Raw genomic sequence first — 144,179 nt, forward strand, 5'->3', positions numbered from 1 at the left:
GGTGTACTGCCACCACTGACAGTCCCCGAGCCAGAAGCCAGTGCCAGATTGTCTGGGCCTCTAGAGACAGAGGGCGAGATCGAGTTCCTCGCTGCTTGTTCAGATAGAACATAGTTGTAGTGTTGTCCGTCTGAACCAGGATTTTGTCCTTTGTTATTGCTGGAAAGAACGCTTTGAGCGCCAGATGAACTGCTCGAAGCTCCAGCATGTTGATGTGGTATGTCTGAAGTTTGGTCGACCAGCGACCCTGAATCTGAAGATGACCCATGTGCGCACCCCAGCCTTCTAGAGATGCGTCCGTTACCACAGACAGCGAAGGAAGAGGTTGCTGAAAAGGGACTCCCTGCAGGACATTCCGAGGACGAGTCCACCACTGTATTGAGGTCAGTGCTGCTTGAGACAGGATGATTCGATCCTCCCAATCTCCAGACGCTTGGTCCCACTGATCCTCCACCGACTCTTGTAGAGGTCGCATCCTCAACCTGGCATTCGGTATTAGGAAGATGCAGGACGCCATGGAGCCCAATAGAGACGCTACTTCTCGCACCTTTGGACGAGGAAACTGAAGTAACTTTTTGTATTTTTGCCCCATGGAAGACAGTCTCTCCTGCGAAGGAAACGCTCTTCCTAACTTTGTGTCTAGAACTGCTCCCAGATAGTGGATAGTTTGCGTGGGCTGCAGGACTGATTTTTCTATGTTCACGTGTAGGCCGAGCCTGTGTAGTTGTTGGAGACACAGGTGACAGTCTTTGGTGGCTTGACGAGGGGACGGACTCTTCAGGAGCCAGTCGTCTAGATATGGGTACACAAAGAGACCTTTTTTGTGTAGACACGCCGCTACCACTGCCATGCACTTGGTGAAGACCCTTGGTGCGGATTTGAGTCCGAAAGGAAGCACTTTGAACTGGTAATGTTTGGTCCCTACCAGGAACCTCAAGTACTTTCGATGACCTGGTGTAATAGGAATGTGGAAGTACGCGTCTTGTAAATCCACCGAACACATCCAATCTCCGATTTGTAGATGAGGACATATTTGGTGGAGTGCCAACATGCGAAACTTCTCTCACCACTTTGTTGAGGAGTCGAAGATCCAAAATCGGTCTGAATTTGCCTTTTTGATCTTTTTTGGGGACAAGGAAATGTCTTGAGTACACTCCTTTCCCCCTTTGGGATAGGGGTACCTCTTCGATTGCGTTTTTCTGTAAGAGGACGCTCACTTCCCTTTTGAGGAGCTCTAGTTGGTACGAGCGAGAATTTTTTGGAGGAATCGGTTGTGGTTTCTTCCGGAAACGTAGCGCATATCCATTGCGCAGTATATTCAGCACCCTCCGATCTTTTGTGATGCTGACCCACTCTGCCAGGAGTTGTGCAGCACTTCCTCCCACTGGAGTGGGTAATGGCGCCAGAGGAAGCCACTGCTCAGGCCTTGCCTCCTCGAGGCGTGGTAGAGGACTAATGATGTCCGCCTCTGCCTCTGCTCAACCTTCCTCCTCTGTATTGCGGCTTTCCTTGTGGCTTGTTTTGAGACCATTGAGGGGTTTGAACCCTCTGTTGGCCTCCCCGGTTCTTGTTGGTCTTGACGCGTCGTTTGAACGGCCCTTTCTGTTTTACCAGACCAACTGCCTTCACTGTGTCTAACTCAGTTTTCATACGGGTCATTTTCTGATCGGCATGCTCCCCGAAGAGTGAAGATCCGGAAAAAGGTAGATTGAGGATGCGCTGCTGGGCATCTGGTTTGAGTCCAGTTAAACGTAGCCAAGAGGATCTCCTCGCACATATCCCATGTGAGTAGGCATGTCCTGCTATAAGGGCGTTATCCGCTGATGAACTAATCATTTGGTTTGCCACCAAACAGCCCTCCGTCATCGTCTCCTCAAAGTCCTTCTGGTCCTCCTTGGGCAATTTCCCTTTGAATCGTTCCATGGAGTCCCATAGGGCTCTATCATACCTTCCCAGAAGGGCTGATGCACTAGAGACTTTCAGGGATGAAGCTGCTGTGCTGCATACCTTGCGACCCCAAGAATCTTGCGTCTTGCTGTCTTTGTCAGGAGGAACTGACGAAGAAGGAACGACTGTGTGATTCTTCCTAGCTGAGGCTACTATAACTGAGTCCGCCGCAGGCTCTCCTTTAACAAAGATAGGATCTGAGTCGGCCGGCCTATATTTCTTCTGGATACGTGCCGGCACTGCCCTGATCGCTGCTGGCGTGAGGAAAACCTCTTTGATTGGGTCCATTATCCCTGGAACCAATGGAAGCAAAGGCCGTGTATATGATTTGTGATGAAGAGTCTCAAAAATCACAGTAGTGGACACCTCTGGAGTAGCCATCTCTATATTAAGTTTGTGAGCACCCCTTTGCAAGACGTCCAGATACGTGTTGACGTCGTCAAGCGGGGAAGCTCTTGATCGAGGACTGTCTGCCAGCGTTGGAGAGTAATCCCCTTTAGAAGATCTAGATGAAGAAGAAGAGGAGGATGATGGAGTTCTTCTTCTCCTGTGGTGAGAATTCCCCTTCCTCACTGGTGTCCTAGGTCGTTCCTCCCTTCGAGGAGAACGTCTCGATCTCTCAGTCCGTACCTCCTTTCTCGGTGTTCGAGATCTGGGTTGTTCCCTCCTTGGTGAAAGAGAGACCCTAGGGGTATGCGATCTGTCCGCTCTTCTCTATTGTGAGCGTGATCGGTGAATGGCAGGACTCTGTCCATCTACCTCTTCTGCCAGCTGCTGAAGAGGGGACCTGTGGACTGGACTCAAGTGCCTTTGTAGTCTCTCCGTCGCTCCAGAATCCTTCCATTTACTCAACGGACCATACCATCTTGGCGAGAGTCTTGCCTGTGTGATGTACCGCCGCTGGGGACTCTTTTGCACAGGACTCCTACTCCTAGAAGAGGACCTCGATGAACCAGAGGCACTTAAGGAGGAATGGAGCGAAGCAGATTGTGTCACTAGGACTGTTGAAGGCACTGAAGGAGATCTCCGTCTCACCGGTGTTGGAGGACGCCTCAAAAGCCTTTCCCTCGACGTCGAACGCCTCTGCGGAGTCGACGGAGTGATCACCTTCGACGTTGAATGCTTCGACGTTGACCTGCGGCCCCTCGACGTCGATTGGCGATGACGAGCCGACGACGGAGTCTTCTCCCTCGACGTCGAACGGCGTTGTTCTGCCGTCGACGGGGGTCTTGACGTCGAACGGCGTTGCCCTGCCGTCGATGGAGGTCTCGACGTCGAACGGCGTTGCCCTGCCGTCGACGGAGGTCTCGACGTCGACCGACCTTGGTCTGTCGGCGACGGAGGAGTCAATCGACGTTGTCCTGTCGTCGACGATGCCCTCGACGTTGACCTGACATGCGACGTCGAGTGCCGACGTGCCGTCGATGACGATCCCTTCCTCAACGGCGAGCGTCCGAGGGGGTTCCTACTCCTCGACGCCGAGCGCCTCCGTGGAGACGTCGGCGGAGGTGTCACACTCTTAGAAGCCTGTCGACGTTGAGACGACGGCGGGTGTGATCTGTGCCTCGACGCCGATCGTCGCCTGGTTGACGACGGCGGAGGTGATTTAAATCTTGACGCCGATCTTCTCGTCGACGGCGATCTCGTGGCTTCTCTCGACGCCGATCGTCGCCTAGTTGACGACGGCGGATCTTTCTTCGTCGTCGGTGAACTCTTCGACGACGACTCCCTCATCGACGCCGGTCCCGACGTCGACGGAGCTTTTTCTCTCGAACTGTCCATCAGATGTCGTTTTTTCAGCGCCGAGCCCGGCGCTGAGGTTGATGGACGCTCTGACTTGCCTTTGGAGGGAGTTCTGGGTCTCTTTAAACTCTTCCTCTCTGTAGATCTTCCTCTCATGGATCTCTGGGCCAGACCAAAGAGCCTGTTCCTCTCTCTGTCTTTAAGAGTCCTGTCAGACAGATTTTTACAATGTGAACAGTCTTTAGGATCATGATCCTCTGGCAAACATAAAATACAGACCTCATGAGAGTCTGTTCTTGCCTTCTTGTGGCCACAAGCAGGGCAATCATCAAATAATGAGGGCATCCTGACAGGAAAACCTCACAAAAAATCGACTGCTAAGCAGCTATTTACTTGACCCTGATGTTAAAAGTCAAAGTAAATCAAAAAATAGTTCTATAGAAGATTTTCTGACTGAAAAAGGCAGAAAAGTGTGGAGCTGTGTATCCAGGGTCCTTCCTGAAGGAGCCGGAAAGAACAACTGACCTAACTGTAACCCCTGAGGCATGATGGGAAGCTAGGGGCAGAGGTGCCTTAAAGGCACAGCGTCAGTTTTAGTACATTCAGCTACAGGTTAGCTTTTCAGTCTTTTTAGACTGGGAATTTGCAATGCAGCCTGGGAGCTGTATATGCTTACAGTGTGTTATGAGAATTTCTACTGTTTTCTAAGCATTAAAACAGTTTCTAAACAAGCATTGGTGTTGTTTCTCATGTTTCTAATGCAAAATACACTGTATGGTGGAAATTCTTCACGGCATATTCCAGCTCTATTGTTTTATTTGGCTGCAATTGCTTATTTTTATATATATATATTTATATATATATGTCTATATATATGTGGGGCACATATAATATATTGTTTCCGGGGTCCCGCGCATGGGCGGGAATATTCTAATGCTTATGACTATTGATGAGGATCCCCTGGAAGAGAACTATTCGTTAACCCTAAGCGCATATGTGAGAGGGACCTTTCTCTGGTCAAAGAGTGTTTTTTAAGAATGAGCTGCTGTGATAGAGAGGGAAATGAGCTGTGTAAGCCTAGTGTGCGTAAGTACATTGTGGTAAAAACTGTACCAACCACCGAACCTTATCTTCTAGGGCTTAAAAGCATCCATGATCGTTTGCTATTTACCCGGTTTCAGCACAACCTCTACCATTACCTCATGGCACACCCTCGCGGCTCCCACAGAGGCCAGTGCCTCATGCCCTGTGGCTGCAATAGTGAGTCTCCTCAGGACATGATGCACTTTATAATGTTTTGTAGTTTTAATGCTGTCCCTAGAAAGTTATTTATTATTCCCATTCTCAAAAAAGTGGGTTTTAGGCGGGTGAGACCAGCTCTTATCTTTTTACAACTCGTCTCTAATGACACTGTTTTGCATACGCTTAACTTTTTACGGGTCGCTGTTAGACTCAGGTACTTCTGTACTGTAATTCATGAATTTTTATCTTGTGTTCTGATTAACTTGGAAATATTATATTTGTCAATCTGTAACTTGGAAGATGTTTTATCATTTTATGTATGACTTTTATGGTTTTCTTTTATAATACTGAATAAAGTTTGTTCATAATTATCACTAGGGGATTCATTTACAGGGTAGCATGATATCCCTCACAATAACTCCAGGAGTCACAGTCCACACAATGTACATGCTTTGTTCCCACTACTCCAACCTAAAATATAACCCCAATCACCTGCCCAAACCTCTCCCTGCTGATGCCAATGTGGTCCTCCGTCAACCCGCAGACCATATTTTTGGCCCCTTTGAACGCGCCCATACAATAAAAAATGCTGCAGTTGTAAATACATATCAACTACCATTTCTTGTGTTTGAAACATTTTATTGAATAATAAAACCTAATAAACATAAGCTGATTATTAAAGCAAAACAAATCATCAGTTGCTATGCACATAAGAGACAAAAGTTGTACATAAAAATCAACATACTGTAACACAGCAAAGTTATGTAGAGCACAATTCTTAATTTCGGGCAATCTTTAAAGTTCAACAACAGAAACGTTCATAAAAAACAGGAAAGGTAAGAAGGTGGGATACAGTGATTTCATTAATGTAATGTTTCCTACATATAGAAAAACAAATACTAATTATTTTCCTTAAGCAATCCTCACATTAAAATACTAAGAGAAATATATTGAACATCGAACATTTCATATGTAATTAGAATTCAATTTGAATATTTTCACCTCCTCAGCATTATTTGACTCATGATTACAACCTGAATGCTTTCTGGAAAGGAACCACATCATGGGGCTCAAAATCATATATTTTGCAACAATAGGATTCAAATGATAAACTTGAATTTCAATTCAAGTTATTGATTTAGGCCTTTTTGGAGATCAACAATTTTAAAACTAAACAAAATCCATACATTTTTGTGAAATTGTCACCTAAACTTTAATTCAATTCACCTTCTAATCAAACACTTCCCATTCCAGCAAGCATCACATGACCACTTGTTGTAATTTTCCTAATTAGTGATAATTATACGGATGGCTGGGTGCACCCTGATGCCTCATTATGTACGAGGGCCTTTGGTGTTCGTCTGTACTAAGCGAGTGACAGAGTTAGTGGAGTGTTTATAGCTCTCTATGTCACTTTACTTCTGAGCACCTAATACAGCTTATACAGTGGTTACGGTCATCTGGTCACCTACATTATGCTTAATATAAATAGTGCACAATTTCGGCGTTTGTGTCTGCCTACAACGTGGACCTGATACGAATAGCAGTACCTACAAGGTGGATGGTACAATTCAACAAGAGTCTAAGATACTTCAGCGCAACTGACTTTGCATCAACATTACAGGGCATCAGTCTTGCTGGCAAGCAAACTTAAAACTTATCAGTATTGTATACATTATTATCAGAGACTATACTTGTCTCTTGGATACCACTTTACAACGGAATTTTATTAATTTTCGTACGGTTGTGTGTGTATAATAAAACAACCTACCTACCCACCATAAATGATTTATCTATTCTTCTTTTTGGATTCTGGAGTAGCATGCTATTCGCCGAAAAGCGCTTCAACAATTCATCAGGGGTAGCAGGCGCTATATAAATGCAAACCCTTCCCTCTTCTATCCCTCCACTATCTTTTTAAACCCAACTGACAGACCAACAGACCAACATGTCCAGCTCTCAAATTAATTTTATATTTCCTTACACTAATTCATCACTAACCATTTTTGGATCCTGGAGTAGCGTGCTACTTGCCGAAAAAGCGCCTCAATGTTCGTCAGGGGTAGTAAGCGTTATGTAATTGCCAATACATTACAATTTCTGTTTGCATCGGGCAGCACTAACATGAGGATAGAAGTAGAGAGGGGCTTAGAGTTGATCTGCCCAGAAAGTAGCATACAACAGAAAGTGTGTGAACAGTCTATATGTTGTGCGCCTGGCAGAGAAAAACACAGCATACAATATCTATCGAAGAGTCTATTGGCTCAGTCAAGGCTTGTATTTTTCATACAATTCATGTTCGCAAGCACAAGGATAGGAAAAAAGCTTTCTAAATATACAAAAGAAAATTGGATGATTTTTACACTCCGGGCCAAACCCATCTCCCATGTAGCAGGAAAGATACACTGTGAATGCGATATCCTTTGTGGAAATGTGCGCCTCTACAGGAGTTACATCTGAATTATCAAAAACATACCTCCCCCAAAAAGAAAATGTTACTAGGGCAACTGGAAAGTAAATGTAAAGGAATAAATAGGCACTGTATCAATACTGAAGGCATTTTGGACAAACCGTGGTTAAAAGTTTCAGAAGGCAAATTCGAGGAACCAGGGTACCAAAGCACAGAAATTCCTGGAATGGTGCACGCGCCGCAGGAAACAGATTTAGGGGGCACACAGCTTTCTCTTAAACTATCTTGACTTATATGGTGCAAAAATCTAGGCGCTTTCATTATTTGGTATTACAACGCGTAGATATAGAAAACAGATCCCACGCTCCGGACTTCAAAAGAATGGATTCTTAGGCATTCTGAATTTTTTTTGTGCAAGGAGGGATTTAAAATTAAATATGTTGCCTGCAAAAGGTCAGAGGGCACGGCGTGCTCCGGAGTGTGCATGATTTGGTTCCCATAACTCCTTGCAGGAAGGAGCTCGTGAATTTGAGTCTCCACAGATCTGCCGTGGGATCTCTGACGGGTCAGTTTATCTCTCCAAGCTATCACGCAATTCATTTCTTCTTGGTTCCTGCTCAGAAACCATCAGACGAGGTCCATTTTTCATGGGTTTGTCGTACTCCAATCTGCCATAGCTTCCAGGCACATGGTGATAAAACAAAACGCCTTATTAAAAGAACAAAGATCGGTCAGCAGGTTTTACAGCTTTTTGTTAACCATTGAAAAGGTCCCAAATCAAGAGAGGGAAAGGCAGAAAAGGAGAAGGTGATAAAGAGAGACAGCAAGGATAAACAAGCACAAGCACAAACACAAGCATGTGTTCAGAGTTTAAAGCCCTTACTAAAAGCCTCGCAGAGCAGCGCATCCGGGCTGGCTCAAGCGAGACCTAAAAATGGTGTTCGAACACATATAAGTATAAAGAAGGGTTTTAATATACAAAACCATCCAGTGATCATATTAATCTTCATAGAGTGGTGAATTCACTGGTGGTACCTAAACGAATACATACATAGGAAATATAAGAATGGTTTGAAAAATCTAGGTCAGACATTTGAACAACTGTGCTAGCGTTACATTTCAAAGCTATTCAGTCCAGGACATACAAAACCGTCCCAACGGGACATAACCATATACCGTATAGTCAATGTCTCTTATTCTTAGTATAGGTGAAAAATAAAATAATTTTCAGACAACAAGATTCACTACAATAACAATATACTGTAGAAAGTGTTAATCCGCTGACGTGGGGAAATGTGCCTCATCTCACAGTGGCAGGGGGCTCATGGTGACTCTCTGCCCAGTAAAAGAATTATATCAAGTGGAGCATGGTAAGAAAATAAGTCTTTAATATTTGGAATGGCTTTTGGTTGAATTTTATAAAATGTGCAGAAGGTGTCTTCAACCAGTCGATCACGAGCTATCAGTAGCTCCCAGACACCACTGGATTATCTCACAGCTTTGAGTTCATTTTTAAATAAGAACAAGGTCATATTTTCCTTTTAAAGTTAAGGGAAGGCTGTGTTTATTTTATATTATTATCATCAGGCTGCAGCTAGCAGAGTCTGATAATGTAAATGTTATTTTTTTTTTATCACACGCACGATTACCAAAAAGGCATCTTGGCACTAGCGTCATTTGAAACCTGACAGTACGGGATATAAAATACCTTAACATTTGCCTAGCAGTTAGATGCGAACATTAAACTATGGGCTGAAAAGAAAAGTCTTAAGGTCCTTCCTGAACTTCAATAGTTTAGGCTGACCTCAAATGATTGGATAGGGTTCTACCATCTGGAGGTAGAGTAGGAGAAACGTCTCCCTCCCCAATGGACACTTTTTATTCTGGGTACACATACCTAGTATTGCTGGACCATAGAGTACGAGAAGGGGCATGTCATTTGAGCATCTTGTATGAAGCGAGGGCCAACCTGATGCAGTGCCTTGTGGGCACAGCATAAGGCTTTGAATTTAATTCCTGTCCTAATGGGCAGCCGATGGAGGTCTTAAATGGCTTCAAAGGCTGAGCAGAATTTTGGGAGGTTCTTCATCACTCTTGCTACCACATTTTGGACTGTTTGCAACCTATTGAGCCCATATAAAGATCAATAAAATAATCCATTTTAGATACGACAAGAGCCAGGATAACACTTTTCCTAAGCTTCATGGGAAGGAAGGGCAAGATTTTCATTGAATGTTTTAACATAAGGAAACAGGAAGAGGTTACCTGATTGTAGTGGTCAATAAATGTGAGGTTTGAGTCAAGACGACTACCCAAATTTCTAGCCTTCTGGACTGGGAGTGGAAGGGGATCGAGACTGTGTGGCCACCAAAAGGTGATCCAGAAGGAGGAATCCTTACCAAATAGCATCCAATTAGCAATGCTAGTCATACTCGTTCTAAAATCTTTTGCCTCTTTTTCAGGTTCTACAGTAACCAATACCACTATTTGGGTATCACTGGCATAAAAAAATGTAGAGAACCAACAGGATCGAACTAGTTAAATAAATTGAGTTATGTATGCATTAGGCAAAGTCAGCCTTATTGAAGATCCCCGAAACCCCACAATGAAGTGAAAATGGGGCAGAGGTCAAATCTTCCAAAGATACCAATTGCTCTCTGTTTGACAAAAAGAACCTGGTCAGTTTGAGAGCAGTACCGTTAATGCTTACACTTTCTAAACGGCTTACCAAAGAGAAATGGTTAACCGTATCAAATGTGTCCGAAAGATCCAATAGGATCAAGCTTGCATTTATCTCCTCTATCCACAATGGATCTGTTCTCTTCAGTTACTGCCGCTAAGGTTGACTCTGTACAGTAGTAGGGTCTACACTCTACTGTTGAGTAGGATCCAGACAGTCAGTATTTTCAAAAAAGGTGGTGATCTCCTGATTCATGGCCTTTTCTTTAATTTCATAAGGAAGTGGAAGGACCAATTTGGATCAGTAGTTCTTTACATCTGAGGGATCGAGGAAAGGAGTCTTTAGAAGTGGCAAAATCGATGCCTTTTTCCAAGCATCTGGAAAAAAGACGGACTTGAGCACCACTGTAATAACAAAGTGAGATGAGCAGAAATGGTAGCTGAAACTGAATGGAGGGCAAGAATCTGCAGGGCTCCAAATTTCATAGTGTTGATAAGATTAGAGACTTAGGGGCAGATTTATGAGTTCTGGCGCATCTCTGCAAATCAGCAGGGATGCGCCAGAACTGATGCGTCACGCAATTCCCTCCTTGCGGCACCACAGATGCGCCGCATTTACAATGCGGCGCACCATGGTGCAAGGAAGGGCAGATGCGTGACGCATCTTGTGGTGTACGGGTGGCGCATTGCTGGAGTAGCGTCGCAAGTGCGACGCAACTCCTGCAATGTACAGAGGCCACCCATACATAACGTGGTGCGTGACTCCTTACGCCTGCTTCAAGCAGGCGTAAGGATTTGACACAGCAGCGTCGTAAAACTGACTCAGTGAAATCTTGTAGATTTCACTGCGTCAGTTTTACGGGTCTTTCCTACGAGGGAACGCCCACCCTGCGACAGAACGCCCACATGAAACCTGACGCAGGTTTCATGTGGCGCAGGGCTTTACAACGTGACGCATCTGCCTAGATGCGTCACGTTGTAAATAGGTTGCAGGGATGCGCCATGTTTCCGCGCCATTGCGTGACGCAACGGCGGCGTAAACGTGGCGCAAGTCCGACATAAATCTGCCCCTTTGTCTTCAGAAAGTGCGGTGAATGTACTCATTACCAGGAAATGGTAAGTTAGTTTATTCACCATACGTTACTCCACTGTATCTGTCCCTAAAGATTATCTGGTGTTATCTTAAAATTCAGGAATATTTTATTTACTTTGGAAAAAAGAATTTGGTTAGTTCATCACAGCTTTTTGGCTGGGAGTTGCTAAATGTTTATAAGCAAATGATGAAAGTGATTTAACTGTGTTTGAACAATAGGCTGTAATTCTTCCTCCAAAATTGTTATTGGTGCCTACATTTTCTTTTACATTTCTTGAGATCATAGGAGTACCATGGCGCGGAAGGTTGCAGACAGATCATTAGACTTCAATCTAAAAGGCCCTACTTGACAAACTGTCTGGTAACAATGCGCGAGATGTTTAGCCTTAAGTAACTCAAGATTTTCACTGATTAGAAGTGCCACTCACTACAGAAAAGAGGTTGAAGATCCCTGTTATAAACACTTAATATCCCCAAAATCAAATACTTTGAAAAATGCACACAAAAAACCCAGAAATGTGCTAAAAAACAAAGAGTTTCCATTGGGCCAGTCCTGTGAAAGGGGGCTCAACAAACGCCTCTCGTTCTACGCCCCGACTCGCCAACTCCACTCAGTCAGCCTCACCCTCGCCACCGTACCACGCACCAGAAGAACAACAACAGTCCGCAAATCTTTCTCCTACCTCGCTGCCAAGATGTGGAACTCCCTCCCCACCCACCTCCGACGGACCCACAACCTTCTCACCTTCAGGAGACACCTCAAGACCTGGCTGTTCGAGCAGTAGCAGCACCCCCCCCCCCCCCACCCTCGGCACCTTGAAACCCTCACGGGTGAGTAGTGCGCTCTATAAATGTACTGACTGATTGATTGATTTACACTTGCAATAATTGTCTAGGATAGATAGGACAGGCATGATGCAAATTGTGAAAGTGAGATGGGCACACATGTTACCTCCACCCTTTTCAAGTGGGAGTTCAAAAATATGGATCCAGCCCACAAGGTTCTGAGTTTCCAGAAGTGTACTGAACCCCAGACCGACCGGAGCCTTGAAGCAGCAAGAGTATATTTTAGTTATCAGACAGCTCAAGAGCTTTAGAACAATCAGAATCTACCTTCCATGACTCTACACAAGAACAAAAAGGAGTTAGAATAGCCTAGCCCTTTTCCATGTCACCCTACCCCACAGCACTGCCACCAACCCCGCCTACCACCTTAGCCCCTTTCCCCAAAACACTGCCATCATCCATTCCCACAAAACACTGGCCCTTTCTGCTTGCCTTAAAGCTACTCCCCCACACTGCAACCTACCCTCAAAACACTACATGGCTACACTGTCTGCTTCTGCCAAATCACTACCCTCTATCCTGCCACCCCCACCCAAAGTGACCCCTACCCTACCATTGTCCCTATTGCCAAACACTAGCCTCTACACTCACAATTGTATCCTGAAAACACTGGACCTCCAGCACCAAAACACTAGTGAGATAAAGGTGGATGAGAAGGGGTGAGTGGGAGCCACCAAAGAAAGGCCAGAGGGCTCAACCAGGTTTTTTTTCAAGCAGTGGACGGGGCAGTGGCGCGTTTGGTGGGCCCCTTTAGAAAAATATTGGCCCACTGGGCCCGGCGTTTCACTGCATTTAAATCTTGCCTTGTCCCCGGTCCCACCACATCCCCCATGGGAGCTGGACCCCTGCATTAATATACTGCCCCCTCCAGGGACCATCATGATGGTTTGCCCATGCCCCCTTCGATTTCCTTGCCTAGGGCACCGACAGTCCTTGGCGAAGATAAGGAAGAACGAGCAAGCTGTAGGAGTGGAGGCGACAGATGCATACTGCTTCTGCATGCCAGTATAACATACCTGATATTCTTTTTGCCCCGTTCTATGACGTACAGTCTGTTCTCTCCTCTGGCTGCACAAGAGTCCAAGCTGTAGCCAGAAAGGTCCTACTCTCTGGTGGTGGAGTCCGAAGCCCTCCAGGTGAATGCAAAACAGCAGGCAGGCCGGTGAGGAGTAAATAAACAAAGAACACATCACTTGCCTGCTGCTGAGACTCCTCCTTTTATTGGCCCATTGGCGAGCGCTGGATCAATGCAAGGACAAGGTAGCATTCACTGGAATTTTTATAAAAAATGTAGACTTGTTACAAAACTGGCGATTTTTTTTTGCACATCGCTAAATCCTGGAGGGTCTCAATGACAATGCTCCCAAATATAATCATGCCCTGTGGGAAACAGTGGCCCAAACTCTGCCAGCGAACACAAGCTAATCAGGATAGATGTGTTGCAGCAAAGTTTGTACTCTGTTGTGACTTGGACATAGCCTATTGCTTGGGTCAGGCGATTGGCATGAGTGTAGAACTACAGTGCATTGCCATGATTGGGTCTATATGGTTCTCTAAAGATACCCGAGCATGGTTAATGAACAAGCTATTCGATGGCTCTCGCCTTTTAAGCAAGAAAGTGGACTATGCCCCAGGCAGATTCCTTGGGTCTGTCTGCCTCCGCCACGCAATTTCATCACAAATCTCGTCCCCTTTTGGCTACAGTAGGGTTTTTCAATACTGCCAGCGCCAGACCCTGCCGCAAACCCAACAGGTCTCCCAGTTCTTTCAAAGCCATGGCACATAAAGGCAAAGTCTGGGACATCATGCCACTGAGGGACCTGCTGCTACAACTGGTGCAGCTGCAAAACCTCTTTGTGTCCCTCCAGACACTTACTCACCCTATTGTAGGCCGTACCCAACATTTTCTCCAGTGAATTAGATTATGCCAGTGGCAGATCCCTCTCTCTATTCCACCCAGACTTAACAGTGGCGACGGATGTATCACTTCTGGGATGGGAAGGCCATATGGGAGACAGAGACTAGGGAACCCTCGTCACCGGCAGAGACCCAACTCCACAACAAGCTGTTGGAGTTGCAAGCATTTCACTTGGCGGTGAATGTCTTCCGGCCCACCATCACAGGATGGCTGGTGCAACTTCTCACAGACAAGACAGTCAATGACGATGGTCTCATCAGGAAGAGTCACACTTGAACTTGTTTGACAGCGAGCCGAGGATTCACTGGCTGCAGTTGTTTGGTCTGACGAACGGGAGCTGGAACTGCTTAGTTGAATTTGACTTCCTCCCAGGTACGCTGCCCAGAGATACAGAAGAATCCTTACTCGGTTGTATTGAATATTGTTGAGAAGCATATTGGAGAAGCGGCGATCTACCATCCTGATGAGACCATGGTAATTAAATGGAACGGTTGAAACATTGACTATACAGGGACTATTTCATATAAATTATATCTTCTATGAATCGCCTTTGCTTAACTTGTATTGTGCAAAAGCATTTGCACCCCTGTTTCTGTGAGCAAAATGTGGATCGGACTGTTTTATCATCAAATCACTTTCATCTTAAGCACTGCGCAGTCATCACTCAACGTTTTATATATACACTTGATGCTGAGAACACAATTAGAATTTTTGGAAATGAAAAGGCCTCATCTGAATTCTAATCTTAATGAAAATGGTGAATTAATATCTGCCCAGGGCCTGCATATGTGATACAGACCTGTGAGATAATGAACTCAGACCTCTGTAGTTGTTCACAGTGCACATGGGAAGTGCTTTTATACGTCTACGCTTGTCACTTCTGGAGCAGAATGACGGCGACACTGAGCTGCATGATGTCTCCTACTGCGTGCAGCAGGACTGCTTTAAAGTTTGAGGATCCACTCTGGCGTGTGGGGAATATTCACAAGGTAAGGAATCTCCAGGTAAAGGAGTATCCACCAGAAAGAGCGTTACCGAAGGCAAGTAACTGGTTTGTTATGTTTTCCTGCTGTTGTATATTATGTATAGGGCTCCCGGTTTTCCGTATTTACACATATAAATACAGACGGAAATATTTTTTTCCTTTGTCTGTATTTGTATGTAGAAGCAGAAAAATACGAGTAAAAAAGTACATTTTGCCGCGCTGCAGCCTTTGTTCAGAGTTGCCGTGCCCTGCTCAGATTCTGGGGATTCCTTCCAGTGACGTGGCTTCCTTTCAGTGACGTACTGTTGACCTATTGGCTCAGGGTCTTCAAGTGACCCTGAGCCAATCCCGGTTGTTTACAAGCATCACCGTGCGGGCGTGCTAATACCACCAGCTCCTCCGCCGTTAGCCTGCGCCAGCTCCAGCTCCTTCTATTTGCACTTTGTGGGTACGTGTATGTGCCCTTAAAAGCCGCTCCTGCCTCTCTCTGCCCTCTGCAGCCTCGGGCTCCTGCCCTCCCGCCCCCACCCACGCAGCACTAGCTGTTCGCATCCCCTTACAGAGTCATCTTAGTTACTGTGATGCAAAAAAGTAAACGTTCCTTTGTAAACCTTATGCTTCATCTGCATCCATTGCCTGGGAAATGTGTTTTAAAAAAAAATGTTGTCAGAATCCAGATCGATTCCCTTAAAAGCCGCTCCTGCCTCTCTCTGACCTCTACAGCCTCGGGTTCCGGCCCTCCCGCCCCCACCCACGTAGCACCAGCTGTTCGCATCCCCTTACAGAGTCACCTTAGTTACTGTGATGCAAAAACAAAGTAAACGTTCCTTTGTAAACAACCTAAAACGGCACAACTTAACTATCAACGTGATATGGGTAGGATTTGTAAGATATATTAACAGCGCTTAGAAACCAAGCCTACACAGAAGCGATATCGGGCAAATGACACACTTTAGCTTTCTTTTTTTCAAGTTTCTTCAATTAATGCCTCATTGCTCCATTAATCACCAGAAGCTGGAGCTGATCCCCCTTTATGACCTTATGCTTCATCTGCATCCATTGCCTGGGAAATGTGCTTTAAACAAAAATGTTGTTAGAATCAACAGATCATGTATCGATGATGGATTATTTGGATAATGTGGCAAAATTCATAACTATGCAGAAAGTGAAGCAGCCATGTAATCACATAATTCCAACTAGTAGTTCTTTGCCGTGACTTGAAAAAGACCCAATCCTGATTGATGAAGCAGTCGGTTTCTCTGTACTTGAATAAAGGGAAGCATTTTCAGAACCCCTTGTCCTCTGCTGTCTGGGAATGATTCATATTCAGGCTGCACTGAGCTGCATCTAGGCGATTTACCACTGGTAAGCCATTCAATGCAGGCGGTTGACTGGCAGCGTGGGCTCAGGGAGAGGAAGTACTACCTTAGGCTTAGGCCTCTCGAGAAACAGAACTGCAGGCTGCAATTCCCATTTTAGGAGATGCAGTTCTCTCGTTGCGTTTAGGCCCCTGTCAAGGCATTTATTTATTTATGCGTTTTTATATAGCGCAGACTTTACCCGAGGGTGTCAGAGCGCTTCACAATAGGAACAGTAACATTACAAGAGCAAATGTTACGTTACATGAGGAAAAGGACAATTGTGCAAGTAACTCCAGTAACCAAGATACAAGATGAGGTAGCAACCGGTACGTTACAAGCCAGAAAGAGCCTCAATGTCTGCAAAGTCTCTTGAAATGCACATGTGCTTGTACTACAATGGCAACGTTTTCAGATGAATGTATTGTGTTGCCCAATAACAACCCGACACTGGCGTGCATTGTCAATTTAAATAAATGCGGAAAAATACTAGCTGTAGTGGCGTTTTTTGCGTGTGGCAAAAATAAATGTGGATAAATACAGAAAAAATGCCCAAAAAATAAATATGGATAAATACAGACGGAAATGGTCAAAAAATAAAGAGCACTGGTGTTTCTCCCCCAGTGTGGATTCTCACATGTGCAGTGAGACCAGATTTACGGCTGAAACACTTGTGGCATTCAGAGCACTGATAAGGTTTTTCTCCAGTGTGGGTTCTTATATGCTGAGTGAGACTGCGTTTTTCACTGAAACATTTCTTGCATTCAGTGCACTGATAAGGATTTTTCCCAGTGTGGGTCCAAGTATGTTTAGTGAGTCTTCTTTTGTCATAGAAACATTTCTGGCATTCAGAGCACTGATAAGGTTTTTCCCCAGTGTGGGTTCTTATATGATGAGTGAGACGGTTTTTATCACTGAAACATTTGTCACATTCAATGCACTGATAAGGTTTTTCCCCAGTGTGGGTCCTAGTATGTTTAGTGAGTAGTCCTTTGAAACAGAAAAATTTCGGGCATTCAGAGCACTGATAAGGTTTTTCCCCAGTGTGGGTTTTTATGTGCACCGTGAGCCTGTTTCTGTCAATGAAACATTTCTGGCATTCAGAGCACTGATAAGGTTTTTCCCCAGTGTGGAATCTCAAATGTGCAGTTAGAAGTGATTTAAGTTTGAAATGTTTTGGGCATTCAGAGCACTGATAAGGGTTTTCCACAGAGTGGGTTAATGCATGTCGATATAGACTCCGTTTGATACTAAACCTTTTCTGGCATTCAGAGCACTGATAAGGTTTTTCCCCAGTGTGGATTCTCATATGCTCAGTGAGATAAGATTTACTGCTGAAACTTTTTGGGCACACTGAGCACTGAGAGAGGTTTTTCCCAGTGTGGATTATCATATGCTCAGTGAGATAAGATTTACTGCTGAAACTTTTTGGGCACACTGAGCACTGAGAGAGGTTTTTCCCAGTGTGGATTCTCATATGTTCAGTGAGACTAGATTTACAGCTGAAACCTTTTTGGCATTCAGAGCACTGGTAAGGTTTTTCCACACAGTGGGTTAATGCATGTCGATAAAGAAACGCTTTGATACTAAACCTTTCCTGGCATTCAGAGCACTGATAAGGTTTTTCCCCAGTGTGGATTCTCATATGTTCAGTGAGATGAGATTTACAGCTGAAACTTTTTGGGCATTCAGAGCACTGATGCTTTTCCCCAGTGTGGATTCTCACATGCGCAGTGAGACTATATTTATGGCTGAAACATTTTTGGCATTCAGAGCACTGATAAGGTTTTTCCCCAGTGTGGATTCTTATATGCTCAGTGAGATAATATTTACTGCTGAAACTTTTTTGGCATTCAGAGCACTGAGAGAGGTTTTTCCCAGTGTGCATTCTCTCAAATTCAGTGAGATGAGATTGATGGCTGAATCTTTTTTGGCACAGGTAACTTATTTCTCCAACTTGGGTTATTTTGCTTTGATTGAGGCGGGTTTGAACACTGAATTTGTTCTCACAGCACGTGTTTTTATAAGGTGTATTCCTACAGTTACATTTAGTTTTCTCTTGCTTATATGCCACGGTACGAGTGAACTCGATTTTAGAGTCGGGCTTGTTTAGATAATGTACAGTATTTATCTCTAAAAGAAATTGTGTGTAATCTTCTTAACACTTGAATTGAGCAAAATATGTCTGGATGCAGCCCTGTAACACCTGTCGAAATGTTTCTAGCAGATAATAGTCTTTTGGTTACAGCCTCTCCGGCAGCAACTTATTTTGTGACTGAAGTTTTTCTCAAATCTATTTGTATAGGTTCTTAGCAATGCAGGGATAAGGTGTTAGTCTGATATTTAATGATTAAACTGAGACGTACCTTTTTGCACTGGCGTAATGGCAGTAACTGAGAACATTAGAACATGCACAGTACTATTGTGGCTCACCAGTCACAGAACATCAGTTAATTTTACCCTTTCTAAGTTTGGTGTAAGGTGTAGTTCTGAAGATGAGGATTTATTTACATTAGCTATAGCGCAACGGTGCTCATTTAATCAGTTTTTACATATCACTCCTGCACAACAGAATGTTTAGGTGATTTACATAGAATTTCAGAGCAGTACACATTAAAAAGGAAACAATCTGAGATGGTCATGAAAACAATAAAGTGGTGGATTTTTAAGGTTTTCGCCAGAGTGAGCAGAGTGGGTCGAGGTGTTATATCCCGAGGCAGATAGTCTCAAACTTGTGTAACTGGTTAAAAACGGTTGTTGAACGAAGGTGATTTTCCAATCTTTTGGTTGTTAACGTGTCAGCTTCGAAGTCTTCTTTCAGTGTCTTTTCTTTGATGGTTTGCAGAAGAAACATTTAGTTATATCTTTCTTTTATGCAGTGTGTGCTTCCTCTCTGGAATTACATGATGCTTTAGATCATGCGTGCTTTAGATGAACGTTATTCTGTCATGCTGAGGCAAATTTGTCTTTCTGATAATATTTCAGATGAGGATGTTGTGATTGGTCTTTCTGGGATTATTTCTGATGCTGTGTGCACAGATATGACTTTGCTCTGGGTTAATGAAATGCAAAATTAGAGACTTCACTTACAGGTATAGTACTTTCCTCAGCTCATACTTCCTCCCCACACCTAGATTTTGGAAATTGTTTAAACTTAGAATGCTGGATGTCCTTCAGTTTTTCAAAATAATCCTTCTTATGGCACTAACATTCAGTTGCCTGGTGTTAAATCTTGCTTTCTTCGTCCGTAATTTCAATCACCTGTAGTATTAAAATTAAATAGTTAATACATAATACATGTAAATTTCCCCAAAAATAATTTACAAGCCATATCAATGCAGAATTGCAGAATTTTGAAAATGTTGACCTGTTCTTCAGACAGAGCAGAGTGTAGAATGGTAGCCTGAGAGTACTTGGACGTAGGAGTGAGGATTTGTAGAAATTCCAACATTTTATTATGCTCACAAAGGATACATGTACCCTATGGACTTGTAACATAGAATCCCAAAGCAGAAATTAAAGTCATATGGACTGGCACCAAACAGATATTTAAAAAAGAATACTATTAATTAATTTTTAATGTAGATTTTTGAGATGGGAATTTCCTCTCCACGGACAACAGGTGTTTTCCCCTGCCCTGAGTTACCAACTACTTGTATCTGGTATCCTGACTTTTGAGTTCTGGCCTCTGCCGCACGCAAATCTATTGTATGTTGCAAGGACTATGCCTAGACCTATCCCTCAACTATGGTCCACAGTATGAATCAAGGGCACTTAAATTAAGGCGTACTTTCATGTGTTAATTTTATTCCACCTGATTATCAGTTGTTAGGTTGTTTACCCCCGTTATCTGGGGATTCGCCTGTATCGTTCACCCGCCGACATCTTTGAGGGCAATCATGGCAAGGTTCTCGCTGGCATCCGCGCCTCGGTGGGCTTCTGGAAACACCTTCCACTAGCCCCCATCGGGCGAGTAGCCCTGGCAAAAATTATCATTGTCCCTCGCTTACTGTATTATTTCACCAACCTCCCGGTCGTGCGCCTCAGACGTTTTTTCCGCGAACTGGACTCGTTGCGCCGCACCCTTATATGGGGAAATGGTCGGCATAGAATAGCCCTCGCCAAACTTCGACTATCCACCACACAGGGGGGCCTGGGTGCCCCAGACTTCGAATCGCACTTCCTAGCAGCGCAACTTCAGTGGCTCTCGTATTGGACGGCGGGAAGACATTCTGGGGAGACTCATACAGCGCACGGCCCCATCCCGGAACTCTGTCGGCTGCTGCTCGCTGGCATCAAACCCTGCCGGACCTACCCCTTGCAGGTGTCCGTGGCCCGCCAATGTATGTTGCGAATTCACCGCATGGCAACGAGGACGACTTGCTACCCCCCACGGCTGCCACTAGCGGGGTGGCCACGGGGCGTCTCCTACTTTACGAGCGCCATGGTAGGCACATGGACGGACTCGGAGGTCACGGAGGCGGCTGCACTATTTGAGGAGGGCCAGCTTCGCCCGTTCGCACAACTTATGGAGGACCTTGGCCTCCCCCCAGGGCAGTTCCTGACACATCCCCAACACATCGACGGCTATCGCCCACATGGTGATCTAACGGTCAGTGAGCCCGCAACACACCCCGTAATACACACTATCCTCTACATGGGGAGCGGAAGACACCTAGTCACTTGGTTGTACAAGTCCATCCGGGAACTTACACACAAGCCGCTACTCACTCTTAGGACGGTGTGGGAGGACGAGATTGGGAGACAATTACATGACCGGGAGTGGGACAGAGCGCTGGAATTCCCAAAGAAGGTGTAGAGAAACACGTGGTTCAAAAACATACAATACTACATTTTACATAGGGCTTACCAGACCCCGGCACGCTTCCAGCGTTTCTATCCTGACACTCAGTTCTTACGCCCCAGATGTCACTCCCCGTACGCACACTTCCACGACATGTTCTAGGACTGCCCAACCCTTCAGCCCTACTTGTCAGCCATACTTGACTCCATTAGCACCCTCACAGGCCTCACCGACCTGCATTCCTGGGAGGCAGTCGCCCTGGGGACATTCCGCAGGCCAAAAAACACTCAAGGTGCAGTTCAGATATGCTGCGCTATCCTTGCTTCTAGCCAAAAGGAACATAGCCATGCAATGGCGCGCCAGCTGGACCCTCACTAGAGACGTGGGCGGGCGCAGTGAGAAAGTGGACTGCAGCGGAAGAGGATGCCCTTCGGGAGGAGGAAGCTAAAGGTCAGCGCAAGCGTCCTATCTCCCTAGAATGGGCCACCCTATCCCACGAATCTCTGTCAGATCACCAGCGTGATACCCCAAGCCCCTCCCAACACGCCCCGCGCCCCGGACGGCATCGATGCCCTCATAGGGAGTAATCGACATGCCCCCCCCGCACCCCCCCCCATTTCCGAATCCACCCCTCCGGCCTTCGCTCCGTTCTACCCCACTCTTCCCCCCCACGATTTTTTTACTCCGTAGATGCGCTCAGTGCAATTCGCCTGCTCTACTCCCTTGGCTCAGTCACATCCCTCCCCCCCCCCCCCTCCCCCTCCTCCCCAGTTAGTTAATTCCCCTCCGGGGCTTTCTCTTTTCTCTCTCCTCTCTCCCTCCCTTCGCAGGGACACTGCTCTCTTTACCAAGTTCCCTCATCCCACACATAGTCCCCCTGTTTCTTTCCCCCAAATTCTCCTTGCGCTCTAGCTACATCAGTTCTAAGCGGCCCATGCCCCTACTCCACGCGCCTGTGGAATATTGTATACATCTAACGGGCATGTCTGTACTATTGTATCACCTTTGCCGCATTATTATGTACTGTGAACATTATTTCCATTAACAAAAATCAATAAAAAGGTTTTACAAAAAAGAAAAAATCAGTTGTTAGGTTTTTCTGCACCTGGATGTATCAGGTGTAGAAAAACAGGACACCATTTTTTTCCAGACCGGAAAATTAGACTGAAAAGACGCACAAGACTCTGGGTGCAGCAGAAGCAGCCAAGAATTATCCTGTATTTTGTACTAACTGGGGGAAACCCACAATTCTTCCCTCTGTTAGAAAAGGCTTTCCACTTCCCTCCAATGCTTCACCCATATCCCCCCAACCAACCACATGCATATATCTACCACCTGCTTAAAACAAGTGGTAAATAAAAGAAGAAAAACACTATGAAATAGTGAATGGCATGTGGTTTGACAGGCAGGAGAATCTGTTCCTCGTGGCAACTACCCAGTCCATGGCGCCAAACTTGTGACTGCACGTTACTGGGGTAAATCTACCAAAAAACAATTACATGAGATTTTTCTGCCACTTCAGTACTGTGCAACTTCTAACAAGGGACTATGAGAGGTCTTGGAACGGTCCTGTGACCTGGAGGGTCACACCAAGTGTGCCTATATTTAAGGCAGAGGACTGTCATGGGTTTAACAGCTAGAGCGGTGGTGGCAATGCACCCTGTTGTAAGGATCAATAGCCTGATGAGATCTTTGCATCATGGTCAGTGGAGTGGCGTCCTGCTGACACACCCATGTAATGCTCCATTTCTATACCTGTGCCCAGACTTTGCGCTAACATCAAGTGCGTGTTTAGGGTGTTGGTGTGCGTAGCATAAATGCAATGTGAGAGTGCGACAGAGTAAACCGCGACAGAGTAAACCGCGACAGAGTAAACCGCGATAGAATAAACAGCATCTCCTGCCTGCCAGTTGTGTATACAGTGGGACCATCTAACCCTCTTTTATACTCTAGTTCAAAGTCCCCTGTTACCAAGTAATAATGTGCTCTACAAAGTACTCAGGTGCCTGCTGTACAACCAGGGATGGTGAGAGCCTGACAGTTTATCTAAGTTGAAGAGACATCACCTGCAGGCTGAATTACTTAATGGAGAAGCTGTGTACCTGTCCTGCAGAGCCTAGAACTGTGCCTAGAAGCCTGCCTGTCTGGTGAGAAAGGGAAGGGAGTTTGACTATCCAGCAGGAGGACAAGGCTGTCCTGGAAGAAGCAAGGTCAGACACATCCCTTTCATCTGTAGGGTGGGCCGGCAAGCCATCCAGCAGGACCAGCTAGTCTGAGGGACCCCGCTCCGCCAATACTCTCCCAACAGTTCAAGGCAGAAAATAAAACTTTACGACAACGTGATTGTTGAGGCCCAGTAGGACGATTGTGTGCTGCCAACATCCCCGTTCAAGGTTGCACTTGTCAAATTCCTAACACAACAGGGTCTGAATCTACTGACTTCCTGGAGAGCCCGTGTTGGGCTTTTAGCTGCTGAAATTTCTGACTGAATACAGCCCTACATCCAGGACAAAAGCACTCCACAAAAGCCTGCTGGTGGGTCACTGCTCTCTCGAGTCTTGGGGCGTGCCAGTCAAGTGTCGGGAAACAGGAAAGAGACCCAGACAAGACTGACTCATCCTGTGAAAGGGTAAGACGCTTACGACAGAGCATATACGCATTGGGGTGACTGGAGTGACAGAACTGCACCTATACTATATTCATGATACTCCTAAATGCCCCTTGAGGGGAAGAGGGGATCAGAACCGGACGCACCGGTCTGCAGCACATGGTAGTCTGGCATGCCTACACTATCTTTTCACCCAGACAGTCCATAAAGATGATTTTAGAGCCGCTACGCACATAGCAGTGGGAATCACAGACCATTCGCTGGTGGAGGTGAAACTCGATGGTCTGGTTGTGGACTTCATCCTACCCCCAAGTGTTGATCCATGATGTTTAAAAGACCAGGCGTACAAAGCTCGTTTGAGAGATCGAGCAGACTTCTATTTTAAGGAGAACGGGCGGCCTGCTGAATCAGCTTTCGTGCTATAGGATGAATTCAAGCCAGTGATCCTTGCGGACACGGACATTAAGGGGCCGGAAATACTGGGAGAGACTTCCTGAAGGACCTGACCCTGCCAATGCTAACGAATGAGGACTGAGACGCACTAGAGCAAGACCTGGCAGTAGACTAAATAAATAAGACAATAAGAACCTTGAAAACAGGACAAGCAACAAGGCCTAATGAGCTCCCGTTAGAATTATATACAAGCATGATGGATAAATTCAGGGAGTACCTCCAGTGTAGGTTTCAGACTGCCTGAAAATAAGGGTGTCTCCCAGAGGACCAAAGAATGTCTGAGGTGGTGGTCATCCCAAAAAAGGACGAACCAGCAACTGAGTTTGGGTCTTCTAGACCTCTCTACCTGCTTAATTTTGAGACTAAGGTCCTTGCGTAAGCCCTGGCGATCTGCCTGCGGATATTAATTACAACAGTGGTTCATCCTGATCAACCGGGCTTTATGTCACACCAGGGAACGCGCTTAACTCTCCGACACCTTAATGGAGTACCACATACAACCGGGGATTCCTTTGCTGAACCAGCGGCGCTGCTGTTAAGCTCTTGTATGTGGCCCCTCTAGCGTGAATGCACGTCAATAATACAGTCTCCCGAGTCTTTGCCGTCCGACATGGATGCTCCTTGCCTCCTATGCTCTTCACACGTGCGTGGGTTCGCCAGGACCTCTCATATGGTGTATTCCAGTTGATCAGGAGTGGGATGCAAGAATCTCCCTCTACGTTGACGTTTTGCTGTAGGACACGTATTCAGCCTTCTCGAGTGAACGAATCCTACACATTTTTACCATATTTAGAGATTATTCAGGATAGAAGATCAATTGGAAGAAGTCCTTAATATTCCTGCTGGAATCAGGGACCCTGCGGCTGCACTCTAGGTGCACAGTTCTTGTGGTACTACATGGCTTTAAATATTTAGGCGTGGGCGTGGCCAAGATGGTGGCGAGGCAGGATGATTCGCTCCTACGACAGCTGGGAAGCGCCAAAATCGGTGGCGGAGACCCGTCTGTCCCTACCTACCGTCGGTGGACTGATGACTGGCAGCGGGGGCCAAATACGGGCCGAAGAGATCCGAGTCCAGCGGCTGCATCACCAACGTGGCAGAAGCCTAACAACAGGGGCAGCCCGTGACGGAGACCGCAGAGGCCAGCTCTCAACACCGCGGCCTCTGCCCGCCTCGGCCATCTGCTGCACGGCGGGGGCCGCATTCCTAGTCGCGGACCCGTGGAACCCGTGGAGCCGGAGATTGGGAGCACAACACCCCTTGCGATACCTGGACCTGTGGAGCTGGGCCGGATTGGAGCCTATCACTAAGGCATTCCTAAAATCGCTCTTCAACACTCTCAGGGCTGACATACTGACAGTGAAGACGGATCTGAAGGCTGAGATGTGGGAAATACGCAGAGACGTAGATGAGGTGGGGGAGCGGGTCGCAACGCTGGATACCAAGCACGACTCCACCACGATGGAGGTGATAATGCTCCAACAGGAGATACTGAGGCTCCAAGATCAATAGCTGGATCTCCAAACGCACGTGGAGGACCTCGAGAACAGATCACGTCGACACAACATCCGGATCCCAGGGGTAAAGATGACGGAAGATACCAAAGATCTCTTTGCCTTCACACAGGGCCTCTTCCGCCATATCGTGGCTGTTGCTCAGGATGTGGAAATTGTCTTAGATAGAGCACACAGAGTCGGACCCCCGGGGGCGCCCAACAACACCCCGGCGGACATTTTAGTATGCCTGCAGGACTTCAAAACCAAGGAAGCCATTCTGACAAAGGCGAGAACCCTCCACCCTCTCTCCTATCAAGGTCACTCTCCTGTGCTGTACCAGGACCTAGCCCTAGTCACCCTAAAGCGCCGCAGGCAATTCCGCCTGGTGACGGACCACCTTAGACAACACAACATCACCTACTCCTGGGGGCACCCATTCCGTCTCATCTTCCGCTTTGATGGCAAGCTTCACCAGATGCGCTCTCTCACAGAGTCCTGTCAGCTGCTGGGCCGGACGGTGCCGGATGATGAGGACGATGATAGGCACAACGGCAGCCCTGGGCCCGAGATCACACCCTCAGGATGGCATAACCATAGTTGGAGGCGGTGAGTCCGAAAGCCGAATAAGGCAGATGTTGTGAGGGGGCAACAGGAGGCCCTCGCCTCCGCAGCCGATGCCCTGGACAGAACGAAACCTGGCACAGAGTAAGACACTTGCCATTATGTACCCTTGCTGCGATACTCTGATTTCTGGCGGATGGCGGGGGGACCTGGTCCTCTCCCCTTGGTCACGTTATGAGCCCTCACTCAACGACTGCCCGGCTCCTCCGGGTTGGTGGACTATACCCTAGAGACTGGGCTTTTCCTGCATTTTTGAACTTTTTGTTGTTGGCTGAGACATTAGTGCTACTGGAACTGTCTGGTTTTTTTTTTATGTTGGGTTTGGGTTTCCTCGTCCACCTCCCCTGGGTGCCCTTAACGAACTGTTCTGTTCTATACCGCCGGCCACTTTACGTTCCCTTCCACCTTAATAGGTTAGTGGCTGCACAACATGCCCAGCGCCATGCATTGCGTTTTTCCTCGATCCCAGATCTCTTATGGCGCACAATTCTCTTAAAGTCCTTACCCTTAACGTGCGCGGCCTGAACAACCCAATCAATCGCAGGGCTATACTACATTACCTTGAGCATTCTAAGGCGGATATATGCTTACTCCAAGAGACCCACCTCCTCTCCAAAGATCATCACAGATTGAAGGCTAGGGCATTCCCCATCCAGTTGTTCTCCTCCAACACCACAAAATCAGCAGGGGTGGCCATCCTAGTCACCCGATCTTTCTAGGGGAGGGTGCTACAGAAGCAAGCAGAGCTCAGGGGTCGCTTACTGACATACCAGTTTTTGTTGGGGGATGTGAGAAGTTGGCCTGGTAGGGGATGTTTCCAATTCTGGAACCACCTACTACCTGACCAAACAATCCCCTTATGGTGTCTGGTTGTAAGTCAACCTTATTAGACAAGCTATCCTAGGGGTAGCATGGACTAAGCAGCCTAAAGGCTTAACTTAAGAGGTCGTGTTAAGCGAGCTGTTTTACCACATACAATCCTGTAATACCAAATGAAAGGACACCACACAAGTATATATTATAAAAATATATGTGTTTATTACTAAAAACAATCCCCAGTATTCTTTATGAATAAAGGGGCACAAGCGTTAAATCAAAAGCACTGTTTAAACATACAAGTTGCACAATTATGGATGAGGGCGGGTGGCCACTCAAACCATATACTAAACAAGTGGTATAAGAAAGGCCACTCGAACAGTGGTTAGGCCTAGGGCCTAGGGAATCGCTGGGAGCAGTCAGGACAAGCAATGCTGAAGTCGGGAATGGCCCTCGGGATTCGGGAGATGTGCGGAAAGCGCACGCATGCACCAATGTTAACCAATGGTGCGTAAAAGTTGCAAAGTTAAAGTTTAAGGACACTTCCGCTGAACCTAGAGGAACAAAACTTAACACACAGACCCTAGAGGTGTGCACCAGTGTGGGAACACCGGCGGAGCAAAGTTACCTCACCCACAGGAAGTGGGTGCACAGGGTCGAAGAGGCGTCGGGTTTTGACACGCAGGTTCTTGGCGCTTGAAGCTGAAGACGCTGCAGGCGATGTGAAGGAGAAGTGTCCGGTGGATCCAAGGGTGGATCTGAAGGGGTGAAGACCTGAAAGCAGAGGGGACAGTGTTCAAAGTCACTGGCCAGTGACCACCGTGGAACCAGATTGGAACCAGGCAAAGTCGGGTGCAAACAGGTGATGAGGTGTTGCTTCTCTCTGCAGCCACGTGGACACGAAGAGGTCAAGGACGTCCAGGAGTCGATCACGAGCTGTCCCTCGAAGGCTCTAGCTGATGGCGGTGTCGGCAACTCGAGTGAAGCAAACAAGCCTTGGCTAATGCAAGCCACGGGGAAAGTGAAAAAGGCTTATTACTCGGACCAGCAAAGTCAGAGCGGGTACTCCTTTCTACAGGAGCGAGGGCAGGTCTGGAGCAACCAGACCCACAGTGTAAATCGTAGGTTTCGTCGCCAAGATGGCCGCTGACCACGTGACAAGCGGCCGGGATGGCGAGTCGAGTGGCACAAAGCAAAAGGGCCCCACGCAGATCGTGGAGATGCTGGAGGGCTGATCTTTAAAGTAAATGCTGCTCGATTGTGGGGCTTCTCAAACCCCAAAGCACAGAGTCGAGGGTGCCTCGGGTGCTGCGCAGTCAGCGTCTCGGGGGTCTTTCAAGATGTCCGCTCCCACGTCTCTCGGTGCCTCCACGGGTCCCTTCTTTGCAGGGACTGTGGATCGGGCTGGGAGAAGTCTGGGAAGCTGGGTCTTGTCAGGCTCTGCACTCGGGCTCCGGCGGGAGGCGGCGGCAAAGCAGATGTCGAGGTGCTGGGTGGTGCCTGTGTTCACAGGGTGGCCCCTCCTAGGCCACAAGGGAGATGCTCTTCAGTCTTCTGTTCATCAGAATGTCGAAGTCCAGTCGTCTTCTTAGTTTAAAGGTGATTTCAGGATGATCTGCTGTGCTAGGGCACTGCTCCCACTCTTATTCCAATCTGAGGGGTGGATCTCCTGCTAGGTCCCTCCCTATGGGTGGGACCAGGAAGGGGGGTGGTTACACCCCCTTTCCTTTGTCCAGGTCTCACTGGAGCTGGGGCTGGGCTGCCCCAGAACCGGTTTGACCGGATTATGCAAGGGGAAGCCTTGTGCTCCCCAGGCACTGTCTGGTTTCTTTCAAACCTCCCTGCTACAATACACTATCTCCTGTCTGGAGGGCGGTGACACCCTCCTGTGACAGGAAACCCTTTGTCCAGGCCCCATCTGCTGAGTTTCGGTCAACTGCAGGGGTCCAGACATTTGTCTGTGGCAGAGGCATCCATTTTGTGGATCTAAGGTCCTTTTTGAAATTAACCGCATTTAAGCAAAGTAACATGTCTTACCCCTCTAGAGGGGTGGAATGCTATCCCCGTCGCCAGAACTGGCGAGGGGATAGTATTCCAAATCGTATGACACCTTACACGACATGTTTTGATAAAGCCAAACCAAAGTTGCTATATAACCGCGAGGATTATAAGGCACTTAAGAGTATATGGTATGGCCCTATCCTGAAACAGCTTAGGGAGTTGTTCCCGACAGCTGCAGACAGGCTCAGCTCATGCTAGAGCTCCATCTCACATTAAACCACGCACTCTGCCTCCAGGATTGATGAGGCCTTCCATAGGAGTGGCTCACAGGTTAATATGTGTCCAGATATAGGTTTAGATATAGGTATACTATATCTAAGCAAGGGGTGCTTACACCACCTTACCCCAGCTGAGTGATCAGCCAGTTGTGTCAATTTAAGAACCAGCCAGGGGTGGCAAAAGATATACTGCAGCCCCTGGTAGGCCTTGTGGGCTCCTATGCCCTGGGCACCTATAGTGCATTATACAGGGGCTGACAAGGAGTCAATTTCCAATTGTGGTATGTACCTAGGGTACATGGAATCCATTTTACAGAGAGAGCAGATGGCCTGGGGCCCTGATTAGCAGGCAACCAGGTCAACTAAGTCAAAAAACCAGCTAAACACAGGCAAAAAATCTGGGGTAACCATAGTCAGGTAGCCACCTTCCTACATAACCCCCCCCAAACGAAAGGAGATAAGGCTATCCTTGGCCAGGTAAGCCTATATTGCCTGAGTGGCCATATAAGGAAGTACCTGCACTAGCATGGGTACCCCCTGTCTCATGGTCCACTAAGCAGTCCCTCACCCTTTGGGTATTAGAGGGTCTCCACCATAGGGAATCACTACCTTGGGTGTGTTTATGCAAAGTTAAAGGCTGGTTTGGATATGGAGTATTGAAGTGAGGCTCTACTAATTTAGGGCTTAGCTTCCTCCAATTATCTTCCACCATGTGTGCCTTTCTTTCTTTAACTGAGTTGCACTGTGCTCTCAGGGTCAACCTCTGGCTACCTAAAGCTGGAGGCTGGGTCCCTCTGTTTGGCTTGCTGGAGGGACAGTTCAGGTTTGGGCCCCTTGGGTCCCAGGTTTGGCTGTGCCCAACAGAATCCATCTGTGGGAGGTCCCTAACTGTTTTAAGGGGGCTCCCTCAGGAGTATTTAAAGTTTTCACCTTACTAGGGCTACTAGTTTTGGTGCACCTAATCTTTTGATGGGGGTGCTTTATTTGACAGGGGGCCCTCTGGGTCTCACTGTCCTTCTTGTCCTCTGCAGCCCTGGGCTGGCTAAGGCAAGGGAGAGAGGGGCAGGTTACCTGCTCCAGACTGGGTCCCACCTGAGAAGGGTCCACTGACATCAGAGGTTCTGTCAGGCTAGGCCCAACCACCTCTGGGGCAGTTCCTTCATCGGGGGTAAGATCAGTTCCCTGAGGAGGCTGATCCTGTCCTAAAGTCTGGTGAGGGGGAGATTTCTCTTCCTCCTCCATGCTCTCAGTTTGTGTGGAGTTATCCATCATTTCAGGCTTCACAACACACATATCAGTTTGAGTTTGGGCTGTGGCCATCACAGCCCCACCAACCTTTTCAGGAGGAGACTCAGTTTGGGTTTCTGCTGTTATCATAACAGCTTTGCTATTCTGTTCAGGAAGAGCTTTTGCTAAAGATGGGGCAGAGAGTTTCTCAGCCCTACCAACCTTTTCAGGAAGGACATCTTGAATTGGGGCTGTAGCCATTACAGCCCCACTAACCTTTCCATTGGAATTCACCATTCTAGAATGGGTTTCCTGTTCAACCTCAGCCCAGGCTGAGATCTCCAAATCATTACCAAGTAGGCAGTCTACAGGCAAGTTTGGTGACACTGCCACTCTCTTTGGGCCAATGACACCTCCCCAGCTGAGACTTACTACTGCCATGGGATGATTTGTTTGGATTCCATCAATGTTTGTAACCTGGTATGTGGCACCAGGTAAAAGTTGCTTAGAGGGGACTATGCCATCAGCCACCATGGTGATGCTAGCCCCTGTGTCTCTAAAAGCTTCAACTTTCAAACCATTGATGATGGGTTCTTGTCTATACTTGCTCAGAGTATTTGGGCAAGCAGAGAAGTTGGCAAACCCCATGCCAGTCTCATAAACAAGATCATTGGGTGATGGGGACCTGGATAGGCCAGGGTCCACCTGAGCTCCAACAGTAAACCCACCCAGATTCCTGGGTGTGCTTCCACTTCCTGGGGGATTACTGCTGACAGTAACAGGAGGTGTTGAAGCTGGCTTTGGAGGTATATTTTCTTTATTGTTATTCTTGGGACAACAGTTGTCTGTTTTGTAATGCCCAACCTGTTTACAGGCATAACAATAAGGCTTTTTCTCAGTTGAAGAAGTGTCTTGGGACCCACCCCCATTCTTGGAGTTTTGGGGCCCTGGGGAAGTCTTTTCTTTATTTTTATCCCCACCCTTATCTTGAGGCTTGGTAGACTCCTTCTTCTGGTTACTGTCCTGATTCTTAGGCCTAATCCTGGTTCTGACCCATTTGTCTGCCTTCTTTCCCAATTCTTGGGGAGAGGTCAGATCAGAGTCCACCAGGTGCTGGTGTAAGAGCTGGTTCTGACAATTACTTAGGATCTGCTCCCTCATAATCAAATTATACAATCCTGTAAAGTCATGTACCTTGCTGCCATGTAGCCAACCCTCCAGAGCCTTAGTAGCACAATCTACAAAATCAGTCCAGTCCTGAGTCTGTGTCTTCTGGGTATCTCTGAACTTCAACCTGTACTGTTCAGTGGTTAAGCCAAACCCATCTATCAGAACACTCTTCAGGACTTTGTAATTGTTTGCATCCTCATGTCTAACAGTGAGGAGCTTATCTCTCCCTTTCTCTGAAAAGGAGTACCATAAGATTGCTGCCCACTGTTCCTCAGGAACCTGCTGTACCATGCAGGCTCTCTCAAGAGCAGTTATCCACTTGTGGATGTCATCCCCTTCCTTGTAGGGGGGCACAATCTTTGTTAGGTTTCTACTATCATAGGACCTGGGTTTCTCTTTAGGAATATTGCTGCCACCAGTGGCATCTAAGCCACACAATTTTTGCTCTCTTGCCAAGGCAAGTTTAGCTTGAGCTAAGGTAAGTCTAGCTTGACTCAGGGCTACCTCCTCTCTCTCTATTTGGAGTTTGACAGCCCTCATTCTAGCCCTATGCTCAGCTTTCTGAGAAGCAGTCATGCCTCTCTCTGATTCTCTGGAGGCACTAGAAATATGAGAGTCCCCTGAGGGAGATCTCACTCTTCTGTTGCCTGGGAGAATCCCATGGTGGGTTCTGGGGAGGTGCTGGCCCTCTCCATTCCCCAGTAGGTCCAAGTTGGCCTGGCTAAGCCTGGCAACTGGAACCTGGCTACCCTGTTCCTGAACTTCTAAGTCCTCAACATCTGAGTCCTCATCTAAGTCATCATCATCCTCCTCTTCAGGGGGATCAGTTACAGGGGGGTTCTCTCCATTTCCTGTTTCTAGGGAAGCTTCCTTTGCCTTCTCTAAGTCATCCTGTTCTAGGATTTCTACCAGGATTTGGCAGGTGGGGCTTCTGCCCCTTTTTAACCCTCTTGCTTTGCACAAGGCAATCAAGTCTCTGCGGGTTAGTTTGTCATATCCAAAAGTTGCCTGGGTAGGGTCAACTGTCACAGGAGCAGACCCTGAGGCTTTTCCTGTGTCAGACATGGTTACTAGTGAGGTGTAAGTGGTGCACTTACCTACACTAAGTGTTTTCCTACTGTACCTTGCTAGTTAGTTGTAGTCAGGGTGTACTAATCCCTTCAACCTACAACTACTAAGTTCAGTAGAACTTAATATGCTAAGCTTTTGATTTTATATGTACCTAGAGGTACTTGATGTGATCTTTCAATTTGATATAAAGATTGCAATGGTAAAACAACAGCAAGCTCAAATCCGCACCGCTGCCACCAATGTGAGAAGTTGGCCTGGTAGGGGATGTTTCCAATTCTGGAACCACCTACTACCTGACCAAACAATCCCCTTATGGTGTCTGGTTGTAAGTCAACCTTATTAGACAAGCTATCCTAGGGGTAGCATGGACTAAGCAGCCTAAAGGCTTAACTTAAGAGGTCGTGTTAAGCGAGCTGTTTTACCACATACAATCCTGTAATACCAAATGAAAGGACACCACACAAGTATATATTATAAAAATATATGTGTTTATTACTAAAAACAATCCCCAGTATTCTTTATGAATAAAGGGGCACAAGCGTTGTTTAAACATACAAGTTGCACAATTATGGATGAGGGCGGGTGGCCACTCAAACCATATACTAAACAAGTGGTATAAGAAAGGCCACTCGAACAGTGGTTAGGCCTAGGGCCTAGGGAATCGCTGGGAGCAGTCAGGACAAGCAATGCTGAAGTCGGGAATGGCCCTCGGGATTCGGGAGATGTGCGGAAAGCGCACGCATGCACCAATGTTAACCAATGGTGCGTAAAAGTTGCAAAGTTAAAGTTTAAGGACACTTCCGCTGAACCTAGAGGAACAAAACTTAACACACAGACCCTAGAGGTGTGCACCAGTGTGGGAACACCGGCGGAGCAAAGTTACCTCACCCACAGGAAGTGGGTGCACAGGGTCGAAGAGGCGTCGGGTTTTGACACGCAGGTTCTTGGCGCTTGAAGCTGAAGACGCTGCAGGCGATGTGAAGGAGAAGTGTCCGGTGGATCCAAGGGTGGATCTGAAGGGGTGAAGACCTGAAAGCAGAGGGGACAGTGTTCAAAGTCACTGGCCAGTGACCACCGTGGAACCAGATTGGAACCAGGCAAAGTCGGGTGCAAACAGGTGATGAGGTGTTGCTTCTCTCTGCAGCCACGTGGACACGAAGAGGTCAAGGACGTCCAGGAGTCGATCACGAGCTGTCCCTCGAAGGCTCTAGCTGATGGCGGTGTCGGCAACTCGATTGAAGCAAACAAGCCTTGGCTAATGCAAGCCACGGGGAAAGTGAAAAAGGCTTATTACTCGAACCAGCAAGGTCAGAGCGGGTACTCCTTTCTACAGGAGCGAGGGCAGGTCTGGAGCAACCAGACCCACAGTGTAAATCGTAGGTTTCGTTGCCAAGATGGCCGCTGACCACGTGACAAGCGGCCGGGATGGCGAGTCGAGTGGCACAAAGCAAAAGGGCCCCACGCAGATCGTGGAGATGCTGGAGGGCTGATCTTTAAAGTAAATGCTGCTCGATTGTGGGGCTTCTCAAACCCCAAAGCACAGAGTCGAGGGTGCCTCGGGTGCTGCGCAGTCAGCGTCTCGGGGGTCTTTCAAGATGTCCGCTCCCACGTCTCTCGGTGCCTCCACGGGTCCCTTCTTTGCAGGGACTGTGGATCGGGCTGGGAGAAGTCTGGGAAGCTGGGTCTTGTCAGGCTCTGCACTCGGGCTCCGGCGGGAGGCGGCGGCAAAGCAGATGTCGAGGTGCTGGGTGGTGCCTGTGTTCACAGGGTGGCCCCTCCTAGGCCACAAGGGAGATGCTCTTCAGTCTTCTGTTCATCAGAATGTCGAAGTCCAGTCGTCTTCTTAGTTTAAAGGTGATTTCAGGATGATCTGCTGTGCTAGGGCACTGCTCCCACTCTTATTCCAATCTGAGGGGTGGATCTCCTGCTAGGTCCCTCCCTATGGGTGGGACCAGGAAGGGGGGTGGTTACACCCCCTTTCCTTTGTCCAGGTCTCACTGGAGCTGGGGCTGGGCTGCCCCAGAACCGGTTTGACCGGATTATGCAAGGGGAAGCCTTGTGCTCCCCAGGCACTGTCTGGTTTCTTTCAAACCTCCCTGCTACAATACACTATCTCCTGTCTGGAGGGTGGTGACACCCTCCTGTGACAGGAAACCCTTTGTCCAGGCCCCATCTGCTGAGTTTCGGTCAACTGCAGGGGTCCAGACATTTGTCTGTGGCAGAGGCATCCATTTTGTGGATCTAAGGTCCTTTTTGAAATTAACCGCATTTAAGCAAAGTAACATGTCTTACCCCTCTAGAGGGGTGGAATGCTATCCCCGTCGCCAGAACTGGCGAGGGGATAGTATTCCAAATCGTATGACACCTTACACGACATGTTTTGATAAAGCCAAACCAAAGTTGCTATATAACCGCGAGGATTATAAGGCACTTAAGAGTATATGGTATGGCCCTATCCTGAAACAGCTTAGGGAGTTGTTCCCGACAGCTGCAGACAGGCTCAGCTCATGCTAGAGCTCCATCTCACATTAAACCACGCACTCTGCCTCCAGGATTGATGAGGCCTTCCATAGGAGTGGCTCACAGGTTAATATGTGTCCAGATATAGGTTTAGATATAGGTATACTATATCTAAGCAAGGGGTGCTTACACCACCTTACCCCAGCTGAGTGATCAGCCAGTTGTGTCAATTTAAGAACCAGCCAGGGGTGGCAAAAGATATACTGCAGCCCCTGGTAGGCCTTGTGGGCTCCTATGCCCTGGGCACCTATAGTGCATTATACAGGGGCTGACAAGGAGTCCATTTCCAATTGTGGTATGTACCTAGGGTACATGGAATCCATTTTACAGAGAGAGCAGATGGCCTGGGGCCCTGATTAGCAGGCAACCAGGTCAACTAAGTCAAAAAACCAGCTAAACACAGGCAAAAAATCTGGGGTAACCATAGTCAGGTAGCCACCTTCCTACAGGGGACACAACCTTTGTCATAGGATCTATTTATGCACCTAACGAGGGGCAGATGACGTTCCTTCTCAAGGCTATAAGGGAGGCGGCTGCTGCCGCAGATAGGCATTTGCCGATTGGGGTAGACCTCAAAGTTGTTTTTGACAATGACCTAGATCGCTCCTGCCAGAGGACGACCCAAGCCGGGGTCTTCCTGCCTTCAGGCCAAGCATTGCTTCAGGAGCTGGGATTATCTGACCTTTGGTGACATTCCCACCCCCGCACTCGTAGCTACACCTTTTACTCAGGGGCGCTCACAACCTATGCACGCCTGGACTATCTTATAGGCTCCTCCTCCCTCCTGACCCATATCACCAACATTGATATTTGGACGGCCTCTCTCTTGGATCATTCCCCTGTCCTGGCCAATTTTCACCTCCCTTGTTCACCGCGCCCCCTCAGACACTGGCGCTTGCGTGACACGCTGCTGCAGCTCCCACCTGTACTGACTCAAATCCAGAAAGCCATCACAGATTTTCATTCCGTCAACGATACTCCGGACACTTCCCTAGCTAAGCAGTGGGCGGCCCTAAAGGCAGTCCTGCAGGGGGAATTCATAGCGATCTCTTCGGCTCAAAATCAAAATAGGGAACGTAAGAGAGCGGAACTCACCCAGAGAGTCTCAGACCTTGAGCAGCTACATCAGAGAACAGGGGCGGCCAGAGCATGGCGCCAGCTTTGCCTAGAGAGAAAACAACTTGTAGCCCTAGATCAAGATAATATTTCAAAACAACAACGGTCCCATTACAAAGGACAAAATAGTTACAAATGAATATAGACCAAAGAGTAGCTATATTAGGGTGACATGTCCAGCCGGACAGAGGTCTAATTTTTATTGATGCATAAGTTGGGGTAAAAAATTCTCACATTTGTACAAGAACGGGCACAAGCCTGCACCCAATTTTACAGACAAATAGTGAACACAAAGAGACAAACAAAGGGCTTGTAGGCAAAAACTGCAAGTTCTGTTACACTGTTGTCATCACAGTATTAAAATGTAGTACATAACATTAAGAGACACCTTTACACTCAAAGAAAAAATAAATATACTGTTGTTTAAGGTGTAACTACTTGTCGACTGCGTTTCAATTCCTATTAGAATTCACGAATCATCATCAGGACACATATATGCATGCCTAACATTCATATAGCCTCAATTGCCTATAGGGAGGAAAGGGAAGGAAAATACATCAGGGATACATTAAGAAAGACATAAAGGAATTAGTGTGTGTAGGAAATGGGATCCCTGTCCGGCCAAGGCGTGCGCCAAGGCCAGGCAGAAACCACCATCCCCCGCTAGGGTAAGGAAGGTACCCGCCAGGACAACCCCTGCTCACCCCCTAGGTAGCTTGGCACGAGCAGTCAGGCCTATCTCGGAGGCGAAGTGTAAAGTATTTGCGCACGCACCCACCAGCAGCAACATCCAGGGCCCCCCACAAAAGGAACTCCACACAAGGTTTATGTAAAAATAGCCTTTGTGTTGAAAACACACATTATATAGGAATACACACTTCACAAGGTGCCATCAGGCACGTGCAGAATCTACAGGGGAATATTTACAAGGCAGGGCCCGAGGACCACTGCCAGGAATAGGCAATTGGGAGACTAACATTGGGACCGTATAACAACCTTCAGCTTCACACAAGATACATAGAACCTTCAGCTTCACACAAGATGCATAGAACCTTCAGCGGGGAAAAGACAAGGCACATGACACAATACATCACCTTCCATGGTGCAACATAGAATAATTCGCTGGAATCACATTAGTAAGAACACAGAACTCTCTCTAGGCCAACGGGCCTCTCTGGGGCTAAGACGCCCTAAGAGACGAAGTCAAGATAGGCTGCAGGGAGCCAAGAAGAACTTAAACGTGGCAGCTGCCCACAAAGTGCTGGGCAGCTGTATATGATGGGGCCAACGTAGGAGCCTCGCAGGCTCTGAAGCAAAAGGGTCCAAGGAGGAGTCTTTCAGGGCTCGAGACATAAAGGGATGCTGTTAGCCTCGCAGGGCTCGGGAGACAACGGTCAAAGGTGGAGCCTCTCAGGGCTCGGGGCAACAGTGGAGCCTCTCGGGGCTCGCAACATCGGAGGAGCCTCTCAGGGCTCGGGGGAAAATGGCCGCTGGGAGCCTCTCGGGCTCGGGGGAAAATGGCCGCTGGGAGCCTCTCGGGGCTCGGGGGAAATGGCCGCTGGGAGCCTCTCGGGGCTCGGGACCAATGCAGGGCTTCGTGGAGTCCCTCCCGGGGGACTCGATATGGGCGGAATGAGCAAAGAGCCTCTCGTGGGCTTGGCAGCAATGTACTCTCTATACTCGGCACTACAGCCCATAAGCAAGGTGCCGCCCAGATTTCTGCCAGGAGGGCCGCCGATACAGGACTGAGAGGAGCATTCAGTTCTAACAATTCCACCCTCCCATACCTGATGAGTGGCATACTGGCAGCAATCATGATCGACAATAGTTAGCGTCCCATGCAAGTGAGGTGGAGAAAAGTGCCCGCAGAGACGATGATGTGGTGGCGGCTGGTGGCGGCCTGGCGCGGACGGGCTTGCCTTCGGCGCGCCGCTGCGCACGTCCGCGTTTTCCCACCGGTTATGTAGGGATTAATGGGCGGTAGACTAGAGCGCTGAATGACCCTTCCGCTCTTACAACCGGAAGTGAGTCTAAATGCCAGCAACGACCATCCGCTCTAACGGCACAAGCCGAGGCGGACTTGGGTCTGGGCAGAAACAGGTGAGACAGTACTTGCTGTGAACTTTAAAAGTGGTTAATCTTGGCGGCGTAAACAATATAAATGCAACACAGGAATTTAAAAACGGAGCACAATTCAATCTGAGCCCGAATTTACATCAGGTTAACTAGTGATTAGCAGTACAGCTACAAAACCAGCTTTACCCTTTTGATCGGGGCGCCGCTGCGTGCGTCCGCGCCTTCCCACCGGTTATGTAGGGATTAATGGGCGGTAGACTAGAGCGCTGAATGAGCGGCTCTCAGCCGTGGAGAGTGAGGAATTAATAATGCTATTGATGGTAGGGTTCACTTCACTAACCAAGGCTTGTAAGAACGATGGGGGGCAGGGGTCTAAGGAAATCGGGTCGAATGCGTTAAAGCGGGCCATATGGATGTTCTCCTCAAAAGGCCCCATCCTTTCAATGTCTGAGGAGGTCGGTGTCTGTTTCGGGAAATCCTTAACGATGTCAAGGATTTTCTTTTCAAAGTAGTTGGCAATGGAATGACTCTGGGCTCAATCTCCTTGAGGACTGGACAGCTCTAATCTGAGAACTACTCTATGTCGCCAGTAATTCTCTTCATGCCACTGGCCTAATGTTGGCCATGTGACCTGTAACCAGCACCGCTTAAGTAGGAGGGCACATCCACGGTCAGATCCACTACTCTGGCCGCTGAGAGACGTGCTCGTATCCAATTACACGAACTACCCAGCGACCTGGCAGGGCAGCGTGGACAATACATAAAACGCCTGAATCCTCATTGCAGGTTTTCCTAGGTAAGCGGAAGTCCGACTCTTCACCGGTACTCGTCCGTTAACACAATTCATGCCCTATGTCACTAACAGTTCCCCTCCCTTTCACAGGTGCCATAAATTGCCCAGATTGTGATCAATGACAGCACTACAATGCGTCTGGTAAGCCAATTAGTTCCCCGCTGTCACCTTGCGTCACCCACCGGCATCACGCTCCGTTTTTTATATGTACACTGAGCACACCGTTCCCCACCGGCAATCTCCAATCACTTAGTCTACCAATAGACAACGCTTCCACGATCACCCCGCCTAGGCGCTCACTTGCACCCCACGTGCTGCACATTTAGCGCGTCCTGTATCACGCACGCATTGAACACCTCACCGTAGGCAGCATGGCACACCGCCTCGCGTCCCCGAGTATGTGGCTGGGCACCCCCAAGCACGCACAATCCTGAATGCCCCCATAGAATCACCATGGAGATGTACAATCTTGATCACTTTGGGTAATGCCAATGATGTAGAAGTGGATGTATATATGCCCCCAAAAGAGTCAACATGGAAATGTACAATCATGAAAGCCACCAATAGAATCACTTTGGGTATTGCCAATGTTGGAGAAGTGAAGTGAATAATTATATGCACACGAATTCCTTTATGTCTTTCTTAATGTATCCCTGTTGTATTTTCCTTCCCTTCCCTCCCTATAGGCAATTGAGGCTATATGAATGTTAGGCATGTATATATGTGTCCTGATGATGATTCGTGAATTCTACTACGAATCGAAATGCCATCGACAAGTAGTTACACCTTATACAACAGTATATTAATTTTTTCGTTGAGTGTAAAGGTGTCTCTTAATGTTCTGCACTACATTTTAATACTGTGATGACAACAGTGTAATAGAACTTGCAGTTTTTGCCTACAAGCCCTTTGTTTGTCTCTTTGTGTTCACTATTTGTCTGTAAAATTGGGTGCAGGCTTGTGCCCGTTCTTGTACAAATGTGAGAATGTTTTACACCAACTTATGCATTAGACCTCTGTCCGGCTGGACATGTCACCCTAATATAGCTACGATTTGGTCTATATTCATTTGAAACTATTTTGTCCTTTGTAAAGGGACCGTTGTTGTTTTGAAATATTAACTCCCCAGGGTCCCTTGTTGATCGGTCTGGGTGCCCTTGTCCCCAGAGCTGGTCTCACCCCTTGGTTGGCACTGTGGGCACTGCCTCTGTGGTTGGCAGCCCTCTGCTGGGCGCACTGACCTCCCCATAGCTGGTCTCACCCCTTGGTTGGCACTGTGGGCACTGCCTCTGTGGTTGGCAGCCCTCTGCTGGGCGCACTGACCTCCCCATAGCTGGTCTCACCCCTTGGTTGGCACTGTGGGCACTGCCTCTGTGGTTGGCAGCCCTCTGCTGGGCGCACTGTCCTCCCCAGAGGTGGTCTCACCCCTTGGTTGGCACTGTGGGCATTGCCTCTGTGGTTGGCAGCCCTCTGCTGGGCGCACTGTCCTCCCCATAGCTGGTCTCACTCCTTGGTTAGCACTGTGGGCACTGCCTCTGCGGTTGGCAGCCCTCTGCTGGGCGCACTGTCCTCCCCAGAGGTGGTCTCACCCCTTGGTTGGCACTGTGGGCACTGCCCCTGTGGTTGGCAGCCCTCTGCTGGGTGCACTGTCCTCCCCATAGCTGGTCTCACTCCTTGGTTAGCACTGTGTGCTGTGGCTCGCTGGCTGGCCTCTGATTTGAAGACACAGACATTTTCTGCCTGTTTTGAAGAAACTATCTCAATCCTCTCCGGAGCCAGGGACCCAACTCCCCTTTCTCTCTCTCCAGGGGCGTCAGAGCTGATAACGCCCCCCCCCCCCCCAGATTACCACGCCCTCCCCAAACTTGGCCGGTGCTGACTTGCACCCCCTTCTCTGTCTCCTTCTCCGTCTCCCTCCAGTTTCCTCCTTGCAAATACCTCCAAATCTCTCACTTACCGCGCCCCCTCCTCACTCTATCCCGCAAGTGGGCAGTGAAATCCCTCTAGCTGGACCCCCTAGTTGCCAAACCTTACTTGATGGCCTTAGATCTGTGAATTGCAGCTGCTCCCCCCCCTTAGTAGCTACTTTAGCTGTGACTTCCCCGGTTGGCAGTGTCCCCCCCTCACACATCCCCGCCGCCCCCTGTTGCCACTGAATTTAGCCCATCCGATCACTTAGTCCGCAGTGCCAACTCCATTATTTGTCATTAAAGCCTTAATCTGCCCCCTCTGCCCACAGCCCTGCCCCCTCTGTCCACGCCCCCTCTGCCCATGACCCCGCCCCCTCTGCCCACAGCCCCCACCCCCTCCTTGGGGGCTCTCTATCTGGATAGAGTGCTCTGTGGCGCAGCAGCAGGCCCTCCCCCCCCAGTACAACTAGTGCCGGGGGTGGGAGGGGCCTGGGGAAGAGTCACATCTGGACTGCTGGGCCCTGGAGATGCGGGGACAGTAAGTGGGCGCGGGTCTCGGTGGGAGGCAGCCCCCCTCCCCTCACCGAAGCCTCACTGGTTGCAGCGTCCACTGTGGGGCCGGCGCCCCCGGGCACCTCCCGTGAGTACTCTATGGAGGATTGTCTAGCGCCTAGAAGTGTGGAGAGGGGTGGGCTGTGGGGTCAGCGTCTCTGTGCACCATTTGCACTGGTGTGTCTTAGAACGATTGTTTCTGAAATGCTTGTGAGTGGGACAAACTGGTGCATTCAAGGCTGTCTGACGGCAGCAGCTTCTGAAAACTCGACTACTGTATGAGAATGTGTCTGTGTGTCTGTGACCGCTTGTCTGTGTCTGTGACAGCTTATCTTTGTGTCTGGGACAGCTCGTCTGTGACTGTGACAGGCGACAGCTTATCTTTGTGTCTGGGACAGCTGGTCTGTGTGTCTGCGACAGCTGGTCTGTGTGTCTGCGACAGCTGGTCTGTGTGTCTGCGACAGCTGGTCTGTGTGTCTGCGACAGCTTGTCTGTGTGTCTGCGGCAGCTTGTCTGTGTGTCTGCGGCAGCTTGTCTGTGTATCTGCGGCAGCTTGTCTGTGTGTCTGCGGCAGCTGATCTGTGTGTCTGCGGCAGCTGGTCTGTGTGTCTGCGACAGCTGACCTGTGTGTTTGTTACAGCTTACTTGTGTGTCTTTGTAATAAAGTTATCTGTATTACATATTTATGGAATCGAGTCAAGTTTTGAGTGCATTTAAAAGGCAGGTGTCCGCAGTCACTATCATTGCATCTTGACGTTATCTGTCACATACATACATCTGCTTGCACTACAGTTGCGCGCCTGCAGTGTCTCATGTACCTGTAACATGCATGCATTACAGACAAGCAGTTGTGTTTGTAACGCAGTTATGAGTCTTTTGTTAGTTCTGCTTCTGTGTCCAGCTCTGAGTGTGTGTGTGTCCAGCTCTGAGTGTGTGTGTGTCCAGCTCTGAGTGTGTGTGTGTGCCCAGCTCTGAGTGTGCGTGTGTGCCCAGCTCTGAGTGTGCGTGTGTGCCCAGCTCTGAGTGTGCGTGTGTGCCCAGCTCTGAGTGTGTGTGTGTGTGCCCAGCTCTGAGTGTCCGTGTGTGCCCAGCTCTGAGTGTGCGTGTGTGCCCAGCTCTGAGTGTGTGTGTGTGCCCAGCTCTGAGTGTGCGTGTGTGCCCAGCTCTGAGTGTCCGTGTGTGCCCAGCTCTGAGTGTGCGTGTGTGCCCAGCTCTGAGTGTGCATGTGTGCCCAGCTCTGAGTGTGCGTGTGTGTCCAGCTCTGAGTGTGCGTGTGTGTCTAGCTCTGAGTGTGCCTAGCTCTGTGTGTGTGTGTCCAGCTCTGAGTGTGTGTGTGTCCAGCTCTGCGTGTGTGTGTGTGTGTGTGTGTCCAGCTCGGAGTGTGTGTGCGTGTGTCCAGCTCTGAGTGTGTTTTAGAAGGGGTGTTCCCCGGGGGCCAGGATTTGCGCTCCCGTCAACGCCGAGTTCCACCTCTCCCACCAGTACTGCCGAGGCTTTACGTGAGATCCTCACCGGGGAGGATTCGGAGCCTAAGATCATACACACTGAGCTCACACCACACTTACGAACGGACACCACACTGAGAGTTCAGTACACAAGTTCTTTATCAGCAGTAAATTCAAGTAAAAGGCACACGTATTTACAGGCAATTGAGGGATCGCAAAGGTCTCTGAGGCAAGGAAGAGGGAAGCGGGACAGTCTCGGTATCAGGCCAGTACACAACATACCCTATGCAGAGCTCTCAATCCTCGAACCGTGGGGTACGGAGATGGGGATCGTACTGCTGTTCCACTCACTTCTTCTCATACCAGGTCGTGTCGGTAGCGTTGCTGGTCCAGCCGGACCAGGTTCCTCCTCGAGCCACGACGACGTCAGCAGGGCTCGATCCGGAGTGTTGAACAGGTCTTGCAGAGCCGCGACCACGTCAGCAGGGCTCAGGGTGTTACGAATGTCCTTAAGTCTTAAGGGCGAGCCGCGACGGGGTCAGCAGGGCTCCCAGGTTCTAGTTCCTTCCTTCCGTAGTAGAGCCGCAACAGCGTCAGCAGGTCTCGATAGTTCCAGAGTTCAGTCTGCTCCTCAAGGTATGCTGCGATCAGATCAGCAGGGCTCTCTTGTCCAGGATACAACTGCCCGCTAGTTCTCGGACGGGGCTTGGAATAGGGCAGTAGCCCTTTGATATCCGGACTCTCGCAGGCGGAGATCTCAGGCCTCGGGGCTGGTCTTTGGAGGGCTCGTCGGTTGGCTCTTTGATCCTTTGGAAGATGCGTCTGGGGATTGCCAGACGCTCAGCATGGTCTGGAGCCAGCTCTTGGGGAGGCCAGAGGTGCCATCGAAACCAGCCCACAGGGGAGGCCAGAGGTGTGAGAGAAACTAGTCTCCCAGGGGAGGCCAGAGGTGCAATCGAAACTCCTTGGGCTTATCTTATTCAGGAGGCCCTCTACCCCCCAGCCGGGCATGGTACGTCTGAAGTCTAAGTTCCGCTGGGGCTGGAGTCATGCCTCTTGGGACGGTTAATGGCGGCCGGGTGTCCTGGGGGGAATGCAGGTTCAGGGCGCCCGGGACCGGGAAGGAGGAATGGCGGAATGCGGGGATGGTCGTCTGTCAGTAGGGGCGTGTGGGTAGCAGGGCGGACAGGGAACTGGACGACCAGGGGTGCTTCGGGGTGCAGGACGGGGCTAACGGGGTGCTGGGGAACGGGTGGAGCCACGCCACGAGGCCGGGTCCAACACGCGTCCCCCCCAGCTGAAAGGCAGAGAGAACTACCCATCCCCTTGGGGGTTCTCTTCAATGAGGCGGAAGAATCGGGACAGGCCGTCCGCGTTGGCGTGGTCAGCACCAGGCCGGTGTTCAACAGTGACGTCCATCCCCTAGAGGGAGATGGACCATCTCAACAGTTTGGGGTTTTCCCCTCATTTGCATTAGCCATCGGAGGGGTCAATGGTCAGTTTGGACCCGGAAGTGAGTACCGAACAGGTAGGGCCTCAGCTTCTTCAGGGCCCAAACCACAGCAAAGGCTTCCCGCTCGATGGTGGTCCACCTTTGTTCTCGAGGGAGTAACCTCCGGCTAATGAAGGCTACTGGCTGGTCCAGGCCTTTGTCGTTTACCTGAGATAGGACGGCTCCGATGCCATGCTCGGATGCATCCGTTTTGAGCACAAACTCTCGGGAGTAGTCGGGGGCCTGCAGTACGGGGCGGTGCACATGGCGTCTTTCAAGGTGTCAAACGCCTCTTGGCAGGCGGGAGTCCAGCTAACTTTCTGTGGCTGCTTTTTGGAGGTGAATTCTGTGAGGGGGACTACGATGCTGCCATACCCCTTTATAAATCTTCGGTAGTACCCCGTGAGCCCCAGGAAAGCCTGCACTTCCGTCTGGGTCGTGGGGGCCTCCCAGGCAACAATCACATCGATCTTGGGTTGGAGGAGGCCACTAGGCCGCTTCCGACCTGGTGCCCCAGATAGACCATGGACCCCTGTCCGATCTGACACTTACTGGCCTTGATGGTGAGGCCCGCACGACGCAGGGCCATCAGCACCTCCCAGAGGTGCTGGAGGTGTTCGGACCAGTGGGCGCTGAACATCGCGATATCGTCCAGATATGCGGTGCTGAAGTCCTCCAACCCAGCCAGCACCTGGTTAACCAGCCTCTGGAAGGAGGCGGGGGCATTTTTCATTCCGTAGTGACCATCCGGGGTAGAGAACGCGGATCTCTCCAGGGCCCCCTCTGTGAGTGCGATCTGCCAGTACCCGTTAGTCTAGTCAAAGGTGCTGAGATAGCGAGCCGACCCCAGGCGGTCAATGAGCTTGTCTGCTCGGGGAATGGGGTGAGTGTCGGCCCTGGTGACTGCGTTGAGCCCGCGGTAGTCCACGCAGAACATTAGCTCGGGAGCCTCGCCAGGGGCAGCCGCCTTCGGAACCAGGACCACGGAGCTGGCCCATGGACTGTCAAGAGGCCTCGACCACTCCCAGGGCTAGCATTTTGGAAACTTTGGCCTGGATGCAGGCTCGGACTCTGTCAGGAACGCGGTAGGCTCTGTGCCGTACCGGAGGGCTGTCCCCGGTGTCCACATCGTGGACACACCAGCTGGTGACGTCGGGGACGAGGGACAAATGGTCGCAGAACTGCCCTAGCAACTGGCGACAACCCTCGCGTTGCTCGGGGGTGAGGGAGGAGGAGAGCCATACTCAGTCTACAGAGCCGTCTTTCTCTTGTGCACCCAGGAGATCGGGGAGAGGCTCCGTGTCTTCTTCTGCTTTTATGTTATTCCTTTCTCAGATAGGTAGTCTGAATGTGGTGTTTTGTTGTTAGGCATTCTGGGAAGGGACTGTGATGAGTAATTACTTTATAGCTAACTAGCTGAAACACCAGAAACGTAGGAAAATATCATTTATTACATCAGTCCACACGAAAAGACAACCCTCCTCCACCTGTTGTAGTTGCAGACAATATTGCATATGAAGAAAATCGCATTATAGATGCAAAACGTATACATGGTCGATTACAGTATTTAATTGACTGGAAGGGTTATGATGTGTCAGAAAGATGCCGCTCGAAGTCGTGCTGCCAAGCGGGACGTGCCCTTCATTCCAGTCACTAAATTGCTTTGTTAATTGCGGGCATTAGCGGGAGCCGGCGTGCTCTTTGAAAACATTCTTTGGTTTCATTTGCCTTGCTATCTGTGGGCATCAGCGGGAGCCGGCGTGCTCCATTCCAGGTCTTTGGAACCCGGTGTGACCAGAGGACTCCTACAGCGCGAGCGGGACTGCGAGGCCCACAGGTAATTGCGCCGGACCAGCGCGCACACCTGCTGCCTCTTCCCGCTCGCCCCACCCTGAAGTATTCCAACACTTAAATACGACTCGCGGCCCCCGCTCCGCGGGAGCCGCTCGAAGTCGTGCTGCCAAGCGGGACGTGCCCTTCATTCCAGTCACTAAATTGCTTTGTTAATTGCTGGCATTAGCGGGAGCCGGCGTGCTCTTTGAAAACATTCTTTGGTTTCATTTGCCTTGCTATCTGTGGGCATCAGCGGGAGCCGGCGTGCTCCATTCCAGGTCTTTGGAACCCGGTGTGACCAGAGGACTCCTACAGCGCGAGCGGGACTGCGAGGCCCACAGGTAATTGCGCCGGACCAGCGCGCACACCTGCTGCCTCTTCCCGCTCGCTCTTCCTCCTACTTAATCTCGCTCACCCGCGAGAACGCGGGACGCGCGCGGGCGAAGACCGGGCAAAGAGCGGGCCGTTGTAGGCCGGGAGAGACCGGACCGGGCCCCCCCTCTGACGTGTGGCCTGTCCCAAGTCTTTGCCCTTGCCTTCTTAAGCCTGCTCTTCCTGATCGCACCTTCCCTATGGCTTCCAGAGTATCCAGGAGTAAGTCTGCCCAACAGTTCTCTAATACACTTGAAAATTTCTTCCCCAAGGCCAGTGCTGCGGTCAAGAAAGGTCACACAGTGCCAGACACTTTGCCTGAGGTGAACATTGAAAACGTGTCCGTGGGCCTTTCGGATTCTTCTTCAATTGATGTCAGTACTCCAATACCCCTCCATAATACCCATTTATCACTCTTGGACAGCATTGATGAGACAATTGAGTCAGTCCTCCAACAACTTAGGACCCCGACAACCCTACCAAGGGACAGTGAGTCCTTGCGTCCCTCCGGGGTAGTGGAAACCACTCCTTATGTGAATTGTGTGGAAATGACCGAGTCATTGGAGGGGGGCCAAGTTATAGTGTTAACGGATGCTGTAGGCAGGGGAATGGTTCACCCGCCGAAAAGGAAAAGGTCAAGGGAGCTAACAGGGGCAAAAAGGGCTAAAGTGGACATAACCACTCCAATACTTGATGCCAGCACGGATATTTCGGCATCTCCTGATAGCATTGCCCTGGGTATCGGGTCTGGTCAATTAGGTTCACCTTATTGTCATGCCTCAAGCCCCTTCCCCGTGCGCTATCCCTTTAATTAGTGCACTACTTAAGATTTCTTGACCCGGGGAGCGACGCTTCACGTTCTTGCGTCTAGCTCCGTCGGGTCCGTCTGTTGCCTGACTTCCTGTGCCTGACTTCCGTTCCTGAGTATTTGCGTTCTGTTGTTTGTGAGAGTTCGCGGCTCTGTGGGGCCGTTCCTAGCCTCCGTGGTCTCTCTCTTTGTTTAGGAGCAAGCGCCTTGCCTATGCGCTTGTTCCTTGTGACACGGACTGTGTCACTTTCCATTGCCTTATTTTCTCCCTTTTCTTTTGGTGTCCCGCCCGGCGGCCGGGTTTTGCTCCGCCATCCGGCGGGATTCCTCTTCTTTTCTGCAGCCCTCGTTGTTGCTCCGCTTGTCAGCCGGGCTTGTTCTCCGCTGACAGGCCGGGCGAGCTTTCTCCCTTCATTTACACTCACCGGGGAGCTCCGCTGGTCAGCCGGGTTTCCTCTCCGCTGGCGGCCGGGTTTTCCTCGATGAGTTAGTATTAGTCAGTTAGGGTTTTTTCCTCTTCATTATTTTTCTTATGCCCTGCCCGTCCCTACTCCCAGCATTCCTTGGGGTACTTACACTTGTGGAGTATCAAGTATTTGGACTTGGTATCTTGCGTGGACCAGAGTGGATCGGGCTACAGCTGCACGTCCCAGAATCACGGTAACAGCGCGTTATTGCGCTGCACATATATATATTGTTATCAAAAGATTGTGTTGTAGTGTGTAAATCCTGTTTTGTTTATTGTAGATGTTTCTCCAGCTAATACGAATATTGGCAACTGCGTTATTGAATCTTCTCAAACCTTTGGGGTGTGTTTCTTGGAGGTCCAGACAGAAATCAGAGTGAGCAGCATAAATTCGTAGCTTGTATTACCAGCAACATAGTGACACTAGACTTATGTATATATTGCCTCCTTCACTGCAGCTCCAGATAAATCCCTTACCAGAGGTTCTTCCATTCAGGGACGTTAACACACATCAATCTAGGTATGAGAGGATATTTAACAGAATTGTGAATGTGATTGTCCTATTCAGTCTCAAGAATATCACTCATTTGCATTGCAGTCTACCTCGTTGCCAAGCCCTCAAGAAGGCTGAAACATCCAGTCTGAAGACCATCATCACACAATTGTTACCCCCACCTTTCCTTGTTTTGTCTCCCTGTTTTCCCCTGTTCCGCCTCTTGTGCTCTAGTGTTCGATAGAGTCGGAAGGCTGCAGGGGAAGGCTGTGGATTATACTTCGGATTCCTGACGCTCCTGCGGAAACGACTTGTATCCTTTACAGAACGTGAAGCCCAAGGGGTGAGTTCTGCCTGAGCGTCATGGATCTCGAAGCGGTCACACTGGCTGATGTGGCAGGTATGTTGGGGAACCTACAGGTAGAAACTCAAACATTGATGGCCAGAATGGACACCCTGCAAAGACAGCATACTCCTGGCGCTACAGGAGGAGGGACATCGGTTGTGCAGGTAACCACTCCGCCTTCAATACCTCTGGCACCCCCTGAGCGTTTTGCAGGGGAAACAGCGCGATGCGCGGCTTTCCTCAGTCAATGCCAACTACACTTCTCCTGTAAGGCTCCATGTTTTCCCTCTGACCAGGCTAAGGTAGCCTTTGTAATTTCTTACCTTAGTGGTTCTGCAGCAGATTGGGCTATACCCTTAGTAGACAGAGATGACCCCCTGTTACATAATTATGCAGCTTTTCGACGAGAATTCCGTAAACTCTTTGATCGACACATGTATACACATTCTGCCGATACGGAGTTATTAGAACTAAAACAGGGTACTCAGGATCTAGTAGCCTATATTACTAAGTTCCGCCGGTTGGTGATCGAGTCCAATTGGCCGGAGGAAAAACGCAGTACCATGTTCTACCGGGGGTTGCGGGAGGAACTAAAAGATGCCTTGTCTCAGATAGTTGATCTTCCTACCTCCTGTAACGCTCTCATTGATTTGGTAGTAAAGATTGACCATCGGTTGCATGAAAGGAAGAAAGAGAAAGGGAAGCCTGAGTATCGGTATGTGGCCCTGAAAGAAAAGAAGAGTGCCCCAGAAAAAGCCGCTGATGACAGCGAACCCATGCAGATAGGCATAGTCCGAGGTCCTCTGACTTCCGAGGAAAGACAGAGGAGAAGAACGCTTCGGCTCTGTTTATATTGTGGGAAAGCGGGACATTTCCTAAGAGAATGCCCCGTTAAACCCACTCAGTCCAAGGTGTCGGGAAACTAGTCAGCCTGGGTTCTTGTGAGACTAGGAACTCAGGTAGGTCCGGATTAACAGTCTCTTCTTCCGATTATACCTACACTCCTACTAATCATTTATACGTATCAGCATACCTAACACAAGGCACTCTTGGTTTACACGTTTTGATAATGGTGGATTCAGGGGCTTCTGGAAACTACATGGACATGGAATGGGCTAGGGAGAACATGATAACCAGCACTGAAAAGGAGACTGCCAGTAATGTCACCACCATTGATGGCAGCCCCATTCTTTCTGGTCCAGTTACACATCATACCAATCCAATGCACATGGTTATAGCACCTGATCACCATGAAGACTTAATGTTTGATTTGATTAGTTCTCCTCAATTCCCGGTGCTTCTGGGTATTCCATGGTTAAGAACGCAAAACCCTGACATCAATTGGGAGACATCCACTGTATCCTTTCCTCCTGTGGCTCCAGTGCCCATGGTAGGGGCTACTAAAGGAGAGACACAAGCAGCCATTGAGAGTCTTGAGGCATGTCCTGTTCTCCCATCCTGTTACCAAGATCTGCAGGAGGTCTTTGATGTACGGGAAGCAGAGGTTCTTCCACCACACCGAGTCTACGACTGCCGTATTGATCTCGAGGCAGGAGCCAGAATACCCTGTAGCAGAGTGTATGCACTCACTGAAAAAGAGAACGTATACTTACGTGATTATCTCGACTCCATGCTCGAGAAGGGATTCATCAGACCCTCGCGATCCCCAGCCTCTTCCTCGTTGTTCTTCATCCCTAAACGGGAAGGGGGTCTGCGATGTTGTATAGATTACAGGAAGCTCAATGAAGTGACAATCAAGAACCGTTATCCTCTTCCTCTTATAGCCTCCCTCCTTGACAGAATCCGCAATGCCCAGTACTTCACTAAGTTGGACTTGCGGGGCGCCTATCATCTGGTACGAGTCAAGGAGGGAGACGAGTGGAAGACGGCATTCTGCACAAAATACGGTCTCTTCGAGTACCTTGTAATGCCCTTCGGGCTATGTAACGCCCCAGCGGCATTTCAATTCTTTATAAATGAAATTCTGAAGGACATTCTTGATGAGTATGTAATTGCCTACATTGACGATTTGTTAATATTTTCCGATACTTTGGCGATACACCAACAGCATGTACGCAACGTGTTGGAACGGTTACTAGAGAATCGTTTATACTGTAAGTTGGAAAAATGTACTTTTCATACTCAGGAGGTCCCCTTTTTGGGTTATATCATTTCCCCTAGGGGCCTTCGTATGGATCCCTCCAAGGTGGAGGCTGTTCTGGCATGGCCGGCTCCGCGTACAATCAAGGAAGTCCAAAGTTTTGTAGGGCTGGCCAATTTCTATAGGAGGTTCATCCGCAATTTCTCAGCCCTGGTGTCACCCATTACATCTTTGTTGAAGAAGGGGGTTCCTTTTGTGTGGTCCTGTGAGGCAGAGCGATCGTTCCAGTTGCTAAAGGAAGCTTTCACCAGTGCCCCGGTGCTACATCATCCTGACCCCGCTCTGCCCTTTGTGGTGGAGGTAGACGCTTCTCAAGTGGCAGTGGGAGGTGTTCTATCTCAGGCAGATGCCGTGTCCGGTGAGTGTCATCCGGTGGCCTATTATTCTCACAAACTCTCCCCGGCTGAATACAACTATGCGGTAGGGGATAAGGAACTCCTAGCAATCAAGAAGGCATTCGAAGAGTGGCGGCAGTATCTCCTAGGTGCCAGACATCCCGCAGTGGTATATACGGACCATCGCAACCTCCAATTTCTCAAGTCGGCAAAGGCACTTTCCATGAGACAGCTGCGTTGGTCTCAGTTCTTTAGTGAGTTCGATTTCACTGTCCAGTACAGACCTGGCAAACGTAACGGGAAGGCAGATGCTCTATCACGTTTGGGATTCGAGACCCCTACAGATCCCATTGAACCTACACACATCATCCCCAGAACGAGTATTGTAGGAGGCACACAGACAGAGGATGAATTCCTGGCACATGTGAGGGGTAGTCAAGCGTTAGCAGACATGCAGACGATAGTGGGTTCACAGGCACGTCTAGGAAGGGTAACCTTGTGTGTGTACAAGGGGGAGTGGTTTTACCGACGAGGGAATTACAGGAACAAGTCATGCAGTGGTATCACACACATCCAGTGGCTGGTCATCCAGGAATAAAGAAAACCATTAGCATTGTGCGTGAACGTTTCTGGTGGCCTAATATGCTAGCAGACATAGAACGCTTTGTTAAGACATGCTATGTGTGTGCACAAACCAAGGTTTCTCGCCTCAACCCTGTGGGCCTTCTCATGCCATTACCTTCCCCTCCCGGTCCCTGGCATACGGTGTCCCTTGATTTTATAGTGGAACTACCGCTCACTAAAGCAAAGAACAATACGTTGCTGGTGGTGGTGGATATGTTCACCAAAATGACCCATTTTGTACCATTACAGCGTTTACCCACAGCAGTTGAGTTAGCCTCCATATACATGCAACACATAGTGCGACTTCATGGTTTCCCTTCTGCCTTGGTCTCCGACAGAGGAGCCCAATTTGTGTCACGGTTTTGGAGGAGTTTGTGTTCTTTGCTCCAGATAGACGTCCGTCTGTCCTCAAGTCATCACCCACAGTCAGATGGGCAGACGGAAAGAGTCAATCAGTGTTTTGAGCAATACATAAGGAATCAGGTGTTGCAGTCTCCAGTGGACTGGGATGAGTTGGTTTGGGTAGCAGAAATCTCATATAACAACAGCACACACTCTTCTATCAAAGTTTCTCCATTCTTTTGCATGTATGGTTATCACCCTAAGTTGCTGCCCTCAGGTTGTTCCACAGATTGTCCAACCCCTGCTGCTGCAGACAGAGTAGAGATGTTACTCGAGATACATAAGAAGGCATTAGAGAGTCTAGAGATGGCTAAGGTGAGATACACAGAAGGGGCAAATCTACACAGAAGATTGGAACCCATATACACACCAGGGGACGATGTTTGGCTCTCCACTAAATACATTGCTCTTGGGGGTCCACGCAAGTTCAATCCCAAATACATAGGTCCCTATAAGGTGGAAAAGATCATCAATCCTGTTGCCATAAGATTGCAACTTCCACCTTCATTTAGAATTCATCCGGTATTCCATGTTTCCCTACTAAAACCGGTTGAACCAGGGACTAAATTGCCGGTGAAACCTACTCCATTAACTCTGCAGGACTCGGATGAATATGAGGTTGAGACCATCCTTGATTCCCGTAGAGTGAGGGGTACGGTCCAGTATTTAGTTCATTGGAAGGGATACGGTGTGGAAGAGCGCACATGGGAACCCTTCTCTAATATCCATGCACCTCGACTGTTAAGGGTGTTTCATCAAAGATATCCTGACAAACCCAAACCGGTTGGGGGTTGTTGTGGGGGGAGTGTACTGTCATGCCTCAAGCCCCTTCCCCGTGCGCTATCCCTTTAATTAGTGCACTACTTAAGATTTCTTGACCCGGGGAGCGACGCTTCACGTTCTTGCGTCTAGCTCCGTCGGGTCCGTCTGTTGCCTGACTTCCTGTGCCTGACTTCCGTTCCTGAGTATTTGCGTTCTGTTGTTTGTGAGAGTTCGCGGCTCTGTGGGGCCGTTCCTAGCCTCCGTGGTCTCTCTCTTTGTTTAGGAGCAAGCGCCTTGCCTATGCGCTTGTTCCTTGTGACACGGACTGTGTCACTTTCCATTGCCTTATTTTCTCCCTTTTCTTTTGGTGTCCCGCCCGGCGGCCGGGTTTTGCTCCGCCATCCGGCGGGATTCCTCTTCTTTTCTGCAGCCCTCGTTGTTGCTCCGCTTGTCAGCCGGGCTTGTTCTCCGCTGACAGGCCGGGCGAGCTTTCTCCCTTCATTTACACTCACCGGGGAGCTCCGCTGGTCAGCCGGGTTTCCTCTCCGCTGGCGGCCGGGTTTTCCTCGATGAGTTAGTATTAGTCAGTTAGGGTTTTTTCCTCTTCATTATTTTTCTTATGCCCTGCCCGTCCCTACTCCCAGCATTCCTTGGGGTACTTACACTTGTGGAGTATCAAGTATTTGGACTTGGTATCTTGCGTGGACCAGAGTGGATCGGGCTACAGCTGCACGTCCCAGAATCACGGTAACAGCGCGTTATTGCGCTGCACATATATATATTGTTATCAAAAGATTGTGTTGTAGTGTGTAAATCCTGTTTTGTTTATTGTAGATGTTTCTCCAGCTAATACGAATATTGGCAACTGCGTTATTGAATCTTCTCAAACCTTTGGGGTGTGTTTCTTGGAGGTCCAGACAGAAATCAGAGTGAGCAGCATAAATTCGTAGCTTGTATTACCAGCAACATAGTGACACTAGACTTATGTATATATTGCCTCCTTCACTGCAGCTCCAGATAAATCCCTTACCAGAGGTTCTTCCATTCAGGGACGTTAACACACATCAATCTAGGTATGAGAGGATATTTAACAGAATTGTGAATGTGATTGTCCTATTCAGTCTCAAGAATATCACTCATTTGCATTGCAGTCTACCTCGTTGCCAAGCCCTCAAGAAGGCTGAAACATCCAGTCTGAAGACCATCATCACACAATTGTTACCCCCACCTTTCCTTGTTTTGTCTCCCTGTTTTCCCCTGTTCCGCCTCTTGTGCTCTAGTGTTCGATAGAGTCGGAAGGCTGCAGGGGAAGGCTGTGGATTATACTTCGGATTCCTGACGCTCCTGCGGAAACGACTTGTATCCTTTACACTTATGTCACAGCTGTACCAGGGTGCACAGGGCCATTTATATTCGGCGGACCCCCACCTAACCTTACAGATGCTCTAATTAGTTCATTTACGGTCATCCTTAAGAACTTATTGGAACCACTATCTGTAAAATTGGACTCTATAGACGCGAGACTTATAGCTATAGAAAATGCACACAATCGAAACACTTCTAGTGGGGGGTTGGGCCCAAGCGCACAGATGGCTCCCCGAGAACCTGTGGGGAACGGACCTCCCACTGTTGAAACATGTACACAGGCCCAGACTGGGGCACAACATAGTACTACAGATAGTCATGTCCCCCTACTCCCCCCTTCACAAACCCGCAGGCCCCCTGTCCCTGCACCTAGAAGATCTAAGCCACCGGCACCACCCCAACCAAGGAGTGTGGGGTGTGATACTAATAAACATACTGGTCACTCTATTAGTCCCAATACCAGGCGCAGGGCGGTTAATCTGCCCCCTGAGGCAGTGCCCTATACAGCGATTATGGTGGGAGTTCCTGAGCTCACCGGTCATACTAGAGAGCCACAGGACTCACTTCGCAATAAGGTAATCAGCTGGCTCAATATTAACAGGCCCCTCTCCCCTAACATCAAAGGAGATGTGCTGATGGTCAGAAGGATCCCATGGATTGGAGTCACCCCCAAGAATAGGGCTGGGGACTGTATTATAATCAGTTTTAAAAGCCCACTGGTTGCCCCTTACATCTGCAACTGGCTGGTAAGGCCGGATAAGTCCAATATAGATCTAGTGTCCCTCTCAGACTTTTATCCAAATGTCTCTAATTTAGCTATGGGGAGGGAACAGAGCTGGACTAGAGTGGGCTTCGCAATTGATGGTTCACGGTACAGACCCAAGCACAACACAATTCCCGCTCTTGGCAACTTCGTTCACCAGAACAGATTTTCCTGCCTGGACCAAGTAGATGGACCACAACGGGGAGACATATCAAAACACTCTGCAAAATCTCCCCTTGGGGTCTCAGCCAGGGGGGAGGGTTCACCTCATCCCGTAAATGACACAAAGATCCAGGTTTCTTTCAATGAGGGGGGGACCCTTTTGAGAGGTATCCAAGTGCAAGTTGAGGAACCATCAGGCACACGCACTGCTCTTACACTGCAATCGGAGGAGCTTGTTGTATTACCCATCCCGTCGCCCACCATAGCCGGGTTGGGTGTTCCGGCAAAGTATACACACGACATCTTGCCTGCACTTAGTGAAGTAGATTTGAAACCTCAAGGTTCAGGGCTAAGTATTCTTTCGTGGAATGTGGCAGGCATTATGAATAAGGTGGGCACTCCGGAGTGGGAATCCCTGGTCAACAAAAGTGATATCCTCCTCCTCCAGGAGACGTGGGCAAGGGAACCGCAGTCTAGGAGGGGGTATGATATTTCTGAAATCCCGGCAAAGTGGAATGGCAGGGGGAGACCTTCGGGAGGTCTAGCTATCTGGGTGGCGAGCCACATTGGGTGTCAGGTGGAAAGTATGGATACTCTCTCTCAGGACATTCAGTGTGTGCTCCTTAGTTGGCCCGGTAAAAGGACTTGGGCCATTGTTAATGTTTACTCACGACCAGTCGCTGTGGGCAAGGAATCCTCTACCCTAGTCGAACTCTCATCCTTTCTAGGTCAACTACCAGCTGACCTGAAAATAGTGATGGGAGGGGACTTCAATTGCCACTTTGAACCACTGGAGGGTCTAATGGAGGGTCCCTTCACAGCCGAGGATGATCACTGGGGAGTTCCACCCTCCTCCTCACCTCACCCCAAAGCTTGGTCTCCGTTGGCAATACAACTTACCTCCCTCACTCTGAACTTTGCACTGAGGGCGTGCAATGGGCGCACCCCTTCCGATACTCCATCGGTGTGTACATTCAATAGAAAGGGGCATGAGTCAAGGTTGGATTATATTTTCATTGATATCTCCCTGTGGACCAAAGTTCAAGACTTTAAAGTGGTACCGAGAACAGACAGTGACCACCTTTCCCTCTTGCTGGAGATTCAGCACCCAGCCCCCGCAGCAGGGCCGACAACTACTGACGCCGGAGGTGACCAGGGGGATATACTCCTCACTACAAGTAGGCGTCGGGTGAAATGGGGGAAGTTGGCTAATAATGAAAACGCTATCAACAAGCTATATGGTATAGCAATCCCCATGTTTCAGGAGGTGGATGCTCTCATCAACCAACCCAGACCCTCTGATTATAATGAGAGACTTTCTGGCATCCATCAGGCTTTGGTCAGGAACCTTGCAGATGTTTTTAACCCGGTGGTGCCCTCAAGAAGGAAAGTCACTCGTACTGCGACTTGGTACACCTCTACTTGTAGGAAAATTAAATCTGACCTACTCTCCGCCATTAAGGAAGGTAGTGACAAGGAGAGGGTTGCAACCCTTAGGAGGGAGTACAAGTTAGCATTAGCCAGCTCTAGGGCAGAGTGGGACTGGAACCACTGGCATGAACTGATTGAAGCCCTGAAATGCAAAGACTCTAGGAAATTCTGGGCCTTGGTTAACAACGGAACAGGGGAGCTTACATCCGCAGTAGAACCCAATATCGCCCCCTCTATCTGGGAGGCTCACTTCGGAGCATTGTACCATGAATCCACTCTATGGCCCGAAGGGATGGCGGCGGAGACCCCCTGCCCTCCAGATACGGCCCTGGAATTTTCCTTAGGTGAGGTGAAGACAGCACTGGAGCGCCTGGCGCTGGGGAAGGCACCGGGGCTGGACAAGCTACCCGGTGATCTGTTTAGACACCATCCCGACATCTGGGGCCCGTACCTTCTTATTCTTTTTAATGCTATTTTAGGAGGTATGTGAACAAGAACAAGTCCCAACAGGTATTATTTGAAAGACTGTTTCAATAGGGGTATGCCACAGGCATTACTAAGAACAGAGCACAAGGAGTCAGAGGATTTGAAAAAAGGTGGTATTATTCACCAAGGACAAGGGGTAATGCATTTACAGTTAAAGACAGCACTGTAAAGATTAGATCTTGTGACAACCCAGTGGCACTTGGTGCAAGGTGCTATATACATTTAGAAGTGAAATGAGAAGTGCAAGTGCTTTAAAAACAGCATAAGTGGCGCATATATGAAATTATGTACATCATTTAAAGCTTCAGTTACAGAACAAGTTACAATCACTTGGACAATAGTTTTCACAAAAAAGCTTTAAGTGTGATATGCGTCGTATGGTTCAAGCTGCGTGGTCGACGGCGTTTCGATCCCCTTGATTTAGGATCGTCATCAGGACGGGGTTGTCGATAGGTACAGTGAAGGTGCCTGAAATGGAGGCGAGGCTGGCGGCACACACGATTGTTGATAGCGTCAATTTACTGGTCGCATTTCCGTCCTAGTACTGCTCGCAAAGTAGGGCAGCGTCAGAGATAGTGTACAGCACAGAAGGCAGGCGCTCATCTGGCGTGGCTGGTCGGCAGTGAATGCGGGAACAGGAAATGTTCCCGCATTCACTGCCGACCAGCCACGCCAGATGAGCGCCTGCCTTCTGTGCTGTACACTATCTCTGACGCTGCCCTACTTTGCGAGCAGTACTAGGACGGAAATGCGACCAGTAAATTGACGCTATCAACAATCGTGTGTGCCGCCAGCCTCGCCTCCATTTCAGGCACCTTCACTGTACCTATCGACAACCCCGTCCTGATGACGATCCTAAATCAAGGGGATCGAAACGCCGTCGACCACGCAGCTTGAACCATACGACGCATATCACACTTAAAGCTTTTTTGTGAAAACTATTGTCCAAGTGATTGTAACTTGTTCTGTAACTGAAGCTTTAAATGATGTACATAATTTCATATATGCGCCACTTATGCTGTTTTTAAAGCACTTGCACTTCTCATTCCACTTCTAAATGTATATAGCACCTTGCACCAAGTGCCACTGGGTTGTCACAAGATCTAATCTTTACAGTGCTGTCTTTAACTGTAAATGCATTACCCCTTGTCCTTGGTGAATAATACCACCTTTTTTCAAATCCTCTGACTCCTTGTGCTCTGTTCTTAGTAATGCCTGTGGCATACCCCTATTGAAACAGTCTTTCAAATAATACCTGTTGGGACTTGTTCTTGTTCACATAACGCACCCTCCCCAACGTGGTTTATGGGTTACCTCCTGTACTTCCTATAACAAATTTTAGGAGGTATGGCGGTTCCTCCCTCCTGGTCAGGGGCTGAAATAGTGCCGATTCACAAGAAAGGGTCCCCTCTGAATCCGGCAAACTATAGGCCAATTAGCCTTATAGATGTCCCCCAAAAGCTTTTTGCGCGTCTTATTTTGAACCATCTATTAGACTGGGTAGAGGATAATGACATCTTGAGTCCCTTGCAGCCTGGCTTCAGGAAGAACACGTCGACCATGGACCAGATCTTCCGCCTCGTCCTCCTTTATTGGAAGACGGTGAAGATCGAGGGGGGAAGATTGTACATGGTCTTCGTGGATCTGAGGTCAGCCTTTGACCTAGTCCCGCGCAGGAAACTGTGGGAGGTGCTGGAAAAGCTAGGAGTTCCTTCCCAGCTACTTAACATCTTAGTTAGGCTGCATGAGAACAACTATGCGCAGGTCAGGTGTGGGAAAGATGGCAGTTTATCATCCAGGTTCCCCGTCCGTCGAGGGGTGAGGCAGGGTTGTGTCTTGGCACCAACCCTGTTTTGTTTATACATCAATCATGTCATCTCCCACCTGGAAAATGTCAAGAACAACGACGCCCCATGCTTGGCAGGAAGGAGGGTACCGGCAATTATGTTTGCCGATGATACCCTCCTCCTTTCCAAATCTCCCATGGGGATCCAGAGGATCCTGGATGGATTTGGTCTTTTCTGTTGTCAGCACGGGTTGGAGGTGAACACAGAGAAGACCAAGTTTATGATTTTTAATCCACCCATTAAAACCAGGCCTAATCCCACCCTGGGGACTGTTAGCCTCGAGAGGGTGTCTACCTTCATATATCTGGGGGTAACATTGCAGGAAAACTTATCTTGGGACCGCCAGATAGTACGATCAAGGGTTAAACTGTCCCAACTGTCGGGTGCAATTTTGAAGGTGGCCAATACTTCTTCCTTCAAGCCTATAAGTCCGGCCCTTGAAACGTACAGGTCCCAGGCCAAGGCAGCGGCCATCTATGGCAGTGAATTGTGGGGGCACAAAGCGGTGAAGGACTTATCAACAGTTGAAAACAGTTTTCTAAGGCGCCTACTGGCTCTCCCACGTGCCACGCCACTTTTGCCCTTGAGAATGTAAATGTAAATGTATGAAACTTATATAGCGCAGGACTTACCCTGGGGCATCTCCGCGCTTGCTTAGGGAACCCGTCCTGGTATTCCCCTGTGAGAAACCCTGGCAGGGTATCCACAAGGTGAAAGCCAGGCATCCCGCCGCGAGGGGCCGATGTGGAGATTAAGCAAGCTATTGCCCAGAGTCGCAGAGTGTGACCCCGTGAGTCGAGTAGGCACCAGAGCGAGAATTGTCGAGACCGTGGAATTTATGAGCCCGAGACCCGCCGAGGCGGGGAATCGAACCCTGGTCCACGGTCGATCTCAGATTCCGGGTCTGCCGCCTCTAACCACTGAGCCACACTTCTCCAGAGAATGGACTTGGGTCTCCCCCCTATTGCAGAGGAGCTTGTGTCAAAGCCAGTGAAGTTCTGGCACAGGCTCTGGTCTACGAACAAACTTCATCATTATAGGGAGGATCTTACCCACGTCATGAGCTTCAACTGCAGTGGCAAAATCCCCTGGCTTGCCTCTGTGAAAACGAACTGATTGCCATGAATCTCCGTGACCTCTGGGAGGACCCAGCGCGAGGCTGCCAAGCAATCTCGCGCAAAGCCCTGTCAAAAATTTTTAAGGATAGGTCCCTTGCACACTTGATGGACGCTCAAAACAGCGGCACCCTTACCTTGCGATTTTTAGAATCCAAAAATTCATATGCTTTTGAACCTTTTATGGATTTTATCTTCCCTATCCTGGCGAGGAAACTGTTTGTCCAATGGAGGCTTGGCACACTACCCATTAACTCTTTCACATGCAAGTGGTCCAACGCGGACGATAAAACCTGTCCTTGCTGTAACACCCACGTGGAAGATGATCTTCACATTCTGTTTGTGTGCCCCGTTTACCAAAGGCCTAGGAAACATTGGATAGCGCCATTATGTAAGAACCTAGGGTTCAGAGAGTATGCACAGGCATACAGGATCCTGAAAACCAGTACTCTGGACCACATTGTGTTCGCTGTTTCCAAATTTCTTATGGCTATTTGGTTGATCAGAAAGAAAAAAACTGCTGAAGCCTCTTGAACTTTTTAGTGTTTTTACTATTTCCCCGCTGGGCTAGTGGATTTTTATAATATGTATTTTTAAAAAAAATGTGTATTTTATTGTATGTGTTGTTTTGTACTGCATCTTTTATGGTCTATATGGCCGAAATAAAGAATTTTTGGATTGGATTGTCAGAAAGATCCTGGAAACAGAAACACATGTACATACTCCAAGATTGGTCAGATCTTTCCATGCCTTGCATCCGGAAAAACCCTGTCACATACGAAGACCTTTGGGGGGCAGGAGGCATTTCCTGCATGTGTAAACGGTCTTGGCATGTACATGTGAATTACTTGGGAAAGATGTAAGGCCCAAATCACCTTCACATGCACACGTGAGAAAACCTGAGACCCAAAGCAATTTAAACCCCACCCACTTGGTTCCCGATGCTTTGCTTCGTGCCTAAACACTCACCTGATTAAGCAAGTACTGTGCACACGTCAAATGTACAAAAAACACACTGGTTGGTGTTAAGTAGTAAGTGACAACAAACAAAGGAGACACCAGGGTTCTTTAGAAGGTAATATATTTTAGTTCATATAATTCATCTTGTTTTGTTTTTCAAAATAGAACATCAGCCGACACGTGTTTCGTCAACAGGATGACCTGTGACTCATCAGGGCTGTGAAGGATATACAACAATAGGAAAATAATTACAAAATCAATATACAAGTTTTTGGTATCTAGAGGCACTACAACAAGCAAGCAGCACTGTGAACGAAAAAGAAAGGGGGAAAAAAAATGAAGTAAAGTGGCCCGTGTGTGATAATCTGGACCTCCGCATGAAAGTGTCTACATATGTGAGAATGTGCACCAAAGTACAGACATTACTGTGGGAAAAGGTGCGGGATAACACAAAGGGATGTGCAAAATAACGAGGGGGAATACGTGTGACCTCCACATTAAAACCATGTGGATCACCTGTGACGTTGTGAATGAAGAGCATCCAGTCCATGGTGAGAGTGGTGTAGTGAAGGACTGTTCAGGGTAAAAGGATCAGACCCTATTTTACCGAGTACTTGGAGAGAAATAAATATTGCCTACATGTTTGTGTAACGTCCCGAGTGACCCAAGGGCTTCAAGTGACCGTTAAACAGGTGATAATTATAAAGAACCACGTAGGTTTAAACGTTTGTGCGATGCAATGATTTAGGTAGTCTAAGTCATAACGTGGGCTAGCCGGCGTGTGACCATGCTGGTGGTGGCGTGACATAACTTAGTACATCTGACAATAAAAAACGGCACACGAACGTCTATGTCGAACAAGTCAACATCGCACAATTTAGGACATTATCCCTGAAAGGTTGCTAGAAGGCAATGATGGTACACAGTGATCATATTACAATTATTACCATTTCTACAATGACACGCGAAATCTGCAACGTGCACCGAACAGTGTGAGTGAAAAGTCATCATCAACAATCTACAAGGGCGGAAAAGGAGGCACTTAAGGTAGAACTCCGTCACGGTACAGTGCATGCACGGTTAAATACACTTCACATCAAAACAAACGGCAACAGTCACGTTCAATGCGTAGCTAATGCCAAGAAACAGTGTGCTCAGTACAAAAAGCCGGATGCGGCTCTACAGATTCTATAATGCGATCCCCGAGAGTAGCTGTAAATAAGTAAGGGGTGGAAAAAGAAAAGGAAATGACTCGTGTGCCCATACCTGTAGCGATGTGTATGGCTTTGAGCTGTAGGGATTAAAGAAAGAGGGAAGAGTCGAGTAAGAAACCAGGCCGATGTAAATGCAGAAGGCGCGGCCGGTTAACTACACATAGCAACAAATCTCACCGGCAATATGTAAACTTGGCGCGAGGTCCCTGGTATTTTGTCGGGGACTACGAGCAGTCCAAATAGGAGTAGGTCCGTCAATGCCGTCGGGTCTGACAGGCACACGATCTCCTGTAGGTATTAAGAAAACAAAGGGGGCCATGAGTAAGACTCCAGTTGCTGCTGTCACCAGTAACTTAGGGTGACCAACCGTCCGTAAATTTCACGGACAGTCCGTAATTTCGGCCGTCTGTCCGTTGCCGTGAAGGATTCTTTAACGGACGCCATTTGTCCGTAATTTTAACCGGGCACCAGTCGCACCTCCCTAACGCCGGCACAGCTTCCACCCACCTCCCTTCTTGACTTGACATGACGCATTCAGGGCTGTTTGCATCTGAATAGATGCCCCTGCTCTTGAAGCTGCAGCCCCCTGCCCTCACACCTCCAGCCCTTGATGAGCTGTTAAGGAGTGCTTGAAGTTGACTGAGAGGGAGGGGCTGCAGCTTCAGGAGCAGGGGCATCGATTCAGATGCAAACAGCTCTGAATGTGCAATGTCTCTGCAATTTGTGTGAGATATTCCCTTTCTGCCCAGGGCCCCAAACATCCTCGAACCGGCCCTGATTACACCGAGGCAGCGCATGGTTATCTTCACAGCACAGAGCTAAATTACTGTCACTAAATTATAAACAAACCTCGGTTCTTCAAACATGAAGACTTTCATGTAATAAAATAAAGAAATGGCACAATCGCACCACACTGATTAACCAAGTATGGAGGAAAATCAGTTAAATCAGTTCTTTTGGAGTATCTCCTTTATGTACTGTACATCGCAGTGGGAGATGGCAAAACAGGGCCGGCTCTAGGCTCATGGTGGCCCTGGGCAGGGAGCGTAGGTAGGGCGCCCGGAAGAGGGGTCCGGGCGGGGCGGAGCGCGCAGGCCAGTAAAGAGGGGAGGGGGTCAGGGTGTTTAGAAGTGGAACAGAGCCGGAGGCCACCAAATCCCTGCCAGGGGCCACCACGCAAATATGTATCCATCCTCAGAGGATTAATATATTAACGATATATATTGGCGTGGTGGCCCCTGGGGTTTGGTGGCCCTGTGCAGGTGCACAGCTTGCACATGCCCTGGGCAAAAGTAAAATTTTGGAAAGAGAGACTGACTTCTCATTGTCTTGTCCAGGAGGGGGTGAGGAGCCCGACCCCACCCTGGAAGAGACCAAGATGATACTAGAATACCGCATGCCCACCCCTGTGCCCACCCTGGTGGATCCTGGTCCCCCTCCTGCCCTCCCTCTCCCCAGTGATGGCTCCTGTCCCTCCCCTCCCCCCACCCTCCCCACCTGTGGTGGACCTGTCTCTGCCCTGGGTGGCTTCTGTCCCAGTCCTGGAATGGCTCCTGCAGCTCAAAAAGGCTCAGCTCAAAATTAATGTGAAAAGATGGGCGAGTGAGTAAGTCAAGGGATGCGTGGATGAATTAGTGAAAGGGTGAATGGATGAATGAAAGATTGAATAGATGGATAATGGGAGAGGATGGGTGGATTGATGAGTGGTGGAAGGATAGGGGTTGGCCTAACGGCTAGGGCGCTCGACCTCGGACCTGGGGATCTGGGTTCGAGTCTCGGTAACGACACCAAAAACCTCCTGTGATTCTGGGCAAATCACTTAATCTCCCCGTGCCTAAAAATGAATGCGTGTCCTCATGTAACGTAACTGGTGCTATGTAAAGCGCTCTGATACCTGATTCAGTTCGGGTCTAGTTTGCGCTATATAAAACTGCAAAAAAAAAAAAAAGGATGGAAGAGAGCAAGGGTAAATAGCTGGATGTGTGGGTGGAAGGGTAGCTGGATGGGTAAAAGGGTGGATGGATGAGTGAAAGGATGGATGAGTAAAAAGGTGGATGAGTGAGTGAGTGGATGGATGGATGAGTGAAATGATGGATGGATTGATGAATTGATAAGTGTAAGGCTGAATGGATGGACAGATGAGTGAAAGGGTGGATGTAAGGATGGATGAGTGAAAGGGAGGGTAGATGGACTAAAGGATGAATAGATGAGTGAAGGAGTGACAGGATAAATGGATGAAAGAAAGGATGGATGAGTGATAGGGTCAATGGATGGATTCATGAGTGAATGAGTAGATGGATGGGTGGTGGATGGATGGAAGGAAGGATTGCTAAGTGAAAGAGTCAATGGAGAGAGAAAGGGAGGATGATGGATGACTGAAAGGGTGGATGGGTGAAAGATTCAGTGACTGGGTGGATGGATGAGTACGGGAAAGGATGGCTGGATGGGTGAAAGGGTAAATGGCTGGATGGAAGGATGGATGAGTAGAAGAGTGGATGGATGAGTGTACAGATGGATAGGGTGAAAGGGTGGATGGATGGATAATGGATGGATGAGTGAAAGGATGGATGAAGGGATGGATGAGTGAAATGATAGATGGAAGGATACATGATGGATAGGTTTGCAAATAGTTGAATATGTTTGGATATGGCTGGGCTTACTTATATACTATTGCGCGACCTCTGATGTGTCTGTAAAACGTATCCAATTGTCCTGGATTTCCTGTCCTTAGCACCTAAACTTTCTAGATACAAATTGGACACTAATGGATAGGTGCAATCTTTCATAGCCTCAAACCCCTGTGCTTAGTGTATATAAAATCTGCATAAAGTGTTCGGACACACGCAGAAGAATACATAAATCCTCAATTACCAGCTGTCCGAGGTGCCAGTAATTGAAGGCAGATGGTGCTGGGAGCGTGTGCACTGCTGTGTTTTTTTTCACTTCAGCTCTGTGTGCGCGCATGAACATCCGGCCAGCAATGTAGAGAATCACATGCATCAGATCTGGTTTTTTTAAACAATTGCGATCGCGAAAGTGATGCTTTCTGTGCTGCTTGTTTTTCGTATGTAATCTTGTTCTTCTACGAACTCGATGGTAGCAAAGTATCCCATCCTCACCCTCTAGGTCACTTCATTAATTTTCCACGAGTCCGCCGTGTCTGGTGGCGAGTGCAGATTGGTAGTGCAGAGTGCAGAGTGGTAGTGCAGAGTGAGAGTGCAGATTGGTAGTGCAGAGTGCAGAGTGGTAGTGCAGAGTGCAGAGTGGTAGTGCAGAGTGAGAGTGCAGATTGGTAGTGCAGAGTGCAGAGTGGTAGTGCAGAGTGCAGAGTGGTAGTGCAGAGTGCAGAGTGGTAGTGCAGAGTGCAGATTGGTAGTGCAGAATGAGAGTGCAGATTGGTAGTGCAGAGTGCAGAGTGGTAGTGCAGAGTGCAGATTGGTAGTGCAGAGTGCAGAGTGGTAGTGCAGAGTGCAAAATGGTAGTGCAGAGTGCAGAGCGGTAGTGCAGAGTGGTAGTGCAGAGCGCAGAGTGGTAGTGCAGAGCGCAGAGTGGTAGTGCAGAGCGAGAGTGGTAGTGCAGAGCGAGAGTGCAGAGTGCAGAGTGCAGATTGAGAGTGCGAGTGGTAGTGCAGAGTGCAGATTGAGAGTGCAGAGTGCAGATTGGTAGTGCAGAGTGCAGATTGGTAGTGCAGAGTGCAGAGTGGTAGTGCAGAGTGCAGAGTGGTAGTGCAGAGTGCAGAGCGGTAGTGCAGAGTGGTAGTGCAGAGTGCAGAGTGGTAGTGCAGAGCGCAGAGTGGTAGTGCAGAGCGCAGAGTGGTAGTGCAGAGCGAGAGTGCAGAGTGCAGATTGAGAGTGCGAGTGGTAGTGCAGAGTGCAGATTGAGAGTGCAGAGTGCAGATTGGTAGTGCAGAGTGCAGATTGGTAGTGCAGAGTGCAGAGTGGTAGTGCAGAGTGCAGAGTGGTAGTGCAGAGTGCAGAGTGGTAGTGCAGAGTGGTAGTGCAGAGTGCAGAGTGGTAGTGCAGAGTGCAGAGTGGTAGTGCAGAGTGCAGATTGGTAGTGCAGAGTGCAGAGTGGTAGTGCAGAGTGCAGATTGAGAGTGCTGAGTGCAGATTGAGAGTGCAGAGTGCAGATTGAGAGTGCAGAGTGCAGATTGGTAGTGCAGAGTGCAGAGTGGTAGTGCAGAGTGTCTAAAACACATTGCCATTTACAATGCCATTATCTATAACTTAAAACAAACCCGAGCCCTAATGCATTCCTAATGCTTGTTTTACAATGTAGAATGTAAATTACCACCAAACTGTCAGTAATAAATGCTTTTAGTGCGGTGAACATTATAGAAAATAGTTATAAAAGATTACTTTGCCCGAAAATGCATTAAGTGGCAAGCAAATGAAACCTGGCAGAAATTCATCATAATTTAAATATCAATATGGAAAGCTGGTCAAAGTCGACGGTATATTAAGTCAAGTACATACTCATTTGAAAGAAAAACACTCACCTGACTCCGAACCTGGGTGGCAGATCATCCGAAGCTCTTTAGCGCTCCACCCTGCTTCCTTCCCTGTCTTCACTCAGTGTCTTCGGCTGTGTTCTTGCAGCCCGGATCACATTTCAGACATTCCTTCCTGTTTCTGAATTTCCGGCTCCAGATCCTCTCCCGGCACTGTTTCCGATTTCCTGCAAAAGAGAAAAGAAAAGAGAATCAACAAAGGGTTGCCAAGCAACACCTCGCTCTGAATGGTAAAGCGTTAGCATGCTTGAACACATACCTGTACGAATTTAAACTTTATGAAAACTGTGGCAGACCTCTTGACCTTCTATAAATCAAGAGAACGTTTTGAAACTCTTCCTGAAACAATCCAAGGACTTTAAGGACGTTGAGTAAGTGAAGAATGTTAAAGTAAAACAGACATTTGTGTAAATACCTTGAGTCTGATTAGAAGACTGAAAGGGAACAGAGAGCTTGTTTGTAATTATTATTTGTATATATTTAATGTGAAATTACGGAGCAAATATTGTAAAGGAAATGTGATAATTTGAGCAATCACAGATTATTAGTGCACCTGTAGTGTTTTTTTGGTTTATTCTTTCTTTTAGTTTCAAGAATCCTTTTGAGAAATGGTTAAGGGTAATTCAGGTATACCCAATTAAGAGTTCCAAAGCAGATGTTTGACCTAAAGAAGTGATTTAGGGTGTTCAGATTCATCGGGTACATTTATCAGATTATACACGAGCTGAAAACTGAAGCCCAGTAACACTTTGCCTTTCTCGAGAGACATTCTACACGACTGAATTGTCAAGTCGGTCTACAAGAATCCAGTGTGTCTTCTCTTTTCTCTCGTCCCTATTTCCCCCTCCCCCGGGGTTCGATCAGGGCGGCAAGTGAATCCTATCCTTGCCTCTCTGGTGGAGTTCAGAGGGAGTTGGGTAATAGAAGCATCAAGGAAGGAACAAACCGGAGTACAGGCGGGTGAATTCATGACACCATGGGCCCCAGGGACCACCACCTCCAAGGGGCTTTGTACTCGTTGGGATGCGTGCCGCGCAGCCTCCATTCTAGAGCCCTTGATGGCCTGGGCACCATCACCCCCTAGAGCCAGCTGCAATGTCTCCCGCTATGCCATAGCATACTCTGCTTTGCTTCTTGGAAGCGAGAGCAGGAAACCTGCTCTCGCTTCCAAGAAGCAAAGCAGAATTGCTTTTGGGCAAGGGGAGCTGCATGTTAGCAGCTCCCCTTGCCCAAAGGCAATTATGGTTCCTGCAGGAGGCGAGGAGCCAGCAGGGACCGTTGGGACATTGGGGCTCCCCTCGAATTGAGGGTCGGCTCCCGGGGGTGGGGTCCCTGGGCCACAAATGGCACAGGAGGGGGGCCACAAAGCCACCTCATCTTTAGTTTATTGATTTTTTTTTTTTAATGGAAGGGCAGCCCTGGGGGATGTGGTCCCCGGGGCTAGAGGTGGCCCTGGGGAGTGAGGCCACGCTGCCCCCCTCCCGGCAATTCTTTTTTTACACAAGGCCAGGTCCTGGGGTATTGGGTCCCCGGGGTCACAAGTGACCCAGGGGCATGGGGACACCCTCCCTGTAAAAAAATAAATAAAACAAGGCCAGGCCCCGGGGGAGGTGGTCCCCGGGCCCAAAGAATGTTAAGAGAAGGCGGGCCAAACAGCCCCCTCCTAAAAAACAAAAAAGAAAACCGAAGCTGGATCTCACCGGAGGTCCCGCCCCCTCCCTGCACCACTTGAAAACACGCCTTCTGGCGCGTTTTGGGTTGGGGGATGAAGTCCCCTTGCATCTTATGGGTCCTTAGGGGCCAACTAGCCCACCAGGTACCTCCAGCAAGCAGCACACTGTGGGATTTCTGAGAGGTGGTCCGAGGCCACGCCCTTTTTTACACCATTTTGCAAACGCGCCTTGTGGCGCATTGCTGATGGGGCAATGAGGTCCTGTTGTGTCCTGAGGCCCTCAGGACTAAAGTGAACTTCATCCCCTGAGCAGCAGTGCGCCAGGAGTCGCGTTTGCAGAATGGTGTAAAAAGGTGGCATGGCTTTCAACACTCTCAGCAGTCCAGCTGTATGGGGCTTACTGGAGGTAACAGGAGGGCTAGTTGGCCCTGAGGGACAGGGCACTGTCGCAATTAAAACTCACATGTGATCAATGGCAGTGGTCTGCATTTTCTGAGACTCTGGCTTTACTGCCTCACTGATGAGTGATCCTATTCACTTTCGGGTACTCACTGACACCCAAAGTGCTCCTCAGCCCTTACCTCTACTGTGATGTATTCCTATAGGTTCTGTATTGATCCCCCTATTCCTGACCCTATTCTGGTTAACAAGTTAACTAGCAGCCATCCCATGATGCAGAAAACCCCCATGATGCAGAAACCGTTATCTGATTAAGCCACACTACGGCACAGGAACGTGTTATCTGATTAGGTCATAACGCTTGCCATCTAATTAGACAAGCGATATTCCTCCAGCCCCTGATAAGGCATACGGAGTTCTCAAAACAAATCAAACCTATGACAACCTGGGAAAAACCCTGCGGCCATTGTTTTGATTTCATCGAGAACTTCAGCAAAAGAATGTGCTAACGACCAAGTCGTATGACATCCTTATTGACGTATCTATGTCCATCCTTACGTCAATCTCGGCACCTTAAAGGTATAAATATTACCGATATTGCCCTATGCAAACACACGCGGTGGTGACGAGATCAGAGCAGCCAGACTTGCCGAAGCCCAGAGCAGAGCAGACCCCGCTGGCGCAGCCCCGCCTTCCTGACGCGCTGAGAACGAGACGCTGCTTTCTCCTGCCGAGAAATCCAGCTCCGGCGCTTCCGGGTAGCCCTCGCAGGCAGCCTGGAATATCGAGACCAGAGACGAGAGATACCATCCCTCATTCATCCTAGATTCCAGGTACAGAACTGAATAACCCCTCGCAGAGAATTCTTTAGTCAGTCACTTGGCAAAACAAACTTAACTTAAACTGTAACTTTCTATCCCCGCCCACGTATTAGGCTTATGTCAGGTACACTGGGGTAGGCGTAGTTAGAAACACCAGTTGAGTACGATTAGTCAAATGTATATGTGTATGTATCTATTTTATTCATTTTAAACCTTCATATGGCTTAGAAACCATATAAATGTTTTTACAGTATTATTTTATACTTCTGCTTTTAATGTATGCACTTTACTTAACCATAAGTATTGCAATAATATCGATCCATTTCTCTTGTATGAGAAAAGAGACTGATCAATAAATAACATCTTTTATTGAACACGCCCGTCTCTTCCTTTTCTCTACAATCTGGTGAGACTAAGAATGCACGTACTGACTGAGTAAAATAAGTCGTCTTTTGTTTTCACAGGACTCTAGAGATACACTCTTGATTAGGGGAGAGCAAAGTTGTCATGTTCTATGGTTGTCAGAAACTAAATCCCTTCTTGTCTATCCAGGGAGGTTCAACTCCTCCTTGCCTATTCGAGAAAGTTTCTAGTGAACTCTGAGCTAGCTGGCAAACCCAAAACTTTAAGTCTAATATCGACAATAGAAGACCTAGTTAACGTCTGGTCTAGGCCTATACTATTGAAGGTATTATTCCAATGCGCAGAGCCTATTGGGATAATAGGAACTACACTACACTACGCTCAAAGATATCAATTTATAATAGGATCTTCCAGTTAAGTCGTAGGCTAGTTAGTAAATTCTCTCTCTCTCAATCTATGCAGCCTCCATTTGTAACTGCTTCGACTGCCTACTCTTTGGAGTGCAGCACGTTGGCAATCAAAGTCTTGTATCGATCATGATTACTGGACTATTTATACTTCACAGATGTGCCTGCGATTACTCTGTGGCAAACTTTTTCCCCAAAACAGCAGTCTACAGACAGCATTTCATTGTGAGAACTAGTTGGCACTGAAAGTCGATGTATCATTCTATTGTGAGATAATTTCAAACTGTTTATCCTGAATTTTTTTAATGGATCAATATTGCTGCTTTTTCTTTATTCCCACCACCTACAAGTGGTGTAATTGTTTTGATTTTCATTAGTAAATCCCGTACAAAAGACATTGCTACCTGCGCCTGGTTATAGTATTCATGAAAAGTACGTCAATTTGTGAGAAAAAAACCTTTAACATCACAAATTCCTTCAATGCAGCCTTTCTTCTCATTCCACTTTACTTTCTCTCCTTACATGTCTCTCACGAATGTGGTCCCTCTTCTATCCTTTTCAGCCTCTCATTCCCTCACTCTAGTGGTCCTTCATGCTCTTACTTTATCTCTTACTTTCTCTTTCTAGCTTCTCACTTTCTTTTTCCCGTATTATCTCACTGTTTTCTTTTAACTCTCTTCCTCTTTTTCAACAGCCTTTTTTCTTTCAATCTTGTTTTTTTCTCACTCTTTTTCTTCTTGCTTTTACTTTTTGTCTCACTGTCTGTTGTATTTTCGCTCTCTTGATCTTGTTCTCTTCTAGCCCTGCTGCTCTTTTTATCCCTCTGTTCTTCTCTCATCCTCATCTTTGTCTCCTTTTATCTCTCTCTTTATTTTTGCCTTATTTGCTCTTCTTCTCAACCATTGTCTGCATCACCCTCTTTCTGTCCTCTTTTTCACTCTGTTCTCTGATACCTTTGGGTTTCCTCTTGATCTCCCTTCTCATCTTTCTCACTCTCCACCCTACTTGCAGAGTGTGCACCTTTAAGCACTCTGAATAAGGGGGACATCATATCTGACAATCTCTGGCTGATATCCATCATCTCAACATCTAAATGCAAACCTTTGACTTTTTCACTCTATTCTATAATTCCCTTGATTTTGCGGTCACTTTCATGTTAATTTGTTTCTCTTTTGCTCTGGTTCTTACCCTATTTCATTCTCTCATGCTATTTCTCACTTAGTTTTCACATTCTCTTAGTCTATCTTTCTATCTCTTTTGCTATTTTGGTCACACATAAGACTACCAGATTTTGAAAACAACAAAAAAACTGTATATTTTAAAAAATCTAAAAGAAGGACGACTATTTTACATCAACTGAGGGGTATGGGGTGACAGTGCGTATGAACATTGAAACGCCAAGGAAATAAATAAATTGCCATTTCAAACACCGTTTCATACCTGCTAATTAAATTGCTTTCTGATCACAGAAACTAGCCAGTCCTCCAATGGAATACATAAAAATGTGCCTCTTTCAGCTAGCCCTCTATGAAAACAGGGACACAAGACAAATTTCTTGAAATTTGAAAAACTGGGGTTGTCCTGGTAAATCCGGGGCACCTGGTCACCCTAATCACACATGCACTTCATAACCTTTGTTTCTCCTTTGCTGTTTCTCGTTCTGTTTTTCTACAACATTCACTCTTTTTTATATCCCCATTTTCTCTCTTGCTTTGTTTTCTTATATATATTCTCTGCATAGCAGGTTTCAAAGAGGCCCTTACGGATTGCAGAGTTGAAAGGGTCTTATCTAATGTATGGTTCATATGAGGGCAGATGGAGTCACATGAGGGCACATAAATGTAAACAGCCCAGTGCAACCAAAGTACAAAATGCTCCTAGGACAGAGAACATAGGCACATCTATTATTAGTGCAGCAGGCACAGGGGCACCAGGGCTGAAGAAGAGGTAAGAGCCGGGGGCGTGGCCAAGCCAGAGACCAAGATGGTCGCTCGGCTTTGAAGCTCCGCCAGCAGTCGTTGCAACAACGTGATGTCCCGCTATCCAGCGAGGCTACCGGGCAGGGAAAAGACGCCATAATGCAGCGGAAGGGATCCTGATTAAAAGTCTCCCTGCGGTGCTGCGAGAAAACCACCGGAACGGCAGAAGTCGGCGACTCCAGGCGGACGGACGACTTTCAAGATGGCGGCATCGACGATATGAGGAGACTCCGGGTGCGGCAGCGGAGGGACTGAGCCAGCAGCTGGGTGCTGCGAGTCACCGGGCCACGGGCCGGATCGTTGAGCGGCCACAATCTGGGCAAAGCGGCGCTCGGTACTGGCGGGAGGTCCGTTTGACCTTCGCCGGTCTGAGCGCGGCACTCTTATGTCTGCGCTGATCGTAGGGGCACACAGGGCTCCCCCGTCGACACCTGGTACAGCATTTCCAAAGCACCCTTGGGGATCTCCTCCCCGCATATGCACTCGCTCGGCCGCGGCCTGCGCTGTTCTCGCTCTCTTCTCCCGCAGGGCTTCGTTTTTGTAAGGCTTCCTGGCATGTCTGCGCTGGTCCCGGAGCGAAAAACTGAATCCAAACCTCAGCAGTGTCTCCGCCCCAGCCACCAATTTATGCTGCAGCAAACTTGAAACATTAACTGCCCACTGCACATTGCCTTGTCTTCAAACAACCTGCTTCGTGGAAGTACTGTGCCTCGACCACTACTGCGCCACAAGCTCCATTATGGGAGACAATAGTGAAATACCCAAAACCTCCCCTGTTGCCAGGAAAATACAAACACGGGTTAGATGCCCATTCCTTGCTGATCAGTTCTGCTTGCCTAATCTCTCTTCGCCAGCTACTTGCACCTGCTCGGCGGCCATAACCAGAAGACTCTGTCATTGGGCTTAATTAATACTTGGCAGGTGGAACTGCGGTATGGGCCGCAAAGACCCCAAACAGTGCCTTCTCCCCTTCGAAAAGGTACCGAAGTGGCACAAGAAGCCCCTGACAAGATGGCAGAAAGTGGCCAGAAAGAAACAACACCAGAGGTTGATACCAACCAATTAGGTTCCCTGCTACAAGAGATGAGAGTGGGGTTCAGAGCCCTAGATGTGCGCTTTGATGCCCTAGATAAGCACATGGCGGATCTGGGATCAAAGATCCAAGTTCACGACAGAAAAATCGCCGTGGTGGAATCGCATACATCAGATCTAGGAGATGGAACGGCGCAATCCTTGAAAAGGCTCGGCCGAATGGAACGTTACCTCAAAGTCGTCGCGATCAAGAAAGAGGACTTAGAGGTGCGCAGTCGCCAAAATAACATGCACATTTTGGGTGTTCCGGAATCGACAGCCACTGGTCGCATGGACACCTTGGTAGAAACAATCCTGATAGACTTGTTTTGTAGAGAAGTCTTCACTATGGGCTTTGTGATAGGACGCGCTCATAGATCACTAGGTCCAAGGCCCAATCCTGGATGCCCGCCCAGACCCATCACTGCCCGTGTCATGAACTTTAGGGATCGAGACACGGCCCTGCGCCTGGCACGAGAACGAAGCGAAACGGTATGGCAGGGCTCCAAGCTGTCCCTATACCCAGACTTTACAATCATGGTACAGGAGGCCAGGCGGAAATACACTGGAGTTAAGGCAACACTCAGAAATCTAGGACTGCTCTATCCAGCTCGGTTACGTGTTGAGATCAATGGGAGAGCCCGTGTCTTTGACAATCCTACGGAGGTGCAGGAGTTCTGTCACTCTTACAAACTTAACAACAAACGCCCAGCTGAGGACAAAAGACTTCCCCCTCCGCAGAGTGGTTCAGACGCCAGCATGGAACTATTATCGGGATCTGGGCACGACTAAACTGTTAATATGGCCTTTCTTTACATGGAGAATTTAATAAGTTGGGATTTCATTCAATCACTTTATAATATCATTTTTTATTGCCACATAGCTGTAGGGCCGCTGCCACCACCCCTAATGGTGTTCACCTTATAATTGTTGTGTGAATTTAGTAAGTACTATTTATGGTTGTTTTTCAGCGATGCAGAGGAACTATTAGTACTGCACTGTTTAGGTCTCGCGACCTATCGATGCGCGCATGCGCATCGAGCGGAGCGAGAATTCAAGCGGCGAAAACATCATGAAACCACCAGCTTTTTGCTGGCGTTTTCATGGCGTTTTCTTGCAGTTCATGTGAACCACGTGAGCAACATGCACGCGCATTCACGGCCAGGGCTTCTCCTCCCCTAATTATTCATGGCCGGCCGCAGGCCGGCCGTACTTTCAGTTTCCCGCTTCTCCTCCCCTAATCATTCATTCCGGCCGCTCACAGCACATCAAAGGGCTTCGCCCAGCGTGTGCTCTGCATTCTCTCCCCAGCCAGCTTCCCCCAGGCCGTGTTCCCTCATCCCTCGCACCCCCTCCTCCTTCAGGCCCCCACCATTTGCTTCCATTTGTTTTGGCTTGTTTTGGAAGTATGTTGTTGTTATTCCAACTCGTGTACTCTACCGTTTCTATGTGATTCTTAGACTTTATCCATTTGTATCTCTTCGTTGAGTGACTTTACAACTTGTACATTTGCAATTTTCTGTTTGTATCTCTTCCGTGTGACTTTACAACTTGTACATTTGCAATTTTTTTTGTTTGTATCTTTTATGTAACTCATGTAATCCTAACTCCTTATGTATTGCAACTGGTTCTTTTGTAAAGCGCTGACACCTTCGGGTAATGTTCGCGCTATATAAAATCTCATTATTTAAATAAATACAAATAAATGACTTGTGTTTCTTGCTCTAAACGAATTCTTTTTAAATGAGCCCCTAAGTACTAGCAAACGGCCAGGTCCCATTTAATGTTGGATTTTATGCACACCTCGGCGTCTGCAAGCTACAACTGTTCAATTAGTCGAAAGTCCATAACGTTTAATTGCTTAGACAGGGTCTGGAGACAGAGGCTGTTCACGAGCGCACTCCACGTGAACAGGAAGCACCAATCTTCCTTTTGTTGGATAAGTCTGCCACACACTATTATTTAATTAGGTTTTGTGAAGGCGGTCCCCAAGCGAGACCTATTGGAAATGCCAATGCTTGTTTTGGATAGTAATGGTTTTGCCTCTCTGGTAGGGTGGGGAGGCTGGGTGCGGGGTGAGGCTGGGACATTGTTTAGCTACACTGAGACGTTCTTAGGTACACACTTGGATGTAACTGGCAAGTATGCACGGTTGATTTTCATTAAGCACTCATTTTTACCACCACCATGGCTCAGTTAGGGCGTAATTCTGTACCCTCAGAGGGGGTTTTGGTGACATGGAACGTCCGCGGCCTGAACAACACTCACAAGAAAAGGAAGATAACACAGTATTTACTACGTCACAGGGTAGATGTAGCTTTCTTACAGGAAACTCATCTGCCTCCTTGTGATCAGGCCCACTTTGCCGCAAATTGGGGAACACATCGCTATTTTGCCAACTTCAGCAACTTTGCAAGGGGCACTGCCATTCTTATACATAAACGACTCCCCTTCCATTTGCATTCTGTAATACGTGACAGTGAAGGCAGGTATATCACTGTCCTGGGTACGTTAATGGGTCACAGGGTGGCATTGGTCTGTGTGTATGACCCCAATAGCGACTCCCCAGACTTTTATTATACCCTACTCTCTAAACTGGTGCAGCTAAGCCCGGTTCCCCTTTTACTGGGGGGTGATTTTAATATAGTCCAGGACCAGTCACTTGACACCACTTCGAGAGCACCAGATCCTAAACCGTGAGCACGAAAGGCATTGAGCTCGCTTTGCGATCAATTCTGCTTAATTGACATAGGTCGTACGCAAAACACGCATAGCACTGACTATACTCACTACACTGGCAGTCATAACACATGGACGAGGCTCGACTATTGGCTGGCATCCCCAGAATTTATCAGCTGGTGTCATGTGATCCGGAGGCTTCCTCGCACATATTCTGCTCACTCCCCGGTATTATTAACATTGAAGGTCCCGCGACCCGACGGTTTTGAACGGCAGTGGCGATTCCCCAGCCGCACATTAGATGATTAAATTTTTAGACAGGAATTACAAGAAGCGATAGAGGACTACTTTGTCATTAGCACTGGTTCAGTAGACACCGTGGCAATGTTATGGGAGGGTTTTAAAGCATACATGCCGGTGTATTGCGGGATTTGGCAGTACGTTAGCCCGCCTGGAAAAGGACCGAGGGCCGTTAGACTCTGAACAACGCCAGGCGACAGGTCCTGAATTAGACAAGCAACGGTTGTCCCTGCTCACAGAATTCAAAGATACCGCTGGAGAAATACTACAACGCCCGGAAATACGGCGAAGGCAAGCGGCTGGGACGAGTCCTAGCACAGATGATTAGACCTCCCTATTGTAAGGCATACATCCCGAGTTGAGAACTTCGTCGGGACAGCAGATCACTGACCCACTGGATATCCAGGGTGAATTTATGTCCTATTTTAAAACATTATACACCACTAGATTGGGTTGAGGCAGGGCGGAGCAGGAGAGTTATTTGTCTGAGTTCGCTTTAGTGTATCTCGAAAAGTTTATGCAGGACTTCCTCGCTGAGCCTATCTCCGAGGAGAGCATGTTCCTCTGCCCCAGGGCTCAGCAGTTTCACAGCGGATTTTTATAAGGCCTGTTGGACAGGCCTCGTAGCCGGGCCGTCCCCCCTCCGCACAACAGGGCCCGGACCCCAGCTCTCCCTGAATCCCCAGCAAGAGCCACCCCGGCAACCCCCCTGAGGTAATCCACAACCCGTCCACAACGGGACCCCAGCTCCTGAACCCTCCCGTACAGGCTGGCCCTGGTCCCCGTCAGCACCATGGCCCCGACCCGGCAGCCATCTTTGGACACTACAACACGAGGCCACGTGGCCTCGACCCGACCCCAACCCTGGGCCTGGCCAGGCCCCGACATCGAGGCACCAACCTCCACACAGGAGGTAAAGAGACCACTTGGCAGATCAATGAAAGAAGAAGGCGTCAACGGCTCTCCTCCGCCAGGTGTCGATCACCCCCGGCTTCCCTGGGCGCTGGCTCCAACCCCCTGCTGGGTGTCGGGACTCCCTCATTCCGGACCTCCCGACCTCCAGGCGCGAGGGTCCGGACATCAAAGGGAACCAGACCTATAACTGGGGCGGTCCCGGACCAGGAGGGCAGTTGTATCCTGGAGTCGAGAGACCCCGAGAAGAACTCATCCTTGGCGGACTGCTGGCGCTGCCACAGCCCGGCCCTGGAAACCCTTCATCTTGGCCTGCTGGCGCTGCCGCGGCCCTCTGCAACTTGACCCATCCTCTTGGCCTGCTGGCGCTGCCGCGGCCCTCTGCAACGTGAACCCTCATCTTGGCCTGCTGGCGCTGCCGCGGCCCTCTGCAACGTGAACCATCATCTTGGCCTGCTGGCGCTGCCGCGGCCCTCTGCACCGTGAACCATCATCTTGGCCTGCTGGCGCTGCCGCGGCCCTCTGCAACGTGAACCATCATCTTGGCCTGCTGGCGCTGCCGCGGCCCTCTGCTACGTGAACCATCATCTTAGCCTGCTGGCGCTGCCGCGGCCCCCTTCGTTGTCGACCTTCCTCCTAGCCAGCTGGCGCTGCCGCGGCCCGACCTTGCAGACTCCTAAGCTCGAGGATTGTGAGCTTCCCTCCTGCCACCTCCTGTACCGATCCGGTACCAAGACTGTCCCGCTACCCCCTTTTCCCTACAGAGACTAGAATTGAGAGGACCCCCCGAGTCCTGAATCTCCTGTACCGCTGATAACCTTGCCGCAAGAACCCTATATAAAGAGTGTTGATCTCATCCTTGTGTGGTGTCTATCTGTGGGGAGGGAAGTGACTTGTCTGTACGATCGCCGGCCCTCCTCGGAGGCCTCTCCCCCAGTTCGGCCGACCCTCCGGGTCCCCGTCTAACATTGGTGGCCAGCGGCGCGATCCGAACCTACACATAATCGTACAGAGGGTCACTCGCCCCACGACACACAACCACCATGACAACAAAAGAGAGCGGAACAACGGAAAAATTCCAGATGGAAAAGCTAGAAGAATACAACCACAGAGAACTGAAACAATTTTGCATAGAATTAGGCATTTCAACCACAGGACTGAGCACGAAAGAGGACTTCAAACGAGCCCTGGAATCTTGGGCGGAGACAGGTACGACCGTACCCCAAATACGAAGCCACGAGACACCCGAAACAAGCCCCGCGCCGACGGAAGAAAGAAGATCGGGTCTCTCCCCAGAAGAGGTCCGGGAACGGGAAAAAAGCAGGCTCCATGAATTAGAATTGGCACGACTTCGCCTAGATGCAGAGCTCAAATTGGCGGAACAAAAAATAACGTTGGAACACTTACGGCTCCGAGAGGAGCGAGAAGAGAAACAAAGGCAGAGAGAGCTAGAAGAGAAGAAGCTAACCTACGAACATGAGCGCAACCTCAAAGAACTAGAGATTCGGAAGCAGAACAAGGAGCTCGGGGTCCCCGAGCGCACGAGTCCTCCTGCCCCTACAGACCCCAAGGTCCACATACCCAAAGATGTCGTCAGAGAGTATACAAGAACGATGATATCCAGCAATGGTTCAAAGCATACGAGGTAGCCATGACCTCCCACCGGATTCCCCGGAGCGACTGGGGAGCCGGGTTATGGGGGAGGTTTGTCAACGAAGGGCGAGACGCCCTGCTGCAACTCCCGGACCATCTGATGACATCCTACGACCACATGAAAGCCGCTCTCCTCACTCGATACGGACTCACACCCGAGATGTACCGCCAGCGGTTCCGCCACTGCAAACGGATCCCGGGTACAACTTGGGTGGAGTACGTGAACTTCTTTAGCCGGGCCTTCGAGGGGTGGATCAAGGGCAGCAACGTGACCACCTACGAGCAGCTTTTTGACCTTATTGTGTGGGAGCACCTTTCTAACAACTGCTTCATCGAACTCAGGCAGCACCTCCTGGACAGTAAACTAACGGAACCTCGGCAACTCGCCGCCGAAGCCGACCGATGGGAAAGCACCCGAGTTGGCCGAAACGGACCCAGCGAACCGAACAGAACTGCCCAAGGGCCCCATCGCCCCCGGGGAGGAGGGGTTGGGGTAGGGACACCGGCCCGGTGACTCCCGCAAGCAAACCCCCGCCCCCGGCCGGCAGGGGAAACCCCCCCGATGCGACCAGGCTTCCGAGCCAACATTACTTGCCACCGATGCCAGCGACCCGGCCACTACGCCAGTGATCCCAATTGCCCAAAGAACCCGAACACTCTACCCCGCCAGGTCGCTGCTGCAGCCCTGGGGGAAGAGCAAACCCCAGAAGACCAAGAAGAGTACGAAACCGACCAGCCTGAGTGGGAACCGGCCGCCATGTCCCTGGTTTGCTTAGGGGAACGAGACCTGATCCCTCGGGCCCCCCTTCCCGCCAACACGCAGAAGTACAGCCAGTGGGTCAACATTAATGGCCGCCGGGCTGAAGCCCTCCGCGACACCGGGGCCAGCGTGACCGCGGTCCGCTGTCATCTGGTGGCCCCGGACCAGATCTTGCCGAACATTCTTTGCCCTGTCCGGTCGGCCGACGACTCAGAAAGTCTCTGTCAAATGGCCTACGTCCCCTTCGAATGGGGAGGAGTATCAGGGATGCTGAAAGTGACTGTCCGCGATGATGCCCCCGTGGATTGCCTCCTGGGGAACGATCTCGAAAGTTCTCCCTGGGCCGCAGTCGAACGGAGAGAGCACCTGGGGATGCTGGGCCTCCCCGAATGGGTCTGTGCCACGACCCGGTCCATGACCGCCCGTGCCGTCCCCAGTCCAGAGGAACCCGAGTGGCCGGAGCCTCCTCCCGCAATTGTCCCAGAAGAGGCCACCCCCGAAGCAAGTCCCCCGGCCCAAACAGAAGAAGGACCCGGTCGGCTCCCGGACCTCCCCGACCTGGCCCAGTGGTGTCAAGAGGGGGGTCCCACCCAGGAACAATTCCAACAAGAACAAAGAACCTGTCCCTCCCTCGAGGGACTCCGACAGCAAGCCCTGGCCCAGAGAGCAGGGGACACCTCGGGGGCCCACTGGATCTACTGGGACCATGACCTGCTTTACAGTGAGCAAAGGATTGCAGAACTGGGGGCCCGTCGGGTGCTGGTGGTGCCCCTCCGCTTCAGAGATTTCCTCTTGAACTTAGCCCACGATATACCCCTTGCCGGACACCTGGGACAGGACAAAACGTACGACCGCCTGGTGACCCACTTTTACTGGCCCCGAATGCGAAAGGATGTCACCAACCACTGCAAGGCCTGCCCCACCTGCCAGGCCAGCGGAAAAAGTGGCCGAAAAACCAAAGCACCCTTGCAGCCTTTTCCCGTCGTCACCACCCCGTTCGAATGGGTGGGAATAGACATTGTGGGACCCCTGGACCCCCGAACCGCCCAAGGACACAGGTTCATCCTAGTCCTGGTGGACCACGCCACCCGCTATCCCGAGGCCATCCCTCTTCGAACCGTGACAGCGCCTGTGGTAGGACGAGCCCTGATGGGGATCTTCTCCCGGGTGGGCTTTCCCCGGGAGGTCGACAGGGGCACGAACTTCATCTCGAAATACATGAAGTCTCTCTGGCAACAGTGCGGGGTCACCTACAAATTCACGACCCCCTATCACCCACAAGGAAATGGATTGGTCGAGCGGTTTAACCGCACTCTCAAAGGAATGATCATGGGCCTAGAAGAGCCCCTCCGTCGCCAGTGGGACGTGCTACTCCCGTGCCTCCTGTTCGCCTACCGAGAGGTCCCTCAAAAATCCCTAGGCTTCAGCCCATTCGAACTCCTGTACGGGCACCCCGTCCGGGGTCCCCTCAGCCTAGTCAAAGAAGGTTGGGAGAGGCCCCCCCAGAAAACTCCCCCGGATGTATACAAATACCTCTTGGCCCTTCGCAACCAGACCCGGCGATTCAGGGAGATCGCCAAAGTCAACCTTGAAGCCAGTCAGGAAGACATGAAGAAATGGTATGATCAGCACGCCTCCTCCCTCGAGTTCGAGCCGGGACAGCAGGTCTGGGTGATGTCCCCGGTTGAACCCTGTGCCCTACAGGACAAATGGTCCGGACCCTTCAAGGTGATCGAACGCAAGGGGCCCGTCACCTACTTAATCGACATGGAAACTTCCCGGAACCCCCTACGGGTCCTCCACGCCAACAGACTCAAGCCCCATTTTGTACGCTCAGAACTCAGCCTCCTGATGGCTACCCATAATGGGGCGGAAGAAGACTCCGAGCCCCTCCCGGACCTGCTGAGGACCCTCGAGCAGGATGGCTCCGTGGAAGGGGTCAGACTCTCCGAGGCCTTGTCCCCGGAGCAACGCCAAGACTGTCAAGCTCTCCTGGCACGATTCGCATCCTTGTTCTCTCTCACCCCTGGGGTCACCCCCTGGTGCCTTCACGATGTGGACACCGGGGACAGCCCCCCTATTCGCCACAGGGCGTACCGCGTACCAGATCGGGTGCGCGCCTGCATCCAGACCGAGGTGTCCAAGATGCTGACCCTGGGAGTGATCGAACCCTCTGACAGCCCCTGGGCCAGCCCAGTCGTCCTGGTCCCCAAGGCCGCCGCCCCGGGCGTTGCCCCTGAGCTCCGGTTCTGTGTGGACTACCGGGGATTGAATGCCGTTACCAGGACCGACGCTCACCCTATCCCCCGGGCAGATGAGCTAATTGACCGTATGGGGGCCGCCCGCTACCTGAGCATCTTCGATTTAACAGCAGGCTACTGGCAAATCGGCCTCACCCCCAGGGCTCAAGAACGATCCGCCTTCTCTACCCCGGACGGTCACTACCACTTCAGGGTGATGCCATTCGGCATGAAAAACACTCCGGCAACATTTCAACGACTCGTGAACAAGGTACTGGCGGGCCTCGAAGCATTCAGCGCCGCCTACCTGGACGACATCGCTGTGTACAGTCACCACTGGACCGACCACCTCCGCCACCTGCGGGAAGTTCTACACGCGTCCAGCAGGCCGGGCTCACCATCAAGGCCAGCAAATGTCAGGTGGGCCAAGGGTCCGTGACCTACCGAGGACACCAAGTGGGAAGCGGTCTGGTGGCCCCCCTCCAGCTCAAGATCGCTGCCATCCAGGCCTGGCAACCCCCTACGACCCAAACCGAGGTCCGGGCCTTCCTGGGGCTCACCGGGTATTACCGGCGGTTTGTGAAGGACTATGGCAGCATCGTGGGGCCCCTCACGGAGCTCACATCCAAGAAGAACCCCAAAACAGTCAACTGGACTCCGGACTGCCAATCGGCCTTCGAGAAGCTGAAGGCCGCCATGTGCACTGCCCCCGTGCTCCAGGCTCCCGACTACGGCCGGGAATTCATCGTACAGACGGACGCCTCCGATCATGGCGTGGGGGCCGTCCTCTCCCAACTCAACACCGAGGGAGTCGATCAGCCAGTGGCATTCATCAGCCGCCGCCCTTGGCCCGGGAGCAGCGCTGGAGCACCATCGAGAGGGAGGCCTTCGCCGTAGTATGGGCCCTCAAGAAGCTCCGGCCCTACCTCTTCGGCACCCGCTTCCGGGTGCAGACAGACCACCGACCCCTGCAATGGCTGATGCAGATGCGGGGGGAAAACCCGAAACTGTTGCGCTGGTCCATCTCCCTACAGGGGATGGACTTCACTGTGGAGCATCGTCCAGGCCAGGACCACACCAATGCCGACGGCCTGTCACGCTTTTTCCGCCTCGGCGAGGAGAGTCCCCAGGAGGATGGCTGACTCTCCCTGCCTTCAGCTGGGGGGGACGCATGTTGGACAGGCCTCGTAGCCGGGCCGTCCCCCCTCCGCACAAAAGGGCCCGGACCCCAGCTCTCCCTGAATCCCCAGCAAGAGCCACCCCGGCAACCCCCCCGAGGTAATCCACAACCCGTCCACAACGGGACCCCAGCTCCTGAACCCTCCCGTACAGGCTGGCCCTGGTCCCCGTCAGCACCATGGCCCCGACCCGGCAGCCATCTTTGGACACTACAACATGAGGCCACGTGGCCTCGACCCGACCTCAACCCTGGGCCTGGCCAGGCCCCGACATCGAGGCACCAACCTCCACACAGGAGGTAAAGAGACCACTTGGCAGATCAATGAAAGAAGAAGGCGTCAACGGCTCTCCTCCGCCAGGTGTCGATCACCCCCGGCTTCCCTGGGCGCTGGCTCCAACCACCTGCTGGGTGTCGGGACTCCCTCATTCCGGACCTCCCGACCTCCAGGTGCGAGGGTCCGGACATCAAAGGGAACCAGACCTATAACTGGGGCGGTCCCGGACCAGGAGGGCAGTTGTATCCTGGAGTCAAGAGACCCCGAGAAGAACTCATCCTTGGCGGACTGCTGGCGCTGCCACAGCCCGGCCCTGGGAACCCTTCGTCTTGGCCTGCTGGCGCTGCCGCGGCCCTCTGCAACTTGACCCATCCTCTTGGCCTGCTGGCGCTGCCGCGGCCCTCTGCAACGTGAACCCTCATCTTGGCCTGCTGGCGCTGCCGCGGCCCTCTGCAACGTGAACCATCATCTTGGCCTGCTGGCGCTGCCGGGGCCCTCTGCACCGTGAACCATCATCTTGGCCTGCTGGCGCTGCCGCGGCCCTCTGCAACGTGAACCATCATCTTGGCCTGCTGGCGCTGCCGCGGCCCTCTGCTACGTGAACCATCATCTTAGCCTGCTGGCGCTGCCGCGGCCCCCTTCGTTGTCGACCTTCCTCCTAGCGAGCTGGCGCTGCCGCGGCCCGACCTTGCAGACTCCTAAGCTCGAGGATTGTGAGCTTCCCTCCTGCCACCTCCTGTACCGATCCGGTACCAAGACTGTCCCGCTACCCCCTTTTCCCTACAGAGACTAGAATTGAGAGGACCCCCGAGTCCTGAATCTCCTGTACCGCTGATAACCTTGCCGCAAGACCCCTATATAAAGAGTGTTGATCTCATCCTTGTGTGGTGTCTATCTGTGGGGAGGAAAGTGACTTGTCTGTACGATCGCCGGAGACGACCCTCCTCGGAGGCCTCTCCCCCAGTTCGGCCGACCCTCCGGGTCCCCGTCTAACATTAGATAAAGATTTATTGATTCCCCATCTCCTTAAAGTATATGCAGAAGCCCTGGAGAGGCAGATATTACCTCCCCCCCTGCGTGAAGCAGTCATCATTCTTCTCCCCAAATGGCAAATACCTCCTGCTGTGCGGTTCCTATAGACCGTTATCACTCTTAAACCTAGACTACAAAATACTGGCAAAGGCTCTGGCATGTCGCCTGTCTCTCTTAATTGAATCTATAATTGCCCCGGCCCAGTCTGGTATCATACCCTATCGCTCGACAGCCTTCAATCTACGCACATTATTTAACCCTCTGCATAGAATTAACCCGGAAATCCCTGCTGCGGCAATCCTATTGGATACAGACAAGGCATTTGACTTTCTTGAATGGCCTTTTATTTTATCCATCATGGAGCGCACGGGGATGCCGTTTGGTTTTGTAGCCACGACTGCCCTGCTATATAGGCAAGCGCTGGCCCGACTGACTAAATGGTACATTGACGGCTCCCTTCTCACTTTCACACGGAATGAGATAGGGCTGTCTGTTGTCGCCTCTGTTGTTCATTTTAGCCATGGCCCCACTAATACGGCACTTCCAAGAGAAACACCTTCATAGGTGTTTACAGTTCACCACCGGCCCATTGTTAGTATCATTGTATGCAGATGACACGATTTTATTTGTACGCAACCCCCAGACTAATTTGGATCCCCTTATCCGGAAGGTTCTGCGCTTTGGCAGACATTCCGGACTGGGCATCAATTGGAACAAATCTGTCATTTTTCCACTCACTGCCAGCGCAGACATGTGGGACTTGGAGTTCCCCCTGGAATGGAATACTGACTCGGTTAAATACCTGGGCATACATATACACTTAGAAACAGAGCAGATCATCCGCCGCAATTACGGGACAGCTATTTCCAAATTAGAGACTCAAATAGAGAAATGGCTAAAGCTCCCACTATCTATGGCTGGACGAGTTTCCCTCATTAAGATGGTCGTGCTTCCTAAATTTTGATATCTATTTCAAAACATCTGTATCCCTCTCACGAATAAATTATTTTCGACCCTTCGATCACACTTAATAAGATTAGTATGGGGTGGCGGAAACGCCAGGTTAAACTGGCGGATTATGGAAGTCCCCTGCGATAGAGGTGGGTTCGGGGTCCCTGATTTACAACTGTACTATTTAGCTGCACAGTGCAGTTTTTCCCAGACATGGTACCACCCTGACGCCAGAATTCCATACCTCCGACCAGAGTCTGACTTAGTCCTCCCGGACATTTTAGCGAGTTGAGAACTTCGTCGGGACAGCAGATCACTGACCCACTGGATATCCAGGGTGAATTTATGTCCTATTTTAAAACATTATACACCACTAGATTGGGTTGAGACAGGGCGGAGCAGGAGAGTTATTTGTCTGAGTGCGCTTTAGTGTATCTCGAAAAGTTTATGCAGGACTTCCTCGCTGAGGCTATCTCCGAGGAGAGCATGTTCCTCTGCCCCAGGGCTCAACAGTTTCACAGCGGATTTTTATAAGGCCGATAAAGATTTATTGAATCCCCATCTCCTTAAAGTATATGCAGAAGCCCTGGAGAGGCAGATATTACCTCCCCCCCTGCGTGAGGCAGTCATCGTTCTTCTCCCCAAATGGCAAAGACCTCCTGCTGTGCGGTTCCTATAGACCGTTATCACTCTTAAACCTAGACTACAAAATACTGGCAAAGGCTTTGGCATGTCGCCTGTCTCTCTTAATAGAATCTATAATTGCCCCGGCCCAGTCTGGTATCATACCCTATCGCTCGACAGCCTTCAATCTACGCACATTATTTAACCCTCTGCATAGAATTAACCCGGAAATCCCTGCTGCGGCAATCCTATTGGATACAGACAAGGCATTTGACTTTCTTGAATGGCCTTTTATTTTATCCATCATGGAGCGCATGGGGATGCCGTTTGGTTTTGTAGCCACGACTGCCTTGCTATATAGGCAAGCGCTGGCCCGACTGACTAAATGGTACATTGACGGCTCCCTTCTCACTTTCACGCGGAATGAGATAGGGCTGCCTGTTGTCGCCTCTGTTGTTCATTTTAGCCATGGCCCCACTAATACGGCACTTCCAAGAGAAACACCTTCATAGGTGTTTACAGTTCACCACCGGCCCATTGTTAGTATCATTGTATGCAGATGACACAATTTCATTTGTACGCAACCCCCAGACTAATTTGGATCCCCTTATCCGGAAGGTTCTGCGCTTTGGCAGACATTCCGGACTGGGCATCAATTGGAACAAATCTGTCATTTTTCCACTCACTGCCAGCACAGACATGTGGGACTTGGAGTTCCCCCTGGAATGGAATACTGACTCGGTTAAATACCTGGGCATACATATACACTTAGAAACAGAGCAGATCATCCGCCGCAATTACGGGACAGCTATTTCCAAATTAGAGACTCAAATAGAGAAATGGCTAAAGCTCCCACTATCTATGGCTGGACGAGTTTCCCTCATTAAGATGGTCGTGCTTCCTAAATTTTGATATCTATTTCAAAACATCTGTATCCCTCTCACGAATAAATTATTTTCGACCCTTCGATCACACTTAATAAGATTAGTATGGGGTGGCGGAAACGCCAGGTTAAACTGGCGGATTATGGAAGTCCCCTGCGATAGAGGTGGGTTCGGGGTCCCTGATTTACAACTGTACTATTTAGCTGCACAGTGCAGTTTTTCACAGACATGGTACCACCCTGACGCCAGAATTCCATACCTCCGACCAGAGTCTGACTTAGTCCTCCCGGACATTTTAGCGGCGATATTAACGAAGGGTTTCCCCAAAGACCCCAAAGATATCCAAAGCGCATCACCCACTAGTTGGGCATGGGAGAAATTGTGTTGCATAATACACACACCATTGCTTTATTCTTCTGATCTCCCACTCCCCAACCCTAAATGGATACATACCTATAACTAGCAAAAAGCTCATACAGAAGACATGCGCTAAATTTGACATTGCTAAGATAGGCTATCTATTTCCAGATGGACATATTTTTGATCCCGATGATGAGTCCTTGTTTCCTGGCGCCACATTCATGGACAGATTCGTCCTTCTACGAATCTGTTCTACCCTGCAAGCTACTTTCCCGGACTACCCTCTGGAACCTCCTTCCTTCCCCCCACTCACGACAGTGCTAGGCAGCGAGAGAGGGGTACATCTAATATCCCAGCTCTATAAGGCATGCCCTGCCATCGTACCGTTCAATGATGACAGAGTACGCACTGCCTGGGAGACCGACTTGGGTATTCCGATCAGAGACAAATAGTGGGCTGCCTGCTGTGCAGTTACGAAAAATGTCTCCCTTAGTAGCTGACACAAACTAATACACTTTAAGTTTATTTGTAGGATATACATTACCCCCTCCAGACTCCACAGGATAGACCCTGCCGGACGGCACCATTGTGCAAGATGCAATGCTCCAAATGCAGACTTCGCCCACCTCGCCTGGACCTGTCCACGCAAACACTCATACTGGGTAGGAATACATAAGATAGTGAGTGGCATGGTTACGGTACCGATGACCCCCTTGCCCGAGATTGCTCTGTTGGGATATGTAAAGCAGTTCCCACCGGCAATTCGCAGGTTTGTTGCCATAAGCTTACTACTGGCCAAAAGGGAGGTATCCATTCATTGGGGTGGCAGAACAGCACCATCGATGAAGGGATGGCTGAAGAGCATGGCGTCCTGTTCCACAAACAGCGACCTATACGCAATAACGGTCCCCCCCACCTCCAGGCCCAAAGATATCTGGGGACCTTTCAGAACTTACCTAGAGGCGCAGCGACAAGACCCCCTACCCAGAAAGAACAGGGCATAGTCCCAACAGGGGTGGGTTAGACTGTCCCGAGATACATGTCAATAATCAACTACACCGGATGCTAAACTCCTTTTTTGATGTCGGTACAGTTGATGTATCCCTATGTCATGTTTGTAAACACCGTTTATGTGAATTAGAGTCAAGAACGATTGTAACAGAAAATATGTTAGCAGCCGAGGGACTTGCTTTATGTAACATGTGATCACTCTGCGGCATTGATTGAACCCTTGACAGTGTGCATTATGTCTACCTGTACTTGCCAAAGGATTTTACTTGTCCTAGTGTACTTCTTTACTCATACCTAAACGCAAAATAAAGTTTAAAAAAAAATAAGGAGCAGCAATCTTTAGTGAAGCAGGTGCAAGGAAGCTCACCAAGGTGCAATTTCTGTAATCAGATGTAGGATAGATATATAGCCAATCACCGCTGCATGCAAGACCGTCTGTCTATCAGATCGGATAGATGGCTTTGCATACCCGACGAGACTACATGCTAGGACTTATCAAAGGCAATAATCCTTTCATGATTTTATCTGACTGGATGCGATGGTGATTACCAGCTTATTGATATTGCATCTCTTAATAAGAATAAGCGACTTGGTGTTCTTCAATAAAACAATTTCAATATGGATCGAAGGAATTAAATCAATCATGAATGATACAGTGATTGCCTATATATCTATACTACATCTGATTACAGAAATAGCACCTTGGTGAGCTTCTATAAAAGACTATTCCAACCCTGATGAAGTCCATGTTGGACGAAACACGTTGGCTGGGCTGATGCATTTGAGTACAAATAAAGAATACATTGAAAAAAAGAAATCTCAAGACTCTGCGCTGTATTTTCTGATTTGGTGGAACTTATAATATTTTGTAAAGTTTGCAAAGGAAATGAGGTTTAATTACATGCTTGAGCATAATTGATTTAGGAATCTAGTAATAACTGTATGCTTCTTTTCAGAATTTGACAATCCTAGTCAGTATAAGGCACAAGCAAACCCCATATTTAAACTGTGGTCAACCCCCTGGTAGCTTGGCACAGAGCAGTCAGGCTTATATTAGAGGCAATGTGTAAATATTTGTGCAACACTTCAAACAGTAAAACAGCGTAAACAGCACACAAAATCAACACCAGGTTAGAAAAATAGAGCTCAATTTAATCAACAAATCGAAACCCAAAGACAAAAATCCAATCAGTATAACCGGAGATATGAATTTTTAAAGTATAAACTTCTATACAGCACCTAAAAACATAAAGCGTCAACCGAGGCAATCTGGTCATGCTGGACCAGGTTAAAGTAAAAAGTTCAAGCTGATCACGATGGAGCGCGAATTAGATAGAGCCCCAGATTAGTTCAGCTGAAGGTTTTACCCTCTCAAGTTTTGAGCCAAGAGCCCCGTTCGCATTGGAGAGGGTCGCAGGGAGTAAGGAGAGAGTTGATAGCGGTGGTGGACATGGCACAAAGAGCAGGCCAGGTGTCGCAGAAGGTCGGGCTGGAGCTTTACGTTGTTGGTCTTCCAGATCGATTGATGCTTTCCGTGCAAGGGGATAGGCGGCAGGGGCTTGTGCTGAAGTTCCATGCGAGCAGTGGGATTCCGGTGCGAATGGGTTCATTTCCACTCATGAAGAGTTCAAAAGTTTGATTTAGGAGCCCACCGAACCCACAGCAAGGGTCTAGGGCCTGAGAGGCACCATTTGGGAGCAAGGAACGCGCTGAAGACTGGTCCAGGCACTTCCACAAAATGAATGGGAGGTCAGGAACAGCACCAACCCTCACTGCACAAGCTTCTGTTGATTGTAAATACAAGAGCATGGCTTTAACCCGTTTATTGCAGTGGCAATTCCGCTGCAATGTGGGCGTTCGAATGCGCGTCCGGGGCCGTGTAGGCCAACGGACGTGCGCAGCACTACTGAGGTAGTGCTTGCGACGGCTGTTGGCCAACGCACGCACGCAAGGGTTAAAAAAAATATTTGCTGCAAACCCCAGATCAGCCAAATTAAAAGATGCTCATGTGGACACACTTGTGTCAAAAACTTATTTTATAGATGCGGTCAGCAAGTGGGTAAAGTCTGTGGTTGCGGTGGCTCAGGAGAAAGGTAAGAATGTGCAACTTGAGATTCGCGGACTACGGCGGCATTCAGAATCATGTCTGAAGCCTCCAAAAGCAGCCCGCCGGAGCCTGAGGAATTGCCAGTTCTGAGTTGTAAGCTGCAACAGTCTTTAGTCTACAGACCTGAGGACATGTGACTGGGAGCCCCAAGGCCACGACGAGCCTCCAACAGCCTGGTCGCAGGGCATTGGATTTATTTAGGCATTTTTTATAGCGCATACTTTACCCAGCGGAGTCAGAGCGCTTTACAATAGAGCGAAGTATATAGGATTAGATATTATGGTAACATATTTACAGAGTATAAATCCACCAAAAATTACACGATACAAACTAAAGTTGGAGCGATTAGGGTTCCAAAAAAACACATTCCAGAGTTGAAGCGTAAGGACAAACTAGTCTCCAGTGAGGAACACGAAACAGTCAATGCCTCCAGGCTGTGTAGGTGTATTGTTTTGACCCCGCCCCCCAGCCACTGACCACGCCCACGTGCCCCGCCCCCAACGCACAGACCCCCGCCCCCACTGCCACAGGCCCGGCCCCCACACACACCACACCCACAAGCCCCGCCCCCACATTCACTGCCCCCGCCCGAGTAGGAGCATTCACACCCACAGGCCCCGCCCCCACATTCACTGACCCCGCCCCCGGCAGAGGAGGAGCATCCACACCCACAGGCCCCGCCCCCACAGGCCCCGCCTTGACACCCACAGGCCCCGCCCCTCTCAGGAATCATACGTTAATGCTCTTCCACCACTGCCTCGAGTCCTTGTCTCCCCTTACCTCTCTTGTGGTTTCGAGGGGGCAGTGTCGGCCTGGTGGAGGGGACACACCGAGGGCCCCACGTGACAACAAAGCGCGCGCTGGACAAGGGCCGCCCTGATCTGTAGCTGCGCATGCGCAGGACACTCAGTTTGTCACAAGTGCGCATGCGCAGGATGTCTGCTTGTTGTGGCCGCGCATGGGCTGAGAATAGCGGAGCCCATGAAACATAAAGAGTGTGTAATTGAGCAGCCCGCAGGGAAGCACGGCCTGGAGAGTCCAACCGAGAGGGGACGCAACTGGGAACGTCCACACTGTCTTCCATTCAGAAAAACTGAAAACCCCAGGACTTAACTAAGAGCGCGGGTTAAAGAGGTCTTGATGGGTTAACAACTGCGCATGCGCTGGTGACAGACACTGCGTCCCGCAGCGGAGCGCGAGCTAAGAAGGGCCTTGGATTAACAACTGCGCATGCGCTGAGAACAGACACCTTCAAGAGGGCCTTGTATTAACAGCTGCGCATGCGCTGAGGACAGACACTGCTCCCGGGCCTTGGATTACCATGAGCTCCTCACTGCCATGCCAGGGACACTGCAGCAGCAGCTCCAAGCAGCAGGTAGAGGGAGCACAGAGGGGTGAGACTCTGAGACACACATGCAAACAGTCAATCAATAAAATCTGTATTCGATCTCTTAAATACAGATCATAAAAGCACAATTTAAATCAGTGATCAACAACCAGCCCCAGTTCATAACAAGTTAAAATCCTAAAGCAAGTAGAATTATCTAAAAAGAACATCAAATAATTTTTACAGGACATTTTATCCCATAAAGTGCATCAAGTGCCTCATAGACTGAATCCAGTCAGTTTACATCAAATTACTCATTTCTGCATATAATTGTTAGTTAAAACCAACCTCGCACCTTTCTACTTTTCATACAGGCCCACAAAAAGGTGGCTACCGAAAAACAGACAAAGGGATCAGGCAGAGATTTTAAAAAGTAAAGTGCCACCTGGCATTGTTTAAAATTATGGCGCCTTAAAATCAGAAGGATAAAGTCTTCTCTTCCTGTCTTATAAAACCCACAAAACAAGACTAGGTGCAGGTCACATTGGGGGGAATGGTTGTCGCAGGGGCACAGGATCTGAGTGTTTGAATCTTCTTTCCGTATAACCTAACCTCAAGGGGAGGAGAGTCAGACAAAATCTCAGTAGTTCCTATCCAGCACGTAGTGGTTCGTGCTAGATAGGAATATCCGCCCTCTGGCACTTTTTCTGTAATTCCTTTACCTCTGAAGATACTGAGCCCTCCGCATAAAAATCTCAATTAATTTCTGTTTTGAAATCTTCCTGCATGCCGTTTAATCCTTAAATAATTCTCCCAACCAAATTGCCATTAGTTCTGATTCCACATAACTCAACCATCTGATCTTATTGTAATGGTCCAATTTTAAACAATCTTTAAATATGTTTTGTATTACATTGGCGCTAGTCTAATGGTATGTAACATATAAGGTAACCCCAATTCTTTATGTAGGATATCATTTGAATAAGTGGATGGTAGGGACACTAGGGACTTAAAAATGATCTTCAGGTTTTTGGGGACAGCCGGTAGGCGCCATACCCCAGACTCCTGCCCCTTATGTGGCTATTACCTTCATCTTGGCCTGAGAAATGTTTTTAATTGGGTCAAGGGGGCTAGCGTCTAACTTTTGGAGAAGACCCTAATAGCTTTCAGACTCCTTTCCATTCCTAGTGCTCTTGCTGATACCAGGTTCTCCCAAGTTTGATTTTTATCAAATAAGACTCCCAGGTGTGAGAAGGACTCTGCCACTTCCATTTTCTGGCAATCCATATGGAAGTGTGGGCATTTATCAGCTTTGCCAGATCCTGCAATAATGACAGAAGATTTTGTATCACTTACTTTAAGGTCCAGCGAAGCCATGAATGATGCATTTGTTGTTATGAGCTATTGGAGAGCTACCCCCGTTCTTGCAATTAACACTGCATCCTCGGCATAAGCTAACATTAGTAGGGGGTTGGTGTCAAACACGGGCACGTCCGTGTTATGAGCCCGAGAGGGCTGCCTCAACCCTGTTTGTATAGCTGGAAAAAAAAAGAAACAGACGAGGACATATCCCAGCTTAACTCCCCTAGCGATCTTAAAGGGGCAGGTTCATTCCCCATTTTTGCCATTCAGGACACATGCAGCGGCATTTACATATAGATGGCTCAAGCAGTCAAATGCAGCTGACAAGTCTATAAAAGCCATGTAGATTTTCCCGTCTTTCGCTCTGGTATATTTGTCTATACATAGTGATAGGTTTAGACATTGGTCTGTAGTGGCTTTTACCCCCTGGAAGCCATACTGCACCTGCATTAGGATGTTTCTTGGGTCCACTCTTCCAGCCTGAATAAAAGGAGCCAACCCATAAGTTTGGCAGTTGTGTCCAATAAGGAGATAGGCCTATAGTTCTTTGGGCTTCCCCAGTCCCCTTTTTTGTATATCAGAATAATTACACTATGCTTCCAGGAAGGTGGAGGCCCATCTATAACTATGCTGTTAAAAACATGTGTTAGCACCGGAGCCCACAAATCTTGGTTTTCCTGAAAAAGATCTATCGGCACCCCATCGGCACCCCATCAGGTCCTGGGGCTTTCCCAGCAGCACAGGCCGCCGACCCTCTCCTGACTTCTGAGCGTGAAAAAGAACCCTGCAATTTAGGATCTGTGTCACTAGAGGGCATCACAGGAGCAGTGTTTGAGGTGAATATAAATTCACAGTGTGCCACCCATGCTTCTTCACCTACAGTGTCGGATCCTTAGTATTTTTGAAATAGGGAGTGTTTATTACTTTCTAAAAATCTCTGCTATTGCATGTCCTAGCCGCCTGCTCGAGGCCTACCCAGGCCTCCTCCCTCATATTCCTTTCTCTTTTCCTTCTAACTGACTTATAGTCACTGCGTAGTGATCTCTCTCAAGATTGGTATGTTTGCCAAAACCAATACCAGTGGAGAGGCTGCTGGTGGAAAGTGGAGGACCTGCTGTGGGTAATGATTTAGTCCCACGTTAGGGCTATCTGATCTTGCTAACAACCGAGGATCAGCCCTCTCCCCCGTCAGCGGAACCGCCAAACAATTGGAAATACTTTTCTCAGATAATGGTGAGGTTGTTTCTTCCGCTATCGTCTTAGAGTGTACATTAACTTGCGGAAGTAACAAACTTGACCGTGTAGGTGGTCCAGTTACAGTACAAAAATTGGAAGGTGGGGCCACGTTCAAATTAGTGTGTGGGAAGAGGTGGTTGAGTTCCACGGCTGGTCGCACAGGCCCAGGGCATGGACGCTCTGTGGGATACAGTTATTTCACCCTGACCCTCTATACGAGATAGCCTCTCTTCGATAGGGTCCAGTAAGGTAGCCATCATTTTTTCTACACTTTTCCACAAGGCGTCATCAGTTAACCATGGCAAAGGAGTTGTGGTCATAGTGGTCAAAGTCAAGGGTTGAGGTGTACTAATTCCTGTGTTTACAATGTTAGTGGCCCACCTTGAGTTTGTTGCTCGAACGGTTCTGGCAGGTTTTGGCTTCTGAACACCACCACCCCTTCACCTCTTAACTGGCGGGTCATTATTAAGATCAGGTGGGTACAAAGGTCGAGCTCCCTAATAGGTGTTTCGTTGAGGGCAAGTATAATGGGAAGAATTTCCAAGAGGCTTGGCACCGGGTTCTCAGATGGAAGTACTTGCAAGGGCTGAGTGGTAATATTATCGACACTTGTGACCCCTAAGGAGGACTACATCTGGGAGACAAGAGGCTCCAGTGATAAACACCGCTCAGTTAATTCAGTTTTGTGCACGAGTACACTCATTGCCCTAGTTAAGAATGCATCAAGCGTGTCTGCAGTCCCTCCACCCAGCCTATTCCGGGCTCCGACGGGCGTGGAGCAAAAAAGGAAAACAACGATCATATGTATATAGTTGATGCTTATGTAGCGTTTATCATAGGGTACCTTTTTTGTCTGAGACGAACGGCTGCTACTAAGAAGCTTGCAATATTAAAAATCTCCCATGGATCAATCTATATTTGGAGTTAAATTAAAGCAGGTTTAACCTGTACAAAACCTTTTTTCTCTTAAAATAGAAACTAAGAACTTCCTGCGAATCACAGTATAATGGTCGCAAAACATTATAAAATACATAGTATCCTGTGGTGAGAAATTGTCACAGGTACACGGACTCAAATCTTCTTGCCTACTCCATCCTTGGGAATTACCTAAAAAGTAGTGAATTAGGTTAAAACAGAACCTAGTTAAAAGTAAACGGTGCAAGGGTTTAGTAACAATTCTCAGGTAAGGTTCAGTCCGAGGGGAGGTTTTTGACAAAAAATAAGCCTTTACTGATGGTTTCAGTAGCTTCCGCTCCTCACGCTCCACCGACACTCCACCAACAGGAAATTCAAGAATTGGGTTTTAATCCAAGTCAGGTCCTCTTTTTTTATCGTATCCGGTGAATAAAAAAGATCTGGGCGCCCCAATTTTAATAGGCTGTGCTTAACGTAATAAAGCCACGGGATACTACTAGCTTTCTCCAGAGTGATGCAGTCCCTAATAATCTGATGGGTCAATGTTAAGTCTAGATTAAGCCAGGTCTTGAACCGAAAGACCACTGGGGCCAACCTCATCAAATCTGACACATACCTAACCCTTAGCAGAATGGAGAGAGAATAGTGACCATATGTGTTTGTTAAAGCACAGAGAGCGGGGAACGTTGTATATGCCTCGGAGAGGTTACTAAGAAATTAATTGGCGTTCTATTAGTGGCATGTGAATTAAAAGAAAGTAATGAAGTGAGATTTCCTGGACATTTGCTTGTTCGTCCTGAACTGGGTTCTAAATTCAGGGCACCTGGACTTGGCTCTACAAGTTTCCTTACACTTGTCCTGAGGAGGCCAAGAATGATATAAAGGCCGAAACGTGTCCGTGTCAGCAGTCTTTGACAAGAGGAGTCTGATTATAATTGATATATCTTTCTGACGAGTGAATTCACATTTCTGAATTAAGGTCTCTAGAGGGGTAATTACCTCGTGTGCATATAAGACAACCTCAAAGTATATTTCCTTTATTTAATAGACAAACACAGTTTTTTCTATCAAATGGGTAGAAGGAATTTTATGAATTGTGTTTTGGGATGTCTACTTATTTGTAGTTTGCATATATGTTTGTATGTCCAAAAAGATGATATCAAAATGAAAAAGATAATATCAAAATATTGATGACTAAAAAATTATTACAACAATAACTAAAAGTTCGTACAAAATGTGTCTGGTATGGGTTTTTTTAAAAATAAGAAATATGAACTAACAACAGGACTATGTACTGTTAATAGGGCAATGTAAAGTTCCCTATGTTTAAGCAGATATACACATATCTTTTCCTCCTTGCCAGCCGTTTTTTCTTTACCTTTTTGTAGTACTTTGCCCAGGTAGAGGAGGGTCATTTGGGTAAACCCCTACATATTTTCTGAATAATGCAATAAAGCCATGGGATACTACTAGCTTTCTCCAGAGTGACGCAGTCCTTAATAATCTGACGGACAATGTTAAGTCTAGATCAGAGGTATTCAAACTTTTGTAGGTTGAGCCCCCCGAGCTGAATTTTTTTAGATGTTGGGACCCCCACCACCTGACAGAAATTTCTGGACTCGACCGCCACGCGACATTCCGGGCATATTCAGCGAATAACATTCAATACAATAAGTTTTTTATGGTTGTTGCATGAAGCAAACATTTCTCTACAAATAGTAATAGACTTCCTCACATCAATTACATTAAAAAGAAATTAAACAAAACGGTATTTACAAGAATTTGTTTAGGAATTATTCCAGTCCATCAGGGAAAAAACAGAACTGTCTCTATCAAGGGGCCCCTGGAAGGCTGGATTGTAGTGCATTTAGATGTCTCCTTTTGTAATTTAGGACGAAAACCTTAATGGGGCACGACATGCCCATACTTGTGTACAGGGGTGAGTGAGGCGAACATATGAATGTGAGTGCGCATGTTAGTGCAGAGTGGGACGAATGAATGTATGGTTAGTGGTGGGCTTATTCGAGTGAGATTGCAGATTGAACAGTGAGGGGGACAGGTGAGTGAAGTGTTACGAGTTCGGGTTGAGTAGTGTGCTTGTGTGACTGCAGGGTGAGGTACAGGGTGAACAGCGCAAGTGCATTGTGAGTGCAGAGTGATCACTGTGAGTGGAGGGTAAGTGGGTGAACGGTGTGAAAACATGGTGATCAGTGTGAGAGCAAGGTGAGAAGGTGAGTGGGTGAATAGTGTGAGTGCATGGTGATCAGTGTGAGCGCATTGTGATCACTGTGAGTGCAGAGTGATCCCTGTGAGTGGAGGGTAAGTGGGTGACTGGTGTGAGTGCATCGGGGTCAGTGTGAGTGCTGAGTGAGAGTGAAAGTGAAGGGCGAGAGTGAGGAGTGAGTGGTCTGAATGCAGGGTGCATTCCCAGACACTTAAAGTAACTCAGCATGTTACTGACGGCAGCGTAGGGTTTCAAATGTGTTAAACTATTGCTATTATGGCAGTAACCAGGGATCAGGCTGGAGCAAATAAATAATGTGCTGATCCCTCAACAAACTTCCAGTCTTATAATTAGGGTTTCCAGCTCATTATTTTGATGTCACAGATGGTATAAAAATAATCAGTCACCTAAAGATGTATTTTCAACACTTGTCTGTGCATACTTTGAACAGCAAACATAAATATAAAGAACCTTTGTTTTCTAGAGCTGCATGAATGATTCATGACTGATAATAAAAGGGAACAAATATAGAAAAGTCACATTACAAATAAATCAACAAAAAGAAGGGGGGTCCGGGAGCTCGTTAACATTACAAATTAATACATACTTCTTATTTATAACCATATTTAGCAACTTGCAAGCTGTTTAAACAACACATGGCTGACTGGTATTTTGTGTGCCTGTCTGTGTAATTTAAAAAAAAACTTTCAGGGACGTTTTAAGGATTTTGGGGCCTGGGGGCCTGGGGGCCAAATGTATTTTTGGGGCCCCTGTTCGAACCAGCTTTGATTTTATGATCCAGTCTCAGCTCTTTCATGCCTTCTTTGGTCAAATACTAAATGTGTGTACATTGGATATTCAGGGATAGTGATGTGTGTTTTCACTATGTAACACAACAGCAGTTCACTAATATTACTGCAAATAATCTGTCACACCCTTCTATTTCTCATATGTGAGGTAATGTATTGATCCAAAATAAACTTTTTATATGGATGTCACATGACGCATAAACACATTTTGTCTGCAAAATGTCTGTAATAGACTTTTACACATAAAAAATGAATGATTGAAAAACGCTATTTACAACATTGTGTTTAAAAAGGCTTCAAGGTTTTCTTTTTTTTTTCCGAGTTAAACAGCATCCAAGTTTTATTAATTGATACGTTCTCAAACAGTCATGGCAATTGAGGCGAGACATGGGCTACATTACAACTCAGCACCCCAAAGTGAAATGTGTGACTTTTGATAATTGTGTACTTCTGGTGACTGTACAGTTTGAAATACTATTTTTTTATCAGGTTTTATAAAATGCTGAATTTTGTTTTCCTTTTTTGTAAGCTATGTTTGCACATACAACTTTGTTTGTGGGAGGGACTAAATGTTCTGTCATTAACTGTTAAAACAGAACTTGTAAGTTCAAATGGCCTTTTTTTCCGGACGAGCAAAAGTGGATCTCAAAGTAAATATCTGGATTGTACAAGAATGCATTTTTACATTGTGCTACAAGTGAATAGTTTGTGGCGTTCAGTACCATATTCGATCTAATCTGCAGTGCCCCATTGGCAATTTTCCCCTCCGTCTATCTATAGACTTACTCCTGTATAACCTGGGCAGCTATTTAAGAAAAACGTGACATTGTCTACTAGGCATTAGTTGCCGGTTCTGGGTAAGAGTGGGCATGACTGCATCAAGGCTCAAACGTGTTTGTAACTTGGAGGCAACATGAATTTTATCTTCTGCCTCAATTCTGCAGTTTTAAACGTTCCTTAGGTTAGGCTTGTGAACTGTTGTTAAGAACAACATAAATGCGAAGTGTCCACCCTCACTTTAATCTTCCCCTGTTCAAAAAGATTTTATTTTTATTGGTTTTATAGTCAATTTGCAGGTCCACTGGGGAAAGGACGGTGGGGTGCTGAGTTGTAATGTAGCCCATGTCTCGCCTCAATTGCCATGACTGTTTGAGAACATATCAATTAATAAAACGTGGATGCTGTTAAACTCGAGAAAAAAAAAAAAGAAAAAAAAGGATTCAAGGTCATGAGGGCAAGACTGTCGAAAATAGCTGGCTCTTTCAACTCCCCCGCCCCTCTCCCCTAATATTAACTACCATTTTATGTTTCTTACTTCTCGCACGGCGAGAAAGCAGAAGTGCCTCGTTGGGGGTGGGCGGTCCTGCTCCAGGGCAGGGGGAAGTGGCTTGCCCACTGTTGTGCATACTGACTGGTCAGCTCCAGGGCCGACTAAACAGTCAGTATGTACAACAGTGAGCAAGCCAATCCCCCTGCCCTGGAGCAGGACCGCCCACTCTCTCTTTTTTCTCTATTAGGCTGCTGCAGTTGCCTACAATGGAGAAAATGGCCCGGGTGGTGCGCGCTCCAATGCGCCTCACCACTTGTGATTGGTGGAGCCTGGAGGAGAGGGACGCTGCCTTTGCTGATGACGAGAGCTGCAGGCATAAAAAACGCAGGACGGCGGGAGCGGGAGCCGGGACCCATCCAGAAGCGGGACAATAAGTTTTATGTAATATTTAGTTTTTATTAAATGAACCCCTCCGCCACGACCCCATTTCCACCCCCCACCCCCCCCCGTCATGCCAGCCGCGTCTGGCAGTAAATCTAGAAGGCCTTACATCATAATTAAGTCCTTTAATGTGACTAAACAACAATGGCCTTGAGGAAACCCTCCACGCTGTAGCAACTAAATATGGTAATTCACTCTGGGGCTCAAGCATGGAGGCAGGCATAAAGAATCTGAAGCGATAACGCTGTATGCATGAAAAACAATGTTGTACAGGGTGTGACATTTACACGTCTTAAGATATGCAGAAATTTGGACAGGTTGTAGGTATTTACACTGCATTTGTCTGTACCTTCCCCGTGCATCGTCCAGGCCAGGCCCCCTACGCGCCTTCATGGCCCCCGAGTAGAGTCCAGGCAATGGGCCGCCCTCACCTGTCACAGCTGCATTATGTGACAACTGATATCTGTAGAAGGGCAGTAGACAGTGCTTTCCTGCCTGCCACCCCCCTGGGCTTCCCTCGCCCCTGCTGCTAGGATCAGGATTCAGCTAATGAGCAGGGCGAGCAGAATATTCCCAGTGAGGCACCTAGCGGCCACTTAATTGATAATTAAAAGCTCGGGTCCACCGACCGCTGAATTCCAAAGACGGCGAGGCACAAACACCGTGTGGGAAAGCTGCATGGATAACTGAAAATAAATATTTGAAGGGAACAGAAAGTTGTGGGTCACTCAAGGTGTACCCAGCCTGTGGACAGTTGTGACCCTGCCATGTGGTTAAACACACAGCACTGCCCGCTGCTGCAGCTGTAAAGGCTGGGGAGAGGCCTAGAACAGAAGGGGAGCTTTGATTTGTTAACAAAAGAAAGAGGGCGGTGACCCGTGGGCCTGCAATTTACCTAACTATGTCTGCCACGGCCTTAGAGTTCATGGTGGCCCACCACGGGGACTAGTTCTTTTAAAGTACTAGTCCCTGGTGAGGGTGTACAGCCATCCCTTAGAGCTCATCATGGCGGTGAGTGAACTCAACTTTTGGTTACATTCAGAATGCCCGGAGCAGAAAGAGCTGTGAGTGTGTGTGATAGAGGTGAAGGCCACGTGGACTCTGTGCTGAACGACGAGCACGCAGGGGAATGAGCAGCCTGGAAGGGCATTGTTCACCATGCCGGTGTCCAGCGAGATTCCTACTACTGACCGGTTTACCCGGTGCAACATAATACGCAATGGAGCCGTGTGCCATTAAAAGCAATCCTTCCTTGTTTAATGTTTTGGCAACTTAACTTTCCTTATGACGAGAGTATCAAGTCTGCTTTGACAATTTAACTTGCGTTTTTTTAGACCGCGTATATTGTCAGGGCACTCTTAATTTCCATGCATGTTGGACAGTCCTGGCATGGATTCGTCGTTTTAATAGTTGGTGGGTGTAATCAATGGATGGTGCACGGACATGATAAAATAGTATTCACCCTAATGTTCGGACTCGCTTGTACACCCAGTGCTTTACTTATAAGAGGATAAATATGGATTTAGTGGGTCCTCTCCCAAAATCTAAAAGATGATATATCTATATACTGGTTATTGTCGATTACGCAACTCGACACCCAGAAGCATTTCCCCTACAACACCAAGCACGAAAAAAACATCAGTGAAAAGTTACTAGAATTGTTTTCGAGGATAGGATTTCCAAGAGAGATTTTGACAGACCAGGGTACCCCCTTTGTTTCTCGTTTAATGAAACAAGTCTGTAAAACCTTGAAAATTACCCAAATAAAAACATCGGCTTATTACCCTCAGACAGATGGTCTGTGCTAGCGATATAACGCCACCTTCAAGCTAACCATGAAGAAAATGCTAACCACCGAAGGGAAAGAATGGGACATGTTGTTGCCACTCGCCCTCTTTGTTATTTGAAGCCAGGTTCAGAGAAGCTTGGGTTGTTCTCCCTTTGAACTTCTTTACAGGAGACAGTCACAAACCTTGCTAGAAATGACAAGAGAAGCGTGGGAACAAGAGAAACAAGAAGAGACACAACACCATCTAGAATACACCCAAAGCCTAAGAAACCACATACAGAAATTGCAAGATTTTTCTCACAAAAACCTAGAAAAAGCTCAAAGAAGCCAGCAGATGTCTTACAATAAAGGAAAGAGGTGACAACAGTTACAGGTCCATGACTGGGTGCTCCTATTCCTACCTTCCTCTGTACGCCAAAAACGGGCAGAATGGAAGGGACCATATGAAGGTGCTGAAAGGATAGGACTCACTACTTACCGGTTACGCCTTTCCTCGACCAAAACCCAGTTATACCACATAAATCTACTAAAGAAATGGTTGGGACCCCTCCCCAAAGACACCCATTACGTTTTGTCTGACTCAAAACCCATTCCTTCAACATTGAATAAATTGTCCATAAACGAACATCTAACAGAGCAACAAAAAGTGTCTCTTCAGACCCTCTTAGAGTCCTTCTCCTCCATCTTTTCCGACCTCCCGGGAAAAACAACAATAGTCGAGCATGCCATTGTTGCCCCACCAAATGAAGTAATAAAACAACGCCCCTACAGAATACCAGGCGTTAGACGGGACGCAGTTCCTGCCGAAATAGAGAGCATGTTACAACTAGGAGTCATAAAACCTTCCAGCAGTAACTGGTCTTCCCCATTGTCATAGTTCTGAAACCTAATGGTTCCATCCGTTTTTGTATAAACGTCCGAGCAGTCAATGCCATCTCGAAATTTCACTCATACCCATTACCAAGAGTCGATGAATCGAGAAATTAGGCTTAGCCCAATATATAACCACATTCGATCTTACAAAAGACTATTAGCAGGTACCACTTAAACAGGAAGACCAAGAAAAAAACGCCTTTAGCACCTCTAATAGGCTATACGAGTTTACTGCATTGCCTTTTGGGTTACATGGAGCACTAGCGCAGTTCCAAAGACTTATGAACAAAGTTTGCTCCCAACATCAAGAGGACTCCTTAGCCTTCATAGACGATATCATAATATTTAGCCCTAACTGGGAACTACATCTCGTCCATTGTGGGAAGATATTCCAAGCACTTAGGACTGCAGGCCTCCACGTGAACTCCAAAAAGACCAGGATAACATTCACCAAAGTCAAATATTTGGGCTATTTATTGGGAGATGGGGCTATCGCTCTGCAACAAGAGAAATTGAGAGCAGTCTTAGACACCCCCTTCCCTACCACCAAAAAAGGCATTAGATCCTTTTTGGGCTTACAAGGCTACTACTGCTGGTTTAAACCCAATTATTCTGAAATAGCAGCACCACTAACCGACCTACTGAAGAAAGAGAAAAGGAACTAAGACTTGGTAAATCCTCCCCAAGCCGCCAGAAAGGCATTCCACGAGCTCAAGTGAGCCATAACCTGAAGTGGAGAAACCAGCAGGGAAGACCGGAAAAACGGAGAACACCGAACAGCCTTCCGAGAGAGAGAACTGGAGCCTTGGGGAGGTCACAGCTTTTTGGCGAGGAGGGAAAGTCGAAAGAGAAGGAGACCAGACCACACTGAAGGACGTGGAGTCACCACGCCATGGCCCCTGAGTGACGTGGCTCTTACAGGTGAGTGGGCGTCTTCGGGGATATTGGAAAGGGGCTGAGTCAGAGAGGGACAGGAGGGGAGGCTGAGGGGTGAAAGGGACTCAGGGAAAAGGAAATAAGTGAGACGGAAAAGAAAGACAAGAGCAGAAAAATCATCGGCTACTTTTGGTTACTCCAACCTCTACCCCCTCCCTTCACATATATGCATAGCTATTATTTATCCCTCACATCCTCCCTTGACTAAACCATAAAGCAAAAACACTTACCTGGGTCTTTTCCTTCTGTCCGAGGGACGACGGCGGCCGAGGCTCACCTAAGGGACTGAAGTGGAAGACCCTGTGGGAAAGAAGAATACAAAAGAGACAATCAATCATTGTGATTTCCTGTAATAATAATAAAAAGTGCACACCAAGAAATTATTCAATGCAGTGTGCTCCCTCTTGACCGACGCTTCTACAACGGGGAGCTACAAACTCTCCCTACAGGGAATGGGAGACAGACACACAGAGACCAACAGACACAGACAGACACGCACAGACAGACACACACACACAGAGACCAACAGACACACACAGACAGACACACAGACACACAGACAGACACAGACACACACAGACACATACACACAGACACACACACCCAGACACACACAGACACAGACACACACAGACACACACACACACACAGACACGCAGACAGACACACAGAGACCAACAGACACAGACAGACACGCAGACAGACACACACACAGACACACACACACAGACACACAGACACACAGACACAGACACACACAGACACATACACACAGACACACACACACAGACACACACACAGACACAGACACACACACACAGACACACACACACAGACACACACACACAGACACGCAGACAGACACACAGAGACCAACAGACACAGACAGACACGCAGACAGACACACACAGACACACACACACAGACACACAGACAGACACAGACACACACAGACACACACACACAGACACACACACACAGACACAGACACACACAGACACACACACACAGACACACAGACACACACACAGACACACACACACAGACACACAGACAGACACAGACACACACAGACACACACACACACACACACAGACACACAGACACACACACAGACACACACACACACACACACACAGACACACAGAGACCAACAGACAGACACACAGGAAAGCAAAGTAGGGAAACGCTATATACAGTTGTTCTATGCTGGCATATGTACATTGTTTTAGAAAGATGGTGGCACTATTGCTTTGAATGCACTTTCTTTTCTTAAGTCACACATGTATGACGCAGTTCAGAGTCTGGAAAGCCCTGCAGCCCCTGCCCTGAGTGTTGCCTCTCAGTGTCCTGAAGATGCCCCCGGGCTCGTGCGTCACCCTGGGGTCAGAGGCCTCCCTCACCTCTGCTCGAGCCCCGGGGGCCTGACTGCCTGTGAGGAGTGGGGTCCGGTGTGTTATTCCCCCTCCGAGTGACGCGCGAGCTCAACAAAACAAAACATCGGGTCTCACTGCTGCGCACGCGCAGGACCGCGCGTCACGGCTGCGCATGTGCAGAGTGTAGACACTACTATCGCCGAGTAAGGACCTTGCACGGGGTACGGACTGTGAACTGCCCTGAACAGAGAACACTCAGCCTCACTGCGCATGCGCAGAGGAAAGACATTTCCCCCAGAGGAGCGGACCGAGGAGTTTTGCATTTAAATACCTCTCACCCTGTGCTGTGGCGCGAGGCGCCTCGCGCTCCGCGGCGGGAGGCAGTTATATCTCATTCATTGTGTCCCCGCGCGGACACTGGAATTCTTGTGCTTCTTTGAGTCCCACCTGTGCTGGCTCTGAGCTGTCGCCCTTTACTGCGCTCCGTGCTGTGAACTAAATGAAATCTTTCTTGCATCGACTTCTGGAGTTGGATTGTAGTAACATCGGCGTCTATCCTCCGCGCATGCGCAGTTGTTCATCCAAGGCCCTCTTTAACCTTCGCTCCGCAGCGGGAGGCAGTGTCTGTCCTCCGCGCATGCGCACCTGATCCAAGGCCTTTTTAGCCCGCTCTGTGGGTAGCAGTGTCTGTCCCCAGCACATGCGCAGTTGTTTATCCACAGGTCTTCTTTTAACCCGACCCACAACAGAGAGCACAGAACCCACATGAAACCCCAGGTGAGGTCATTTATTTAATGTGTGTACAACAAAGGGGGACAAAATTGGGGACGATATTTAAAGGGGTCCAGTGTACCTGTCCTACCAACGTGAAACAATAGAGTTGTGCAAAGTTCCCCAGGGAACTCAGAGAGGGAGACCCCTTTCATAAAAAAAGTCATTTATTTAATGCATTCTTATAAAGCGGGGACCTTACCCGAAGGTGTCACAGCACCGTACAATAGAACCAATAGAACCAGCTACATTACATGAGAAAACTGTTACAGGATGGGACAAATAAAAATAGCAGCCATAGAATCAAAACAACGCAGGCAAAAGGAACACAATCTCAAGCACAGCAAGCACAGACTGTACAGGAACGTAGAAATTGGGAGGACTCTGGTTGGGACGACTTGCGAGCCGCAGCAAGGGCAAGAGAGCAATCACTATTTTTGCGGATTGTTGCAAACGGCAATAAGTCGAGCAAGCCAGCCCAGGACTACCATCTAGATCCTACAACATGGTTCAGACACTTTGCACATTTATATGCATGTTCGGGTTCCCCTTCAAGCGAGAACGTATGCATAATTAAAGAGCTGACAATGTCCAAGGAGTTTGAACCACTGTATTTTAGTATCTTAGATACTAAGTAGGCTATAGCCGCCATTAAGCCGTCCAAAGCGCCAGCCCAGATAACATCCCGGGAGACCTCTTTAGACATGACCCAGAGGTATGGGCACCGTATATCAACTTACTGTGCAATGCAATTAGCAGAGGGCAGCCTATCCCTATATCATGGAAGGGCGCGGAGATTGTCCCTATATATACAAAAAGGGCAGTAGGGACGATCCTGCTAATTATAGACCTATCAGCTTGATAGACATTACCCAAAAGGTCTATTCAAAGCAGATACTGGACAGGCTAAACAATTGGCTAGTTGACAACGACATATTATCCCCATGCCAGGCAGGGTTCAGAAAAAGAATCATCACCATACATCAGGTGTTTAGGCTGCTAACCATTTCCTGGAAGTATACTAAACTAAGATCCGGCAATTTGTATATGGCCTTTATTGACCTAAAGGCCGCTTTCGATTCAATTCCAAGAGATCTGCTGTGGATAAATCTGCTAAATCAAGGGGTCCCAAAAACCATACTGGTGCAACTCATAAAATTACACGAAGATAATTTTGCAAAAGTACGCTGGGGTATGGGCGGGGAGTTGACAGAGGAGATACCGGTGAGGAGAGGGTCCGCCAGGGCTGTGTCCTGGCGCCTACCCTGTTTCTCCTCTATGTTAATGATATGGTGGATTTCCTATTGGACACAAACCACGATTCCCCAAAGTTAGGTGGCTCTCATGTATGTGCTCTGACATTTGCGGATGATACCATCCTCCTCTCACAGACCCCAATGGGACTGCAAAATCTTCTGAATAAGTTGGTGGTGTACTGTAAACAAAAAGGATTGGAAATAAACCCATCAAAAACAAAATACATGTCCATCAGGCCACACAAAAGTTTTAAGAAAAAGATGTTGCTGAATGGCGTAGCGATAGAATGGGTTCACACTTTTGTTTATTTAGGGGTGACCCTAGATTCTAAGCTCTCATGGTGCCCGCATGTCAGAAAATCTGGGACCATTTTCATGCAAAATTCAGTGCCCATCTTGAAAAAGCTCAATGCTACTGGTACCAAGTCCATCACCCCAGCAATGGAGGTATATGAATCCCGGGCCTAAACCGCTTCTCTCTATGGCTCGGAGCTGTGGAGCGGAGAGCAAATCTCCACCTTAACCGTGGGAGAAAACAGGGTTTTAAGAGCGATGGTCCCCCTCCCCCAAAATACACCGGTGATCCCCTACATGTACGATCTGGGGTTAAAACGCATCGAGCATAGGGCTGTGTGGATGACTTTGTCATATTGGTTTAGGTTCTCGGCCACTGATGAACTCCATATCTACAGGCAGGCACTAAGTGAACTTATCGCACTAGATACCCATGTTACTTTCCCATGGCCGGCTAATATACGTAGATGGCTTTTGACCTTGGGGCTTAGTGAGTTCTGGCACCACCCAGAAAGGTTGACCGCAGAATCAAAAAGGGAACTCAGAAGGGTCTATTTGAACTTCACTGTGCACAAAGTTTTACAAAATTGTGGAGTTGGCTGACTCACAAACAATATTCTGATGGTTAAACCAACACCCCGCTTTGAGGCATTTTTAGACCAAATCGAACCCCAATTGGCGAAAATATTGTACTTGAAATTCAGGTACGGGACCCTCCGTGTTAAGTCCTTTACAACCAAATGGGAAAATTGCCGAAATGGGGGGGGGAGATAGTGAGTGTAAAATGTGCCAGCTGGGTATGCAGGAAAATATAGCACATGTTTTGTTCTTCTGCCCCACTTACCTGAGAGCTAGACAAAAATGGATTGTGCCGTTGGGCAGGAATATGGGTGTCAGAAGATATAATGATATGTTACGCATTTTAAAAACAGATAACACCCAGCTTACTGTATTTGGAGTTTCTAGATTTTTATTGGCTATCGACTATATAAGAATGAAGAAGGGTTTGAAATTTTATCTAGGATTCTGCAATAGAGGATAAAAGAACATTAATTGAGTATTGCAGGACTGAATCGCCGAAACGTTTTATTGTATATAGTATTTAATATTTTATAATGTATTTTGTTTGTAGTAGTTCTTATTTCCTTTTTTAATTGTTACTGTGATAAACATATAAGGGGCACAAGTACCTTTGGGAATACAACTATTATACATATGCACTGTACTTTACTATTTTAATTCTCTATTGCACCGAGAACCTAATGGCCATGTTATTTGCACTGATTCTACTAACTGCACCTTATCTTGGAATTGCGTATTTGCACAAATGTAATGATACCCAAAAATCTGCAATTTACTTTCTCAAGGATTATGGCATTGGAGGGAAATGATGTATCTATATATATTGCATGGTTTTTCCTTTTATGATTCAACGAATCGAATAAAGATGTTTTGAATGAAATAGATAGCAATATCCAATCCATAATGTAGCAAAATACAGTAAACCTAGGTAAAGTGCATATTGTGAATAGTACAATACAAATGACTTCATGGATCGCACATAGATTTCCGTGCACCCGTGGCTACTCTCAAAAAGGTGCCAATGCTCAAGATCAATTCAACATTGTCCAATTTAAATTTACAGTCAAGAGCGTCTGTTAAATTAATAGGTGACAATTTTTTAAAATACGGAATTAGAAACCATAGTGCATATTTCATATAGTATCTACCGAAGAATAAAAAGTGTAAAAGTGTTTTACCGCTGTGACCATCACATGGACATGGCAGGGAGTCACGTTTTGCTTTATAGCTGTAGGGAAAACAAAGCAAATATCTTACTGTCCCAGCTCTTAGACGGAATAGGAGGCCTCTCTCCCATTGGGACATGTGTAGTGCAATATAACTTGGTAGACAATGCTCGGGGTACGCAATGGATATACATTTTGCAACAGTTTGTTTATTCAATTCCCTTTCTAGTCTTTCTGCGCTATAAAGTGCGTACAATGCTGTCTTTAAAACTTTTTTGTCCATTGTTACAGCTGTGTTCGAATTGGCAAACAGTCTACCAAGGTTAACACTTTCCAGACTCTTGACTACCCCAGGAAGCCATGGAATATCCATCCCTTTCTCACAGGGAAGACTATCATCTATTATGTCCCTTGTGAGAGAAGACTCGGGATTCTTCATTATGGATAGCCAAAATAGTGTGGGGCGGGCCCTTATGATGTCTTCAATATATCCTAATTTCAGTTCACCTTCGCCTTGACATATGTACAGAGGGGTGGAGATTGGAGCGCCAAGAGTTTTCTACAAAATGTATTTTCCTCTGATTGGACGTAAGAGCATTTGGCAACACTCCATACCTCTGCCCCATAGGTAGCTATTGGTACACTCTGGATCTTAAAAATCTTTAAAAAGGCTGGAATTGTTCCCGATCTTTTAGGGCGGAGGAAACTGAGGATTGAGTTAAAATCCCTCGAGAACTTACTTTTACAATATGCCAAGTGTTCACACCAGGTGCAGTACGCAGCGAAGACCATTCCCAGATAAGGTAAAGTAGCAGTGCAAGTTCATTTTTGGTCACCCACAGAGATAAAATTTAAAGGACATTTCCTTGGCCCACAAGGCATTATAAAAGATGTCTTAAAATTTGTGCATAAATCTAAGCCGGACATAAAATCTGTGAAACCTCAAACTAAAGTGCATAGTGCATTTGGTGTGCGACCAATTAAAACCGCATCATCTGTGTATAAAAGGAATGGGAGAGGTTTGCCTTGAATTCTGGGAATATCATTAGTTAGTGTGATCAGTGATTTATGTAAATTGTTTATATATATGATAAATAGAAAAGGGGCCAGAACACACCCCTGTGTGACCACTCTGTCTACACTGATGTAAATGGAAACTTATCCCCCACCAACAATCCTGACCCGCCCTTTCAGGTCCATATGGAGATAGGCCAAAAAATGAACAAGGGTCTCATCCAGTCCATATTCTAAAAGTATGGACCATAGACGGGAACTATTGACAAAATCGAAAGCTGAGGACAGGTCCATAAAAGCTAAGTAAAGTGGCGAGTGCTGTGCAAGAGTGTACTTCCCTATGATCAAATTAAGATTAGGACTTTGCTCGTTTGTGCCAACTTTACCCCTGAAACCTAGTTGGCATTGTTCTAAAATCTGATTGTCCTCTATCCAGGTTAAAATGTTTGTGTATAAAACTCTGCCTAAAATTTTACGGGTGTTATCTATGAGGGAGATCGGTCTACAGCAACAAGGTTGTGTGCAATCGCCCTTTTTAAAAATGGGAACGATCATGCTAGTACACCATGTCTTAGGCAGTGGGGCATTGGTTAGAATATTAAAAATATTTAACAACAGTGGGGCCCAAAAATCTGGTTTATATTTAATAAGATCGATGGGCAACCCATCAGGGCCTGGAGTTTTATTGCCCGGACTCTGACGTCTAGCCTCCTCGAACCTCGTTTATTGATAATGAGACTCAAGGTGGCACCCTGTTAATAAAAGGGTCGGGTTAAAAAGCAGGCTCTTGGTAAATAGTGGAAAAGTGACTTTCCCAGGTAGCGCTCATTATGTTGCAGCTGATGGGAGTTAACGGTTGTCCCATTGATCTTAACTCTTTAATGGTAGTCCACAATATATTCCCATTTTTTAAGCTGGCAGAATTAATGAACGCATATCAGTGCTCCCCCAATAACTGTTCCTTCCAATTAGCAATAGCCTGCTTATATGTCAACCTTAAGGACTTGACCAAATCATTACACCTAGGGCTTTGAGATAGGGCCTTGCGGAGCTTCCTGTTGACAATTGAGCATTCCTGATTTAACCATCTAGGTTCGGGCAGTACTGTACAAATGGGTTTAGACAGCAAGAATTTAATGGCTCCACTGAGTTCGGTAAAGGCGCTGATAGCCACTGGGTGTGGAACAGGGCCTCTAAGCATATGTTAATAAGATTCATGTTTCCCCTAACCATAGAACGGAATCAGTCTGCTTTAGTAATGCCTCGCCATACCAGTCTGCGATTATCTATGGACGGTGATAGATCTCCAGCACCACATTCTGTCTGAGGCATTGGAACTGGAGACATCCGTAACGTTACTTGTATTGGGTTATGGTCCCCAAAGATTGTGGCCATAATTTCGGCTTTAAGCAAGCTTGCTTCTAAAGCGGGGGGATAAAAAACATTATCAATTGTAGATGAACAGCCCCTCCCTCTGAATCTCGGTTCAGGGGGGGCATTATCTTTTGTAGTTGAATCAATTTCCATAACATTAATTAAGTTAAGGGTGTTCAAATGGTCCATTAGCTCTCTACCCCATTGCATGTTTGTCTGCTGCTGTGTGAATATTCGCTTGACCATGAGTAAGTTAGCTTAGCATTAAAATCACCCCCAGACAGATTCCTACTGACTTGAAAGAGTCTTTGGAGTTTCCAATAGATGCAATAAAATTAAACAAATTTATAAAATGCATATTTGGAACAGAATGAAAATCATTGTTATAAAAATAAATTATCCAAAAGGAAATTCCCCTATTAAATAATATGCCTAGAAAATTATTGTTAATTGTATGTACAGTTTGTATGCATCCCCCTGTCTTAATATTGACCCAGATTGATAACCCCCCCTCCCCCCTGCTTGGGGGTTGTTGCAAGGATATTATGGCATTCAAACCCCTCAATATGCAATTCTTGTGTGGCCCATGTTTCCTGAAATAAAAGGATATCTTGGTCTTTAATAAGTTGTACCCAATCTGGCTGGTGAAGTTTAGAGTACAACCTTGCAACATTCCAGCTTAAGATACGGATGTCTGAACTTGCTGAGGCCTTTGTTTGCATAGGGGGGATAAGTGGGTTGTGGGAATAGTATACTCAGTTCCTGGCAGGGCATGAGGTAACCTAATAGCAGGATCAGTATTTTTCCCAAAAGTTGATATCAGTCTTGTGTCTCTAATCCAGACAAGGCCTGGAACCTATTAGAGGTAGTAATTCAAGAGGAATTGTTGGTGAAAGGAGCATGACTTGGTTTGTAGAAATAACCAAGGGGTAGTGCGCATATGTTAGTGCTATTAGGTGTTATGAATTTGCAGCCCCTTAGTAGGTTTCTCACCAAAGAAGGTCTGCGAAAGTTAATTAGAATACTGTCCCCTTCGATAATTTTTGTAGATGCACTGACTCACCCAACCCTGCGTGCCATAATAATATCCTTTATTTTGGATACATGGACTGACTGACTGACTGACTGAATTATTTTTCAAGCGCTCTTATGCCGAGACGTCTTGGCGCTGTAGCAGGTAAGCTTCTATGCCTTGATAGCCAGTCTGCACATTTAATGCGTAGCTGGCCCCATGACTCATGTTGAGCCCTCTTTAAAGTAGGCACTCCTGCCAGTACCAACACAGAAGGGCAAGCAGCGGGCGGCAGACTCAGGACATCCTTATTAGCCATTGATACTTGGGGCGGCAGGAACATTAATGCACGAGGTACTAAACAACCTGTTCTGATTCGAACCCCTGGGCCTGTTTAACCTATTAGCACCATCCCTGGCGGGGTTGGTATTTGAAATGGTTATTGGTAAAGGGGTTGTGGGGGGAGAACCTGTTTCTATCTATAGGTAATTGAGGCAGCCCCTGGATTGATCGTATATAAGGTATAGGGTGATTGCAAGAGCAGTAACTGGCGGTTTGCGACACAATTTTGCATCTAAAATACTCATTCCAACACCTACACTATTGATGGCCCTGCTCCCATCAACCTCTTTGATTTCGGCCACCTTTTCCCCCACTGTGCCCTTAAAACGTTTGGCTACAAAAAATAGCCACCCGCCTTCTTATCCAGGGTAGATGAAAAGAACTGCTGGGGAAAGAGTTGTGACCTCATTCTATGCCAATCTTTGGAGAGGAGCTGTGTCTCCTGGAGGAGGTCCACATCTGCCTCCATTTTATCCAGGTAGGAAAGGATGGACCTCCTTTTATTGGGATTGTTGAGACCTCTCACATTGAGAGTGAGAATTTTCAGTGTGGGCTGGGAAATAGCGTGTCATAGTGAGTGCACCAGCTTTAGCCTGTATTTGGGTCCCTGTGATCCCTTTTCCCCCTGAGCCCCCAACGTCTGCCCGGCCTCCATTGCCCTTTGATCCTCTCTTCAACGTCTTTAACCTGCATACCAGTTCTCCACCCTCCCCTCCCTAACTCCAACTTAGAAACCCATTAACCTCAAATTGTCCAGGGCCCGCCTTTCGTGCGTGCGCGTCCTTGGAAGTCGGAATAGTTGGGAACGTGTGTGGCTTGTTCCCCGTGTCGCTGCACTTCCCGTGTCTCTACGCTCCCAGCAGATTTCTTCGCCGCCCACCCAGCCTTGTAAATGTCACTTATCTGTCCCTCAGTCGTTCACGGTGTCATCATAGTGGAATGTCTCTTTCGACAATGTCTCCAGCACTGCCAGAATTTCTCGTGCCATGGTCTTGGGGTCCGGTCTCGTTGCTCACTCTGTGCTACACCTCCCGTAGACCTTATGCCATCTTTCTCGAGGAGTTTTGGTCTGTGGGCCCTCTTTCTCCTCCTGGATTGGATTCTCAATGCCCAGCACCGGGTAAGTGTCCTGCATGGATCTGAGCTGGAGGAGTATGCCCTGCCATATGAAAATAAGCCAGAAAGGGTGACCCAAAGAATACGGTAATCCTTGATTTCGAAGACGCAGAGTTGCTACTCGGAACTCCCTACACTTTTGAAGGGGTATAAGAGCCAGGTCCTGGTACAAAGCTATGGAGGGGTCCTAATATCTTAGTGGTTGCTTGTCCCTGGCAGCACGTAGCATACACTCTTTTAGTTGAAAGTCTGAAATGTAAGCCAAAATATCCGGTGGGGCGCCCAGTATGCTCCTGAAGAGACCCTGCAGGTATTGTGTGATGTCTGGCCCTTCTTCTTTAGGTGGAACTCCCTTAACACGGATGTTGTTTCACCGAGACTGATTCTCCAGGTCTTCTCTGTGTGCCTGGAGATCGATCTGTTGAGCCTTGAGCCAGACTATCTCTTGCTGTAGATGCTCCACCTCCTATTCCTGGGCTTGCTCCTGATCCTCGATGGAGGCAATACGGTCCCCAGCGGCATCGACGTCCCGCCTTATCAAAAGGCGGTACATTGATGCCATTTGGGAACGTGTGGCCTCCATCGGTTATCTCCTTCATCGCCCCCGCTATTTCCCTTTACAGCGTCTGCAAGTCGCCTTGTAATGCACCGAATAGAGACTCTAAAAAGGCGTGGGTAACTGGAGCTTCAGAGGTGTCCACATCTTGGCTGATTTGTGTCATTGGGGAGAGCCTCCCTTCTCCGCTCCCGGTCATCGGGAGCTTGGTCAGCATCTTTTTTATATTCTGATCCTTCTTGCTTCTCGCCGAGGACATGGCTGCTATATCTCTTACCACATCACCAGACCCGCATACATTGTCGTGGGGGTCCCAGCCCCAGTGGGTGGCTGTCACCGGGTTGTCCTCCCGCTGAGCTCCACTACGCTGTTGCTTGATGGTGAGGGCCCTAGGTGTCACTCCCTTTCAGTCTTGTGCGGGCCATGCTGTCTTCGACCGTCTGCTATTGCCCTGCTGGGCATCTGATGCTTGTTCTCAATACTCTAAGCACTTTGCGCCCGAACCTGCTGTGAATCCCCCTGTAGGCCAGCAGCCCTATCTGAGCCTGGAGCACTAGATGTCTTCTAGTACAACTAGTTCCTGCATTATGTGCTTGCAGGCCGTGGCCTCCGGTTTCCTCTGACTTGGCAGTCAGCTCCAGAGAGACTAATCCATGCCCGGGCCCCTCATCCATTGGCACCTTGTGATTCTTACAGTGTTACAGTTCATATCTCATTCCCCTTATTGGATTTTGTCATTTTAGTGTCATTTTGTTCAATACACTTTACTTTATTTTTCTATTTCTTTTTTTGTTTTTTATTGTTTTGCATTTTGACTTTTAGTTTTTTGGTTTCTGCATACATATTTTACATATTACCTTAAGTTAAGCCTGCCTGTTCGGTGCTTAGGTACCAGGTGGTTGATCCTAGGTTAATTGAATGGCTTTGAAAGTTCACTCTGACAACGGTTGTGATTGTTCCACATCTACCGCAAATAATAATTCAGTTTCTTGCAGAAACTATCTAACATTATCTGCAAAACAGGCAGTTGATAACCTACCAGGGTTGAAGCACCATGTGGACAGATTGAAATATGGGATGAGTATTGTGTGGCAATAGAATCTCTAAAAAACTTCAGTTTGCAGATGAACCAAGAATTACGCTTGAATGTCATAACTTTTTAAAACAAGGTAGTCAGGAAAGTGTGGCGAATATATTGCAGCATTTTGACAGCCCCAAGCAAATTTGAGAACAGAGTGGATGTATGTTGCAGAAACGAGTCTGTTCACCCAATGCGAGTGGTGATATCCGCTTTGCAGATCTGCCTGAAGTTATGATGCTGCTGACAGTGTCTGCTAAAAGCGATGGCGTGACTGGTGGAACTATAAAGCCAAATAAGTGAAATCTATCTTCCGACACCGCAGTCTTCGTGACTGAGACCAGTAATGCTGAAGACACTGAGACTCACAGCAGTAATTTCTCCTTTCAGAGCGTTATTGCTGCAGATGGAGTGAAGCCAAGAAGTAAGCACATTACTAAGGTACCAACAAAGTTTAATATTATTAATTTGTATTAACTGTTTCTCTTTTGCAGCATTTGGAAATGCATTTTCTTATTTTGTTGCTTTTTGGTTCGTTTTTTATTGTAGGCTGTTATATTCTGTTTAAAGGGAAAGATGTTGTAGTGTGTGACCTTAATGCTGCAGTTTGCATTTCATTACCATCATTTGCTTATCCTGGAGAATCTCCAGGGTGGAGGAGTTTTGCTGTTCCAGAGTTCTTTCTTCAGCTTCTGGGCAGTTGTCACTCTGTGGCTATCTGTGGTCCTGTTCCTCTGCTCTTCTTGTAGTAGCTCCTATCAGAGCTTCATCCCCCCGCCAACGATATTAAGATGCCAGCACACAACACAGCCTATGATGTGCTACGTCTATCTGCTCGGCGCAGTTAGAGCGCGGATAAAGTTCTCTGCACCTATCAGGCTGTGAATGTAACCTAAAGGCTTAAGATGAAATGAAGAGCTTACCTCCTTCCTGAGTGGCTCCAGACTGCTGTGTGCAGACCCGATAGCTGGCAGCACCCTGGAGTATGTATGTATAAATCACATTATGTTGAAGTAACTTGCAATATAGTGGCAGGCAGCACCCTGCCATAGAATAGGATTTCTCATAGTATTTTATTTCCTGGCACATTAATGGAGATTGTCTTTTAACTGGCAGAAGAACAACAATGACCATACATTTTTCTGGGTTTGTCTTTAAAATGACGTACACATTAGGAATGCAGCAAAATGGGGGTTTTACCTATGCCTCTATTAAGAATGTCACAATGAATGCTAGCTTTGGGTACACCAAAATTTATTAGTTTATCCTGACATTTAAGTCTTTTAGTTTCATTCAATTTTGAATTTTTATTTTAGTATAGGCAGAACAAAGAACATCGTCAACTTCATGTGCTGCCATATAATGCCGCATTACAAAGTTATTCAAAAACAAATCATGAAAATTTGTTGTAAATAGCGTTCCATCGCTGCTGCCTACTGTGACATCCAGAAAAGCCATTTTTTGTTGACTAGAATTCAGTGTGAATTTTATATCATTATGTCGAGAGTTAAGCCAATCATGAAACTGGTCTAACTGGGTCTGGCTCCCCTGCCACAAGAGCCAGATGTCGTCAATATAACGTAACCATTGATGTATGTTACTCAGAAATGGATTATTGTTATATATGAATCGTTGTTCATATTGGTCCATATAGAGCACCGCCAGCTCCGGCGCATAGGGACAACCCATGGCTGTCCCTTTGATCTGGATGTAGAACTCATTCTCAAATTTAAAATAATTGCTCCGTAGCGTGATTTCTGCCAATGACACGATGAATGACGTGGGCACCCTATGTGGTCTCTCTCGCTGGTCCAAGTATATTTCTATCACCTCTAATGCCTCATCCTGAGGGATTTGGGTGTATAGAGAGGCCACGTCTAATGTTACCATCAATTGTGTATCTTCATCGAATGGTTTCCCTTCAATTTTAGTGATGAAATCTGTGGTGTCACGAAGATGTGACTTCACCTGCACTATACACGGTTTTAAGAAAAAATCGATGTACTTCGATACTGGCTCTAGTGCAGAATCACAGCCCGAGACAATGGGTCTGCCTGGGGGTACCTGTGCATTTTTGTGTATTTTGGGCAAGAAATACAGAACAGGCGTTCTGGGTAGTTTCTTATTGAGGTATTCAAACTCCCTGGGTCCCAGAAAGCCATCATCCAGCCCAGCCCTTGATATTCTGTGGATTTTGTCTTGAATTGCATGTATAGGGTCTTCTTTAGACGGCCTATACCAATCATGATTGTTTACATGTGCCTGCCCTTCTGTGAGGTACATGGAGCGTGGCCACAGCACGACTGCCCCACCTTCATCAGCCTGCTTTATTATGATCGATGTATCCGATTTCAGATCACTGATTGCTGTGGTCATTCCCTTACTGATATTATTTTTCATGAACCTTTTAGTTTTTTCAAGTTTAGTGAGCGATGATAAGACCGTTTGTTCAAAAGCAATTATTTGTTTGGGAATGTTTTGAGTCGGTGTAAACTTTGACTTAACTCTCAAACCTGTGGTTTCACTACTGGATGTCGTTTCGGCAGAAGCAAAGAAGGCTTTTAGTCGTATTTTACGACAAAAATTTAATGCTTCCAATTTAAGTTTGGTAAAGTCTGTTTTTTTATTTGGGACAAACATGAGGCCAAGGCCTAAGAGCATCTCTTCATCTTTCGTGAGTTGTTTGTCCGAAAGGTTAACTATAGTTGACACATTTAGTTGTTGTAGGTCTTGTTGCGGGTTCGCATCTCCCATGGCTGCTTGAAGCGGACACGCGATTGCCCGCCTGTGGCTAAAAAAGAAGAGGAAGAAGCAGATGAGGCACCTCGTCTTTTGGAATTATTCTGCCTTGAGTCGTTAGAGGAGTCAGATGAGGTTGTATCGGAAAAAGTGAGGAACCTATTCCTTGATCTGCCCTGATAGGATGTGAGAGCCCCCCGTGACTCTCCTGACGTATAAAAGTCTTCTTTAAGAAAGGGATACACTTGTTCAAGTTTGAAAGATTTAGAATCCCTATCAAATTGAGAGGATTTGATGGTGAGTGTTAAAAGTTAGGCTGAAAACCGTCAACATTATCGGCGCCCTCTTGCTCTCCTTAAACCTTTTGTGCGCGTAAAACAGCCGCCATTTTGGACACCATGGCTTCCCCGCTCTCGCCGAGAGCCAGCGCGTCTCTCTCTCTCTCTCCTAACTTCGCTGGCAACCCCCCCCCTGCTTGCACCTGCCTTGAGTCATAAACCCCTCTTCGGCACTGCTCTGCCCCAGGCTCTCATCCTGTTCCCAGCGCGACATCTCCCTGCTTCCCCGTCATGACCTCCGGCCCTTTTGATGCAAACCCCTTTTCCCCGTGTGCCCGTCTGTCTTCCCCGTTCCCAGGCCGACACCTAGCTCTGCCGATACCATTCTCTTGCCCCTCCCCATACAATAGGAAGCTTCCCTCCTCAAAGGACCCCCGAGATGATCAAAGCCCCCCCCCATCCCACGAGATCCGATCGAAACCCGCACACTCCGTGAATCGGCGGAATACCCAGCTGCGCAATGATCATCACCTGTTGTGAACGGGGCGGGGACTTCCACTGTAGCCTTGCATGGGAACGGGCTGGGAAGGGGGGATTCTGAGGATGTCTTTCCGTACATCAAAGTATCGACGAGAATGTGTTACATGTAATAAAGAGATAAACTCGTGTATAAGAGGCCAGGCCTCCGGGATGCAGTTAGAGCACCTCAGAACGATACCTTCTGTCCGTTTTCGTTGTGTTCTCCTCCGGAGCGAATAAAAACCTTGTTTCCTGCCTTCCAGTCTCCAGCGCCTGCCTCTTCAATAGTTTAACTTCTTTGTGGGTTCAAGAGGCGACATCGCCGGGCAATAATTAAGGATCTTATATTCTGGTTGGTAGTGCCCCCCAGTTTGTATTTTTCCACAATTGGCGTCCCAAGCGTGGGGCCCATCAGCGACCCATGGATCCAGTGGGAGAGGTCCTGACGACAAAGTGAACGACTGCAACGATCGGGAACGCGTCTGTCCGATAGACCCTCGTCTGACAGCCGATCATCCGAACTTCACTGGTTCCGAACAGACCTCTCTCGAGTGATCTACGGTCCTGACTGGGAACCATCAGGAGTGCCGCGAGGATAACGAAGAAGAGAGGACGATCGGGCGCTGGATTCGGAAGTCAGGAAACTGTCCATGCGGTCCGGGTAAGGTCGTGTTACCACGACAAATTGCGAAAAAATTGCTTGATTGTTAAATACTAGTATTGCTCTTTTTTGTTTAATTGGAGATTCACTGTCTGCAAACGGAGAAACAACAGGCTCTCTCTTTGCAAGCAGTGGAGGATAGGTAGGGCAGACAACCGTGCTTATTTTTCTCCCCCACTCAATAGTCACCTGAAACTGAGCTGTTGTTCACAAACTATTGTTTCCTGGAGATTCCCTGTCTGCAAACAGGGAAGAGACCACCCTTTTTGCAGATAGTGAAAAAGGTAGGTAACGCAAATCTTTGCGGACCTACTCACTCTCCCCATTGCTATTTGTCGGTCTTTTGTTATCTTGATCCATGAGGGATTCACTGTCTGCAAACGGAGAAACAAAGGTCTCTCTCTTTGCAAGCAGTGGAGGATAGGTAGGGTAGCAGCCGTGCTTATTTTTTTCTCCCTCACCCTATAATTGCTTGAAACTGAACTGTTGTTCGCAAAATTATTGTTTCCTGGAGATTCCCTGTCTGCAAACAGGGAAGAGACCACCCTTTTTGCAGATAGTGAAAAAGGTAGGTAACGCAGATCTTTGCGGACCTACTCATTCTCCCCATTGTTATTTGTTGGTCTTTGGTTATTGTGATCCATGAGGTATTCACTGCCTGCAAACAACGTAGAATAGAAATATTCTGTCTAGTCTTTGCACCTAGTGATAAGATAGGCAGTGCTGACTTTTTAGTCCCTCGTTACGAGCCGTCATGTCTGTCTTCTCCCCATTGATTGGTAGCCTGTTTAGCCCGGACCGCTTATTAGAGATGGACCATCCAGCCCCACTGGAAGGCACCCCTAATAAGGACATGTTCATGAAGCATGGATTGACCGCTATTGCCTATAGTAAACTATGGCATAAATATACAAAACAAGGTCAAGAAAGTCAATGGCCCCTGATAGGATCCTTCGATGATGACAAAATAAAAACGCTAGAAACTGCCCTAGGTAAAAACAAGACAACACCTACTATGCTTGATAGCTTCGGCATGTGGCGAAAAGAAACTGAACAGCGTAAAAAGAAAACTGAGAGTAGGTTGGAAAAAGAGCTGCAAAAAGCAGCCCACCTAGCTGCTCAGAAGCTAAAAAAGGAGATAGAGGAAAGAGAGAAAGCTAAACAGAAACTAGAAAGGGAAACGCCAAGCCAGTGTCCGGTTAGAACCCCCTCCATGCTCTACCCTGATTTACCCTCGAAACGACAAGCCAATGAGGACCTGCTGTTAGGTCCCCCTATCATCTACATGCCCCCTCCATATGCCCCTTCTCGACCCTTGGCGCAGCACGCGCCACCCCCAGGTACAAGCGAAGGTACCGCCGCAGCGTCGGCCCCAATGGCCTCTGTGCCAGCCGAACCCCTGGTATTAAAACCCGCATCAACGGCAACGTTAGACGAGCATGAGACTCGAGGGGCCGGCCTTGCAAGAACAAACAGACTAGACAAAGATGAGCGAGCGGGGATCGACAAAATAGCAAGGACACTGGTAGAAAGGAAGGATGATGAAGAGTACATCACAGATATGTTCAGCTCGTACACAGGGAGTCACAGACGACATTTTACCGTACGACTGTGTTATCATGTCTTGAATGCATACGAGGACCGATATCGAGACAAAGGTCCCGAGAGCCTAAGGACTCTGTACCGGAAGGTCGATATCGGGGATGAGGGCGAGTGTGATGTGTCGGACCTCCTTACGCGTACGCTTGAGGTTTTCCGCCACCTCACTGAACGAAAGCCGGGAGCTAAATCCACGGCCCCCGTAGTGACCGAACCACCAACCGAGCAATCTAACACCATGATGCCGATACGTGAGGCTGCCCCTTACTGGGTTCCCCCTCGAGGTACAGGGACTCACGATGATGCAAACAACCAAGATGCGAAGGGAAGGGTAGTATACAACTGGGTCTACCAGCCATGGGACCGGCAAGAGATACTGACATTCCGGAAATCTCTACCCGACCTACGTAAAAACCCCACTGCCTTCTATACTGAATTGGGTACAGCCCTGGGTTCAACTATCATGACCCTGGCTGACATCGACTTGTTCTTCGGGTTATGTCTACCAGCTGATGTGTGGAAGCAAATCCGGAAAGTCGACCACCTTGAGCTGTTCGGACATACCTGGCCACAACTCGATGACTTGGATAAACAACGGGGACCAGGACAAAAGCCATTGAAATCCATTCTAGACCTCCCAGATAAAATTGTAGAGAAATTAAAAACCCTGATCCCAGAAAAGAAAGTGGACTGGTCGATAGTAACAGCCTGTCGCCAAAAACCCCAGGAGGATGTATCGGAATACTTCTCCCGGTTTGAAACGGTGTTCTCCGATTACAGCGGCCAGGACATGACCACTGCAACCGGACACCATCTGTTTGTCCAGAATTATGTTAAGGGCCTATCATTGGACATCTCCCAGAAACTACAGGCCAGCGAGAGTAGTTGGGCAGCCTCCAAACCTACCGCGATTCTTCAAATGGCCCAATATTATGAGCATCAGAAAAATGAAAACGATAGGGCGACAGAGAAAAAGAAGAAAGACTTAAAAGAGAGGGTGATGATTGCCAAACTGCAAGGGGTGACTATAGGACGAGACCAATACCGGGGAAACTACCAGACAAACGCCCCTAAGACTGCATTTCCCCAGGACCGCACTCTGACTCCCTACAGTGGACGCACAGACCTTAGAGATGACCAGTGCGCTTTCTGCAAAGGGACTGGCCATTGGAAATCCCAGTGCCCAGTTCTCCTGGAAATGATCAGGAACAGAGACCCCAGGGATGTAGCAAACGGACCGAGACCTAAGGGAACACAACGAGGGCCCCCAAATGACGCGACTAATGACAGATCAAGCAGACCGAATACGTTCGATCGACCCAGACAGAACCAATATCAACAATCTGACTATGACGACACTCACACCTTTGCATAGGACAGCCAAGGGCGAGGGAGGGATCCAGTCGAGCTCTATGTTGACCAGCAGGGCCCTTATGTCACTGCTAAGGTCCTGGGTACCAAGTCTCCATTTCTGGTAGACACTGGCGCAACACGTAGTGCGTTATCTAAACGACTGATTCCAAGGGCACCCTTGTCTGGCTCACTCATAACATCGACAGGTTTCGATGGAACGCCCTCCACCAACCCTTTGTCTGCCCCGATTCTCTTTGACGTAGAAAACAACACCACCGACACCACGTTCTTGCTTTCCTCCAATAGCCCTGACGCCATTATGGGACTTGACTTACTGAAACACTTCCGAGCGACGATTAGGTGTTCTCAAGATGGAGTTCGAGTGTTTCTTTACGACAACCCCGTTCTGCTTAAACATTGTTCCCCCCGACACATGTTTTCCATCACCGACGTCGACGCGTCCCTGCTTGACACCCTACCTCCGTATCTGTGGGCCAAAGCGGATTCGGACGTAGGGCGTATGTTAATTGACCCAGTGCACATTACTGTCCGACCAGACGCAACACTCCCAAAACTCCCCCAATATCGGATATCGCCAGAAGGCGAGAAGGCATTGGTAATGATTATCCAGTCACTGATAGACGCAGGAGTGGTAGAGGAAGTGGTTAGCAACGTTTGCAACAGCCCTATCTTGCCCATTATCAAGAAGCAGGGAGAGGGAGATGAGAAAGCATACCGTTTCATCATCGACCTCCGAGAGATCAACAAAGTGGTAGTACCCCAGTACCCTGTGGTCTCAGACATCACCACCATCCTGACCTTGATTCCATCCACTGCAACCACCTTTTCCGTCATCGACCTCAAGAACGCATTCTTCTCCATCCCCATCCACCCCGACAGCCGATATCTCTTCGGCTTTACCCTAAAATCCCGCTCATATAGGTTTTGCCGAGCCCCTCAAGGCTACACGGAGAGCCCTAGCATCTACAGCCAGGCCCTCAAAAGGCAACTAGACCAAGTCCGGTTACCCGACGGGGTGGTGTTGGTACAATATGTCGATGACATCCTTTTGGCAGCCGACACCACCCCTCTAGCGGTTACCGCCACCATTCAACTCTTGCACTTCCTTGCGGAAAATGGCCACAAGGTCTCCAAGAAGAAGTTGCAATTCTGCCTACCCCAGGTCACTTACCTAGGCCACCTTCTGTCCAAAGATGGAAGGAAACTCACCCCTGATCGAATCCAGACCATTCTAGACACCCCTGTCCCTAAAACCCAGAAGCAGGTTCGCTCCCTATTAGGCCTCACCTCCTTCTGCCGACAATGGTTGCCAAACTTCAGCCTCGTTGTAAAACCACTGCTCTCTCTCCTAAACAAAGACGTCCCTTTCCCACTCCCTTGGACTCCTGAGTGTCAAACCTCCTTCACAGAACTACGAGATGCCCTTTGCTCAGCCCCTGTCCTGGGTACCCCTGATTACAGGAAGCCCTTCTCCCTTTACACTCACGAAAGGGAGGGGTGCGCTTTATCTGTCCTGACCCAGGCCATCGGTCCTAAGCAACGACCGTGCGCTTACTTCTCTGCCACTCTTGACCCTGTCGCCAGAGCCTTGCCTGCCTGCCTTCGAGCTGTAGCTGCTGCTGCAGTCTCTATCCGACAGAGTGAGGGGATTGTACTCTCGAATTCCCTCACGGTACTGGTACCCCATGCAGTCGACACCCTCCTGAACCAAACCAAGACGCAACATCTGACGAGTGCACGACTGACTGGATACGAACTAACCTTGCTTGCCCCCCATATCACCCTGAAAAGATGCACCACACTGAACCCAGCAACTCTGTTACCCCTGCCAGAGAACGACCCCAATGTGCACCCCGTACATGACTGCGTGACTCTTACGGACGAACAGACCAGGAGTAGGGTCGATCTCAGAGACACAGCTTTCCCTGACCCCGACGGGGAGTTGTGGGTGGACGGTTCTTGCATCAAACTCTCCGATGGTACCACTTCCGCTGCCTATGCAGTCACCACGGCTCGAACTGTAGTAGAAACAGCCCGCATCACCCAGCGATCTGCCCAGGCAGCGGAACTGATTGCTTTGACGAGAGCCTGCATCCTGGCAACAGGAACCACGGCGAACGTTTACACCGACAGCCAGTATGCCTTCGGGGTGGTTCACCATTTTGGGCTCCTCTGGAGGGAGAGAGGATACTTGACCTCACACGGCACACCCATTCTGCACGGGGATTTAGTCTCCGCCTTAATCGAAGCTGTCCTCCTCCCCAACAAACTTGCCGTTATCAAATGCCAGGCACACAAGAAGGTGACAGACATTATTGGACAGGGAAATGCACTAGCCGACATCACCGCCCGAACGACAGCAGAAAATAGAACGACAACACGTATGTACGTGACCAGGTCACAAGCAGAAAACTGGACTGACGCCAAGGACACAATTAGAGACATACAAATGGCTAGCACACAACACGAATTGACTGAATGGGCACGGGTGGGATTGAAAGACGATGAAGGCTGCTGGCGGACAAAAGACACGAACAGATGGTTGCTACCTGATTCATACTTGATTCCCATATTAACCATGGCACACTCCCCAGCCCACATAGGATCAGCCCCCATGATCGAACTTGTCTCCAGGGTTTGGCACAATGACAAGATCCCAGATTCCGCCAAACGCCTTGTCCAACAATGCTTAATATGCCTGCAACACAACCCCGGGAAGGGAGCTGTAGTACCCCGGGGGGGATTTGGGGTCCCAAACCACCCATTTGAAGTCCTGCAGATGGACTACATCCAGCTAGACAGATGCCAAGGCCTGAAATATGTACTTGTCGTGGTATGCGCATTTAGCAAATGGGTGGAAGCATATCCAACCCGCGACAACACCGCTATGGCCACAGCAAAGGTCCTGTTAAAGGAGTTTTTCCCCCGTTATGGCCTCTGTCGTGTTTTATGGAGTGATAATGGCCCCCACTTCGTAGCCAACGTTATCCAGCTCATCCTAAATGGGCTGGGTATCAGACAGAAATTCCACGCAGTCTTCCACCCTCAATCTGCTGGGCTTGTCGAACGACACAACGCCACACTAAAGCTTAAACTGGCCAAAATAGTGGCTACGACGGGCCTGAAATGGCCAGACGCCCTCCCATTGGCATTGCTATCGATGCGCTCTACCCCCACCCGACATCACTTAACCCCTTATGAAGTTGTCTTCGGTCGACCCATGAGCGTCTGGTCTGCCCCGAAACCAACGTCCATTCATGACGTTCCGGATGTCCTAATGTCTGATTATCTGTACAAATTGACTGAAACTTTGTCTGTCCTTCATCAGCAGGTGCGGCAGGCCATCCCCGATGCTTCCAGGGGTCCGGGTCACGCCATCCAGCCGGGGGACTTCGTGCTGATCCGAAACTTTCAGCGATCAAAGAGTTTGGAACCCCGGTGGACGGGCCCCTGGCAAGTGCTGATCACCACTCGGACCGCACTTCGAGTGGAGGGGAAGAAACACTGGCTGCACGCTCATCACTGCAAAAAGGTCTCTCCAGCCCTGGCCACGACAGACACCGTCAACACCCAAGAAGAGCTCCTGAACCGGGACCGACCATCGTTGAGCTGCTACCCTGATACAGAGACACTTGAACTTTCAAAACATCCTGACCCCACTGCGCCATCTCGAGAAGGGTATTTCCTGCGTCGAAAGGAGGGAGCTTCGGCTAAGTAGGCCACGGACTAAGCTTAAGAATCTCAGAACGGTGACCCAAACTACCAAGGGTTACCTGGAGAGAAGCTAAAACTGAGTCTGTGGTCCTGCCCACTACCGAGCACCTTGAAGACGAAGATGATGGAAGCGCCAGATAAGAAGATGATGGAAGCGCCAAACAAGAAGCCGACTGAGACAACAGGAAATACCCACTACAGAAATCCGAGAACAGACAGACTCCATAGCTCAAAGACAATTGCACTCTTCATCGTAATCCTCCTCTGTTTTCTCCTCATGACTACGCTCTGGATTATGGAAGAACACGCACCTGCTCACGAAACATTCCTAACCACTGCTCAGCCTACCACCACGAAGGAACATTATCTAATTTCGCTCTCTCCTCAACTAAGAGAGAGGCGAAAGGAGTTTTGGAACAACTCTTTCGTGCAGCTACTTCACCAGCACAATCTTGCCACCAACGCCACCAACTGCTGGATCTGTGGGTTGCTACCCCATGCCACTGGACATTCAATACCATTCATCCCTTCACCCTTCTCCGTCCACGGCTCCTGCCTTGCCTGGCTGATCCTCCTGCAAGAGAGCTATACGGAAAATGCCACCTCCAGCAGAGCTGCAGCACATTCTTCTCATGGGGCCGGGCGAAACAAGACAAAGACACACTTCTGCCCGCTGACCCCCAGCGACTCAATCCAAATGGACATTCCGGCCAAAGAACGAATCGAAATGCAGGTGTTCCGCAATCCAACCAGACCCACCTTCTCCTATCTGCGGAAACGAACGGCTGCCACTCTGACTGTAGCCCTGACGGTCATCAACGTCACAGGCCACATGTGTGTAGAAGGACTTGGGACACAGCTGGTGGGTCACAGCGCTTGCCGCTTTACCAGAACTTTGGACTCCACGGATCCACCTTCCTTTGTGTCATCCCCAAACATGTATTTCATCTGTGGCACTAAGGCCTACACCTGGCTCCCCAAAGGCTGGGGGGGCACTTGCTACATCTCCTTCGTCCTTCCTCCAACTTATGTGGCCCCAGCGAATCACCACAGGCAAAAACGAGCAAAAGACGTTGAGCAAGCCGACTCAACAGGAGCACAGTTCCTCGATGCTATGAAAGGACTCGTCCCCCTCTGGGGCCCGATGGCAAACAGCCGTGCCATCCGACATTTGACTCAGGCAGTCGAGACAACCATGAACATCACAGCGGGCATCTTTGCCAACAACACTGCCGAGCTCCAAGCGGTCCGTTTGGTGGCTCTTCAGAACCGCCTCGTTCTAGATGTGGTTCTGGCGGACCGTGGAGGAGCATGACGCATTATTGGGGCCAGCTGTTGTACATACATACCGGACAACTCACCCTCAGTGTACAAAGCCATCGAACATCTTCACAGACTCTCCTCGGAAGTTCACCAAGAGCAAGAAGAATGGTCGCTTGGTGGTTGGTTCTGGGACACCATCAAAAGTTGGGGCTGGAGACTGCTCACCATTATCCTGATTCCCGTAGTTGTAATATGTGGCCTATGCTTAGGGATTCAATGTTTGCCACCTATGTGTTCTTTATGTGCGAGTTGTATTTTTCCCAAAACTGTGGACATTGGAAGCGAACACATGAGGGCATTATATGATGCCGAAGTTAGGAATTTGATGAAAATTGACATTGAGTAAGCAAGTTGGCTAGATATGTTGAAAAGGGAGGACTGTTAAAAGTTAGGCTGAAAACCGTCAACATTATCGGCGCCCTCTTGCTCTCCTTAAACCTTTTGTGCGCGTAAAACAGCCACCATTTTGGACACCATGGCTTCCCCGCTCTCGCCGAGAGCCAGCGCGTCTCTCTCTCTCTCTCCTAACTTCGCTGGCAACCCCCCCCCTGCTTGCACCTGCCTTGAGTCATAAACCCCTCTTCGGCACTGCTCTGCCCCAGGCTCTCATCCTGTTCCCAGCGCGACATCTCCCTGCTTCCCCGTCATGACCTCCGGCCCTTTTGATGCAAACCCCTTTTCCCCGTGTGCCCGTCTGTCTTCCCCGTTCCCAGGCCGACACCTAGCTCTGCCGATACCATTCTCTTGCCCCTCCCCATACAATAGGAAGCTTCCCTCCTCAAAGGACCCCCGAGATGATCAAAGCCCCCCCCCATCCCACGAGATCCGATCGAAACCCGCACACTCCGTGAATCGGCGGAATACCCAGCTGCGCAATGATCATCACCTGTTGTGAACGGGGCGGGGACTTCCACTGTAGCCTTGCATGGGAACGGGCTGGGAAGGGGGGATTCTGAGGATGTCTTTCCGTACATCAAAGTATCGACGAGAATGTGTTACATGTAATAAAGAGATAAACTCGTGTATAAGAGGCCAGGCCTCCGGGATGCAGTTAGAGCACCTCAGAACGATACCTTCTGTCCGTTTTCGTTGTGTTCTCCTCCGGAGCGAATAAAAACCTTGTTTCCTGCCTTCCAGTCTCCAGCGCCTGCCTCTTCAATAGTTTAACTTCTTTGTGGGTTCAAGAGGCGACATCGCCGGGCAATAATTAAGGATCTTATATTCTGGTTGGTAGTGCCCCCCAGTTTGTATTTTTCCACATGAGGGTGTTATCTTTGAAAACCGCAATTTCCTTCTCAATTTTATCAAGAAGCGCTTTAGCTTCAGTGACAGTTTGGGTATCGTTAATGGTTTTAATCAGTTCCTCTATTTCTGACTCTTCTTGGCTGCAGATCCGTTGTGCTGTCTCTATGGTATGCACCATTAGATCTCTGCTGCACTTAGTATTAATTTGACTGAATCCCTTCTTGTATTCTGTGTCTTCTATGAAGATGACCGGGATATTCTTGACCTGGAGGCCCCACGGGATAGTCCCTGCTTTAAGATGTTTTAGCAAAAAATGGCCGTGCAGTTCTGTGCGGATATGTTTTTTTTGAAGACGTATTAACTTGTCGGCCTCATTTTGTTGTTTCGCTGAGGTACTAAGGGTGATTGAGGAGAATGGAGAGGACGCAATGAGGTTCTGTATATGGCTTTCCGTGAAGGACAGCGTATCTTTATCTGCCATGCTAGGCAGGAGACAGCTCTCCTGCTCAAGAATTAATCTTTACTGTAATGTGTAGGAAAGACACGTGTCTGTCAATCCCTACCCGCTCGGGTAACTACCCGCTCAAAGGATAAGAACAACTGGGGGTTGGGCCCACTGGGAAAGAGGGTAGGTCGGGCCACTGTAAAATGCAGCAAAATGGGGGTTTTACCTATGCCTCTATTAAGAATGTCACAATGAATGCTAGCTTTGGGTAAACCAAAATTTATTAGTTTATCCTGACATTTAAGTCTTTTAGTTTCATTCAATTTTGAATTTTTATTTTAGTATAGGCAGAACAAAGAACATCGTCAACTTCATGTGCTGCCATATAATGCCGCATTACAAAGTTATTCAAAAACAAATCATGAAATTTTTTTCAATGATGAAAACATTACTACACAAATGATAATACAATATTAAACAATTACAATATCAAAGTGCTCTTAATTACAGTGAAACATGGAACTGTTACTCAATAATACAGTCTCAATCCTGAATATCAAACCATCTCTTGAACAGAAAAAATGTAAAGAGTATTTCAACCCAATACAAAGTGCATCTACTTCTATGCAAATCAAAGAGTTCTGCATTAATCACTGGCATTAAATGTCAAAGAGTGAAAAGATGCCGACGCGTTTCGAGTCCCGTAGGTAAATCAAGAGACTCTCATCAGGGCTGTCAGAGTCTGGTCCATGGAAACTATTTATGAAACAGAAAAAAACAAAATAAACTTTATCTATCTAGTCCTCCATCCATTATTTATTTACAACAAAATTTCTCCAATGAACAAAGTGCAGCGTACCTGGTAATTTCAAGTTCCAGGGCTGCACTTAAAGTGAACTGTGGTCTAAGCCGTGGGTACTCACTGCAACAAAGTGATATTATTTAGTGAAAGTCTCTGCTAATAAGGAAAACTGAAACAGAAGCCAGAAGTGGCGGTGCTTTACCTTTCGCGTTTTCACACGGGCGGCGCGTCTACTTTCCAGCCACCGATAAAAAATCTTCAAGCGGATCACATGTTCTGCAACAGTGTAAGCATCCGTTGTAAAGCTTGCACATAGTGTGTTTAAATTGTGCAGTGTGAAAAATTAAGAGACTGACTTACTTTACACGCACCCTAGGTGGGGTTCACTTCCGCTATTGATTTTCGAGTAAATTCGATTTCTGTGGAAATATATAAGCAGTACAAACGCGTGTTAGCCTGACCGCGTTGTAGCACAAAGCGCACCAATTATCTCATTCCTTCTGCCCTGAACGGAAGCCTACCTTCGTCTTTGCTTCGTGAAAACGTCTCCCCTTGGCACACAAACGCAGGAACAATCTCCTTGCAGGATGCGCGTTCGTTTCTCCAATGTTAAAAAAAAGGGGTCATGTGATTGTCATGTGACCTGTGGGGGCGTGTGGGCCTGAAAGGTGACTTCTGGGAATAGTAGTGCTGCCTGAATAGAATATTCTGCGTGCTTCTCACGCTCTGTTGATTTCACTGAGGCAATTAAGCCCATTGTTAACACTGTCGAATTTCATAATTAGATAGGCTTCCTTTTGAAGTAGAGCCATTTCCACATTAGTGTAATGTTTTGGATCAATCCAAAACAAAATCGTCCACCTGAAATCATTCTCACTGTGGTTGCTGCTCACAAAATGTTCCACCATGGGCGCAGTTAGTACTTTTTTCTTTATTCCCGAGCGGTGTTGCGTGATCCTTACATTGGCCGCCTGGGTAGTCTTCCCTATATACACCCTGTTACAGATGCACACCACAGCGTAGACCACGTTCTTAGTTCTACAATTTGTAAATGCATCGTGTCTCCATGTCACACCATTATGAGAAAAAACATTTCCCTCCAATGTCGCTGCACAGGAAACGCAATTGCCACATTTGCGGTGCCCACAAATTGGTTTTAAATTCCACTGAGCTATAAGGTCACTTTTTTGCTTTGGGATGAAGCTATCAGCTTTAACCAAATGTTGCCCTATGCTTTTATTTTTACACATGGCGAAAATAGGTTTTTGGAGTGGAGGATCCAACGTTTCCAATAAGTGCCAGTTATTTAGAATGATGCGCTTGAATTGGTTTGTGTGCTGGCCGTAGGTCGACACGCAGACCAATCTGTCAAGCTCCTCCTTCTTCTTCACTTTGAGCAAAGTGTCCCTCGGGATGAACCTTACTCTTTTTTTCGTGTGCGAGAGCAGCTTTTTTGGATAACACCTATTCGCCATTTCTCCGCAGAATAAGGAAGCATGCGTCTCGAAATCCGACATGGTCGTGCAATTACGCCTAATCCTTAGCAGTTGCCCATAGGGCAAATTTTCTCTTAGACATTGTGGATGTGAGCTTTTATAATGCAAGATTGTATTTCGTGGCTTTTTTGTGAATTGTTGTAAATAGCGTTCCATCGCTGCTGCCTACTGTGACATCCAGAAAAGTCATTTTTTGTTGACTAGAATTCAGTGTGAATTTTATATCATTATGTCGAGAGTTAAGCCAATCATGAAACTGGTCTAACTGGGTCTGGCTCCCCTGCCACAAGAGCCAGACGTCGTCAATATAACGTAACCATTGATGTATGTTACTCAGAAATGGATTATTGTTATATATGAATCGTTGTTCATATTGGTCCATATAGAGCACCGCCAGCTCCGGCGCATAGGGACAACCCATGGCTGTCCCTTTGATCTGGATGTAGAACTCATTCTCAAATTTAAAATAATTGCTCCGTAGCGTGATTTCTGCCAATGACACGATGAATGACGTGGGCACCCTATGTGGTCTCTCTCGCTGGTCCAAGTATATTTCTATCACCTCTAATGCCTCATCCTGAGGGATTTGGGTGTATAGAGAGGCCACGTCTAATGTTACCATCAATTGTGTATCTTCATCGAATGGTTTCCCTTCAATTTTAGTGATGAAATCTGTGGTGTCACGAAGATGTGACTTCACCTGCACTATACACGGTTTTAAGAAAAAATCGATGTACTTCGATACTGGCTCTAGTGCAGAATCACAGCCCGAGACAATGGGTCTGCCTGGGGGTACCTGTGCATTTTTGTGTATTTTGGGCAAGAAATACAGAACAGGCGTTCTGGGTAGTTTCTTATTGAGGTATTCAAACTCCCTGGGTCCCAGAAAGCCATCATCCAGCCCAGCCCTTGATATTCTGTGGATTTTGTCTTGAATTGCATGTATAGGGTCTTCTTTAGACGGCCTATACCAATCATGATTGTTTACATGTGCCTGCCCTTCTGTGAGGTACATGGAGCGTGGCCACAGCACGACTGCCCCACCTTTATCAGCCTGCTTTATTATGATCGATGTATCCGATTTCAGATCACTGATTGCTGTGGTCATTCCCTTACTGATATTATTTTTCATGAACCTTTTAGTTTTTTCAAGTTTAGTGAGCGATGATAAGACCGTTTGTTCAAAAGCAATTATTTGTTTGGGAATGTTTTGAGTCGGTGTAAACTTTGACTTAACTCTCAAACCTGTGGTTTCACTACTGGATGTCGTTTCGGCAGAAGCAAAGAAGGCTTTTAGTCGTATTTTACGACAAAAATGTAATGCTTCCAATTTAAGTTTGGTAAAGTCTGTTTTTTTATTTGGGACAAACTTGAGGCCAAGGCCTAAGAGCATCTCTTCATCTTTCGTGAGTTGTTTGTCCGAAAGGTTAACTATAGTTGACACATTTAGTTGTTGTAGGTCTTGTTGCGGGTTCGCATCTCCCATGGCTGCTTGAAGCGGACACGCGATTGCCCGCCCCTGGCTAAAAAAGAAGAGGAAGAAGCAGATGAGGCACCTCGTCTTTTGGAATTATTCTGCCTTGAGTCGTTAGAGGAGTCAGATGAGGTTGTATCGGAAAAAGTGAGGAACCTATTCCTTGATCTGCCCTGATAGGATGTGAGAGCCCCCCGTGACTCTCCTGACGTATAAAAGTCTTCTTTAAGAAAGGGATACACTTGTTCAAGTTTGAAAGATTTAGAATCCCTATCAAATTGAGAGGATTTGATGGTGAGGGTGTTATCTTTGAAAACCGCAATTTCCTTCTCAATTTTATCAAGAAGCGCTTTAGCTTCAGTGACAGTTTGGGTATCGTTAATGGTTTTAATCAGTTCCTCTATTTCTGACTCTTCTTGGCTGCAGATCCGTTGTGCTGTCTCTATGGTATGCACCATTAGATCTCTGCTGCACTTAGTATTAATTTGACTGAATCCCTTCTTGTATTCTGTGTCTTCTATGAAGATGACCGGGATATTCTTGACCTGGAGGCCCCACGGGATAGTCCCTGCTTTAAGATGTTTTAGCAAAAAATGGCCGTGCAGTTCTGTGCGGATATGTTTTTTTTGAAGACGTATTAACTTGTCGGCCTCATTTTGTTGTTTCGCTGAGGTACTAAGGGTGATTGAGGAGAATGGAGAGGACGCAATGAGGTTCTGTATATGGCTTTCCGTGAAGGACAGCGTATCTTTATCTGCCATGCTAGGCAGGAGACAGCTCTCCTGCTCAAGAATTAATCTTTACTGTAATGTGTAGGAAAGACACGTGTCTGTCAATCCCTACCCGCTCGGGTAACTACCCGCTCAAAGGATAAGAACAACTGGGGGTTGGGCCCACTGGGAAAGAGGGTAGGTCGGGCCACTGTAAAATGCAGCAAAATGGGGGTTTTACCTATGCCTCTAATAAGAATGTCACAATGAATGCTAGCTTTGGGTAAACCAAAATGTATTAGTTTATCCTGACATTTAAGTCTTTTAGTTTCATTCAATTTTGAATTTTTATTTTAGTATAGGCAGAACAAAGAACATCGTCAACTTCATGTGCTGCCATATAATGTCGCATTACAAAGTTATTCAAAAACAAATCATGAAAATTTTTTCAATGATGAAAACATTACTACACAAATGACAATACAATATTAAACAATTACAATATCAAAGTGCTCTTAATTACAGTGAAACATGGAACTGTTACTCAATAATACAGTCTCAATCCTGAATATCAAACCATCTCTTGAACAGAAAAAATGTAAAGAGTATTTCAACCCAATACAAAGTGCATCTACTTCTATGCAAATCAAAGAGTTCTGCATTAATCACTGGCATTAAATGTCAAAGAGTGAAAAGATGCCGACGCGTTTCGAGTCCCGTAGGTAAATCAAGAGACTCTCATCAGGGCTGTCAGAGTCTGGTCCATGGAAACTATTTATGAAACAGAAAAAAACAAAATAAACTTTATCTATCTAGTCCTCCATCCATTATTTATTTACAACAAAATTTCTCCAATGAACAAAGTGCAGCGTACCTGGTAATTTCAAGTTCCAGGGCTGCACTTAAAGTGAACTGTGGTCTAAGCCGTGGGTACTCACTGCAACAAAGTGATATTATTTAGTGAAAGTCTCTGCTAATAAGGAAAACTGAAACAGAAGCCAGAAGTGGCGGTGCTTTACCTTTCGCGTTTTCACACGGGCGGCGCGTCTACTTTCCAGCCACCGATAAAAAATCTTCAAGCGGATCACATGTTCTGCAACAGTGTAAGCATCCGTTGTAAAGCTTGCACATAGTGTGTTTAAATTGTGCAGTGCGAAAAATTAAGAGACTGACTTACTTTACACGCACCCTAGGTGGGGTTCACTTCCGCTATTGATTTTCGAGTAAATTCGATTTCTGTGGAAATATATAAGCAGTACAAACGCGTGTTAGCCTGACCGCGTTGTAGCACAAAGCGCACCAATTATCTAATTCCTTCTGCCCTGAACGGAAGCCTACCTTCGTCTTTGCTTCGTGAAAACGTCTCCCCTTGGCACACAAACGCAGGAACAATCTCCTTGCAGGATGCGCGTTCGTTTCTCCAATGTTAAAAAAAAGGGGTCATGTGATTGTCATGTGACCTGTGGGGGCGTGTGGGCCTGAAAGGTGACTTCTGGGAATAGTAGTGCTGCCTGAATAGAATATTCTGCGTGCTTCTCACGCTCTGTTGATTTCACTGAGGCAATTAAGCCCATTGTTAACACTGTCGAATTTCATAATTAGATAGGCTTCCTTTTGAAGTAGAGCCATTTCCACATTAGTGTAATGTTTTGGATCAATCCAAAACAAAATCGTCCACCTGAAATCATTCTCACTGTGGTTGCTGCTCACAAAATGTTCCACCATGGGCGCAGTTAGTACTTTTTTCTTTATTCCCGAGCGGTGTTGCGTGATCCTTACATTGGCCGCCTGGGTAGTCTTCCCTATATACACCCTGTTACAGATGCACACCACAGCGTAGACCACGTTCTTAGTTCTACAATTTGTAAATGCATCGTGTCTCCATGTCACACCATTATGAGAAAAAACATTTCCCTCCAATGTCGCTGCACAGGAAACGCAATTGCCACATTTGCGGTGCCCACAAATTGGTTTTAAATTCCACTGAGCTATAAGGTCACTTTTTTGCTTTGGGATGAAGCTATCAGCTTTAACCAAATGTTGCCCTATGCTTTTATTTTTACACATGGCGAAAATAGATTTTTGGAGTGGAGGATCCAACGTTTCCAATAAGTGCCAGTTATTTAGAATGATGCGCTTGAATTGGTTTGTGTGCTGGCCGTAGGTCGACACGCAGACCAATCTGTCAAGCTCCTCCTTCTTCTTCACTTTGAGCAAAGTGGCCCTCGGGATGAACCTTACTCTTTTTTTCGTGTGCGAGAGCAGCTTTTTTGGATAACACCTATTCGCCATTTCTCCGCAGAATAAGGAAGCATGCGTCTCGAAATCCGACATGGTCGTGCAATTACGCCTAATCCTTAGCAGTTGCCCATAGGGCAAATTTTCTCTTAGACATTGTGGATGTGAGCTTTTATAATGCAAGATTGTATTTCGTGGCTTTTTTGTGAATTGTTGTAAATAGCGTTCCATCGCTGCTGCCTACTGTGACATCCAGAAAAGTCATTTTTTGTTGACTAGAATTCAGTGTGAATTTTATATCATTATGTCGAGAGTTAAGCTAATCATGAAACTGGTCTAACTGGGTCTGGCTCCCCTGCCACAAGAGCCAGACGTCGTCAATATAACGTAACCATTGATGTATGTTACTCAGAAATGGATTATTGTTATATATGAATCGTTGTTCATATTGGTCCATATAGAGCACCGCCAGCTCCGGCGCATAGGGACAACCCATGGCTGTCCCTTTGATCTGGATGTAGAACTCATTCTCAAATTTAAAATAATTGCTCCGTAGCGTGATTTCTGCCAATGACACGATGAATGACGTGGGCACCCTATGTGGTCTCTCTCGCTGGTCCAAGTATATTTCTATCACCTCTAATGCCTCATCCTGAGGGATTTGGGTGTATAGAGAGGCCACGTCTAATGTTACCATCAATTGTGTATCTTCATCGAATGGTTTCCCTTCAATTTTAGTGATGAAATCTGTGGTGTCACGAAGATGTGACTTCACCTGCACTATACACGGTTTTAAGAAAAAATCGATGTACTTCGATACTGGCTCTAGTGCAGAATCACAGCCCGAGACAATGGGTCTGCCTGGGGGTACCTGTGCATTTTTGTGTATTTTGGGCAAGAAATACAGAACAGGCGTTCTGGGTAGTTTCTTATTGAGGTATTCAAACTCCCTGGGTCCCAGAAAGCCATCATCCAGCCCAGCCCTTGATATTCTGTGGATTTTGTCTTGAATTTCATGTATAGGGTCTTCTTTAGACGGCCTATACCAATCATGATTGTTTACATGTGCCTGCCCTTCTGTGAGGTACATGGAGCGTGGCCACAGCACGACTGCCCCACCTTTATCAGCCTGCTTTATTATGATCGATGTATCCGATTTCAGATCACTGATTGCTGTGGTCATTCCCTTACTGATATTATTTTTCATGAACCTTTTAGTTTTTTCAAGTTTAGTGAGCGATGATAAGACCGTTTGTTCAAAAGCAATTATTTGTTTGGGAATGTTTTGAGTCGGTGTAAACTTTGACTTAACTCTCAAACCTGTGGTTTCACTACTGGATGTCGTTTCGGCAGAAGCAAAGAAGGCTTTTAGTCGTATTTTACGAGAAAAATTTAATGCTTCCAATTTAAGTTTGGTAAAGTCTGTTTTTTTATTTGGGACAAACTTGAGGCCAAGGCCTAAGAGCATCTCTTCATCTTTCGTGAGTTGTTTGTCCGAAAGGTTAACTATAGTTGACACATTTAGTTGTTGTAGGTCTTGTTGCGGGTTCGCATCTCCCATGGCTGCTTGAAGCGGACACGCGATTGCCCGCCCCTGGCTAAAAAAGAAGAGGAAGAAGCAGATGAGGCACCTCGTCTTTTGGAATTATTCTGCCTTGAGTCGTTAGAGGAGTCAGATGAGGTTGTATCGGAAAAAGTGAGGAACCTATTCCTTGATCTGCCCTGATAGGATGTGAGAGCCCCCCGTGACTCTCCTGACGTATAAAAGTCTTCTTTAAGAAAGGGATACACTTGTTCAAGTTTGAAAGATTTAGAATCCCTATCAAATTGAGAGGATTTGATGGTGAGGGTGTTATCTTTGAAAACCGCAATTTCCTTCTCAATTTTATCAAGAAGCGCTTTAGCTTCAGTGACAGTTTGGGTATCGTTAATGGTTTTAATCAGTTCCTCTATTTCTGACTCTTCTTGGCTGCAGATCCGTTGTGCTGTCTCTATGGTATGCACCATTAGATCTCTGCTGCACTTAGTATTAATTTGACTGAATCCCTTCTTGTATTCTGTGTCTTCTATGAAGATGACCGGGATATTCTTGACCTGGAGGCCCCACGGGATAGTCTCTGCTTTAAGATGTTTTAGCAAAAAATGGCCGTGCAGTTCTGTGCGGATATGTTTTTTTGAAGACGTATTAACTTGTCGGCCTCATTTTGTTGTTTCGCTGAGGTACTAAGGGTGATTGAGGAGAATGGAGAGGACGCAATGAGGTTCTGTATATGGCTTTCCGTGAAGGACAGCGTATCTTTATCTGCCATGCTAGGCAGGAGACAGCTCTCCTGCTCAAGAATTAATCTTTACTGTAATGTGTAGGAAAGACACGTGTCTGTCAATCCCTACCCGCTCGGGTAACTACCCGCTCAAAGGATAAGAACAACTGGGGGTTGGGCCCACTGGGAAAGAGGGTAGGTCGGGCCACTGTAAAATGCAGCAAAATGGGGGTTTTACCTATGCCTCTATTAAGAATGTCACAATGAATGCTAGCTTTGGGTAAACCAAAATTTATTAGTTTATCCTGACATTTAAGTCTTTTAGTTTCATTCAATTTTGAATTTTTATTTTAGTATAGGCAGAACAAAGAACATCGTCAACTTCATGTGCTGCCATATAATGCCGCATTACAAAGTTATTCAAAAACAAATCATGAAAATTTTTTCAATGATGAAAACATTACTACACAAATGACAATACAATATTAAACAATTACAATATCAAAGTGCTCTTAATTACAGTGAAACATGGAACTTTTACTCAATAATACAGTCTCAATCCTGAATATCAAACCATCTCTTGAACAGAAAAAATGTAAAGAGTATTTCAACCCAATACAAAGTGCATCTACTTCTATGCAAATCAAAGAGTTCTGCATTAATCACTGGCATTAAATGTCAAAGAGTGAAAAGATGCCGACGCGTTTCGAGTCCCGTAGGTAAATCAAGAGACTCTCATCAGGGCTGTCAGAGTCTGGTCCATGGAAACTATTTATGAAACAGAAAAAAACAAAATAAACTTTATCTATCTAGTCCTCCATCCATTATTTATTTACAACAAAATTTCTCCAATGAACAAAGTGCAGCGTACCTGGTAATTTCAAGTTCCAGGGCTGCACTTAAAGTGAACTGTGGTCTAAGCCGTGGGTACTCACTGCAACAAAGTGATATTATTTAGTGAAAGTCTCTGCTAATAAGGAAAACTGAAACAGAAGCCAGAAGTGGCGGTGCTTTACCTTTCGCGTTTTCACACGGGCGGCGCGTCTACTTTCCAGCCACCGATAAAAAATCTTCAAGCGGATCACATGTTCTGCAACAGTGTAAGCATCCGTTGTAAAGCTTGCACATAGTGTGTTTAAATTGTGCAGTGCGAAAAATTAAGAGACTGACTTACTTTACACGCACCCTAGGTGGGGTTCACTTCCGCTATTGATTTTCGAGTAAATTCGATTTCTGTGGAAATATATAAGCAGTACAAACGCGTGTTAGCCTGACCGCGTTGTAGCACAAAGCGCACCAATTATCTAATTCCTTCTGCCCTGAACGGAAGCCTACCTTCGTCTTTGCTTCGTGAAAACGTCTCCCCTTGGCACACAAACGCAGGAACAATCTCCTTGCAGGATGCGCGTTCGTTTCTCCAATGTTAAAAAAAAGGGGTCATGTGATTGTCATGTGACCTGTGGGGGCGTGTGGGCCTGAAAGGTGACTTCTGGGAATAGTAGTGCTGCCTGAATAGAATATTCTGCGTGCTTCTCACGCTCTGTTGATTTCACTGAGGCAATTAAGCCCATTGTTAACACTGTCGAATTTCATAATTAGATAGGCTTCCTTTTGAAGTAGAGCCATTTCCACATTAGTGTAATGTTTTGGATCAATCCAAAACAAAATCGTCCACCTGAAATCATTCTCACTGTGGTTGCTGCTCACAAAATGTTCCACCATGGGCGCAGTTAGTACTTTTTTCTTTATTCCCGAGCGGTGTTGCGTGATCCTTACATTGGCCGCCTGGGTAGTCTTCCCTATATACACCCTGTTACAGATGCACACCACAGCGTAGACCACGTTCTTAGTTCTACAATTTGTAAATGCATCGTGTCTCCATGTCACACCATTATGAGAAAAAACATTTCCCTCCAATGTCGCTGCACAGGAAACGCAATTGCCACATTTGCGGTGCCCACAAATTGGTTTTAAATTCCACTGAGCTATAAGGTCACTTTTTTGCTTTGGGATGAAGCTATCAGCTTTAACCAAATGTTGCCCTATGCTTTTATTTTTACACATGGCGAAAATAGGTTTTTGGAGTGGAGGATCCAACGTTTCCAATAAGTGCCAGTTATTTAGAATGATGCGCTTGAATTGGTTTGTGTGCTGGCCGTAGGTCGACACGCAGACCAATCTGTCAAGCTCCTCCTTCTTCTTCACTTTGAGCAAAGTGGCCCTCGGGATGAACCTTACTCTTTTTTTCGTGTGCGAGAGCAGCTTTTTTGGATAACACCTATTCGCCATTTCTCCGCAGAATAAGGAAGCATGCGTCTCGAAATCCGACATGGTCGTGCAATTACGCCTAATCCTTAGCAGTTGCCCATAGGGCAAATTTTCTCTTAGACATTGTGGATGTGAGCTTTTATAATGCAAGATTGTATTTCGTGGCTTTTTTGTGAATTGTTGTAAATAGCGTTCCATCGCTGCTGCCTACTGTGACATCCAGAAAAGTCATTTTTTGTTGACTAGAATTCAGTGTGAATTTTATATCATTATGTCGAGAGTTAAGCCAATCATGAAACTGGTCTAACTGGGTCTGGCTCCCCTGCCACAAGAGCCAGACGTCGTCAATATAACGTAACCATTGATGTATGTTACTCAGAAATGGATTATTGTTATATATGAATCGTTGTTCATATTGGTCCATATAGAGCACCGCCAGCTCCGGCGCATAGGGACAACCCATGGCTGTCCCTTTGATCTGGATGTAGAACTCATTCTCAAATTTAAAATAATATCTCCGTAGCGTGATTTCTGCCAATGACACGATGAATGACGTGGGCACCCTATGTGGTCTCTCTCGCTGGTCCAAGTATATTTCTATCACCTCTAATGCCTCATCTTGAGGGATTTGGGTGTATAGAGAGGCCACGTCTAATGTTACCATCAATTGTGTATCTTCATCGAATGGTTTCCCTTCAATTTTAGTGATTAAATCTGTGGTGTCACGAAGATGTGACTTCACCTGCACTATACACGGTTTTAAGAAAAAATCGATGTACTTCGATACTGGCTCTAGTGCAGAATCACAGCCCGAGACAATGGGTCTGCCTGGGGGTACCTGTGCATTTTTGTGTATTTTGGGCAAGAAATACAGAACAGGCGTTCTGGGTAGTTTCTTATTGAGGTATTCAAACTCCCTGGGTCCCAGAAAGCCATCATCCAGCCCAGCCCTTGATATTCTGTGGATTTTGTCTTGAATTGCATGTATAGGGTCTTCTTTAGACGGCCTATACCAATCATGATTGTTTACATGTGCCTGCCCTTCTGTGAGGTACATGGAGCGTGGCCACAGCACGACTGCCCCACCTTTATCAGCCTGCTTTATTATGATCGATGTATCCGATTTCAGATCACTGATTGCTGTGGTCATTCCCTTACTGATATTATTTTTCATGAACCTTTTAGTTTTTTCAAGTTTAGTGAGCGATGATAAGACCGTTTGTTCAAAAGCAATTATTTGTTTGGGAATGTTTTGAGTCGGTGTAAACTTTGACTTAACTCTCAAACCTGTGGTTTCACTACTGGATGTCGTTTCGGCAGAAGCAAAGAAGGCTTTTAGTCGTATTTTACGACAAAAATTTAATGCTTCCAATTTAAGTTTGGTAAAGTCTGTTTTTTTATTTGGGACAAACTTGAGGCCAAGGCCTAAGAGCATCTCTTCATCTTTCGTGAGTTGTTTGTCCGAAAGGTTAACTATAGTTGACACATTTAGTTGTTGTAGGTCTTGTTGCGGGTTCGCATCTCCCATGGCTGCTTGAAGCGGACACGCGATTGCCCGCCCCTGGCTAAAAAAGAAGAGGAAGAAGCAGATGAGGCACCTCGTCTTTTGGAATTATTCTACCTTGAGTCGTTAGAGGAGTCAGATGAGGTTGTATCGGAAAAAGTGAGGAACCTATTCCTTGATCTGCCCTGATAGGATGTGAGAGCCCCCCGTGACTCTCCTGACGTATAAAAGTCTTCTTTAAGAAAGGGATACACTTGTTCAAGTTTGAAAGATTTAGAATCCCTATCAAATTGAGAGGATTTGATGGTGAGGGTGTTATCTTTGAAAACCGCAATTTCCTTCTCAATTTTATCAAGAAGCGCTTTAGCTTCAGTGACAGTTTGGGTATCGTTAATGGTTTTAATCAGTTCCTCTATTTCTGACTCTTCTTGGCTGCAGATCCGTTGTGCTGTCTCTATGGTATGCACCATTAGATCTCTGCTGCACTTAGTATTAATTTGACTGAATCCCTTCTTGTATTCTGTGTCTTCTATGAAGATGACCGGGATATTCTTGACCTGGAGGCCCCACGGGATAGTCTCTGCTTTAAGATGTTTTAGCAAAAAATGGCCGTGCAGTTCTGTGCGGATATGTTTTTTTGAAGACGTATTAACTTGTCGGCCTCATTTTGTTGTTTCGCTGAGGTACTAAGGGTGATTGAGGAGAATGGAGAGGACGCAATGAGGTTCTGTATATGGCTTTCCGTGAAGGACAGCGTATCTTTATCTGCCATGCTAGGCAGGAGACAGCTCTCCTGCTCAAGAATTAATCTTTACTGTAATGTGTAGGAAAGACACGTGTCTGTCAATCCCTACCCGCTCGGGTAACTACCCGCTCAAAGGATAAGAACAACTGGGGGTTGGGCCCACTGGGAAAGTACCTCAGCGAAACAACAAAATGAGGCCGACAAGTTAATACGTCTTCAAAAAAAACATATCCGCACAGAACTGCACGGCCATTTTTTGCTAAAACATCTTAAAGCAGGGACTATCCCGTGGGGCCTCCAGGTCAAGAATATCCCGGTCATCTTCATAGAAGACACAGAATACAAGAAGGGATTCAGTCAAATTAATACTAAGTGCAGCAGAGATCTAATGGTGCATACCATAGAGACAGCACAACGGATCTGCAGCCAAGAAGAGTCAGAAATAGAGGAACTGATTAAAACCATTAACGATACCCAAACTGTCACTGAAGCTAAAGCGCTTCTTGATAAAATTGAGAAGGAAATTGCGGTTTTCAAAGATAACACCCTCACCATCAAATCCTCTCAATTTGATAGGGATTCTAAATCTTTCAAACTTGAACAAGTGTATCCCTTTCTTAAAGAAGACTTTTATACGTCAGGAGAGTCACGGGGGGCTCTCACATCCTATCAGGGCAGATCAAGGAATAGGTTCCTCACTTTTTCCGATACAACCTCATCTGACTCCTCTAACGACTCAAGGTAGAATAATTCCAAAAGACGAGGTGCCTCATCTGCTTCTTCCTCTTCTTTTTTAGCCAGGGGCGGGCAATCGCGTGTCCGCTTCAAGCAGCCATGGGAGATGCGAACCCGCAACAAGAC

At 47.8% G+C, this 144,179-nt stretch overlaps 1 long non-coding RNA gene across 1 annotated transcript; it reads right to left on the bottom strand.

Annotated features, from left to right (window-relative positions):
* Window positions 1-17,776: 17,776 nt before the first annotated feature.
* Window positions 17,777-105,487, bottom strand: LOC144805554 (uncharacterized). Its single transcript, XR_013605540.1, has 4 exons — window positions 105,390-105,487; window positions 104,217-104,286; window positions 67,114-67,292; window positions 17,777-19,482 (listed from the first exon to the last, which is right to left on the bottom strand). It is a non-coding gene; the product is annotated as an uncharacterized LOC144805554 (long non-coding RNA).
* Window positions 105,488-144,179: the final 38,692 nt, after the last annotated feature.

The sequence above is a fragment of the Lissotriton helveticus genome (genome assembly GCF_964261635.1).
Source record: "Lissotriton helveticus chromosome 1_1 unlocalized genomic scaffold, aLisHel1.1 SUPER_1_unloc_14, whole genome shotgun sequence".
NCBI lineage: Eukaryota > Metazoa > Chordata > Amphibia > Caudata > Salamandridae > Lissotriton > Lissotriton helveticus.